This window comes from Filicampus tigris, chromosome 21 (genome assembly GCF_054856515.1).
Source record: "Filicampus tigris isolate MCC_2025a chromosome 21, RoL_Ftig_1.0, whole genome shotgun sequence".
NCBI classification, from domain to species: domain Eukaryota; kingdom Metazoa; phylum Chordata; class Actinopteri; order Syngnathiformes; family Syngnathidae; genus Filicampus; species Filicampus tigris.
The window spans coordinates 10452369-10574264 of record NC_141237.1 but is presented as its reverse complement, the minus strand read 5'-3'; the positions used below and the strand labels follow the sequence as shown (position 1 = coordinate 10574264).

The 121896-nt window shown below is 40.6% G+C and overlaps 1 protein-coding gene across 1 annotated transcript; it reads left to right on the top strand.

Annotated features, from left to right (window-relative positions):
- The first annotated feature begins 9469 nt into the window (after positions 1 to 9469).
- On the top strand, positions 9470 to 70179 carry ofcc1 (orofacial cleft 1 candidate 1). Its single transcript, XM_086021208.1, has 17 exons — positions 9470 to 9506; positions 10685 to 10771; positions 11484 to 11554; positions 12731 to 12854; positions 15037 to 15279; positions 19171 to 19319; positions 19810 to 19924; positions 20353 to 20641; positions 26492 to 26583; positions 28248 to 28378; positions 40949 to 41203; positions 43487 to 43739; positions 44504 to 44667; positions 48558 to 48717; positions 63016 to 63216; positions 69147 to 69285; positions 69475 to 70179. Exons 2-17 carry the CDS (start codon positions 10712 to 10714, stop codon positions 69522 to 69524), a joined length of 2496 nt encoding a protein of 831 aa, XP_085877334.1. The 5' UTR covers positions 9470 to 9506; positions 10685 to 10711; the 3' UTR covers positions 69525 to 70179.
- Positions 70180 to 121896: the final 51717 nt, after the last annotated feature.

Sequence of the window (121896 nt, the reverse complement as noted above, 5' to 3'; positions counted from 1 at the left end):
CCCACACTATAGGAGGCAGTGAAGAGCATCCACAACATATGAACAACACGTCACCACAAGAAGTAGAACATTATTTTATTTTATTTTTATTATTTACGGAAGTGTGGAACTGCCAATGTGGATTAAACATTTTTGACTGGCAAATATGTTCGAACGTACGTTTGAACATATTCCAATTAAGTTCAGGTCCCTATTAAATACATTTAACTCTCATAACATTCAGCTTTTAGTTTGTTTTTGGGTTGCTCAATACTTTTCACAGTACCACTGTGGTGTATTAGGGCAAGCAATTTGGTGCTGATCCAAGTTTGGGTTCTGCAGGCTTAGCAGAGGTCTGTGTTCCGATGAGTGGTTGTCTTTTTAAAGGCAGAATTCATTATGCTAATTGTGGTTTTGGATGAATCCATTGATTGTACACCTGTACCAAATGTTGTGGCATGTGAGTGTACTTTCTCCAACGCAAATTAATTTTAATTATCAAAAGCAACAGATCACTATGTACTGTATGTACCGGAGCTCCATCCCTATGCTTAAACCACGTCTGTGCACTCTTGTGCTGCTTGTGTAGATCCACATAATTTTCCAGGAGAGAATGTTGTTGCCTGTTCATTAAAAAAAAAAAAAAAAAGGAAAAAAAACAGGAAACAAGGAGGACATATTTTAATATGACCTTCATTACTCATTCATGTCAACTTTTCTTATCTATTTATGATGAATTTTTTTTCCACTCCTGTTGTTCAATTAGCGCTTGACCCCTTTAGCGGCGATGTAAATTAAATGACATTTCAGTGTCGTCCCATATTTAAAATACTGCGTTAGTTGCGGATCATAAATGATGATCTTCATTCTGCAGCTAATTTATTCATTTAACAATTTCCCTCCAGAAGTTACAGCAGAAGGCTCTGCAGCAACCTAAGCAGAAGAAATCCAAGTCGGCTGAATTTCTGATGGGTGAGTCCTGCTTGATGAGTTATTGCTCATAATTTGTGTAAGGATTAATTAACTAATTACAGACAAATGGCTTTGGGCTAAATTTTGCTCTTGCTTGTCAGGGCGCAATTTGTAATTATTTTAATCATTTCGTTTTCTCCCCAACCCCCCCACCCTTCCTGCAAGATTCTGATTTAATTTTAACCTAATTGTGTTTTAGTGTCATCCGAGGAGGATGCGTGAGAATATTCCGGGTGCAGACAACTCACAAATCGCAATAGTCTGCCACTAAAGATGCTTTATTTTACAATGGGCCCATTTGACCGAACACTTGCGTCTTTCCTTCATGTCGCTCGGTGTATTTTTTTTATAGATATTTACGCTTATTTTGTCAGCAAGAGGAGATGTGGTGGGCATAGAAAACCCAGCCTTCCACGGAGGAGGAAGCACTGAGCTTTCCCTTCTTCCCGTTTGGCTGCCGAGAGAAATTCAAGGTGACAGGCCAGATAGCGCCCTTGCAGCTCACCGAAAAAAAAAAAAAAAAAAAATGGAGCTGCAAGCCCCAGCCAAAGAAAGAGGTGAAGCTTCATTTTTCATTAGCCTCAAATTTGTTGGCAGTAGATGTGTTCCTGATCTAACCTTTACTCCTGCTTTCTTTCTAACGCTCTTTCCCTCCATTCAGGGGCCCCTTGGTCCCTGCATTCCAAAGCGAGCATGTCCTAACAAGCAAAAGCCCCTCCTCTAACTTCTTCTTCCACTGTAGAACGCAACACTAGTGGGTGTTCTATCTCTATCTGGAAGCACCCTCGACACAATCAGCCTTGACTCCCACTCTCAGCTCCATGCCTTGTGGTGGGCTGGAGTCATAGGAGAGTGCATTTACATACACTACTATGATACTGAGCCCATGCGTTGTCTGTGGCGCTGTACTGCCAACGCCCCCGAAACACGGCTTGGGGCCAATCAGGCATACAAATATGCCCCCTTATAATTCAGTATGTCAGGGAGAACTCTTGAGGAATGGGATGGTAAATTAGGATGCGTCTAAGGTTGTGAGTGTGCCAGTTTTCTCAGGGATGACTCACATGTCAGTTTCTTGATTTGTGTGGCTTGTTTTGCTTTCGCAGTGGATAGAATGTAATTATTATCAATGTATTGCCATAATGTCTTAATGTAAAATAACAAGGATAGCTATTTTTTTTTATATCATGTCAAAAGGTCCAGAATGTGAACCATTTTTTTTTATCTTTCAGATGAAAAAGTCAGATGCTAAACACACATAATATAAAGAATAGGAATAAATCTTGTGCATTAATATATACATGAAAAATTCATACATTTATTGGATGAATTATTTATCATAGGATAACTTTGCAGATACTTTTTTTTTTGCAACATGTCATGTTATTTAGTTTCTAGTTTTTCCATTTTTTCTAAATAGATTGGAAGAAATTAAGTGGTGACAAAAGCTATTTGGGGTTTTAACATACAAAAAGGATCACCAACTAAATACACTTCATATATTAAAAAGTCAATTGTGTTGTCACTCATAGCGTTTAGATGATAGAAGAGGGGCAGAATATTGGAAAGAGCTTATAGTATAATGTCAATCATATTGTGGCTCAGGTGGAAATACAACAGTGTGACATCAAGATGTCATTAGTCATGTAATGAACCAGTATGAACGACTCAAAAAAATTATGTTACCGCTAATTGCATCCAATTCATTGGGTCACATGGTTTTATTTGCAACTAAATCGACTTATTGTCAACGGTCCTGCTGGGTATTTGGAGTGTGCAGTGTACAGTATTAAAATTGTCAGTAGTAAATAAGAAAGAAGGGTTTCCTCCATAGCGTACTCTGACATGATCTGTTCAACCATCAATGCTCGTTCATTCAAGAGTCACCTGGACGCTCATTGTTTAATTTCAGAACCTCATGCTGCTTCCCCAACTACTTCTTGTGACAGCACCAGACTTCTAAAAAGGTGATACTTGTGACATTTTCTAGCCCTGCAAACCGAGAAATACATGCAAAACTATTTAGATGGGAGTGAAATATTCAAAGGCTGTAATGAGAATGATTTGGGGTTAAGAAAGCTTCTCTGTGGGGTGCACCTTTAATAGAGAGTGCCCCGGAGCAGTCGGATTCCCATAAACTCTGTGCAGCAGACTTGATAGGTCAGTGATTGCTAATAAGAAGTCAATGAGACATGGGCCCAGGTTATTTTCCTTTTGGATCTCCTTCTCCACACTTGCCCAGTCCTCTAGGCCGCTGACCCCCCAGTATTAAGACGGTATTGTCTTTGAAATTCCAGGTACTTTTGAGCTTGTCGACTTTCTCATTAGTCCCTTTTGAACACGGCAAACATATGGCAGTCGTATTTAAGAGATTGCCTGCCGTGACCTTTTGCAGCATGCTAATTAGGCCCCAGAGCACTGCAGGCCATGCAGGGGCGCACACAGAAAACCGTCTCTCTCTCTCTCTCTCTCTCTCTCTCTCTCAGTTCTGCTTCCCTACGCAGGGCTCTTCCTGGCTCTGCGTTATCTGCAAGCAGCCCTTGGCCCTGCCCTTCCACAGTGTGCGTTTCAAACTTAACATTTCGCTTCACGTGCTTCTAATAACTACTAACCTGAACCTGTACAGCCTCACGATCCCCCCCCCCCCCCTCCCCACGAGCAGCAAACCTTTCATTCTCTTGCCTCTTGCACTTTTCACAGGAAATGAATATGCCCGAAATTACTTTGACCCGATCTCGGCGGAGCAGACGGACTCAAGGCATAGCGGCATGGCCGGGGTCTGCGACGAAGATGAGCTTGAATTAAGTACGCCATCCAGCGTCATAATAGTTCTCCTTGGTTCATTAAAGTGAGGTGAGAGAGATCACCATTGGCGATGACAGGCCCAGTCTATGTAAATACACCAAATGATGGTGTCGCTAGATTGGCTCCCCAACTTCACTGTCATTGATGAAGGTCACGTATCATTGGTCAGTTTTCCACATTCCACGTCTATTCCCCCCACGTCCAATGTCACATGCGACTCAATAGTTCGCAGCTCCCTCCTAAAGTAGGCCTATTAAAAGCGAGCTCCTGGGAGCCAAGTAATATGCATGTTATAATGAAACATGGCTATTAATGGAGAAGCCATTTCACCTGTATCTTTTGGATATCACTGCCGTGTAATATCAAAGGATTCACTAAAGCAAATCTCATCATATGATGACAGGCCGGCTAACAGGCATGTTAATGCTCCCGCTTCATTACCTGACCGCCTGTGCTCCATTTTCACCAGTCCTCGTCCCGGCTAATATCAATATTTGGTTTGGATTGACGTGCCTGATAAGTTGGAAGGGATTTTGAAGCATGCTTTTGTAGGTAGTCTCATTTTTGTTTGGTAATAATTGTTATGTATTTGCAGCAACAATAAAAGCAGCAGGAAATGGGCTGCATGGGCAAAGAATGTTGTCGGATGAAGATGACACCTTTATTGAGATACCTGGTATGTGTTCCTAAAGTACTGAAAGACTGTGCTGCTAATGTATTTTGATTGCTTTAACATCACAATGTGCCCTATAACAACAAAAAAATATATTGAAAGTGAAAATGATAATACTTTCAGAGTTGATTTGAAAGTCATAAAAAAAAGAATAAAACAAATCCACTTAAGTAAATGCACGTAAAAAGATATCACTCAACTTCTAAGTATTACACTAATTTCACAATAATTGAGTATTTGTTACATTAATATCAAGTTAACAATCCAAGCTGTGAATTACACTACAGTAGATACGTACAGTAGAACATACAGTAATTGTTTATAGATACTGTAGTGGGAAAAATGCCGGTGGATCCTGATTTTCAAACCGGTGCCAAGCATTTAATGGGTGACCACTCCCACCGTGGCACAGCCTACCCTCACGCACATCCACCAGCCTGTGCTCATCTGCAAAATTACCAACATCAGGTCTAACCTACCACACGCTTTGCAGGACTATTCCAGTCAGTAAAATGGAGCCCAGTTTTTCAAATCTTTTACAAACGCCTTAAATGACCAAAGACAACGGTAAAATGACCCTGGTGACTTAGTGCAGTGCTTATCATGCGCCAGTTGATTTGCACTCCTAACAATATGATGCCTTAGTGTTTCTGTTACGACCCCTCCTCAAGATGGCAAGGAGGGGGTGGGGGGTGGGGGGTCTAACACAGGTGTGAGAGTTGGAATGGGTAAATGAAAAAGTGCTCCAACAAAAGACTGGCCATATGAAAACAAAATGGAGTGATCGCCAACAAATCCCGACTGTCCTAGTGCACACATGAATGGATAAAGTGGACTGAGTGATGAATTATACAGTTTATGGCAAAAACTAATGAATAGAGTGTCAACACAAAAGGGTAAATGAATGTTATGGCGAAGAAGGTGCACTAAACACAAACGGTGGTACCAAACACAGATACAAGGACTGACTACAACATCCGCCAGCCCCGTCCACCAGCAACCAAGTCCTATTTAGCTAATTGCTGGTGCCACACCTGAAAGCAATAACTAAATTGGTTACCCTCCCTTGCTCTGATTGGATGGCTGAACTGGGGACGAAGACCACCAATCAGGGAAGACCAGGGGAGAGCACCCGCACACCAACTTAATGGCCATGACTCAACGTTTCCATCTTAAAGCGGAAGTCAACCCAGAATATGTTCTATGCAAGCCCACAAGTTAAAAACAAGGCAATCTGATTAACATTGCGTTTGTGGAATAAGAGTTAATCCACCCATTTTTAGCCATCTCTTGGGGCAGCCATTTTGTCATTTCTGTCGACTAAAAATGACATCACAACTGCTCAGGGCTCAGGTAACGACCAGTCACAGCTGGGCTGTTTTCTGAAGTTGAGCCGTGATTGGTCGTTACCTCAGCCCTGAGCAGTTGTGATGTCATTTTTAGTCGACAGAAATGACAAAATGGCCGCCCCCTGAGATGGCAAAAAACGGGTGCATTTTGCTGCTTAACTCATATTCCACAAACACAATATTAATCAGAATGAGGTGTTGCAACTATTGGGCTGGCTGGGAGCATATCCTTGAAAAAAAACAAATGTGTTTGGGTTGCTTTCCCCTTTAAATATGACAAGTGCACTGCTCACAAAGCACATGACCAGAGCTCACTAGTAGTGAGAGCTTTCCAAGCACGGCTTTTGTTTGAAGGCAGGCGTGCCCATGCTCATTAGCACATACTCTTTTAAGGCCAGGGCCATGTTAAGGCGGTTTAAGCTTGGCATTGTTTTGGCTGAAGACACTCGCACCAGATATTGTTGACACGACGCGCGCCTTCCTTGTAATTCCCGTACACAAGTGATAGGTTTAGGGCCGCTTCAACATGGTAGAATTTTGTCGGCTCTTATTATTTGCCTTTGTCTCGGATTTAGCTGTACCACAGAGATTAGCAGCCCCATCCCCATTGTTTTGAAATGTTCATGAAATCCCACAGAAAAAAGTAAAGGGGATCTTGGATTAACAGTTCCTGCATGCAATATAGGCAGAAAAGCAGGCAAAGAGAGAGCGCTTTCTTACTGGACTTCCAGACAATCACCTTACCTTGCTGTATGGATGCCTCCCACCAGTCTAGGCCGCACGTCTTCAACGCGGTTGCCCACGTGGATCAGCGTGTGTCGGCGTTGATCCCGACATTTTCTCACCCTCTCTCTTCAGCTTCCCTTGCTTTTGTCTCGGCTTTTGCAGCCTGCCACAATGCCCCTAAAGAACGAGCACAAATAAGTATTAATAAAAGGGACAGTGGACGTTGTTGTAGACATATTTTCCAGGAAAAAAAAAAATCCAGTCGCAATCCTTCCCTCCAAAATTTTTCTAGCTAGGCTAATTCTATTGCAGTGACTAGCTAGGAAATGAAAAACCACAGACTTGGCATTCTATTGTATACAGTATATCCGAGTTCTCTGTAAGGCTGTATGCATTGATAGCAGCTTGTAAAAGCACTAAACGGTGATAACAGCTTTGGCAGCTGCACATATGGGACTACACACGTTGTATATACACACACAAATTCTCAAAGAATATCATCTGCTTTCAACCAACGAGGGGGCGCGAGCAGGAAATCTGTTAAGACACAAAGAGCTTTTATTTTTTTTTAAATAGTTCCCGGTTGATACTAAATAAAAACAAATCAAACCGTGGAGTTGTCTCTTTGCTGATGAGGTCGAGTATTTTCAGGAAAACTAAACGCTTCATTGATATGGAGCACTTAGGGCCTTATTTTATCAGATACTTTCAATTATAAATCCTGATTTCCTGTGTCTATGTATCAGACATGATTGTATGCCGATTAGTCTCTTATCCAAAACTGAGATAGGCCCAGTTTCCCAGTGACGCTGAACAGACTAAGCGGTATAATTCATATATGTAGCCTATTGCACTTTTTAGCTGCACCCTCTGGTGGAGAAGATAATCGCAATGTGACAACTTACCCGTGTGACAACAAGCCCTGGTCTCCCTTATATTTCTTTCATTGTTTTCATTGTTTATAATGTCTGTCTTATTACTTAATATTCATGACAGGATGCACAGCCATTTATAAATGCATGCATGTGACAATGTTTATGTGTGCTGATTCATGTGTGTGCGAGGGTTTGTGCATGCCCACTGATGCGTATCTCTCCAGGTACAGTGGTAGCCTCCAGGGATGAGGAGGTGTTAGAGGTGAAGGCGGGTAATCCACTGCTGCTCCATGGTGGTTGTGATGGTACTGCCTCAGGCTCTGAGCCCTCCCAGGCCCGTACCATTGCCAAAACCCAAGCTGGACCCAGTGCTGGGCACTCAGGAGAGGTTGGAGTACAAGCAGCGAGGACTGTAATGGGCAGAGAGAGCACTGTCAAAAGTAATGCTCGGATTTTATTCATTTCTATCTTTCTTTCACAGTTGAAAATCCACAAGATGTGTCCTAGTTGAAATGAGGAAAAAGTATATCGCAGAATATCAGCTGCTAAAAAACATGATTCATGTAAACCTAATATGAATGAAAACAACGTCAAAAGACGAATCTGAAGGCCTGTCTAAACGCATTTTTTGAACAATGAAAAAGTAAAACTACTGTATAGTGATAATAGTTATTCAGTATAGTCAATAGCATATATACGTTTATAATGTAAAATTAGAGAAGGGTGTGGAAATGTTTTAGTGCATTTCAGGTTGATAGGTGACAGGTGCTAACAGTCTAAAAATATATTTATGACATGTCCACACCTCCAAAAATATGTGTACTAATGCTTCAGGATGTGTTGTAAGAGTTAATGCTTTCCTTTCGCAGTAAAGACATCCGAGGAGATGGTCGCCCGCCATGCTCGGCTGCCGAGGGAGCGCGCGCGACCTGACATGATTACGCTTGGCAGCCTTTCACTGCAGCAGGTCAGCTACAAAGCTACAAAGAGGAATATCTGTGTCATCATCCCATATTCACCAGCGCATCAGCCACGTCCATTATGCTGCGTATCCGGCTTTAGCTAATGGACAAAGACCATGCGCATGTACATTTATCTGTTGCTGTCAGTGTGTAAGTTTCTGTCCTTTTTATTCGCCCACTTACTGTACGTACTTCTTTGCCCCACTTTTTCTTCAACTGCAACTATTTATAATTTGCTACATCTCATTCCCAGCATTAGTCTGAAAGTCTCCTGGATGCACTCAAGTAAAAAGCACTTACTAGATCATGCACCCAAAGTACCTAAATAGGTTGAATAGCTTCAAAATATACTGTTCAAAAAACGCCAGTGACCAAATGTGTGTTCTTTGTCCACTGGATGGTTTTGATTCCTGGTTCATGGAGGATTACAGCAGGGCCATGCCATTATCATTCTGCCAACTCAATGGTTCATTTGAGGCCATCATGACAAACATCCTTCCATCTATTTTCTATGGAACTTGTCCTCTGGTCACAGCTGTTTTGGAGCCTATCCCATCTGATTGTTGGCAAGTGGCGGGTTTCACCCAGGACTGGTTGCCAGTCAATTGCAGGGGCACATATGGACAAGTCTAATCTAGTCTAGAAAGTCTTCAGTTAACCTAACACGCCTGTTTTGGGGCTGCTGATGAAAATGAAATATAATAAAAATACATGTGTATCTGTTTTTTGAGGAGCAGGATAAATAGTAAGCAGTTATGAGTAAATTTGATTATCCTTGGCATCTCAAACGATTACATACTTCCAGTTGGGGCATACGGAACCTTGCCGACATAATCTTGTTAAAAGTGTGAAATGCACGTCGGTCTTCTCACAATACATGGATTTCCCACCATTGGGTGCTGAATTCCACTGCCCCCCCCAGTCAATAACATTAAACAAGTAATTGTTAAAGGCAATGACATTTCCTGTCGGGCCCCGGCCGATCTGAGTGGCTCCTGCCTTCAACGGGAATTTGCCCCATCCAATATGGCGGCCGCATTAATGTGGATGGGGCTCAGAAAGGTTTCTACAGCGTACTTAGTTTTGCCGTCATATTGAATTGTAAACTCATTTCAAGATATTTCGAGAGGAGAACATGGAGCCTGGGGCACATGGATAAGAACAGGTATGGTGCATTTATGGCCTTATGCTTAGATTTCTCAACAAAATTATAGATAGGCTACAGTGAAGACGAGTCGCTCTTGCAGGCTGGCTTAAGAAAGACATTGGCTGTATTGCGATGTCAAAAAAAAAAAATCCATTATTTAAACCAAAATTTGATAGGTTCTTCCTAATCAAGTATGACACAACTGGACAAAGATTCATTGAGTGTTTCTTTGAGCAATCTTGTAAAATCGTAGCTGCCCTACCGCTGTGGAAAGGCTCATTAATAAACTAAAAGTGATGATCACTTTTGCACAACATTGTAGATATTTATTCTAGTGGAATCTCAATGTTTGTGTTGAAACTTCCTGTTACATTGTCATTCATATTTGTTTCATTGACACTCAAGTTCTATGGCAAGTGTTTATTTTCCTGCTCAAGCAAACTAGAGCATGACTGCTTCCTATTTTCCAACTGCGCTTTTGTGCAAGGATGAACAAGCATGAAGATCCTGAGCTAGCCAAACATTTTCTTGCACACTATCAGCCGCAACAGAAATGGAGCGAATACAAGAACATCGTTGGTATTGTGTACGGGAATGTAGATTGCAAAGACACCCCGACATTTACATACATACATAAACAGATTGCAGAACTTCTATCCAATGTATATTTAGTCATAATCTCACTTGAAAGATGAGTAGGAGTATTGTCATTCAGGAATGTAAAGTGAGTGTAATTGGTTAAAAAATGGTCTAACAATGTCTCGCCGTCACTTAGGAGTCAAAAAAGAAGTTGACTCATCCTCCGTTACTGGATAAGCAATGGGTTATCTCAGTGTTGGGATCAGTGTTATCTCATTCTCCCGTGATATTTATGCACTCCACTACTGTTTCCACACCCACTTCTACATTCAAACTGCATTATCCACTAGAGATTTTACATCTATTCAAAAGAAAATAATTGTGTTTTTCTTCCAAGGCTATTCTTCCATAGAAAGACTCTAAAAGCAGAACGATGCCGTCACTTAACAGCATCAATGTGTCTATAAGGCCCGTGTGAATGTGCTGACTGGATGCAAACTCACAGTCATGAAACGCAACATGTCTTCAGGGTCTAGCCTGGTATCGATTCACTGCAGATTGCAGGAGAGTTCATTTCTTTTGCTCAACTCTTCCATTGTGTGCATGTCAATTTACAGCACGCTGCTCTGAAGGCACCGTTGAAGATGAGCAAGTGGGCAAAGATGAAGAGAAGGCTGACGGATGTCTTCAATGGGAGTGTAAAAGTAAGGCCTGTGTTGATGTAACGGATCTTGCCGCACTGTTACTTTTTATTTGGAGTTTTGTATGTTTGACAACTTAATAAGATCAACGCATTTGAGATGCATTTCGAAAATGTGGTTAAGAAGGGAAACCAAAATTGTAGATGCCATTCTATACCACTGCATTAAAACTAGTAACTACAATAATAAACATAAGGGTAAATAAATCGCTCTCCATCAAAGTCAAAGTGAATGTACCTTTTTGATACAGTTAGATCCTAGCAAGTGTCAAGAATATACATTGTTAGATGAGGTATCTTAACCAAAATGGATGGATGGTTCATGCCATCTCAATCAAAACAAAGTGATTAACGCTAATACAATAATGGAAAATGTATAAATATAATGAATGAAAGGTGTCTCCTCCAGGTATATCCTTATTCGTGGCTTGTAACAGTACTGTTCTCGTTCAAGTATAAATGGTCAAAACGTGTATTTTGGGAATCCTACTGCATTATATTATTATATTTACTTTGGCAGTATTTTAGCACAAGGCCACTGATTGTCCATCCAAATGCCAATTAAATTGTCAATTAGTCTTCTGTTTGTTGTGTTACTAGAACCTCTTGACTAAACTAGAATTGAATACAAATCTCATCCAAACATTAACGAGTCGAGTCTATCGGACAATTAAATCATTTTGGTTTATAATGCCGATGCCTTGATATCTTAAAAGGTCCCCTATCCAAAAAACCACCGCGAGGAGGCTGTGCACACACAATCCAGATTAAACACAGTCGCCCACTGGTGAGTCCATTTCATTTTCATATTTCTCTCCATTTGTACAACTGATGTCACATCATCATTACTCGTGTGAAAAGCATTTGTATTCTCACTGACGTTTGAGAAAGCGTGTAATCTTATAAGTCTTGCACGTGCATTGCATTGTGGGTAGAGGATCGCTCCGGGCCGCAGAATTGTGTCCATGTCGTTGGGCTTGCAGGCGCATCAATTCTTTGCCCGTCCACTTGAAGTCAGAGATCACACGTCACATCTCGTAGCGAGCGCCCTGCAGGCAATCAGCTCAGCATGTTTTTGTTTTTAAGTAATTATGGGCTAGCATGGCGGCTGACATAATAGAATCAAGTAACTACTGTGCGCATCAGGATCTTCTCTTGTGTTTAGCTGTTTTATGGGTGGGTGGTAGTTGGACACCAGCCCTGTCAGATGAATGTAGTTCGGAGTTTAGCGCGGTGACCTCCTCTCGACAGCTTTGAACCCAGTAAATTCCTTGCGATATCAATGGTGGGTGGCTATTAGACACGGGAGACTTTCTACGCATCACCTAGGGCTACATCTGCCTGGAATTGAATCAGAAATGATTTCACTATTTCTCTCGCCATGCCCATGAAAGGAAAAATAAAATAAGAGGGGAGACATGGAGGTGACTTGTGTGTGTGTTTTTTTTTGGTTTTTTTGTGTAACAAATGTGCAATTCATTTGTTGCCACTGTTTCTGATTTAATGGAGGTTGAGTAATTGCATTAGAAGGCACATTGTGCCTTGTTGTGAACTGATGAAAGCACATGTAATACTTTTGATAGGCAAACAGAGACGGCGGGGAAGGATAGAAAAGAAAGAGCCAGTGCCTGCCTTTGAAGCGGAGCGTTTCTTTGTCAAATTATCCCTCTTTTTACTCGCATCTTATCCCCAGTCACAGGCAGGCCAGGGCCCCTGTGATATTGCTTTATTTTGAGGAATTAAGAGACGTAGCGAGGAGACAGAGCGAAGCAGCCGCTTATTACATTACCTCTGATAAGATTGAAAGGCTGAGAAAGGGAGCAAGAGGAGGAAAGAAGAAGTGTTTTGTTGTGTTCTTATTAGATTGCGCTGCTGTTGGCTACAGAGTCAAACAACAGAGTCCAAAATGCAGGTTTCTAACAGGGTTATCTTGTTGCTTTTTGTCCGTGTGGTGTGCATGTAGCAGCAGCAATACTCCTGAAAGCCTGTCCCACCGAGAGGTGGGAGAAGGCCAGGAAGCGATGTCCAAATATGGACGGATGACTGAACTCCCAGAATGCTCCTCTTCAGTGTCCCGATGCCAGGTGGTAAGGTCTATTTCCACATGAACGTGGATTGATAAAAGGATTTCCCTCCTCACCCCTTTTCGACCTTATCTTTGTCTAAGTAACCCTACGAAGGGATGTCAGAACATTAAAATTATATACCGCATCAAACTGGAAAGTGCACTGCTTGGTGGAAACAGTTTCCAACTGGCAACAAAGACAGAAAGTGTAATCACTAGGAAGAATATATTGATCCTGAATTGTTTAGAGATTGCCAACACAGCAGGGATTATTTATTTAAAACACTCAGTTGATGTAATTGCAAGAAATCATACGAAGGAAGACAGGGCATGTAAAACTGCAGGTGCATTTCCGTTTCATTACAAGAGGCAAAGATGGTCCACTACTGGAGCAAATGACCTCCCCTCGTGCTTTGTGGCAGATTCCTCTGATATGTTTGCGGTATCGAAGGAGGAAAAGGTGGGAAAGTAGGAGAGAAGAGGGAGAAAGAAGAATGTGGAGCTTCGGCAGGATCATCAGCAGCTGTGGGAGGAGTGTGCTGTTGTGTTGCATGTGGGGATGAGGCTGCCGTGCCACCATGCTGGCTTAAAGATGTAATGAATCTTCAGTCGGGGGCTTTCCTTCCAGGGTGACAACTGGCTTTGAGGAAGGTTGTAAATGCAGGGGAGATTGTGGTATAATTCCTCAGACTGGCGTTTGTGCCCCCCAGTCACCATTCGATTATCTCCCAAATTGCTGTGTTTCACTGAGATAAAGATTTTTTATGGCTTGCTGACTTGAAACAACCGGCACAGGCAGAATAGGGCGCAGAAGAGGGAGAGGGGAAGAGAGAAAGAGCGAGAGAAAGCAATGGCCAAACCTGCTACGCATAGTAATTTCCTTTGGTAAATGACAAAATCTTTGTTTAGATGACATTTCCCGAAAATGACTGCGGCGAGATGAATCTGAAATATGAAATGCCACATTTGGCATGCAAAACTATGAAAATGTATTTCTGTGCAAAATTCATGGAGGCATTTAATTTAGAACGTGTTTAATAACTATGGCAGCCTGCATCAGTAATCCTGCCCGGAGGTCCCAAAAAGATTGTCATATTTATTCTCTCCTTTCTTCACCCCCCTCCTTCATTCCAAAGCCAAATTTTTTTAAGGGTAAATGTTCATTGTTAATTAAGATTTACTAATTAAAATGAAAATAATTAACGAGAAAGCTTAAGCTCTGAATATTAGCCCATACTTCGAAAGAAAGGAAGTTTTTGTATGTGGCGTTTCCTGTCTCTATTAAGAGTGCATTTTTGTGATCAGTCAATGTGTGCAAAGCCTCGAGAAGATATGTCGGCGACAGGGCGGCGGCTTGCCAGCCAAAGCATGGAGGATCCCTCTGTGGAGCCTTTGATCTCATCTGTAGGAGTGCTGTAATGTTACGGCACTTTAGGCACCACTCAGGCTCGCGGCAAACAAACCACGTCTGATATAGAAAAATTGGCCCACTTCACCTTTTGCCTTCACCTTGCTGTCTTTTGCAGACGTGTGGGCCAGTTAATAACAATAGCTCCTAAAGACATGCATGTGCAAATTGAAGTGTGATGCCATTTTATTGTCATTCCTTTGCTCCTTTATTCTTTTTTCCTCCCCCTCCTTCTTTCCTCCTCTTTTGTAGGTGTGGGGGTTTGACGGCCTCCGTCACCTCCTCCCATATGTGAGATGTGTGGGCTAAACCACTTTGCCATCAATTCTACTAATTTCACTTCTGTCCAAATAGTTTGTTGTTGTTGTTGTTGTTGTTGTTTTAGTAAGCAAAGAGAGAGAAGATTGCGGAGCATTACTGCGGGGCTCAGCACACCACTTGCACAAATTGACAAAGCAATGAGCGCTGCCTGCAATGGGTGGAGCATTTTTGAGTTGTTAAACTTTGAACCTGTGCTAATCAGCCACCAGATGCTACAGTATCCATTATATAAATTCAAGTATCTGCATCGATAAAACAGTGCCGAAAAGGTATTGATGTGATGTCAATTTCATTGTCGAAAGTAGCGAAGGGTAGAAAATTAATTGACCCAAAAGCATTTTAGCCGTTTACGTTGGGTTACCAACAAAACAGTAAAGTTAGACACTTTTATAGATTTTTCAGTCTGGTCCCAACTGAAATCGAATGGGAAGGACACCAAGCTGGTTTCAAAAAGTACTTGTGTTTGTTGTTATAGATGCACTCAAGTCCAACTCCTCAGCGTGTGGAGGTGTGTGTGCGTTGTCTCAGGGCCACCAGGGATAAGCTTCCCAGAGGCCTCTACAGTGTCAGTGTGAGCCTTCACAGCCATCTTGGGGGCCCAGCTCTTGTCTGGAATAATGACAAAGGGCAACAGGAGTGGATGGCATCCACCGACCCGATTGAACACCAGGGCTACTTCTACAACATAAACCTGCACATTAACCAGGATCTCTTCATGGTGAGAACAAATCATTAATAAACGAAAAAAAAAAAAGGACTTTAATCTGATGAATGGTACATATGAATGAATGATTCCTAACTGCCATGTTTTTTTTTTTTTTCTAGCTATGTGTAAATACTAGTGCCTTAACATAACTGTTTGGTTTGCACTCAAGCATTGCGATTCACAGATAAGACTTGCATGGCTCAATGAGAATTGAGAGATCTTCTCTGGCAGGTAACAGTGACATGTTGCCTCCATATCCTCTGTTGACACTAATATGTTTTTTATTCAAGCAGGGAAAAGACAGAATGGGGTGGTTCATTTTAAGACGCCTTTATTTACATTATGCTTGGCGAAGTTGCCTTGAAAGCGTCTTACTCTCAGATGTCTGCATGATGAAAAAGAGGCATAAATGCAAAACATGTGCTGCCTCTGCAGCGCTGACACTGCATGGGAAACGTGCTCTATTCTATTGATGGGAAACTCAGTGAAACATCAGAAGCTTCAGTCCTGACTACAAACAACCTTTTTGTGCTAATGTAGCCTAGCCACACAGCACCGCGCATTATATCTAAAGTCATCGTCCCATTTCTCGCAGTTTCATCATTTGCAGTGAAGATAGAGTGGTTTTCTCAATGTGAAACGCTCATGAGAAGTTCTATCACTGCAAAAGACGGCGTATATGAAAATATGCCATGCATAGCCTCCAGGTTTTTCTCTGGGGTTTTGCCATGAATAAAAGAACAACTTTTCAACATGACATTTAACCCGTGCATGTAAATCAAAACCGATATCAATTATTCATTTAAATAAGGAAGTCATGTTTTATTGGAATGAAAATGAAGTAGAAATGTATTAAAAAATGCAAGTGTCTTCTCTGTCTGTGTGCATTGGGACCAAATTGTGCTGGATTTGGATATGGGTTGATGGGAATTGCAGAAAAGTTTTGCAGAACTGGTATATGCTGGCCTTACACTGTATACATTGTAGGGTTGGGGTGATCTCTGGCACAAGCGGGCTGTGGACTCGATAACTCGTGGGAATTGCCAAATTGTACACATCTCTGCCATTGTTACATTTGATATGACGTTACATTTAATGTTTACATCTTCCTGGGGAAATGTAGCATCTGAGAATGCTAATTTGCTTTGCTTTTGTGATCACAAAAGTAGCTAAACTACTGAAAATAAATTTGATGTTGACATTGAGAAATATACGATGAGTTCAAAAATGCACACCGAGGCTGCTCGGCTCCACTCTCAATGGTTTGGAAACTCAGAGCATTGTTTGAATGAAATGAAACATTTGCACTTTAAGACTAGTTAGTATGTAGGATTGAATATCAGAAGGCGCCTGTAATTAAAAAGTAAGTAAAACACCTGCAAACGAAAAGGGATCATAGCATTTGTGATTCTGAATTGTGCTAAAGAGGGACTTTGCACAGTGTATTCATGTCTTAAAGTGCAATATTTTTGGAATAATAGCAAAAATCTCAACTCCTTAAATGTATCTTTTTGGGAAAGCGATTAAAGATAATGGAGAAAACCCATTCCCAACTACTTATAACATCTTAATTTGAATTATGTTTTATATGGAGAAAAACATCTACAGTATAGGTTGCCAAAGCTTTGAAAAATCGGTTTTGATGGTCAACAACGACAGCCGGATGAAACGTCTTGTTTGGTTTATTCAGTGACGTACGTACAGACCTTGAAACAGAAGTTGAAGGGTTTCTCTTCATATTATGATATTCACTCGAAAGGCCTCCGCTTGCTGGAGCATTCAGCAAATGTGGACACTGTCAGTATACTTGTGGGCGTATTCACAGAGCATCCAGATTAGATTGTCTCCTACTCCCATCAAACATAAAGAACGGGGTAAAAACTGGCACGAAGTGAATACAGACCTGGGATCAGATTCAGAAGTAAAAAAAAAAAAAAGGTTTAAGTACAGCACGGTAAACGGCTCATGACACTCACGACTCCTCCCCAAAGCTATTGAAAAACCTGTTGTTGTTGTCCTCATTGATGGCAGTGAAACCACTGATCAGATTTGTATGACTATCAGGGCTTTCTTGGATGTTTTCGTTCTCCTGTCAGCCCACACTATAGCGTGCGATCTTTCCGAGGGCTCGCAAAGCTTTCTAAGAGGAAATGAGGAATTAGTGATAGTAGGAGGAAGCCAGGAGCTTATTTTTCTTCCCCCCCCCACCCCATCTCTTTTTTTCATGCACTCTTCACTTTGCGCATCTGGGTTTGCATTTAGACAGAAACAGAGTCACTTCAGCTGGCGAGTGGGAGCGAAACAATCAGGCCTGCCGTCTTTGTTCTTTTTTTTAAGCATAGGGAAGCTATACAAAAGTTTTAAGGTTAAGAGGATTTGAGATTTGGGATCCCCAATGTTCATTCCCCACCCCTCCTACAGTCTGCTTTTATGGTCACTAAGAAAGTATTCAACACACATGCATGATAATCACACATTTGGACTTCTATAATGTCTTCATACATAACGTTCTACCCTCCCACTGGCTAAGGCCACGTTTCAATCTACCACAGACAATAACATAGCCGCAAATAGGTTAGCAGTTTTACAGTCCGTTTGCAGATTTAATGACTTTTACAAACTGTGTAACACTAATTGCCAACCGCTTCAACACAATTAATTGTATTTATACTCATCATATAAAACATAAGTGGCTATTTCAGTGGATACTCTGTCAAACACAATGCTGGTTGATTTGTTGGGATCCATATACCTTTTTCTATACTGTTTACTGACATTCAATCACAGGACAAATAGCGAGAGACAAACATTCCCACTGATATCAAGGGAAATAGAAATAATATGATCCACGGTCAGTCACCATCATAAAACATTAAACTACAGGGGCGTATTCAACATTCTTTACAGTCACACAAATGTAAAACCAGCAAACCAATGTGTTTCAAATGTAAACCAAAACAAAAAACACTTGACAACACATATAGCACCCGAGTCTTACATCTTTAAATAAAACTCGGATTGCTCCCAGTGTATATTCTCCTTCTCCTAACGCACCTTGTTGGGGATGGTCCATGTCACACAAATGGGTATTTATATAGGTAATATTCCTCACAATATATGAATAATATAAAATAACCAGTATGATATTAAGTCGTAAATTTGTGTCCTGAATCAGACAGTAATACCTGTCGTTTTACCAAGTGTACACTAAAAGCAAAGAAGGGGGGATGAAATGTGATTCATGCAATAAAGCGCATCCTTGATGCTTTCCATTTCAACTAATAAAATGATTGAATATTTTCACCTGGTGATGGATGAAGTGGCACACAACTCACTGTCAGTTCATTTTTTTACACACGCTCCATTCTCTGGGTGAATAAGAATGCATGTGTTTGGCATGGGGTGTGATAACCACTAACGCTATTAGCCTCATGCAAGATAGCCTTAATATCATCAGGGGGATTGACGGTTGCCTTCGTAGGCTGCAAATTCAGTAACTGTCAGCTCGTAGGCTCCATCGACCATTGTCACTTTGTGTTTGATGCTGACGGCCTTTATCACGCCAACATCTCCATTTTGGAGAGAGTTGGACGGGTAGGAATGACAGTTAAGGAGGCTCGCCAAAAAAAAAAAAAAAAAGAATAGCAAGGAAATAAGTTAAAGGAGGATTCAAGACTAGGATGTAGATTAAGTGGACCCCTGAGGGCTGCTTTTACTGTTGTTACCTTCTGTCTGTCATTGGCGTTGTGGGTGAGAGCAAGTCTGTGCATGTTTACTTCATTAGTACTGCATTAGCAAATGCACTGCGTGCATATGTGTGCTTACGTTGCTGGATGCACCTGCAGGCATGTGTATTCATCTGCATAAATTCAAGAGTGTGTTTGCCCTGCTTTCTTTCTGCAGATCTTACCCCCTGCCTGTGAGATTCTCCCTTCCATGGTCCTAATATTCCAACTGACTGCATCACCAGCACAAAGTAGCTACATGAAGTCTGTTCTGGCTTGGGGGGCGTTTCCCATTTGCGGACCCAGCCTTGGCCTGGTTGAAGGCAGGTATGTTAGTGGAAGTCAAATTAAGTGTAGCATTTGGACATCTTCCCCATTCTGTCACCCATCTAGCCATTCATCCATCCTATTTGTATCCTGCCTGACCTAATTAGAAACTCGAATTTGTCCCGTCTGACTAACTAGAGGTGGACTGATTTGCAGTCAATTCCAGTTCACATGCAAGTATAACACAAATGAAAGAGTCACATTCAACAATTTTGGACAATTTAGAGTCTTTAATAATCCTGACATGCTTGTTTTTGGAATGTGGGTGGAAGCAGGAATACCCAGAAAAAAAAAAACAAAACATGCAAGCGCAGGGAGAACATGGCAAAGTCCACATAGAAAGACTTGAGCAGATATTTGAACCCCAAAACTGAAGTGTGCAGGCATGCAAATCATTCAGTCACAATGCTGCCGCTTGTCACCCGTTTGACCTCATCCAAAACAAATAGCTATTGTTTCAAGTAAATGTCCTAACTTCTTACTGAACCAGGTATAAAACCCCACTGCTGAGAGGAGAGCCTAGCACACAAGTGGACCAGTTTCAGAAAATTGAAGCGCTCATCTCCTCTGATCTAGATAACTGGCTGTGCAACATGTACTTTCAGGTGGGCAGGTCTATGATACCACTTTAACTTTTGTATTAGAAAAGTGAAAAATGTCCTCCCAAAAGGATATATGCATTTGATATTTTACCCTTTCACCTTTTTGACTGTTTATCCCATTGAGTATTACCAGTCATTGCCCAACTTGTCTTTTAATTTCTCTAAAAGATTACTGTATGAATTGTCACCATATTTGCGCACAAGGCAAAAAAATGTGGTTGATATTGAATTAAAGTGTCACCATTTCACACTGTGACAAATACTAATTAAGGCAGCTTGATCACTCGTACCTGTATTGTAATTACACACACGCTGCTCTCCCGCAAATAATGGTGATGCAGCTGCAGATGACAGTGCAAGAGAGTATTCAAACTCAGGTGTGTAGATGTAGTTCAAATGAATATACTGCATTCACTTGTTCATTGTTTCAGATAAGGAAACTCCCACCAGGTGTATCTGGGGCACCAGAGTGCTCCATCACCCTACAGATGCCGCCTTTAAACACCCCTGTTACGCTCCATCCTGCTGTCCAGCACCGCCAACTGCCAGGCCAGGCTCCTTCCGGGTCCAAACCTGATCCACAACCAATACATCCCCAGTTGAACCTGCTTCATGCTGGCCCCAGCAGTGGGGCAGGAGAACCTGCCATGGTGCGTTCACCCCAGGGCTCTCCCCTCCACCTGTCAGCGGATTCTGCTTGCTCTTCGTCTTCTCTGCCAGGTAGGGGTTTAATGTTTACTCCCCCCTCCCGACTATGCCACAGTGGGAAGAAAATGTCACCCTAATGTCACTAGAAGTGTCAATGGAAGAATGGCAGTTTTCACTCAGTGGTGTATGAGTGCTGGAGGGCAGGGATGGGTAGAGACAGTGGGCAAAGCTTTCTCAGAAATGATGCCAGAAAAACAGTGGATACACAGAAGCATAAAAAATAAAAACCTAACCAAATATTTGAACGGTTACTATTATGGGTGACAGTCCTGACTTAACACGCAAAGAACCTCTGCAACATATAAAATGCAAAAACGTGTTTGGTAAAAAGTGGTAACGGAAATCTTGTTCAGGTAGGTTTGCTCATGCCACCATTGATGCGGTTAACCCCTAATCCAATCACTTTCCAAGTTTTTCCAAGCAGTTTTTATCAACTCTTTCCTAGATGGATTTGTGAAACAGTCCATGTGGCGTTTCAGGTTAGCAGTGAAGATTAAAAGCAAAGTGTTCCACAGGCTCATTTGGTATTGATCTTCTGCAACGAAGACTGGGTAGCCTCGTTGTTATTAATACATCCTGCCCTCATCCCGTCTTTTGTGAAAGCGTTGCTCATCTTTATTTAACAGTCCTCAAAAGTTTCTGGCATGTTCTGCTTTAAACATCACACAGGCTTTTTAATTACAAATGAGTTGTGACAGGTCTGCTGGGTAGCACCCTGGCCCATTTTAAAAGTGATGCCGACTGACAGCTCGGCAGTGTTCTCCCAGCACTGAAACATGTGGAAGAAATTGGTCTTTTACATTTCACAGCTTGTCGCTTCCTCCGCCAACTGACCTGTGACCCCCCCACAGAGATCCTAACACCCACAAGGGATATGTCCCCAACGAACTGAGTGGCTTTCTAGAGAGTGCGCAAGAGAGCGTGAAGGAGGGAGGCACTCACGATGAGATTTATGTTCTGCCAACACAGGGCTAGAGGTACCAGGTCTCCACAAACCACATGGCTTCATACGAGCACTGACGCAGATGTGCATGTCAGCACATACAAACATTCTCGTCGGTAGGTGAGAAGGTTGCTTGGGAAGTGAACCTGATCCGTAAGTGAAACAACGGATCAAAAGGTGTCCGGCAAGATCCCTCATTCCCACTGCAGGCTAAGCCAAAGTGACGTTTTCTCCTCATTTGCATGCAGATCTGTTCATGTTGCATTACGTCTGGAGGAAATTCAGGTGTTTATATGGAGAGATTACATCAACATTGAAGGAAGCCATTGGTCGGACAGCTTTAACCGATCTCAAAAATGCTAATCCAACTCAACAAGGAAAAGAGGAAGAAATTATTCACCCCAGTCTTGGAGCTTTTTGTCAAGTCTGAGGGTTTGAGACATTTTCTTCCCATTTTATCCCTCTTTGTTTAATGTGTTCTGTGTGATGAGGGATTTTTCTCATTAGCCATTTGTCTCAGAATATACAGAAGTATATGGAGACCTCTTGTCATGCAATGTAACAAAGCTGAGTATGACAGTACGACTGAAAGTTTGGGTTCCTGAGGCTGAAATTGAATTAATCCCCGTGGAACAAAAAAGTGTGAGGTGTCTCTTTCAGAACAAAACCTGACATCCCAATCTAAGAGTGTAACTGGCATGTTTCAACCCCCTTTAAAAAAATCTGGAGATGATTAAATGTTATTGTGTAATGATATCTTTTTGGGATTAAATGTCTCAGTTGACTCATCCAAGCATGATGGAGAGTATTTGGCTTTTTTACTTGAAGATTAGCTGGAGGCACTTTGGGTTAAGTGACCTTTCCCATTAAATGAATGATCCAGTTACATCGGGTTTGTTTGAACCTAAATGACTAATTAGATTAGCATCTTGTTTCGTGATCGCCATTAGTGGATCACTATGAGGGTGCAGATGAATCTGCCGCGATTCGCAGCTTCTTCGTTTTTCTGCACTGACAACCCCCCCGCCCCCGACCCCCGTTCCCCACCGCCGCCCTGACCACCATTAAAACAACCATCCCCTTGAGCAGTCAAAGCATGTCAAGGTCTACAGTTTGAAGATGTGTTATCCTCTGGAATGCTCCCATTCATCATCATTTTAAAACACAACTTACCCTCACAACAGCCTTCCTGATAAAGTCAACAATATAGTTCCTAACCATGTCATTCATAAACATTATAGTGTTACAAACACCCACTACTTCATTAGGTACACCCAGACACTGTAATGACATCAGTTACAAAGTCATATAAAAATTAAGTCTTAACTTGCAAATATTTGTCCATTCATAAATTAATTTGCATGCAACTTTGTGGAAGTGTGGCACATGTTGACTACATTTGGGCATTTGAGTCATAATGAAATCTTGTGTCCATCAATTTCCTGTAACGCTGGTCTTAATAGAGTCATGGGTGAATTGAAACCTGCCCAAGCAAACCTATCCTCAACTACTGGTCACAAATAGACTAAAAACCGTTCACATTCACATCTATAGACAATTTAAAATCTTTCATTAACCAAACATGAATGTTTTCCTCAAGTCGGTCTCAAGCAAAATGAATTTATTTTCAGAAAATACAATGATAAGATCCCATTGTCTAACATCATCCTCCATAGAACAAGAAGTGTCCATATATACGGACGGACAAATTAACACAAATCTCTTTATTGTTTTCAATCTTGCCCCGGGTCTGCGTCAATGCCTTTCGAATGTACCTTTGCATAACTAGCAGTGATATATTAAAATAGTAGTAGGAGAGTGCATACGGTATGTGTCACAAAACTGCAAGTGCCAAAAATCATCATCATCAAAGTCATCATTTCTAAGAGAAATGTAGAGAACCCAAATGCAGGGAGGCAGGAGATGCAGGGTGCACTGAACAAAATATATTTTAACACAAAATCAGATTAAACAAGGTCCCGAGAAATCCAAAACTCAAAGTAACAAATAAACACTAGGAAACACAACACTGGGAAAAACAAAACAACATGACAGCGACAAGGACGGAACGAAAACTAGGAACTTAAATACCGGTATACAGACGAGACAACGAGGAACACCTGGACGAGACACACAAGATAGGAGGGAGCTGATTGGTTAACACAAGGGACTAGGATGACAAGAATATGTGGAAACAAAACCTAACTAGGAAGACATGCAGAAACAAAACCATATGTAATCTAAACAAAAACAGAATCATGAGAGTACACCTCCCTCAAGGGACGGATCCCAGACGTCCCAAAGTCAACCAAAACAGTTCTCAAACGGGGTGGCCTGGAGGTGGGTACAGGGGCCAGTCTGGCGAGTGTCCGAGAGACAAAACATGGGGTGCATAACAGGACCAACTACCTAGTGGCGGCCGCAGGCCGTGCGCCGCCGGAACAGGGAATGGAGGGCGGCTGCAGGCCGTGCGCCGCCGGGAGAGGGAACGGGTGGCAGCCGCAGGCCGTGCGCCGCTGGAACAGGGAATGGGTGGTGGCCGCAGGTCGTGCTTTGCCGGAACAGTAACGGGTGGTGGCCGCAGGCATGCCCCGCTGGAGCCAGGCCAGACACTTGTCCTGCGGGTCCATTTTTGGTCCGATCATTCTGTCATGGTTGAGGAATAGAGGACCCAAATGCAGGGAGGCAGGAGAAGCAGGGCGTACTGAACTAAATATTTATTAACAAAAAAAACAACATGAGGTCCTGAGAAATCCAAAACTCAAAGTAACAAAGAAACATTAGGACACAAAACACAACATTAGGAGGAACAAGGGAGGGAGTTGATTGGTTAACACAAGGGACGAGGATGACATGAATAGGTGGAAACAAAACCTAACTAGGAAGACATGCAGAAACGAAACCATATGTAATCAAAACAAAAACAGAATCATGACAATGTAACTTACAAAAGTGAATGAGGCTGAGTCTCAAAAGAATCCACAGTTATGGACATATTTATACTTATTAATTTTTTTTATCATCGAAATTCTCAGATTTAGTCATAGGGTCATAGTCATAGCCCTTAAAGAATCACAATACTAAAACGAACACAGGCTCAAGGGTGCGTACCTGGTCCAATGCTCCCTCTGGAACTTTGGACAGTCATCAGGCAATTAGGGGCCCAGGTGAGCAGCAACCCACCATTTCAGCGGTCAGCACTGACATACTGATGGGGTCTCGACAGTGTAATGGACCTCGGGCCTTTTCTGTCTCCTTCGCTTGTTTGGGAGCGAGGTTTGTAGCAAGGTACACTCTTTGGTATTTCCACTCTGGAAAGTGCTGAAAGTCTATAGAGAATAATATTAATGATCATCCGTATGTGGGTGCGTCAATGTGTATGAGTGTGTGGATATATGCAATGGTCTTCACACATGCTGGTAGCATAGGGGATTGTTGCTGGCCTTGAGTGCCTTGAGTGCCTGGAGAGGCTGGAGTCGTGGCTGCTCCAGTGCTCCGAGTTCACGGACGTAGCCCTCAGCTGTCCAGGCTGCCTCCGCTTGAATCGTACACGTTAGCCAGTGAGGCCTCACAGAATGAAGCAAAATGCATCATAATTCACGGTGGGCCAAACAGTAGCTGTTTGTTTTTTGCTGGGCTGCTGTCCTTGAATGTGTACAAAGGAGCAAAACATTCCCTCATTATGCATACTGTAGATCTTTAGCTTGTTGTCTACTTGCTCCAGTTTGGATACGATTTTATAGGATCGGTTGTGTAATTTCATGACAAAAAATAGTGGGGCCCCAACTAATTAGATTTGTAAAACACAACAGCTTTTTTTTCTGAGACTTTTTTTGGCCCCATACAGCATTTACCTGTTGTGGTGTACAGCATGAGCCAATATGTGATGTTGTGAGACAGCTAGTGTGCCCTTAAACAGCCAACAGGAAGAGGACGTCTGAAAATATTTCTAAAATCAGTATGAGCATTAACGTAAAACTAATCACTGCTCTGTGTTAAATATAAACATTACACACCAGGAAAAAATAACAGCACCATCTGGTGGGGCATTGTGCAGGCATGGCTACACTAGATTTTTCACAGTTCATATATATATATATATATATATATATATATATATATGTGTGTGTGTGTGTGCGTGTGAAACCTTGCTACCTTGCAACAGTAAGCACCCCAAATGGTTTGCAGCGTCATCCTGTCATAATTAAGTGTTACATCTGTATTGGAATGAATTCAGATTTCAGACTCCTTAAAATCATAACACTAATTACATCCTGACATTTAACCATCAAGGATTTCAGATTTGATATTTGTTTGTTTTTTGTTTTTTTAGCTCTGATATATTTAATTCTGCATAAAGAAAGAAGAAAAGGGGAATTTAATACAGTATGTATTATATAGATGTGGCCACTTTCATGTCGGTGCTAACTTTCACATATAGCGAGATTTTGCACGTATAAAGCTAAGGTTTACTTAATTACAACCTTCAGGCAATGCAGGAACCCCGTTTTAAAATTCTGTGAATGTTAATATGCTAAATAATGCAGATCTCTGACTCTTCAAGCATGAGACACACATCTGGCGGCTTACCATTCAAATTACAGAAAAAAAAAGATGGGGGGGAGAAACACTTCAAAAAGTAATTTTCTGAAGAAAAGACACAGAGAAAACATGTATTATTTAATTCATTTTTTATTATTACTTATCATTTGTTATTGCATACATTAAAATGTGGTAGATGACTGCATCTTTGAAATTCTCTGCAGCTTCACATTTTGACTACCTAGGATGTTTACCGAAACATTTTTACTCCAATAGCATTTTAAATAATCTGATAACACGGTATCGTAATATGTTCACATTACATGTTCAATTTGGGAATTTATGAATCTATTGATAATCTATCCCGGGGAATTTAGGAAAGGGTCCTTCTCCAGGAGACATTTCTGGCAATTTGGGAGCAAAGAGTCATCCTCACAGGGAGAAGGAAGAGGGTGGGATCCACTTTAAGGTAAGAGTGATTTTAAAAGAGAAGTATTTCCACCCTTGAAATGAGCATCCTTCTCCGCTTTTCCCTGCTGTGCCCTTCCCACCTCTTGCTTCACCCCAGACCCAAACACACACACGCACACCCACACATACACGTCCCCAGCCTATTATCTGAGATTTGTCAAAAAGCATTTCACACTAACAGGTATTTCAGAGTCTTCAAAGCCAGTTTTGATCTGCATGACGAGCTAAATTCAGTGAAATCAGCAAAGCCAGGCAGACCTCCCTTTTTCTCTTGTAGCCGCTAGAAAACTCTCAAAGCGCTTTTGCTTTGTGCTCCAGAGGACTTAAGCAAAATGAATCAAAGCGTGCATGTTAACCACCGCACTTTTGAGTTGCGCAATGACTTGCTTTTGCTGCAGCCGTTTGATGGCATTGCCGTTTAAAGTTGTTGGAAACCTATGAGCAGAGCACCCCAAAACTCACTTTATCCACCCTCTCCTGAAGTAAACATGGCCTCACCGACTGCCATTAATCTGTGGTATCCTGTTCAATAAATGAATTTGTTGCTATGAGGTTTTAGTTTCCTGCAGCCTCTAAAGACTGAGCGCCCACCACCCCCCACCCCCACCCCCCTGGTCTTTAAAACCTTGCTAACTCTGTCAAACGTTGTGGTGTGGAACCCAGTTGTCTAATGATTAAGTGGAGTGATCTCCAACCTGCCCCAGCCTGGAAGCACAGGGGATCAAATTTCAACCATTCAACCTGCAGTGCAGGCCTAATTAAAATGAATTTTCTCCAGGCGACCACTTTGCCCACAGGGCAGGAATCCAGCCATATACGAGATCTGCTTTTAAGGTATTGCATTAAATTTATTGCGGGGGGACGCCAGAGAACATTGTGGTTCATATACCCACTGCATTTTTCCCCTCTCTCTTACTCTCTGCTTTCTTTCCCACTCCTTTCCACCTTTTTATTGTGATCATCACTCTGGAATCCAAGCTTTCTTTGGCAAAGATTGCCCTATGAAAACGAATGGAGCTTTTATTGGGCCCTGCTCATTTACTACTTCCTGGGCCTTGGTGTGTCTCAGGAGAGATGGAGAACGAGGGAGATGGAGGAGAGGAGCAGGTTGAAAAGAAGGAAACAGAGAGAGGTTGCAAACGTGGAGCTCATTAGCATACATCAGTATGAGTATTTCACAACTTGAAGCAGAAAGGCACTAAGCCCACCCAAGGGCAACGCGGGGCTGACAGGGCCGGGAAAGCAAGCCGTTAACATGTTGGCGGCTTAACAAATAATATCTGCTCCAAAGTACCTTGGTGAAATATTTAAAGCCCCACTTCCTAACTCCATTTGACTGTGTTTATGATGATGACAGTAAACGACTTGTATGTGGGGGGTGGGAGAGGGGAAGTGTCGGTTCTTGGATATCATATATTTAACGCCACCGTCACTGTGCACACATTTCCCAAACAAACTCCACTTGAATGATGGCGTGCCATATGCGATTTCGCCATCGCTCTCGTCTCGTGTCAATCGCGCAGCTTTTCAGATGCTCCAAAAGCGTCACGCACGCTGTCACTGTCACCGCGTGCATCCCCCGAGATAAATTCAGAGGCCCGCTTCCTGCTTTGCTTACAAATGACGTCTGCGTGTGTTCTCCCCAATTGCCGCTCCTCACAGAAGAAGCCAATCAAGAAGACAAATAGCCGCGGACCCAGCGTGAGCGGCGGCAGCGCAGGCAAGCACAAGATGCAGCCCTCAGTGCAGAACCTCGACGTGGAGGAGATGGAGGGGTACACGTTCTCCCTGCTGTAAGTCTCATTGGAACTTAGCAAATACACTTTATGGACAAAATCTTTGAAAAAATTCATCGGGGGTTGGCCTTGAATCTGAATTCATCATCTTATCAGGATATTTGAATTATATGCTTCCAACTTTGTGCGAACAGTTTGGACAAAAATGTGTTTTTATGCCCCAGTGCATAAAGCAAGGTCAAAAGGGCATGAACTGAAATAGGAGTGTCGCAATTGATGGCTTAATCAATCATTAATCGATTATCTAATTATTAAACGAGCTTAGCTTCTTAACAGTAAATCGTTTCAGATTTCTATAGTCCTTCAAAATAAGATATTTGCAAATATCTGCTTTTACTTTGGAAAACAATGATCAACATTTTTGATCATGTTCCGACAGGTTACGGACCAAACCAGTAAATGAGTTATAATCATTTTGTGGAAAAAATGTAATTGGTTTATTGTATTCCAAGAATAATCATTGTGAATTCAGCAAACCTGATGTAGCCTCAGAAGTGTATATCCAACTATTAGCCCTTTACATTAATCAGTACCCCAAAAAGTAGCTCTCAGTTTCAAAAACTTTGGGGAGTGCAACATCGCTCCCACTCGCGTGATATTTCATTCCTTAAAAACGTTTCAGTCATTTTGCATATAAATGAATGTAGACCCCACATTAGTTTGGCCTCAGCCATTCTCGTATTACCAATCCAAGCCGCGCTCATCTTAAATTTTGGGCTGGAATCGGTTGTTTTCCAGGCCCATTTTAATGTCAAAATTAAGTGACTGAGGTTTTCCTTTTCATCTTAGCTCTCGGCGTTTGATTTTAATGAGAAAAAGGGGATGCGTGAAAAAACAAACAAAGCAGGGGCTGCCGACTTAGATGTATGCCCATGCTGCATCAAAAGAAGCTAAAAGCAAAATGTCCTATTTCAACAACAAAGTACAGTACATAAAGGTATTTTATTATTTTCTGTGAACGCCAACAAAATTAAGGGGAGTCGCCACAGTACCGTAGGGCGAGCGGGAGTTACGTGACGACGCTTACCCTGGAGAATTAGAAGTCGTATCCTTGTTTCCTCATTTGTGCGAGTTAGTAATTTGTAGCTGCTGGTCACATATTAAACAAGATCAGAGACTACTCGCTGACATCTTGTGAACATACTGCGGGAATTCAAATGATTACCAGCGCGTCCCGCCAACAAATGACGACACAGTCTGGAGAGGGAGTGAACGCACATAAACTCACACAATAAACCGCCTTGCACATACAAAGACATACAATGAAATGGTTTTCACAATTATTCATATAGCTGCTGTTTTTTTTTTTTTTTTTTTTAAGACCTCTGAGCAGTTGCAGAGTTGTGCAAAAGACATTTTTTTTTCATTCAGTTCTTGATGAGGATTGCACTAGGATGGAGGCCTGGCTCCGAGTGTTGCTATTGATTTCATCTTCACAGGAGAACGTATTACACCATCTTTGAGCTAAAGGCTGTTTTATGACCTCACCTAATCAGAACATTAGAAAGACACAGTGCTGCTGTTGGCTTTCACAGGGATATAAAAGACACCGCAAGCTCAAAGTCATTGCCTCACGCATCCCTCCCGCTGTGATGTTTGACTTTGCCAAGGCTTCTCCACATTACCTGAGGACTAGAGACGCGGGAGGGAGGGACTGTTTATTTATGTTGTTGTTTTTTTTTTTTTTTTTACCTGTCTTGCATAGTAATGATGTGATGTAACATGTCCATATTTTCTATTATTCCATTGATGCATCTGCTCGTACAGTACGTGCGCATATGCCATGCAGTGTGAGATTCATGCTGCGAGTGATTGAGGGATATTACTGCCATCTATTGAGCCACGCGAGAGTGAGCTCATTAACATTTTTCATAGGGTGTCCTAATATTCATGCATTATTGATGCAAACATTTCCAAACTTTGGAATTGACTCGGATAGTCGGGCGAATCACACAATGCATTCATTGAAGCAAAAAAAAAAAGGAAAAGAACAAGGGAGACTGTCTTAAGAGGCTCAGCGGTACAGTATGCACGAAAACTAAAACAAACAAAGAGCACATACTTGTGATATGTTTGGCTGCAGGTGCAACTTCAACGTCCGTAACAACTTGAGGGGGAATACATCGACTGTCTGTCAAGCGTATGACAAGTGACAGGTTGTAGGAATTAATCAGGCAGAGATGTCAGTTGCTTTGAAGCGAAATAAACTACTCCTCTTCCTGTATTTGGATTAGATGAATGTCATAAAAAAGTACTATTATGCCCGAGGAGGCTCAATAATGCACAATTACAAACCTGTATTGGTAATTACAGGTCGTTTTGCGAAGAAATGAATGCAGCGAAGAGCATCCGTTATGATTTCCTCTTGTTTGTGTGTGGACATCTGACATTCCTGCTACGTGCTTGAACATGCATGGAAACTAATTTGGTGACCTTGCAGCTCTTAACTATGTTAATCCTCCTTTGTGCCGATGTTGCAATTCAATGTCAGTTGTTTGTGAAAGACAATGAAGTGTCACGGAGCTGGTTGATGACTGTTGATCACGCTTCTGTATCATAACTTTCTCAAGCTGATTCTAAGCCATTTTAATGATCCTCAGCCTTTTTTTTCTCCTCCCTCCACATCTTAATTCAGATTCAGAAAACATTATACCATTGGAACAATTAAGGAGTTAATGTACTGATAACATTGGTTAGCTGCTGAGGACTATATTTCACAAAACTTCAATACATATATTTCCATGAAACATTGTACTAAGATTGGCTAAAACTAGTAATTTGTTGTTAAAGTCAACTATTCATGACCATTATAAATTAACATTCACATTTTTATAAAACTTTCTTACACGACTACTACTACTACTGCTACTACTATTGCGGAGACTGGTTGTAGGTGAGGAACCTACTTTAATCAAAAATAATTTTCACATAGCATTTAGATCTAATTAGTTCAATTATCAAGATTTTAATTACATTGAAATATAGCCCCTAATCCTCATATCAATTACAGTATATGTATATATGAGATGGGGAGAGAGAGAGTGAGATAGAGAATGATCAGGATGGAGTTATTAGGTAAACGTTTGACGCAATGAGCTGTGAGCAATGAACAAGTCACGCAAATGGCCACAGTATTCATCAGCTAAGGTAAATAACATGCGCCACCATTTCGTACTTCTGTTTAGTGCATTGAGTATGGTTTTCTCTTCAGAGTCCAGGCACTTAATAATTTGGCTGCTATTTTTCTGTTACGGATAGAACAGAATTCTGTAAAAATTGAACTAAATCACAGAAGCATTTAAAGTGGAAGTCAACCCAAACATAAGGCATTCTGATTAATATTGCATTTGTGGAATATGAGTTAAGCAACAAAATCCACCCATTTTTAGTCATCTCAGGGGGCGGCCATTTTGTCACTTCTGTCGACAGAAAATGACATCACAGTTGCTCAGAGCTTAGGTAATGACCAATCATGGATGAGCTTCAGAAAGCAGGTGAGCCGCTCACTTCGAGCCTTGTGTAAGTGTCAGTGCTGTCGCAGAGAGCCGATTTATAGCTATTGCTTGAAAATCCTGGACTGAATTGAGTAACCAGCTGCTGTGTTTCATTAAGGTCACTTTTTGGTTCTTGGGTTATTGTCACACTGTTTCTCCAGGCCATTGTTACCCTTCTGTGGTGGTATCCCACACACACACAAAGCCAACAAAAAAGCAAGGCACACTCGGTGTGTCATCTAAATGATCAAAACTTAACTCTTGCAGGATGGTGCCTTTAACTCAGGCATGTTTTTTTCTTTCTCAGAAATATTTGGTTGAACTCAAACCCATTTAGTCACACAAAAATGTAAACTCAGACTTTGGCAGTATTGCAACACATTACGATGGCGTTGGTGCAACACACACATTCACACACACAGCATGTTCTTTTTGTGGAGTCAAAGGGAACACGTTGACCTAATTTCCCCAAGTTAGCTTGCCTCGTTGGGGACCTACGTTCCTCTTCACACATTTCCCCCCACCGAGCAAGGTGGAGGGCTCTGTCTGTGTTGTTCTCCTCCTCGCCGTCTGTTTTCTGCTCACGTGTTTGGTCGTCACTTCAGGAATCCATTTGGTGTGACTCTGTGTAAAAATGTTAAAATTAAACAACGGCTAGTCGCAGCCTGTCAGCCCGGTGCACGTCGCAACTTTAAATCACAAGGCAGTGCAGGGGTCAATCAATTCTGATGTCATGCTCCTTGCAGAGGTGGGCGGATGGCAATGCTCATCACCTCTGGGTCGCTTTCCTGTGCCGAAGGGGGCAGGAATACTTGTGTGCACCAGAGAAAGACGCACGAGGCCCCCGTTGCTACCACTGGCCGGGTACACATGTCTGGGATTTCTGTGCCCAGACGTTCTCTGGTGCTGTCAGCTTAGAAGCAAAGCACTCTTACAGTCACCCACATACATATATTCACACAATCATATTTCTTCCTTGTTTACGGAAATGGGAGCTGTCAGGTTCTCGACAGGCTAAATTTGCCAAATGATTGGTTAATCTACTGCGATGTGGCTGTCAGTCAGTGCTGAGTGTGATCCCATTGGCGCTCTGGGTCACATGAATGTGTTTGCCACAGATAGAGTGGGGAGGGGAGGGGGGGTTCATACAAGAGGGCAAGTGACAGGAGCCATATATGTGAGCGTATGAGTGATTGCATGTGAGTTGCCCATGTATGTTCTTTGTATGTGTGTTCAAGCCAAAGCTGACACTTGCTTTTCCCCTTCTATACTCACAATCTGCAATCGCTCATTTCCTACTCTGACAAACATCTTCATCAAAAAATAATTCAAGTCAATAAACAAGTGGTTTAGCAAGAGTTTAAACGCAGATTGGTATAGCTGTTTGCATGCATATATGTATGGACTAATGTACTGCGCAAATAAAATGTGTGCTTTTACAAAAAAATGCTCTGACAGGCAATTAGTTTGATGCTGTCACATACGATGCCAGTGCATTTCCCCCCGTATACGTAGGATATGGTGTAAGGATGCAGTGCGTCACCAGTCAGGAGCGCAGATGAGATTTTGTAATCACAGCTCAGAGGTCGTGAGTTCGATCCCGGCCCCGGCCTCCCTGTGTGGAGTTTGCAAATTCTCCCCGTTCCTGCGTGGGTTTTCTCCAGGTACTCTGGTTTCGTCCCACATTCCAAAAACATGCTTAGTAGGTTAATTGGACACTCTAAATTGCCCCTAGGTGTGATTCTGAGTGCGGATGTTTGTTTGTCTCTGTGTGCCCTGCGATTGGCTGGCAACCAATTTAGGGTGTCCCCGCCTACTGCCCGAAGACAGCTGGGATAGGCTCCAGCACTCCCCGCGACCCTCGTGAGGATAAGCGGTGTAGATAATGGATGGATATATATATATATATATATATATATATATATATATATATATATATATATATATATATATATATATATATATATATATATATATATATATCTAGGGTCCGCTGATAGTGTAGTGGTACACACGCCCGAGTTGTGTGCGGGCAGCGTGGGATCGATTCCCGCTCAGTGACAGTGTCTATGTGTGCCCTGCGACTGGCTGGCGACCAGTTCGGGGTGTAATCTGCCTTCGCCCATTGACGGCTGGGATAGGCTCCAGCAACTCCCCGCGACCCTATATAGGATAAGCGGTTTAGAAGATGACATGACATGACATATATATATCTTATGTATATATATAATATCCATCCATTTTCTGTTGCTTATCTGAGGTTGGGTTGCGGGTGAAGCAGCTTTTTTAATGGGGAAGGCCAGACTTCCCTCTTCCCAGCCACTTTTTTGGTTGGTTTGGGTTGTCCCCGGAACACCTCACCAGCGAGGCGTCCAGTAGGCCTCCTAACCGGATCACCAAGCCTCCTCGTCTGGCTCCTCCTCTTGATGCGTATTAGCAGCAGCCCGACTCTCAGTCCCTCCTGTATGACCGAGCTTCTCACCTTATCTCTCAGGAAGAGCTCAGACACCCTGCGGAGGAAAGTCATTTCGACCACTTGTATCCCGGTTCTTGTTTTTCAGTCACGACCCACAGCTCATGACTATAGGTGAGGGAAGGAATCGTAAATAGAGAGCTGAGCACCTTCTGGCTCAACTCCCTCTTCACCATGACATACAAACCGAAGGCCGTCATATCTTTCCTTCCATTATAGTCGATAGACAGTATTGTAGCCTATTATATAACAGACAGCTTTTCGCCGTGGCTCTCTCTTGCTGCCCAATTGTCTACTTCGATCTCTGGAGTCACCATGTGCTATAGTTGGGAGACAAGGTCAGAAACCAGTTAAATTTTCCTTGCCCTTTCTATTGTTGTGATTGACTCGGAAGCCACGTTATACAAAAACTTGAAAACAACTAGTTGCGGCCGGCAACAGTGCGAGCTACGGCGAGCTTGTGCTAGTGTTCCATTTAACATCCCTGGAGTCTGAGGCTTGGCCACACACTTGAGTAGCCTATTTGCAATCGTATTGAACGTGTAACATTTACGATTGTCTGCCCCTACTGTTTTGCGAGCAGTTCGGGAAGGAAAAAAACATTCTTAGGACACCTCGCTCAATAAGACTATCACTCTGGATAATGTTTCAGAGAAATCCAATTTGTCTTGCCTTTGCTGACTTTGATCGTAAGGGGGAGAAAAATACTGATAAGTTATCAGTATGTGTGTACCCCGCTTTAGCAAAACACCTAATGGCGCCAATGCAATTTTCTGTTTGAACATTTAATGGGAATTAGCAAAATAAGTTTCACACATGACATAAATATAAAAAACACATGGTCTAATTCATTTTTTTTTTTTTTGCATTTATTTTCCGTGGCTGATCATTAATACAAGGTATCGTTTAGCTTTAGCTTGTAATGCTGTGTTACATATAGCACAAACCACTTGTGACATTTTGCATAGACTTCTCACGCTCGCCTGCACATGAGAATCTTGCTCATGTTGTAAAAAGAGGCAGCCAACGATAAGTCAAACAAGGATTCCTAATTAAGTGAAACATATTTTTTCATTGCTTCTGATTATGCACTCCTCCTTTCCCTGTCAGCTACAAGTAATTGTGATAATTCACCAATGCATAGTTCTATTATTTTAATTACCCACTGATATACAGCGGCAGTGTCGCGATTCCATAATTCTCCTTTAACAGCATCACAAATACCTGCCACTGAGCTACAATTTTGTCAAGGAAACTCATTCATGTATATGCGTGCCTTCCCAGGGCCTTGCTCAGAAACAAAGCCTATAAAGCTCCCACGTGGTAATTGTTCTAGGAGCAAATAAAATAAAAGTAAATGAGGAGAAGGAGAGAGGAATATATGGAACATCTGAGATTTGTTTTTCACAATATCAAGATGACTGTTATTCTGTTCAACTTGTTTAAATGCACATGAGCATAAACAACAACCACTAATTTGGATTTGTGGCACCTTGTACTTTCCACACTGCTTCATAGCTCCCTGTGGTATAGCGTATAAGCCCCAGCTTTGCCCTTATATGTCAGCCGTTAGCGAAACACGGATATGGATGTATTTTTTTGCAGCGATGCAAGAGCTCTTACATGATTTCTATTCTTTAACTGAATTCAGGACACAAAGCTTTTGATGTGTATGTATACTGCAACGTCGGGTGTCAAGCGTGCCCAAGCACGGTATGAACTTCCAAGTGAAGGTGTGTCCTCAAAGATCAAAAGAACAATATTGCACAAAAGGCTGGCGGTGTCAGCAAAAAGATACAGAAGACAAATGCCATCAACCTCCCAAAGAAATTCATAATCAAGGGGATGAGATGTAAACAAAGATAAGGTATCACCAGTCCTATCTCTTTCTTTGACACCTCAGATAATCACACTTCCATAATCAGTATGGCAGTCATGCATGTAGGCCAGAAAGAGAACAATCACATTATCCGTCAATCTTTTAAGTCTATTTTCACACTCTCAATTTTTGCCTTCTCAATTTCCCCCGACAGCAAGGCATTCCTCAGCTATGTGTGAAAAGATGGGACGTTTTAGTGCATTGATAAACAATGCCAGTGGCCCAAATATGAAAGTGACAGGAAATAACTTAATCCTCAAAATGAAAGGATAAGTCCGATACTTTTAAGTGGCCCTCGACTGGAGGGTTTAAGCCTGCAGTGCTGTGCAGAAGGATTCTGAGGGTTACCTTCTGTGGTTCAGCCCTACAGACTTATTACCATTAATCTGCTATTTAAAATGGAACACCCCACTGTAATCCCCCTTTTGAACCACCTCACGCTGCCCATTCTCATTACCTAAGCGTCTTTAAAAAGTAATGCTTGTTTGTACTGGCTTTTCTGTTTCTATTTTTTCAGAGCCAAGCAGTCCAAGAGAGAGTTCTTGCGCAAATGATTGACACGTTATTTGCATACCTCGCACAGCCTGGCAAGGTTTCGAGAAAACGATGAGTCAGTTTTTGCAAAATAGGAACACAAACGTATCCAAAGCAAGATAATTAGGGAACAGCTTCTGACCCAGATTTCACACAGTCCTTTAAAGTGCAATTAAAATGTAGTAATGCGTGCCAATGCGTGGCTGTTGGAATGGTCCATTTCATCTCTGGGCCTTTGCCACATGCAATCAGTCGTTCAAGGGGCATGCTGTAGTTTTGCAAGATGAACATCCAACCTTGACTTTCCCGCTTTTTTGTCTATTATAGTTTTGTAATTCAAGGGGCCTTCATGAAATCAATTCAGTGAGAACAGATTTCACATTCTTTGGAAGAGGCACAAGGACGCCACTCAAGTGTCTAAAAATATTCCTCTTTCATGCATCATCAATATCTTCATTATATGAAGGATGGGCGTCAGGTCGAGTTTGCCGTTTTCATTTAATGCCACTTGACAGGGGAGCATCTTGCCTGTGTTTATGGCACGCAGATTTTTTTTTTTTTGGGTCCACTTTGTAATTCCACTTCAAATACACAGAGAAAAGCCCACATTTGGCCGATTCGTGAAAAAGCTTGGAAGAGAATAAAAGCCTTAATCATTGTGGCGAGGCAGAGACATCATATTTACATATATATTTACATCATGTAATTTGTTGTTCGCTATGGAGATTACTGTATATTTTCATTGCCTTGTCTCTTTGGTCGTGAACAGGCTTACATCAACACTACACTGCAAATTTCCAAGAAACTTGAAGAAATTGTGAAATATAGGCTAGTGCCACATGATTTTGCTGCGGATCCAAGCTGAAAACAAAAATGCTTCCATTAAAAGAAAGACACTGATGTTTTTTGAAATCCATCTAAACAACTCAGTGTTAATCTTATTAATGACAAAATGTCGGCATATGAAACGAATGAATTGATTCCCATGCAGCGCCAGTCAGCTGGGATAGGCCGAAGCTCCTAAAAAGAGCTTTTCCAGGATAAGATGTATTATGATGAACTAGACATTAGTCAAACACGTCATGACAATATACAAAAAAATACTTAAATGATTATTGTAATTCACTGATAGTGTAGTGGTGCATTTGTCTGACTGGTTGTCTGTCTCTAGTAGTGCCCTGTGATGAATTGACGACCAGCCAAGGGTAGTGTCTGCCTTTCGCACACAGTCAAGATGAACCTGAACAGGATGAGCGGCAGAAAAAAATGATGTATGATGGATTACTATATATGCATCAATCAACTCTCATGAACGTACAGCCACAGTCAGTTTTTACATGCTGCACTTCATCTCATCTCACCAGTGGCAAACTTTTATGACAGATGTTTGCTTGTTATTGTTCCAGGAAACCTATTAATATTTATTGGCCCAAAATTGCTGGCTAAGTGTTTTCTCAATGAATCCCTCTGCCCATGTGTGCATCCACCGAGGAGCTTGAGAACTTGAAACAATTCAATACCTCAGAGAAAATGCCAGCTTCACAAAAAAAAAAAAAAAAGTGTTTTCTTATACGTGAGCAACTTTTTATATTTAAACAATGATACAAGTTGGGAAGAAAATAGCAAGGCATTTTGTGGCGCAATAAATCAGTTTTCCCCAACAATTATTGAGCCAAGACACATAAATTAAAAAAAAAAAAAATCTAACGCTACACCACCAAACAAAAATGTCATAAAATGTATGAATATTGCAATCACGTCACATACTCTGTGAAATAGGGCTTGTTTAATTGAACGCAAAGCTAATATAGTTGCAGGAAGCCATTACGTATTCTGTTGTATGAATGACGACAGGTGGATAAAGGTGTGCTACATCTCTGCTGTTAATAAAAGAGCATTTAATTCTTCTGCCCTTCATAAGATGTCGCTGGCATGGATACAGTTTTAGTGAACAAAGACATACAGTATTATGAATAATCATTTTCAGACAAATTAAGTACAATTGGATAATTTCCCGCGGCAGCCCTGATAGCACCCTGGTTGGAAATCACTGCATTAAAGTAATGTGAGATGCAACTCTGGACTCATTTATTGGGTGGAGGGGTTGGGCAACACAATTGATTCTGTTTTTTGTCCTTAGGCACTGTACCATTTTCCCTAGATAGATACTACAAAGTGAATTCCAGCCGTGCTCTGGGACACCGTGGTGGGACACTGGGATATCCACAGGCAAGAGCCTAAAGTCTCACTCTGATGCTAACCTTAGTTCGGCTACTTTGAGCCTAGTTTAATTAATGTTAGCCATGGTCCGGGTCAACCATTGCTCCTACATTGCAAAGACATTACACTCCTATATGCTGTTTTACTGTAAGTGGCGTGCCTCAGTTCAAGTTTGTCACGCAAAACAAATGTACTCGCCTGCTCTGACATATTGTGAGTTTGTGTCTGCGGCTTCTCCATCTGTGCCGTCTATATGAAAGGGAATAGTTGAGCAGACCAACAAAGGGCAGCGCAGTGGAGGCAGAGGTGCTGAGGAAAGCTGAGCACTGCTGGAAGGGATAGCTATCTGCTTGTGCGACAGTACATTCGTGCACAAGTATCGCACATGTGAGCTGCACCTTTAGAAGCTGTTTACACAAGACTGTTTTTAACGTAAATTAATAGAAATTGTGTCGTATTGGTTTGTTTGCACAGTGTTCGTTCTGGATGCGCACACGTACATCACAGTCAAAAGATTAATGGCGAAACACATCATTCATGTAGAATTTTTGTTTATAATGCTTCAAGTTCTCCAACTATGGGTAAAAATAAACTACGGCTGTAGCCATTAGCGTCGTATTATATTCCGTAATCTTCATTTATATTCTATATATACATGGAGTCTTCAGTTCTGTTCTTAAGGCGGCAACATCACAAGTCAGATATGCTCTGCCTATCACTACCCTAAACTACTGCAGTTGTAAAGTAACAATTGCAATAAATATCAGGGCTGTAACAGTATTTTAAATACCGTAGTATCGCAGTTACAAAATTGTCGTAATAATACCGTTGATTTTGACAATATCAAACTTTACTGATGTGGTGTATTGCATGTCGGAGAAGTGAAATACTTCACCTTGCTGTCAACAATAGGCTTTAGGGCCCATCTCAGGAGTGATAAGATGGGCAGAAAATTGAAATCTAAAATCAGGCTCTCGAATTATGCTTGGTTACGTCATCAAACCCCCTCGATCTTTTGTAGTGTAAAAATAACCTGCTAAGTAACATGCACAATAGTGATTTCACACATCACCACATTTCAGAACTTAATAATATCCCTATCTATCTACCTTCTATCTACCGTCCACCTAAGCCACACAAACGAACGTACTTATTTCCTTTTTAACAGTGTATGTGATATTTGATCATTCCTTCTTTCCTTTTAACTCACTCGCTGAGTGCATGCACGCATGTGACCAAAAGAGAGAAAGCAAGAGGATTCTAAACTTTATTTTTAACTTACCACTATGAAAATGTATGGCGCATACCCTTGCCCAAGACGGAAGATTGTTTGTGGTGAAATGTTTACATCTTACAGCCGATAACCAAGCGATCCGACTTTGTTTTGACATGTTCAAAACGAGGGTTCCCTTGGGCTTCCGCCAAGCAGGAAACCTATAAAAACTCAGCCCATTGTTAAATGTTCTTCCTTTGGGCTCGTGGGTGGCATTGCTGCACCCCCTAACACAGCAACGGTTCACCATGTTTATAAATTTCATCCGTCTAAATCAAGCGAGAAACACAGCGAGTTTGTCTTGCATTTAACAACAGTAGTCACGTCGCCTCCAGTGCGCTCCCAAAATACTTCCCCGGCGACGTCAGCGATCACGCGCCATGTACGGGCCCTATTTTTCAACATACTGGTGCGGCTTATATAAAGACGCGGCTTATATATATGTTTTTTATCCCCCTTAAAATAGAGTGGGTGCGGCTTATATAAAGGTGTGCCTTATAGTCCGGAAAATATGATTTTATATATATATATATATATATATATATATATATATATATATATATATATATATATATATATACACATATATACATATATATATATATATATATATATATATATTTAGTAAAATATGTGTGTGTGTATCAGTGTGTGTGGTAGTGTGGTAATTTTATTGTTCATTGTCTTAAAACAGCCCTACACAGAATGGAATGAGTTCTGCTCAGCTGGCCAACCCAGCACACTTAGTCCTTTGCATGCTGCCATCCGAGCTGGGCCTGCTGTTGCTGCGGCAACACCACCACCAACAACAAGCATGTAGCTGGCGGGTCTCTGTTTTGCAGCTCAGCCTCATTATGCTGCTGCTGGCTTTGATGTGGTTTGTGAGGCTCTACCTGCATTACTGCAGCCAGTGGCTCTACCTCCAGGCCATAGCAGTTCCTGTCAACAAGTGAGTTCAGTTCCTTTGATACACACACACATACGTAGCTATAAGGATGGGAGGGGCTAACACTAATATGCATGCATGCGCAGACAACAAAAATGTACAGCTGCTTTTCTAGCACATTCTTCTGTATCCTGTTGAACCAACATTTTTAAATATCACTGAAGATGGCATATTGCACCTTTGTACATGCATTCACACACAATGAAATAATCAGTAGAACCAACCTGAGAGTTTAGTGCCATGGTCCCATCCACACAGAAATGTGTTTCATGCATCCCCAAATGTTTCTGCGTTTCATCCACATGGAACCGGCGTTTTGTGAGCCGGAAAACAATCACTTTTCAAACCGAGACTCGGAGTGGATGCATCTGAAAATGCTGCCCTTATGCGTCCGTGTGTACAACACACACATCTTTAATGAAACTAAACACAGTCCCAGTTTTCACGTGCCCGCTCGTGGACACAACCAACATTTACAATAATGGAGGATTAACGTGTCGGATGGTCTCTACCTAGGCGTGATCTGGCTTTCGTTCCAAAGCAATCAGTCCTCGCAAATATCTCTTTTATTGCTCACTTCACATTCCCCGCCATCGTTGTGAGTATGTTTACAACACAGGGGCGTCATAGTTTCTGTTTATGCTAACTTGCTGTGGCAGCGTTACTGCAGCATATATTCTACAACGTTTCAACGACTTCCTGCGGACTCACACATTTTTTTCAAATAATTCCATGGATACAGAATACTTTTGGCGCCGATTCCGTGTGGACAGGGCCGTATACTATGTATAAGTAAGGTAGTGTGTGAGCACTGTATGAGCAACGGCTACCTAATCATATTTTTCCTCAAAACAACTCAAAATGTGTCAATGATTTCACAGTGTAATAAGAAGTAAGGATGAGGTCATGTAAAAAAATTTGAACATCTAATTTACCAAGAATTTAACACATATCTGTTCTCAACATTAACAAGCCCTCACTGTGGAACTATGTTGATTTCACCACACCTTTAAAACCCTCTTAAACTACATTATTTGGAAGGAATTCTATGTTGTTTATTCATATATTACCTTTTACGCAGCTTTACGACTAAATAGCAATACGACACAAAAGACCTGTAAAATAACATCTAATTGGCATATGGGGTTGATTGAATTAATCACAATAAAACAGTCCAGCTGTTAACATGCATACCGGCAGTTTTAATGACACTAACAGTAAGGTGAAAACAGCACATATTCAAAAGCTGGACATGGTTGAAGATTAAAAAAGATTAAAGTAAGAGGGATGTTAGAAGACACGTTTATAAACGAAAGCAAAGATTGCAATTTTAAAAGGGTGGACAACAATGTCTAACGAACAATACTGTAACAAAGAAAGAATCTGCACCGGTATGTCCAAAGCAGTAATCTGCATTGGTATGTTTGGAGATTTGCTTCACATGAAACTCCAATGGACCTCTTCATGGAGATTAATGAACAGAATCTGGAATAGGCAGAATCAGATGGGACTTAACGAACATAAAGCAGACCTGTCCTGGGTTACCACTGCTTTGCCATCTCCTGACTGATGGGAAGATTAAGGAGCTCATGAGGCTTGCTCGTAAATGGAGAGTCGATCTTGCGTACTTTCTTGCAGGTAAAAAAAAAAAGTAGTGTTGTTTTGTTGCATGAGGTGCCTTTTCCCATATTTTCCGTCCTAATGTTAGTTTAATTCAGACACAATATTATTAAGGTGCGACAAAGAAGTACACCAGACTCGGGCTGTGCAAATAATCGAAATTCAATAACTATTACGATTATTACACTCCACGATTGCAAAATTGGCATAATCGTAAAAAGCATTATACATTTTTTAAATTCATATCCAACGCACTATGTTTGTTTACACAAGGATATCATACTTCAATTCATAAATTTGCACATTTTTTTATTTTATGATAACTAACTTTATACATTTTGTTTGGTTCAAAAGGATTGTATTTACAATTATTTGTCTTTACATTTTTTTGGGTTTAAAGATTTTCTTTTGTACCAAAACATAACTGATCGTTTGAATAATCGTGATTTCAAATATTACCAAAATAATCGTGATTCATATTTTATTCGTAATTCAGCAGCCCCACAGCAAACAATCGTCATTAAGTAAAACTCAAAATGATTGCATCATTGATAATAATATATTGTGTGAATAGCTTGAAATAAATGCGCTAAAGTGGCACATCAGGAGCACAAATCTGCTACATGCATATTGACACACGCACATAATCCCACCGCCTCTCACCAGGTTCCAATTCCACGCATACACGGTGGACCTCGTGTACCAGAGTTCTTTGCTCCACACCCGCGAGGAGCTGGCCATGGTGGTGGTGGGTCCCCTGACCTTGAACGCAGTAACGTTCCTGCTGGTTCTGATCAGATGGGGCTGTCAACAGATATTTGGCTCACTCCCTTCCTTCACGTCAAAGTTTATCATGGCTCAGGGAGTGTGGACAGTCCTGCACCCCCTGGCAGTCCTTGCAGTGGACGCCGTCCTCGGGGTAAGTCACTTAAAAATAACTTGGACACTTGTGCACTTTAAATAGGAGTTCACTTTATCTTGGCAAAGTGACTTTAGATTACAGAAAAAAATAGGGAGAGTAGTGGATGAGAGAAAAAGTGGTAAATTAGCTGTGATGTTTTTTTTTTTTTAATCACTGTTAGGGATTGTGTTCAAATTATAATATTCACAAATTAATTGTATGTCCAACCATACAACAAATTATGTACTTTTTATTTAGTTTAAAAACAATCCTTCACCCAATTATCCTTGTTTCTTCTGTCTGGGCTAAGATTCTTGCTATGTTGATAATGTTTGAGTCACTTGCCCAATCAAATGAGATTCAATATGACTATCTATCTATCTATCCATCCATCCATCCATCCAATGCATCAATCATCCACCCACCCGCCCTCATGCAAATGTCACATAAACCGAGGATGGAAAATCGAATAATAGCCATCGTAACTGAAATCATAGCCCCAAGAGTAAATGCTTTTAAATCCAGATTAAATACAGATTTGTTTCCCCCTCATTCCTTTGATTATGGTATTTTAAGCATTTTCAAAATACATTTTGCTGTATGAACTTCTAGTAATTTCAGAATGCTACTTTTCATTTCATTCCTTTGCGTTTAAATGTGCTTTTGGTACCGTGAAGCACATTGAGTTGCCTTGAGTCTGAAATGTGCTATGTAAATAAAGTTGCTTTGCCTTGGTGTTCCACTCATCACATGTTGGCAAATGTGTAATTTTGTCATCCCAGCGCCTATCCTACAACCCAGACAGACCAGTGGGGGATGCCGCCAAGCTTTTCTGGCACTTTTACAGAGTCGACCATTCAGGCGCAGCCGGGGTGGCCATCACTGTCTTTCTTTATGCAGTCATCTTGGTTCTGTCGGTCACCATCCTTTGTGTTTATCTGCTCAGGTGAGGCTCATGGGTCTGAATTAATATACAAAACATAACTTATGTAAGAGCTTAGTAGCAAAAAGGATGTGCGTTTCATATTTCCTTTCTTCAGACCACTACTTTCCTACAAAATGTACTTCGTCGTTTGTAAGTGGCGAATGTTTAGGCCTTAACACGGATCTGTAGTCTCTCAGTGTAGTTGCTATTAGTCCTAATTGCCTTTTACCTTCACCAAAGTTGTTCATTATGCAACATACTGGAAACCTTTTTTACTTTATACTGAAGCTACGGCTTGTGAAAAAAAAACTGCAATGGGCATGCATCCAAGATTCCAATTCTTTAAAATGCTCTATGTAAATTCCGTCTTTGAGCTCCATTTTCTACCTCCCCAGTGGCCAAGAAGCATGACAGCTCAAGTTGTGAGAGCAATGAAAGTCATGGCTATTTCTAAACTGAAGCAACCTGTAGGGACAATCTGACAATGAAGATGAATACCATCCTTGCAACACTCTGGCCCGGCTCTCACCAGCAGACTATACTTAAACATCCATTCAGAAATAACTCTGTCTTCCACCTCCGCAGCCATGTGTGCTGGTCCTAACTCCTAAACCATCCACCCTGGAAAAAAAAAAACCAAAAAAAAAAACAACAGAAAATGGAACAAATGTTGATCTGATGCTTTTTGATTTCACAGTCGAATGGAATTACTTATGCAGGTTTGCATGGACCTCACACATCAGCACATTGAGTTTACATAAACACAACAGCAGATATACACACATGCACCACACAGCTGCCTTTTCATACCCGTCATACCGTGGTATCGGTTGGAACATTGAAAGCATTTTTAATCCAAAAGTTCAAATGTGTTTTGATATAGCGTGAACATATAACCCTCTTACATGATCCTATTAGACTGAATGCCTTGCACGGCTGGTATCACTGAAGCCTTCATGCATATTGAAATGGACCAGATATACTGTATAATGTATATGACAAGGACTCATCTGACAGCATCTGTGTGTTCCAGTCATGTCTTAGAGATTGAGGTCACCCGTGCTGAATCATTGTATTTGTCAGAAGCTTCTTGGATAAAAATTAAATAAAGAAAAACTCTTGCATCATATTTTAAGAGATTATAACAAGTATAATGGAACAAAATACAACCTCTTATGTTTTTTTTCCCATTCCGTTCTATAAATTAAAAGAAAAAGTACTCTGCTTGGACTCAACTGACCATATTTTGGTTTTCAAGACAAGAGCTGACTCTGCGTGGTAAGCAGGGAAATTGATTGTGGCAAGTATAGTATGATTGGCAGCTTTACATTCATGGCTTTTAACGAGAGGGCACGTCTTATGGCAAACATGCATTTAGAGAGATAAAGAAAAGGCAACCAAAGCATGCATTGAGACTGATGCTGCATTATATACAGGACTGGGAACTGGGAATACAGTACCTAATTTAGAGCTTCTTAGGTAGCACCTTAAAGCATTCTAGGGAGACAAACGTCTGAAAACAATTGAGGATACACAACAACCGTAGTTGTATGAATATTGGACGCCTGCATGTTAGTCTACATCATTTCGCTCTACTGTACCTTTTTTGGCCTCACTATGCTTCTTCAACATTTTTTGACCGATTTTTGCCATTCCAAATTCAACATATTTAAAAAATGTGTGCCATGCTGAATATTTTTCTAATCATTCCATATCATTCCACAGGATTCCATGTTTTTTCATTCAGCATTCCAGCATTCACACATTGTTTTACTTGGTTTAATCCACTGATCCACTAGTCATATAAAAAGGTGTAATGTTAGGATAGTTTTGTTCAAGAAAAAAAAAAAATGACAGTTTGGATGTGCTTGTTTTTTCTCCTTAATACATTGCGCGGTATCCGATCGGGACTTGGTATTGGCAGATCCCCAAAATCAGGTGACTTGGACTCGGGTGCAAAAAAAAAAAAATATGATCGTGACATTCCTACTACCCAGTATGTTGTGGCACTCCGTGGAATTCAGGCGGGCAACTTTAAATTCAGTCTGTAGTCTTCAAAACTCCATAAAAAACAGTCGCTTAAAAAAGTCACAAGAAAATGGAGTATATCAGACCATACAAGGAAGAACAGGTGGCTTGAAAATGACTCAGTAATGTAACCCAGCATTCATTCAAGGTGTGTTTTCGCAGCCATGTATCAGACCAGATCCAATTCATTTCCCAAATGTAAGAAAATCCTCATTGAATGAATCAGTTGGAGATTAGCGGCCAAGGAGAGGGTACCATCTAATTTCGGTAAGCGGGCAGGTTATCGGACTCCTGCTAAATGGACAATATTAAAACTGCAGCCAGGAATAATGACTTCTGCCACTCAAGCGGCACACGGATTTGTATTGAATGCAGGCCACAAGGCTGAAGCAAGACTGATAATTTTATGGGTTACAGTTTCGTATTGGCTGCAAGGGCTCTGACACGGAGCGTGACCCATTTCGGGAAAAGGAAGGCCTCAGGCTGTATGTATAGATAGAATGAATGGACCTTTATCCACTTTTAATTACATTTTAGGCAACCTTTATTCAGTGGCTGCAGAAATGAATTTCACTGACGGTTTTACACCTCAATCCTTTTTGAACGCCAAACAAACACCAGAGAGGGTCATGTGACATTGACAGTGACGTTACAACCATGTCATTATGCGGGTGATAAATGAGTGTCTATGTTCTTACACCTCCATGATTTTATATTTGGATGGATACATCATAGATTATCACGATGTATCAACCATGGTAGAATCAGAAATTCAGTGTACATAGGCAGGGTGAACGTCATTCTTTTGGACGGACCAGGATTATGTCCTGTATTCTGTTAAAATGCAGTATATTCAAAACGTCCTGACGTCCAGCGTTAATACTGAAAAGGATTTGGTGGATGCCTTCTCATCCGAGTCGTATATTCCACACAAATAACACGCGCACAAAGTCGGAGCCTTTCCAACGCCAAAGAAGTCAATGTGGTTTGAAGAGCTGATGAAAAGATATGGACCACTTCTTTGCGAGGGATCGCATAAATGAATGAGAAGCACGTTTCAAGTGTAGAATGAAAATAGATGCAAGCCATTGTTGTGTGTGGGGTCAGGATACTACAAACATGAGCATCCCAAGAGGGACAGGGGATGATGCTGGGTTCAAAGCGTTTCACCACTTCCATGCATAAATGCTCGTCTCCTTGATGTTGGTTTTATTTGAGAGCTGATTACCCTCTGACAGACAGCAATCTCTCTGGAAAGGGGGCAAGGTCGGCTTGTTTTGATGGTCAGCCAATGTGATATTTTTGTTTTACAGACATGGTGATTCCTTTTTCAAGGCTGGCTGCCTACATCCATATGTGGCTCAAAGAAATCTTAACATGTTTGTGATAAGCGTCTATGGATCAATATGCTATCTGCTTGGTCTTGAGTCTTTCCTTGTGACTCAGGCTGGGCTCTCCAAACTCATCTACAACCGGCAACATGTCAGGATTGGACTCCCACACATTACCAGCCGCATCGCACGCACAAACAAACACACACAGATAGACACTGACATTGCTGGGTTCAGTGTGAGAACAAAGTGCTTCCTACTCCAAGGGCAACGTATTTGATTCCATTTGCACTTACAATTTTTTTGAGTCATTGCATCTTGTGATCCACATTTGTCTTCATAGTTTTTTTTTATGCATTGATTTCTAAAAAGAGCTAATGTGACCGACAAAACAGGCTTGTGTGTAGTATAGTCACAGCTTTTGCTTATTCTGTCTTGCTTCGGTATTTGACCCCGCATGACCTTAACAGAGATGAGACAGTGATTCAAGCTGGCATTACTCCTGCTTCCACTCCCACATTTTTACTTTTTTTCTGACTCCACACCCTCTAGATTTCACAACAATGGCCGCATGCTGGACATCTTCCAGAGGCTCACAGCCAAGGAGGGGACTTACTTCCTACCTCAGGACTTGGAGTTGTCCAATCAGGAGCTTAGCTACATCGTCAAGAAGGCAGAGCAATGGAGGGGCTTTAATGGCGAGAGGCGCAAGGTATGCACATCCAGCTAAGACAAAAAATAAACTGAAGTCTAAAACAGTGTATAGAATTGGCGAATTTTATATCGTTAGATTTACTTTAGTTACATTTCAGAAAGCTGAGAACTCATCTCTGAGGTATTTAGTTTCATTCTAATTAGCACATAATAATTACCAAAACAGAAATCCAGCTAGGACGCTGCCTGATTAGTCTGTGGAAACCACATTACAAAGAATTTTTTGTAAAATAGACCTCAATTATGATGCGTGTGAATTTGCTACATTTGGCATTATCTTAAGGTGCGGTGGACAAGTTGGTGTCACGAGTGCAGGATTCCACTTTGCATAAATGTCGCTCCACATGAAATTAGCATGGGCAGAGTGAAGCTGCCGCATGTTTGACAGCGCGGCGCAGGTCCATGGCGACACCGCAGCAGCAAGAAGTCTATTAGCACCAAGCCGACACCAGACGTCAAATCTGTTGCATAGTGATTGAAAATGTGACTTGTTGAGATAAGGAAATAGAACATGGCCATCAAACTGCAGGCCCCTCTTTAATTTAGTGTGTTGGATTTGTAGTGGCATACATCGCTCCGTGTTTGCCATTTTTTCATTAACTCCCTTTGCTCTTTGCTTGCTCAAGTTATATGCCTACCATAATATTAATGTAGGCATTTTTTTTTGCATCATTTTGACTTGTAGGGGATAAAAAATGTAATCACTTATTAGCTCCATGTTCTAATCTAGTTTGCCCAACCTTGGCAATATCAATATTTTTGTAAACATTATGCATTATCAACTATTTACAATTACACATTAAATACAATAAATAAATAAATATAACCTTCAACTACTTGTTTGACCTAACAGAAAGAGCATGTCATTTAAATGATGGCCATTACGCTTTGCACCGTAGTGTTATTTTTCATCAAAACAAGACACGCTGATGTGTCATTATTTTAGAATTAGTGATACCAAGTCCCAATTGAGGGTCACTTTCCTAACTCGAGACTAATTTGCCCATGTGCAATTTCTCGTGTCATTTTCCCTCATTAACAATTTATCACATAAAGGGAAAAAAATATAAATGTGAAAATTCATGAAGGCAAGCAAAGGAGCAGCTAGACAAGAGCTGAAACTAATATTTTGCAACTCTAATGATTTTTTGCATCCCTAATTAGATAGAATAAGGTTGATATGATTAGGTCAGGATGTAGTGTTTTTCATTAAAAATACATTTCAGAAACTGTATTCCAAATGTGCCCCTGCAATTAAATAATGAATCCGGTGCATTTCTTATTACGAACCCAATTAATATCGGAGGCAAGGGCGAAATTTTAATAAGAATAGGCCACAAGGCCTTCATTAGCTGGCTCGGAGAAAGGGATGAGGGAAAGGGAAAACAAGGGAGGGACTCTGTAGACTTTTTTTTTTTTTTAATATACCAAGCCAAATCAAGAAATGCACCAACGATGCATGCATGCACAACGATGTACTGTATCCTAAAACTATGATATGATATTTTTGATAAATATCCTGCTGTAATAGTTGTGTTTTTGCTGTCAGATGTAAGGTAAAAAAAAACATTGGGTCATAGAAGGACTGGAGACCCTACTGTTATCACAAATCATCTCATGAATATCCATCCATCCATCCATCCATTGATCATCCATCCATTATCTATACCGCCTATCCTCACAAGGAGCCTATCCCAGCTGTCTTCGGGCAGTAGGCGGGGGACACCCTGAATTGGTTGCCAGCCAATCGCAGGCACAATAAAGTAACTGGACCCTGGGTACGGTGTCCGCAACAAGCAATGTTTCTGATTCCAACTACCATGTAGAGCAGGTGTCAAGAAGGCAAAGTAAATTCATTCTTGGCAAGAATCATTTTGTACATTGCATGTTGGAAAATCTGTACCGTGAGATATGTCAGTTCCCAAGGATTTCACCATGAAAGCCTTTCATCGTACGGGGAGGATATAAGATGCCTGTCAGAAGTCAGACTGCCGGGTCACTAGAATATCGAGGTTCTATATAAAGAAACTTGCCACCTCTAGAACAGCAGTGTCAACAACAAATCAGTCCACTACGCAGTTGCAATCACTCTCGGTGAAGTGGCGCATTATGGGTGTGGGTCCATATCCGTCATCGTCTAGCAATAGTCCCATTCGGGGGTACGTGGCAAATATTTCTGTGAGGACAATATATGCACCAACTTTTAATGCGAATGATGATGCCATATACAACTTCTATGACACTGTCCAGGTCCACGAACACGCCGGCTCAACATGTACTGGGTGAACAACCGTTTAAACAACAACGACAGCAACACAAACGATACATATGTTCTGCAAGACATCGAGGTCGTAGTTGTTGATCATTTGAAACTAACTTTGACAAATTTTCAAACCCTTGAACCCAAAACATGTGTCATCCCTGTTATACTATCATGTTCTGAGCTATGGAAGGTTCTAGTGAGCTATTACTGTTTCAGTAACGAGCCCCATTAATTATATACACAGACTGATGTACAGCACCATTATTAATTGTCTCCTGTCACCCCCTTCAGAGCACTGTACATAGAAAGGAGATGTTAAACTCTGAAATACTTAAACAGGTATGAACACTGTTTTGTCAGTGCGATTGCCATGGCAGTGATATACTGCGGCAGAGGTTTACCCGCTGCAAACCTCGTTTGCTGCTAATTCATCCAAAAGCAAAGTTTCCCAGTGGTGGTGACATTGGGATAATTGAAGGAGGGGATAGATTAAATAGAAAGCAGAAAAGGCTGAGAGGCACTTTGTGGGGTGGCCCCGGAGATGTTTTCGCAACCTGATTGCATCAACACTCACGCTCCTTCATGCCGTTTGTCTCCGTGTGTCGAGGTAATAGATTACTGGCAGGCATTTTTGGGAACACCCAAGGTGCTTTGCAACATTGACATGGTTGGTTGGATGAAAACCTGCAGAGATTCAAAAGATGTGTCTTGAATAGGTTGTGTCATTCACAACGCTCTATTCAATTTCTTCCCCAAACTACTTTTGACAAACATCTACACATATTCGCATACACTTAACTTGAATAGTTGTTTGTCTATATGTGCCCTGACAATAAATGATGACCAGTCTAAGGTGTACCCCACCTCTCGGCTAAACATAGCTGGGACATGTTCCAGCTAAACCAGTAGGAAATGGATGACTGTACTGATGCTGTCAGAGAGGTACTATTTTAAAAATACAGTTTTTATTATTACTACTGTTGTAGCTTGCAAAAGAAGATGAAAAAAATATCAGTATGGTGTAGCACCGTTGTACACCCGTGAACTTATTGCTAAGATCACTTTCATATTCTCAAATTATTTTCTTTTCAAAGATGGATTCCTTCATACTTGTATTGAACTGAACAGGGGTACCTAATAAAATGCGAGTCATTCTATATTCAAACATTTTTCTTGTACGCAATTAAAATGACACTTAGATCCCTTTTATTAGTCTTGTCCGTGGTCATCGTACACGAAAATGGAGTCCCAAGCCACCTGAGATGCAAGAGTCACAGAGGAGGAAGCTGCGGGGGGGAAGTCCGGCAGACAGATAGGGCGGCTGGCCGTGACGGAATACACCGGAAACGCTGTCACTAAACAAAAGAACCGGCAGCTCCTGAAACAGGAACCCATAACAGGCGCAAAAGGAGCACCAGGCCGCTGTGAACACGCTAAGTGCTAAGGTGGTGGAGGTCAAACCGAAGTGGACCTTTGGTCAGATTTGAGCAATGGGTGGGTGTTGGTGTGGTTACAACAGCTCTCTTTGGTCAATGTGATTGTTCATATGCTTGACTGCATGTGCGGAAATCCAATTCAGGGTTCATCTGAATCATACAGCATTTGTCAAAGTACAGTCATACAGTGGGAGTCACACACTTTTTGCACGCCTGCATGTGCATGTCACATCAAAGTGGCTTCTTCTATTACAGAGGATGGCTTTTCTCTCTTTTTTTTTTTGGAGTGGACAGTGCTTTGGGCCCCAATGGCCTGAGGCAAAAACAGGCAGGCAAGGGCAGGAAGCACAGCATCTACTCAGTCTGAGTATTAGAGAGCTCAATATGAGAAATGACTGCAAATGCTACACGGCCACGTTCCTGAAAAGGTCACAGACTTCGGTGAGCACTAACGTGTAAAAACAGTGGTCAACTCAAACTAAAGCGCGAAGATAAAGATGAAACACACATATATACACGCACACACATTCTTTTACAAGTCTCGCATGTATATATTTCATGGACCTATGTACAAAGCGCAAAGGCTAATTTCTGACCATAGGAGCATTGAATCACATGCTAAAATTGCTGTAAATGTCTCAATACTGGAGGTCATGGGATTTTTAAATGAGTACTAAAAACTCTACTTAAATGTTACGAAGAACAAACCAAAGGAATTAAAAACATATTTTCGGTATAGTTAACATTAATTATTATACTGTACTGTATTTCCAAAATAGGAATGATATATCATTGTTCCTGGAGTATATTTCTGGATTCCAGAAAACTGAGGGAGTACCCTGCAAAAGTTTGAAACCCTCTTCTTTTTTCCCGTTTTACACAGTGTTCTTTTGCCCATAAAAGCACAACTATGGTACAACATTGCATCCCATTTCTAGTCAGGCCAACTGTTCCCTCACCAGGCAGAGAAAGCAAGGAGAAAGTATTCTAGTATGAACTTGTCGGTGTGAACCGTTTAATTACAGGGAGTGTCAGCGCCATTGCTTAATGTGTCCCTCACAATTAATCCGGGAAGAAGATGTCATTATCTACCAAAGCCTGGGCCTGACCAAGATTTTGTGGGAGTGTCAAAACAAGGTAGTGGATGACACCGATGCAGAGAAAGGCAATGGAATTGAAGAAAGAGTCTTATATAACATATTGAAATTTGAGGATCAATAAACAAACATTTATCTGCATGATGGTAATTTGTATAGCCAGAGTGAATGATGTTTCAAATGTAATGTATAAATAATAGCTTGGGTGTGTCTGCAGAGACTCTAGCCTATTGTATGGAACAAATAAAGCATAAAACATGGACAGACAAACTCCTCAGATGTGATTGTATGTGATGGTTTGTAGTTAGTCACTTAGTTTCTTTTCTCCCTCCTCTGTTTTCCTTTAAAGACTTTGACCTTGGCTGCTTCCTTCGCCCCTGAGGGGATGAGGAAGGTTTGCTGATGGTGACAGGTGTCGCGTCTTTACTGCACGACATAACATCCCGAGGAGAGATAGACTGTTTTTCTTTTCCATAAGGGTTTGGCTCAGAACCTTCCAGAAAGGGTGCTACATGTACTGCAAGTGCGTGCAGACTGTGAATACATCTCATCCCTTATCCCCAGCTCTCAAATTGGTTATTGGAGGCTTATGACCTCCAGCCTCCAAGGCCTGATTAATTTCAAGCTGGTCCAGCATCATTTTTCCCCTTTTTTTATTTTAATATCAAAGGCAATACCATACTTTAGCAGCTGTTTGATGCATCTCAATGCAAAGATGACCCCTTGAACTGCTGAAATGCAACTCAAAGCAGGCACATTGACAACATACTTATGAGGTATTAGTTCATCATTTGTGGCATAGCTTTGACGATAAATCCAACATTCGCGATAGGCTTTTTGTGCAAATTAACATCAGAGCTGCCATTGGTATATCTGAAGTTATGTACATTTTGAAACCCAATGGCCTCGCACTCATTTGACATTTGATATGGTACAACAGCATTTGTTGAAAACACTCGATGCAACAAATCCTACAAAGTGGTACCAAAACTTGACCATTTTTGATGCTTGTCACACTTATTCTAAAGTGTAACTTGACCTCAACAGTCTTATTAATTGTTCATAAACAGTCTTAATTGTTCATCACAAAACGTTATTCTTGTAGCAACTTTTTCTTTTAATATTGCTGTTTTTTATTGTAGTGTTATTACTTTTAAAAATAATCATGCCGTTTGTAGTTTGCAGTGGATTTGATGCAGCTCAATTATCAAACTATTACTTTATCTAAGAAAACATGTATTCTAATGTATTTTATTTCAGTTGTTCAAGTCAAAAAAAGAAAGATTTGCAATACACAGTGATCCATTTCATTAAATATATATATTAGTGCTGTCAAACGATGACAATTTTTAAACTAATTAATCACAATCGCGCTTAATCGTATTTTTCAACTACAATTTTTTACAAAGCTTGGAACCGTTATTTACTTGAGTAAAATCTGTAAATTAATGTGGAAAAAAAAGTATATTTCGGTTCAAAGAAAGTTCTAATAGCTATCTTTGGTCCTTGAATACAATTATTTCCCTGTAAAATACAACAGTTGAACGATACACCAAAGATGTACAACTAACATGATATTTGAATTTGGCTGTGCAAAGTGTGCAAATTATTTTGGATTTCTCCAATGAGCCGTCAAGCAACTTTTTAAAGTAAAACTACATACAAGTCAGTCTTTACGACAGTGATTCTGCTCTAAGTTTGGCTGTAGAGTGAGCAGAGGTCAGCTGCTACAGGAAGTAAATAAAATGGAGTTAACGGAGTTATTTTTGAAATGTAAATTAAGCTCCATAGTTAATGCTTTAATTTTGACAGCCCTAATATATGTATATCTAATTTTCATCACATATTTTACAGCCAACAGAAAGTTCACTAACTCAAGGAAATTGTTATATTACTATTATTAAATATATAATATATATACTATATATAATAACTATAATTCATAATTTAAATATTGAATTTAGGTGGGAATGGGACTTCTTAAAAGTATTTATGAAGTATTTATTTATTAATTAATATGTAATATCATCGTTTTTGAATTGATATACAGCACTGAATTCAACTAACCTTTCTTTGATACTAGTTATTGAGATGCACCAGTTATACAAGTTATACTCCAGTTTTGTGTGTTTATTTTAGTGTTCAAGTATGATGAAGATTTACCCTTATCATGTGACGTTGCCAGGTAAACAAGTATAGTAGGTACATAAATGGGAAAGCGGTGTCCTTAGGGTACAGAATGAGTCAGACATGGTGTAGAAGTAAGAGATGGTCTGTGATGTGAGCTGTTTACTGTCGTCTGGCAATTGGCATTATTTCCCGCAAAGGAGATTAGTAGCAGTAAATTATGCATATCTTATTTTCTGGATTATCCCAGCCACTCAACTATATTATCTCTATGGATAATCTTTTAAAAGTCATCTTATTCGGACTCTTTATAGCCACTGTTGGTTGTTTTTCTTTTTTCGAAGTCCGGTTTGGTTCTGTGCTAGTTTTAAATGCTGCGTTGTCGCACTACTTTAGCTGTGATTATTCCACTTCAGATGTTTATAGGGAGTAGCTTTGCTGGATGGGCGCAGTAATGAGCGCAGGCGAAAACCGATGGAAACCACTGTAGTGTGTGTGTCCGTGTGCGTATGTGTGTGTGTTTTTCCTGCATGCAAATTTGAATGGGTGGCCTTGTCTTGTCCAGTGGTGCGATTAACAAGACATAGACCTTTGCTTGGGCCAAATCATACAGTGTGCATTCATGCCATTTTCAAGATGCTCCAATTATATCTGCCAACCATCCACATATTGGCCAGATTTAGAATAATAGCATATCTATTTCCATTCTAATGGTTGACATTGCTTGGCTTATCCATGCATGTATGTCGATTGTGCTTTTATGCTGTGTGCTCACACATGTTCCCAGCCACTTACTGTGTGTTGGAGCCCTTCGTAGTCTTGCGTGTGCGTATTTCAGTACGTGCTTGTGTTGCTGTCTGTGCATTAGTTTATTTGTGGATGGGCATTTGTGCAATATGAACCTTGACATATGAGCCTTGTTTATATGTATTACAATACACAGTGTGCACTTGCTATGTCAAAATTGTGAATGAGCCCAATTCATCTGTGTTGGCATGTGCCCTAGTGTACTTGCACACAGTCAGTGTGTATGGGGTTTCAAGCAATGCTGCAGCATGCAGGCTTTGAACCCGGGGTCAGTTCCATGGCGGCGGCAGTATTGGGGGATGGCAGAGGAGGGGGTGTTGACCCTTAGCTTAGATAGCCTCTGTGCGGCGCATACTCCTCCAACCCTTCCTGACCCTTCTCCCCGTTTCTCCACAAACCCTTCCTCCCCCTCATCCATGTTGCCTGGCCCCAAGGGCCCGCAGGCACTGGAGACGTACGCATGCTCACCGTGTGAGGCTTTGTACACGACCATGTATGTGTGTGTGCGTGTGTGTTAGCATGTAGATGAGTGATACTGTTTCTATGTGTGTGTTTGGATCAGGATCTGTGGATAAATGAAGCAGCAAGGTCTGTCTTGTCGGCAAAACCTGACACTAGCAAGGTTTACGTGGAGACTTTTTTGCCATTTGAGTGAAATCATTCCGATTGAAGATTTCTGGTCACCTGCTATACAACCACGACTGTCACACTCACCTGCTCTTTATTTTTTGTACACGCGGAGGGAGCAAGATATGCTAAGCTAAGTTATCAGGAGAAGTTTACTTGCATCGAGACACATACAACCGGGCACGTTAAGGGTCTGCAGACCACTATCTTAAGGCCTAGATAGACCAAACCGATATCGGAGGTCGAGATGCGTCGTGGCGTCTGAATGCGCCGTCTGATTGGTGTAGTGACCACCATCATAGTGTTGTAACTCGTCAGTAAGCGTCTGGTGCGCATTTACGCATGTTGAATCGGTGTAGCCAGTCGTGACATTTGGTCATTCTGATTGGCTGTTAGCTAGCAAATCAGCGCTCGGAGCACCAACGGGAAGTGACAAATGCGGCTAAACAGTGAGCACGCCTTCGCTGCCTTAATTTTCTTACAAGTACAAAAGCGAGGGTTGACAATTTAAGTATTTTACAATACCATGTCAAGAATGTGATGGTTTACTTCGCGTGGGAGTTCATCGTGAGCGAGGAATATAGCCGAATGCATTGTTTACGTTTTTATAATCCACCCCCGGCCAACAGCTTTCCGGTTGGATTTTGGTATGGAAGGGTATTACATCTTATGCACGCAAAGAAGGTACTTTAATGGTCAGCGTCGCTGTCTGTCGTTGCGGTGTATTTTTCCATCGTGACGTGCCGACGGCCGGCCGGACGCCACAGGGGGTAAGCGTCTGTCACTGTTGGCCAACGTCGTTTTGGTCTATCTAGGCCTTTAGACTCCAGTCACCAGTAAATCACATCTCTCATTTAGACACACTTATATTCACACCTAAGGACAATTCAATTAAAGTGACCTGCATGTTTTTGGAATGCAGGAGGAAGCGAGACTACAGCAACGCGAGCAAGTACATGCAAACTCCAGACTGGTAGGCCGAAGCCCACTCAGAGCCATCCCACTGTGATGCTGATGCAACCAGTAGTTCTGACACAACATGTTTTATTATTACGTACCGTATTATGTTATTTTTGCTTTACACCTGAAACTTACTCAAATGCATCAGTCAAGGAACATCCAAGTCGTTTGTGACAGATGCACAAAACTACCAACTGAGAGTCTTACAAAGAAATCGAAGCAAAACAGGAACAGGAAGTGAAAATGGCTTTAACTCTCGCCATTTCCATACCAACACCCCCACTTCAACAGAGCTCCAATCTCCACATTGGCTTCCATCACAATACTATGGTTCCATCCTCAGCCTCGCCTTCCATGCGCAAATGATACATAAATAACCAAGTCTGTCCACCACCCAGGCAAATTCAAATGCACCTGTCAAAGTGATGAAGCACCCGCCCGCAGGGAGGCATTGTTTAAATTTTTACTCCACTCGTCGCAAAAGTGAGATTCTAATTATTTCTCTCACTTTAAATTAAAGCCAAGTGAGGCAGAAGTACAAACCAAAGGGTATCAGGGTCTGGGTGCAGGAGCGGGGCTTCTTTCCAAGTACAAATATTGAGAATGCTAGGAAAAAGCTAAAAAAAAAATGTCTGGGACAGTCAGAAGTCATTTAGGTGTCATAGCTGTCAAGAACTTCAACCAACTATTTTAGCTTTTATTATTATTAAGGCCAGAGCATGAGTAGAATGTCCTCTTAGAAAAACTTATTATATTTCTGATAAAATTAATCAGCTTTTTTTTGGGGGGGGGGGTCTGGGGGGTCAACGAAGGTTGTTTTGTGGTAAAAGTAGCCTTGATGTTATCAACTGAGGTGGGTATTTCTTCAGAATAACGAGCCGGCCCGTCACTGACGGACGACTGTTTTGCTGATGTTTGAGGAATGATGGCACACTTTTAAAAAATGACGGACTAAGCTCTGACTGAAGTGGATTTTCGTCTGTCAGAGTAATCATCACAAACCCCATCTGTGTCCGCGTCAGTGATGGTCCATCAGTCCATCACTGACAGATACCCGTTTTGTTGACGTTTTTTGGGAGGAGGGGGAAGACGGACTGACAGACCATCTGACGGACCGATGGACTTCTGACGCACTAACCAACAGACTCAACTGACGGACGGACTGACCAACTGACGATTACAATTCCGTTCATGCCGAAAAATGATGGAATGATAAATGACGGACGGGTACCCTTGCCGCTGATGGATGACAAAAGACGGACCAGCAAAATTTTGTAAAATGCCCACCTCTGGTTATCACCATGGAGCATTTGGGTGAGCTGAATGGAATTGGAAGTGTTAGAGCCGCCAGTGTGTGGCAATTGGATTGGCCTGCCCATTTTTGCACACAAACCTTTAGTAAATCTGCCCCAGTGTATCTAGGGATTTAGCCCAATCCCAGGCACTAGTTTGTTACCCAAAGGAGATAGAGTATATGGTTATTTAGAACACATTATTTGACCACCATTCAGCTATACTTAATACATACTATATAACCCAAATAAGTACATTACAGTAGATGCTATAGTTTTTACTTATAATTTTTCTCCTTTTTTTTTTTTAAACATGACTTGCACATTTATATGTGGACAGTTTTATGTTGAAAGACACAAATGAAAATGATTGACTGGGGAAAAGAGTGCTTTTTTGTATGTATTCAGATGAGCTCTGCTCTAATTTGGTAAGCAGAAAATTACATTTACCCTGAGAAAAACAGGCTGACTGTCTTTGTGAACCACGTCTGCAGCTGTGCCATCCACACTTCCTGTGCCCCTGCCCCACTTGCCCGTCCTCCATTTGCCGTAATGTCTACAAATCCTGAAATTTATGTCCCTGCTGCAAAACATGGTTTGCCATTTATAGTCCGCAGCCCAAATACATAAGGTCTGTCTCTCATGATGCCAGTCAAGGGACTGATGCAGACTCTATCAGATTTCTAAATACAGACCCTAACAATAAATCCCAGCTTGATTGGCTTTGAATTGGGTTAGCTCACTTGAATGCTATCTGCTTAAACCACAGCTGGCCTGTCTGCTCCATGCAGGCATTGAACCTAAATCAGTCACTTAGTGCTATCAAATGGAACAATGGCGGAGGGGAAAGAGCACTCAAACTCTTGTTAGAAAGCAAGAAGTCACGCTAGCACCATTGTGGAACAAAAACAGAGCAGAACAGTCGTAGTGTAGAGCCTCTTAATACTCTTTGCAGTTGTTTTGTCTTAGCCGTGAGAGCATTGCATGAAATGGCGTCACCCAAACCCCACACACAAACACATTTTAAAGCTTTTGTTTGGCCTCGTCAACTGGATTTCACATGCTAATTCGCATATGACCGTAGCGTGGCGAACCAGAAAAGAAAAAAAATGTCTTCTCATTCAAGGCAGACTCATGAACACCACAAGGAGACATCCAAACAGGTGCGTTTAACCAAAGTGACTTCCAGCGATGCCAGCTCTAACCATAAAGCCTCTGTTTTTACTAGCTGTTCCGATCCTGGACTAGAAACTTGATTCTCACCAAAAAATATGAAATTAAAAAACGGGCAACGGGACTGAGTTTGTTTTAGATATTAAATTGGTTGTAATTGTGACTGAGTAGTTTGGCCACAACCAACTGAGACATAACCAGAGTTTCTAGCGTATCATTTCACTGTTTTTGAAAGACGAGTGAAAATAACTGTTTTTTGAAGTGATTTCGCCAAGTTTATGTCAAATGTATGTCTAAATATTTGCTTAAAAAATAAGGCATGTTTTCATTGTTTTTGTTCGCTTTCTATACAACAAACTGACTTTTTCAGTTCTCATTGCTCAATTGCCAATCTAAAATGTTAAAAACGAAAGATATACCGTTTATTTTACGCTTGGTGTGTTATATTTTGATTGTTGTGGACACAGTAATTGTAATTGGGAACTGCGCATAAAGTGCTCTGAGGTAACATTATCAACAAAAGCCAATTTTGCTTCATGTTGATGAGCACTGTTTCACTCATTTGTCTGCATATCAAACGTTCGTCCTGTTGAAATTTTTTTTTGAGGCCAATAAGATAAGCAAGCAATGTCACATGGTTCAATAGACTTTTTTATGCTAAGGAACCTAATACAGGGTCAGAATCCTGTGATTAATTTGGACCGGAGAATAGCTGTGAAAACATTCCTAACTTCTTGCTATTGTATCCGGTACACTCTAAAAACAGTTGTGTTAAAAAAAACACAATTGTGGGTCAAAAATGGACCGATCCACTAATTGGGTCAAATTGGCCCACCTTCTTGCATTGTTTTGTACAAAACAGACCAATTTTGTGGGCTATTTTATACAAAACTACCCACTGGGTCGAAGTGACCCAAGTAGTGAATCGGTCTATTTTCGACCCAAATTTTTTTAATTTTTAACCCAACTGTTTTTAGAGTACATGGTTCAAATATTAGAAATCATGGGACTTAGGTGAAAAACTTGACAAAAATACAAGTTAAATGGAAAGACACTTGCCAATGAAAACATAACCTATTTGGTGAGGGTGATAACACCAAATTAGGATAAATACTAACCAAATAGACCGATGGCTGGATCGGCACATGCAGTTCGGGTGTGTGCACATGCACGCGCATATGCACACAGAGTCAAATGAGCTCATCCTGGCATTTTACTTGTAGGGACTCTCCCCAATTTCCACAGAAAAAGAAAAATGCATTCATTACATTTCGGAATCAGGGGTTGAACCACACAATGATAGAAAGACAAGAACACAGACGCACACACACGCAAGTTTGACAATGACATCCTTTCTAATCGCGAGACTGCCTGCTCTGCAGCTTATGCAGTTGCTCTAATTACAAGTGAGGTAATAGGCCTCACTGTTTTCTCTGTAAAGTGCCTTGAGTTGTATTTGGATAAGTGTTTAGAGGTGCCAGCTGACATCGATACACCACTAAATTAAACCTCTCCTTCAGTTTGACCCTGACACTCGCGGCCCGTTGAATGAGCAGTTATTTTCCCTCCGACAGTTTCTGTGTTTTCAGACGAGTTATAATTATGCCACCAATTATGGGGTCACCTTGAATTTTGCTGTTGATTAAGTTTTGTGACTTCACTTGTTTTTGTGGCCTTTTGCAATTCCATGCATTTTACACAGCATTCTAATGTGGGAGTCGATTTAAATGCTTTTTCTTTCCATCACATTGGATTCATCAGAGAGGTGATACAAAAGAAACACACGTGAGTGTGTGTTGTTCACATTCTGTGTAAAATCCACCAAAATTGTGCACTCACGACACATTGGAGCCTTTACCAGTGCACACTTTCAGAGAGAGCTTCCATGATCTTCACACATGGATGACTTCGAGTTACATGACCTATATAACATGTTACACGCTCTGCTTGCTGCCTGTGTCTCACCCTAATAGGGAAGGGCAGAGCATTACAGGTGTGTAAGCCCCAAATATATATACACGCACACACACACACACACGCGCACACACACAGTGAGCAGGCCTGCCATCAGGATTAAGCATATGTATGCATGATCACGAATACAACCTGCTACTGATTGGGCCCCACAGGATTCATGTACTAGTAACAATTAACATCATCTAGTGAGCTCCAGCATTACATTTATTAATTTGATGTGTCAATGAGTTCAATGGAAACTTTTAACTTTCCATAATTTTCAAGGTGTACATTTTATTTTTCTTAATTTGACAGATGTTGGGGAGGTGCATGTAATATTTGAGAACATATTGACATAGATAATGTGATGTTGTGTAGATTATGACGTTGTCACTTCGCTCTTTTCATATTTTTGTATGATTTTTTTCAAAGGTGAACTTATCGGTGAATTAACCGATTATCACATTTTGAACAACAGATTACATGTGTGTTATATTGTGTTATGCAGAGGCAAAGTAGACTAAATGCTACAATAAATCTCATTGTGTGTGTGACTAGGTGGCAGTCTACGATTATATCTGGACAGCAGAGAACCCATTGGCTGGTTCTGCGACCCCCATAGATGACCCACATAAGGAGTCTTTTCCCCTACCACAGGGAGAGACCAGCACCCACGTGGCTATCTACACGCTCTACGTAAGCGGGCTCAAGCAAAGATACAGACATTTCCTCCGACAACCGGATGGGGCCATCATTGAGGTACGGCATTTAGGAGTCACACTTGCGGCATTCAGTGGAAAAAGCTGAAAAATCAAGCACGATCTGTGTCAAAAACATAATAAAGTTGCTTTTTTTTTTAAATAAAGTAATAAAGTAACAATATGTATATATTGGAATATTTTGTGAAAGTGCATCTAACGTTATGCCCTGCCAGTTGTGTTTGTTTTTCATTTTTTCGGGTTAATCCAAATGAAAAGTACAAGATAAAGAGGGTGGAAAGATGGATGGGATGCAGATTCCCAACCACTCCCTCTTTTCATCCTCACCCTACCCTCACTCACGGTGTGGAGGGAGTGTGATGCAGCTGCAATATCAAGTCCAATTCACAGACAACAGTACAGCTGTGTGGTGCAAGAGGGCGAATAGCAGCACTACTAACCTGAAGAACTTGAATCAAAAGGTTTTCCTTGGGCAAAAACAAATGTAAAAGGCTGTTTCCTTCTCAAATAGAAGAGAAAGGATTTGCCCCCAGAAACAAATCATAACTTCATTCAAACGATCAGTTGTAGTCACTGCTTACCAAATACCCAACTGATAACACTGTATTGAGACTATGGCTTGACAACAATGCCAGCCTCGCTGAATCAACAGAGAGAACAGTTGGGGAATTTCATTACATTGCCAACTCTTTCATCCGACTTTTGACAAGACGTTGCGGTGTGAAACATTGCTTCATTAGTGCTACGTGACAAGTGCTGCATTTATTCCTTTCCTCAATCATCCCTGTCAGCCCTCCTGAGAGCAACCTGCATCATCCCCACTATATTAATATTTGGAAGTTTGACTGTCAGAGAAATGTGGGGACAAGGAATGAGGTGGGGTATATACATAGGCGCTAACAATTAGCTCTGAGGGTCTGTTATGTCCTAATAGTCCTCTGTCATTATTTGACGGATGAGGAGTGTAAACATGCAACATGGTTCTATCTCTGGTGTGCGCGTGCACGCGCATAGCCTGCAGACCTAGATCAGATGCCCCGGCAAAAAACTCACACAAAGCACTTTGTCACAAATACATGACTGAATAACTTCTGTTCTTTTAATGGAGAAGAGCTTCATAAAGGCCACGTTAAGTGAAGGATGTATGCATCCCGTGGGTGCTTGTGTCTGTTCTTTGCAACCTCACCACAAGAGACGCTGATGGCATTTCACCCGCTGGTAGAGGGAACCCACAGCATCCGAAAGAATGGCGTCGACGAGAGAGTACGACTCCATCCCCACTGCGCCTTACAGCTCTGACCTCTTCTGCATATTCCAAAGTAATCCTCCCCTGACTATATGGACTGGTTTTATGTATATGTGAGCACCCGGGAATCACCAAGGGGCAATCCTAGCACTCAGAAGCCCACTTGCGCTGATTTTTATTAGCGGTTTATATTCTGGGCGCTGAGTACAAATTGGCCTCCAGATGTACAGTGATAGCTCTTCAGAGATAAATAGCAATAAAAGCAAAATACATAAGAGAATAGAAAACAAAACAAAAAACAGCTTGATTATGGGAATGTATCAATGGTTCCAAAAGCAGAATTGAGATTTGGTTCTGCACCAAGATCAAACTAAAACCCAACATGTTTTGCTGTAATATCAAATAAAAAAATGACATTGGCCCAATGGAAACCTTTTTGCAAGTTTGTTCATGAATAATATAAGTATAGTCAGTTACTGCTTCAAAAATGCAAATAGATTATCTGCCGTTAAGTTAGACTCTTCTACGTTATTACCTACATGGCAGAGAATGTGTTTTTCTTTGAAAAATGAACTTTTTTCAGTTGTCAAATCTTTGGTCAAACCTGCCCTCTGAGATCGACAGTGATACAAATATTTAACCTGATTTGAATATGTAATACCGTGACTCCACTCTCTTCCCAGCTAGTTACCAAGGGTAATTGTGCTCCCTAAGAAGGCTGCTTCCATTTACTGAGGCAATATTGACGGATGGCTCATTTCCTTTAAAGTGCTCTGTTTTCATAGGCAGTGTCCTGGACGCCAATGCCCCGGAGGAGTCGCTCCTCCCTTAGACTAACATGACCACAGCTCCGGGGGCCAGCGGCTTTGCATATTACTCACACATTTACAGCCTAAATTTGTCTAAACGAACATCTTAACAATTAAAGTCCCGGAAGAATGGCCCTGAGCTATAGACATTGTTAGACACTGTTTGGAAGGAACCCAACAGTCAGGTGTGTCCTGTTTGCTCAAATGTGAGAAAATGAAAAGCAGCCGTGCAAAAATGAAATGTTTCTATTGTTTGTACAGCTATTATTCAACCAGTTACTGTATGTTGTTTGAAGTGTTTTCTCCCTGCGTTGAAAGATTAATATTTGGTGTGCATGAAGTGGTGCAACTGTGTAGTAAAATGTCACAATAATGAGGTCTTTATTGACTTCTACTCAAAGAAAGTTAATATTAATGATCCCTCATATGGTCTCACTCTGCATGTGGCCCTGGGCGCGTGTCTGTGATATTGACCATGCTGGTGGAACTGTGGAGCGGAATCACAACAGTACAAAAAAAAGACTGCCATCCGTGTGCTCGCACGCAGCAAAAAAAAAAAAAAAAAAAAAAAAAAAGACATTGAAGGTAAAGTGAGGTGTAGCTTTGCAAACACTCATTACCTATAAAACAGATGTTCCACAGATGCCATCTCACAAAAAGCACTGCTGACAACAACAGTTATGGCCGAAATGACGCAGGGAACTGCATCCATATAACCGAGGACCTTCAGTGAAGGCCTCATAAGCGCTCTGTCTGCAGAAACAAGATGGCTGATGAAGAAATTAATGCAGGCAAAGTCATTATCTTCCCTCCTAAAACCACAGTGTGTTTATGTCCCCCCGCGTCGCTCTTTTCCTCGCGGGCTAGCACTTAAGTGTCGACGGACAACTGTGCTCTCGTTTTTGTCTCCTCGCTCCATATGGAAGGTGGCGGCATATGCAAAAACTGGCTCAGCTTCTGTAAAACTTCCATTAAAGATGCACAACTAAGGCTCCGCCAGCTTGACTATTACCTCTCCCCGCAAATTATTTATGGCACCAAAAAAAAAAAAAAAAAAAAAAATGCTGATGAGGAGTATCTTCGCCGACAAGGATAAATAAAAAAACACTTTTCACTGACAATTTCCGCAGCACTTTTTCTCTTTTTTTCTGGGTGATGTGGTGAAACACTTTTGGAGAGGGTATGCAGTTTATACACATTGCAAACGCTTTGTTGCATTATGCATTGTGCTTCAGTCTGAATTTGTAGGTTTTTCAAAAAAAAAAAAAAAAGCAAACGTATCGGGTCACTTGCCCGATAAATGCTTCATTCAAGACCACTGGGATCTCGGTGCTTACCATCCATCCATTTTCTTCCACTTTTCTGGCATCAGTTAGCGGCAGCAAGGAAACTCAGACTTCCCTCTCCCCGGCAACTTCAACCAGCTCTTATGAGGGTACCGCGAGGCATTCCCACTCTTCACCGTGACAGACCAATGCAAAGTCCGCATCACCACAGATTTTCACTATCTTCTTTCAATCTCCTGCTCTTCTCTTCCATCATTTGTGAACAAGACAAGCGACTTGAATTCCTTCACTTGGGGCAGAATCTGAACCACTCCACCCTTCACCGAATGAGAACCTTGGCTTCCGATTTGGAGGTTTGGCTGCAAACCGCTCCAGCTAAATAAAAGATTGCCGCTTGAAGAATATAATAGAAACACATCCTCCGAAAAATGCAGAGATATAATACTGCGGCCACCACACCGGACTCCCTTAATGCTGCGGCCTGATAACCCATGAAATATCTTCACTTTGTCACCACCACTCTACTGGCGATCCATTTGGGTCTTCGCCATACCAATATTGACCTAATTTAACATGCAGAAAATATGAAGAGGTTAACCTTTTGAAAAACACCTTGCAGCAACAATAATTGACAAAGCACATCAATTCTCCCCCCGCCTTTCTTTTTTTGTAATTACTCCGGCCCACGTTTGATTGCCGCTTTGGTGCTGGAGGACCCACGCTTCATTTGCCATGAGGTCATCGTCAGCCCTCAGAAATAAAGTATGAATCTGATTCATAAAGCGGGTGTGCTCTGCATGTCGTGTGTGTGTGTGTGTGTGTACGTGCGGGGGTGCTTGTGTATGTGTAAGGCTACAAGACAGAGGAGAATGTCCTTGGCTGTATACTGTATGTTCCATGAGGAGATTAATGCCTCCCTGGCAGCCATATCTGCTAAGCAGGAGGACTCCAAAGTACACCGCATGTAATTATCTGGCAAGTTAGTACAAGTTTTGGATAAAGACTCTCTCTGCGGCACATTTTTCAACTTGGCTGCTCTATCTCGGCAATTTGCAACTGTAAAAAAAGCATGTCTGGTGACATTTTTCAACATGGAACATAAATGTATGATATGGATTCACAAAATAACAGATATTACCTTTGCTAAGGAGTTTACACTTTGGTGGTGACTTGACACTTGGTTGCCAGCCAATCGCAGGGCACACAGAGACAAACATCCGCACTAGGACCTAATATGATAATTATAATTTTTTGATGACATATATACATTTGTAGTTGTGTTTTCAACTCAATATTGCTATAACTGTTTAAAACTAATAGTAGGCTATAATGTTTCTTGTAACTGCATGGCCAATGATCCATTCTATTTGTCACATGACAGCCCATAAGACCACACAGGACAAGATGGACAATCGCGCAGCTCGCGACTCAAGTGCATTGGTCCCCCCCAAAAAAATTTAACTGCTGGAATTTGGAAAGGAAGCAAAATACATACTAATACATAATTAGGGCATTCATAAGCTATTAGCTTCAGCCCTAAGTGTGAGGGTTGGGGAAAGGGGGACCCAAATGCAGGCAGGCAGGAGAAGCAGGGCGTACTCAAGAGTGTATTTATTAACAAAAACAAAACCAACACAAACAAATCTTGAAAAATCCAAAACTCAAAGTAACAAAGAAACACTCAGAAGCAAAACATAACACTGGGAGAAACAAAACAACAGGACAGCCTGTTGGACTAAACCAACAACTAGGAGAACACAACAGCAACTATACAACAATGACCCGACAAGAACTGAACACAAACTAGCAACTTAAATACAAGCACACTGACGAGACAATGAGAAACACCTGGACAAGAGACACAAGGTAGGAGGGAGCTGATTGGCCAACACTTGGGAGTGTAAGCCACACAAGTGGACACAATAATCATGACGAGACAGACACAGAACACTGAGCAAAACATGAAACTAAAGAAAGCCCAAAACCAAAACAAACCAAACATGACACTAAGCCTTTCGGCCTGCCACAGCATTCGATGTGTAAATTTTTATTTGTATGTATATGTGTGTGTATATATTTGAATGTGAATAGGCTGTTCATTCATTCATTCATTCATTCATACATATATTTCAGGCAGGCAGCCGTCAGCGTATAGATATCAATACACTCTTGAACAAAAAGTAACTGCCATTAAAAAAAATGTTCATTGGCCCCCATACGTTCAGTTCACGTTCGCCCAAAATATGAACAAGTTTTATATATAACAATGTATATATATATATATATATATATATATATATATATATATATATATATATATATATATATATATATATATATATATATATATATATATATATATATAAATAATTATGTATATATAATTATGTATATATACATTCATACACATACACATCATTTGTATCTAAAAATAATAGTCATGGGTAAGGTTTACATTTGTTCGTTCTAGATTAGCAAACACTTTTGTTTCCCTTTTGTTAGCATGCATGAGTTTGGTATCTGTCAAGGTGTTCAATTTAGCATTTGCTAATGATTCGCTCAGGTCATGTTTTTGTACATTTGTTGACGGAGAAAGCCTCATTTATTGCACATGTATGTTTTCCTGAAGGTGATTGGTGACCTGGAGGGCTTAGACAATGCAACCAGAATGGCGCCCTTTGCAGGCCAGCGATCAGAGCCTCGGACGATGCACCAGGAGGGCTCAAGCGTCACCCGCCGGCTACGGAAAAGAAATAAGCTTTTTGGACGTGAGTGCTGTAACAGAATTTGGTCTGCATGTTTTTCCACAAAATGATAACACATAATGACAAGTACACATTGAGGAGATGCCACTGACTCTTGTCAAACACGCAAGCCTGCTACCTGCGCAAACATTTTCTTCCCGCTGTTTGTTTAACTGAATTTGCACAGTTTTAATGGCGGCCCTGTTCCCTCAGGGTGTCCCCGTGTTGAGCCAGTAGGAGGAAGCAGGTGTGACTCCAGTTAAGAACCAGACCTCAACCAATGAGAGAGAAGCAAGGGAAGAAGGCGTTTGGACACCAAACTGTTGTCATGTCACTTTAACAACTGCCATTTTGACTCAGGGTTTGAGGTAGTGTTTGAGCTTCAGCACTCTTTCCCAATTTAGCGAGCCCTCCCACACGCACACATCAGACTTTACATCCATTTTCTATTGCGCTTTTCGTCATTAGGGTCATGGGTGAGCCTATCATTGCTGTCGATGGGCATCCATTCAAAAAGTCAGTCCAAACTATTCACACTCACACGTGGACTATTTACAGTCTGGATGAGTCATTCGTGTTTTTCGAATGTTGGAGGACTTTCTCGTTTTACATGGGGAAATGTAATATTTCAGTAAAGCAATATAATTGGGTTAATTAATTTACTATCTTAAAAGGATGTCAGGTTAGGGCTCCGATTGATTCCTTCTAACTCGAACATTGTTTGGAAACCATGTTTTCACATTTGTCTTATATTCATGTGGATTGAAATGATGAAGGAATAGATACTTTGAGATAATAGTCCATCCATGTTAAAGCCAGAAATTAAACCCAATTACAAGTAGAGGGTTTAAAATTGGTACAAAACTAATTTAACTCAGAGATTGCTGATGTAAAAGTTACTAACCTCAAATTCAGTGATAAAATATCAATATTGTCTTCCCATTATACGGGATAATATTCCAGCCAGCTTCATGTGTATTGAATATGTGTCTCCTAGTCAGTGCTTAGCGTAATGAAGTGGTTCACAAATCAGGCCATAATGGCTGCCTACTTACACATATTGCTTAATTAAAGGTTGTGAGCTTATTAGCATGTGTCCCAGCCACGGTGCAATGGGATGATGGGGATCAGGGGCAGATGTCATAGAGGGACAGTCTTTTAAAGATTTTATAGATAGCTAATCTGTCGTGCTAAACTAAAATCAGGGCATAATAATAACCTGACAGTTCTATTAATGATGATTCTCCCTTTCGGAGAGCTATTACACATCAGGGCCATTTTGGATTTGTTTGCATGAACACAAATTTTTTTGGCCTTAAAGTTGATCCTTGTCTCAATGTTCAACCCTCATAGTAATAACACATGAACACAAACAGTTTTAATGCATGTATTCAATTTAATTCACGTTGGGTTTAAAAATAGGGTTGGACTTACAAAGTAGGGTTTCAAAGTAAGGTCTGGGTTTCAAACTAGAGTTAGGGTTTCAAGGTAGGGTTTCCAACTTAGAGTTAGGGTTTCAAAGAAGGGTTTACAAATAAGGTTAGGATTTCAAAGTAGAGTTAGGATTTCCTAAGTAGAGGCACAGTATATATATATATATATATATATATATATATATATATATATATATATATATATATATATATATATATATATATATATATATATTTGCTGTATATTATTAAATTTATTATATGCATTTCACTCCTAAATAATTGCATTTGTTTTTTCATGAGAGCGTATTAGAATTTGGATTAAGTGATGAATTCACATTATAATGTAAGCAAAATATTCTCTTTGTAAAATAAGCAATGCAGCATTGTAAATAGCTTTCATGAGCAATGCTGAGCAAGTTCCATGACCGTATAATGTAATTGAATGCTGTGTGAGTTTTAAAATAGTGCGCTTGTAGGTTTTTTATTTATTTATTTTCAATAAACGACATAAACTTTTCTTCTTATCTGCTTCAATATTTGTTCATTTTTACTGATCATTTTGATAAAACGCTGTTTTATGCTTTTAGTGTGTCCTCACCTTTTTCATCCGACCAACAAAGCCTTTTACAAGTGATGCTAAAGGGTGCAGCAGCAGAGTGGCTGAAGGTTTCAAATATTTGATTGCTGAGGACAAACATTATTTCCACACAATCTAAATTTCAAATTGATCCCTGGTAGAAAAAAACATTTCTGGGGGGAGAAAGACATGCCCCCTAGGTCTCAGCGCCACACATCTGCTGATTTATGTTAAAAGCAGAAAACCTTTTTGCAGAGCTTTCATGAGGGAACTTTGACTTTTTTGAAGTTGAAGAAGTTGTGTTTGTGTGTGTGCGTCTGCATCTGCTCTGCTCAGAGCCAAGTCAACCTGGGGATGTAGCCCGAGTGACGTGGGGAGGAGGTGGAGGGATGAAAAAATAAAACACTTTGTACGTAGCCCTCAGCTTGAGGTATTCACATAACACGGTTTGCATTCAGAAGTGCTGTCGAGCTCATTATGCTTCTCGTTGAGATTGGCAACACTTTGGGCAAAGCCTGATTCAATTGAATTAAACCCACCAAAGTAAATCAAAGGCATTCAAATTCACACTTTGACTGCTTTGAGTGAGTTGTGTCACTGTGTGTGCGTGTTTGTTTTTTGTAATTTCAGGACTTTCATGATTGATTTTTTAATAACAAAAGAACTATTACACTCACTGCTGTGCTTTACACTCTGAAACTTAATTCACATATTATAGAAAGTTGTCACATCACACTATCAAACACTATCAAGTGTGCGAATTGAACTATGCTCACTTGACCTTCCATAACAACATATTTAATACAGAGGCAGTTTTCGAGAGAAGTTCTTGTGAGTTCAATTTTACATTTCTATTTTTATTTATGGAAAGAGTGGAGGGCGGTCCACAACACACCTGTCCGTTTTTTCGGACTTGTCATATATATATATATATATATATATATATATATATATATATATATATATATATATATGTGTGTATATGTATGAAATATCGGATTAGCAGCAACCAAACTGTATTCAATCTGACAGAACAAGTGTTACACCATTCTTTTGTTGAAAAGCACTAATATGGAAATCAGATATACATTCTAGACCTCTGTCAGGTGTTTTTGTCCAATCTGTATTCTTCTTCGCTGACCCTGAACATGATATCCTGGTGCTTAAGCTGTGCAAAATGCATGCAAAAGGAAGCGAGTAAGGAAAGAGGGGCTGTATGAGCATGTCAATGTTGTGCCATATTTCAGTGGCATCTGGATAGATCATGTGCCTGCCTGCACACATATTTATTTATTTGAATAGAATCGGGCGGGCAGATGTCCTGCTCACAGGAGAAATCATTTGCAGTGGGTGAAAAAAGGGAGGGGAGGTGGAGTGAAAAAATATATGAATATGCAAATTTAGTCACAGTGTGGAACCTTGTAATGAGTGGGAAATGTAGACGCCATCTTTCATTATGCAGAGGTCATTGCTTAATGCCAGGCAGCTGGGCCCAGCTTCTTTTCTCTGAACCCCCCCTCCCTCCCACACCCGAACCTCTACCCACCACCACCTCCCACCCTCTCCTGTCATCTAACAGCAACTTGAAGCATAGTGTGCCACAAAGGAACATGGCACACATCCACATGTGGAGTGAGCACAAACTACAGCGGCACCTGATAGCCTCTATCATTGCACACCAACTTGCACCGACTTTCAGTGTTTCACAATTAAAGATGTGCACGGCCAATTCATTTGACATTCATTTGAAACCCTTGTTAATACATGATGCATATTTATATCCTGCTACAATCCAACAGATATGTACTTTACAAAAGTGTATTTAATAATGCACCTTATGTACTAAATTAAAATATGACCTATTCCCATTTAGCTTTAACAGTTCAAACGCAATGAATTCCTATACTTATGTACAGTTATGACTTAGCTGTGCATCTGTTTATGGCAGTCCGTTTTTACACTCTAAAAAAAAGTACCATGGGGAACTGCAAAGCCGAGCACATTAGCAAGACACGCTAACCATCAGCAACAATGGACGTGAACTAGGGTCTTCTGTATTTACTATGGGAGCTGCATTTTATCCACTGGGACACTCAGGGCAAAAAGAAAATCTGCAGCATATACTTCAGTGTACAGAGCTAAGGCATAGAAACAAGTTTGGTTTTTGTTATTTCATTTTCAGTTGTGTTACATGGTTGAATGTTACATGGATGCCATGGTGACAAATCCACACGACCAATGACCAAGCAGCAGCGGTTTACATTAGTGACTGAAAAATAAAGCTTCAAATTCGCTTCACGAACCAGTTGTTGTATTTTTTTTACTCCTGTAGATGGTACTCTCTGTTCAACATTATACTGAAATCACACTGACTTGCCATTATTCAAACCCCTTTATTTCAACAAACAGTGCCATCAAGAGGAGTAAAAAAATACAATAACTGGTTCATGAAACACATTTGAAGCTTCATTTTCCCATTGCTACTTAATATTGCCGAAATGGAACTGCACCACAAGTGAAGCTGTTTTAATAATAGTACCAAGTTAGTGCCTGTTTTTACCAATGGAAAAACGTGTCAGTGGTGTCCATTGATGTGTCAAGCTGACTGTGCAGTGGAAAATGATTTGAAAACTGTCTGTCACTTGTCATATTCATGTTGTTCTTCCACTTTTCTTTTTGATCCACCCCGTAATGTTTTGTAAATGTATGAGACAGCGCCTCCCCTAACAACATTACAACGGAAAACATTACTGACATTTCCACTGTCATTTGCCTGACATTGAACAATCAGCCCAATCATTGGACAGACTTTTCAAATAATCCCAAGTTTCAATGCTAAAAATGTAATGAACTTCACGGTTCATTGGCTCTGACATTGCTTAATTAATGGCCGCATTTAAAGTACATAGGGCCTCCGTAATTGATTTATATGCATGATTTGCACATACAGCTGTTGGTTCCTGTAGGAGAGTCATCACTCACAAAGTGGCACCGCTGATGATAGTGTGGCAAGGTAACAGCGGAACACTCGGTTGGCTCATCCAGCCTTGGGAAAAATATGACACATTTAGGGAACTTTGTTTTTCCTTTTGCCACATTTGTCTTCATCTGGGAGCCTATCTCAATTGACTTACAGCACGAGGCAACGTACACCCTTGACTAGTTGCTACTCAATTGCAGGGCAGAAGTAATACTATGACATTTTGTGTTTATGATTAAAGAAAATCCTGATATGAAAAATAAGGGTTAACTGCAGTTAAGATGACATATTTGGTCATTTGAGTCTTTGTGTTTTCTTTAGGAATATTAACCGATACACACTCTCCAGAGGAAGCAAAAGAGCATAGTTGCTAGCTACTGCACTACAAAGTACTTTGGTGTTACGATTTTGCACAATGTTTGAAGCAAAGGTATACTAATAAATCTATAACAAGTGACACTGCAGTACGTGTATCATAATTTTTTCAAGACGGGTAATTATATCTTGCATCCAACTTGTCCTCATAATGTTTGCGGGTGGGCTGGAGACCATCCTAGCATACTTTGGACTGGAATCCCAAACTTGCAGCCTTGAGGTACTTTTTCATAAGTAGGTAACCATCATCACTAGATCCGCACATTGTTGTCAAATTATTATTATTGAGAGAAACATAGACATAATTTTATTGCAGATAAATATATCAAGTATGGTTGCTCAATTCTTGTTAGCATGAATAGACCTTTTAAAGAACTGGAACCTTTTTCATACTTGAAACTTCCAAGGTAAAAAAATAAAAATAATATATATATATATATATATATATATATAAAACAAACATAGCTGACAAGCTTGATAAGTGTGTCATTTAATTTCAGGGGTGCATCACAATCAAGATAGGAAGCTAAAGAGTTAATGTATTCTTTCTGCCTCCACTTTGAGTCATTGCGATATCACTTTTTTTCCTTTCATTCATTCACCAGCCTGTTTTAGATGCCTCCCTCATCACACAACACACCTGATTCAAATCAAATGATCGTTAACAGGCTTCTGCAAAGCTTGCTGATGAGCTGAGCTATTGAATTGTTTGTCAATTAAAAAACGTGATTGCTACAAAAACATTTAGTCAGGCTACATGACGGAAATGAAGCTGGGAGACAGAGGGAATGTGGGGGCTACAGAGAAGGATCAGCGAATAAAACATTATGCCAGAATTTGTGAAAAGCCAATAATCAGTGTGGCGTACGGGAGGAGTACTATATCAGAGCGCCAAATCAATATCACATTACTTTGAGTATGAGAGCATATACAAGACTCATCAAACTGATTATATTTGATGCTACAATGGCAGTTTCATTTACTGTGGCCCTCGACAATCACTGCTGTTCAATTACCAGTGCTGTGTGTGAGCGAGAGCATAGGAAAAAAGAGGAAATAAATAGAAGGGAGTGACAAAAGAAAAATAGAAAGACCACAAGACAAATGGGTGTTTATTTGACTAAATAAAGCCATGGCTGGAATAGAAATGAGGGATAGTGTGTCACAGTCAAGCTCTGCTTAAAAGATGACTTGTTTCATCTGACATTGAAATTTCATGAATATATTTTCCAAAGGGCTCCACAAAAACAAAATTCATCATGAAGTTTGTGAAGGCCAGAATGCCACAGCAAAGATTCGTCAATTTCCTAATGGATTGTGTGGCAATGTTTAGTATTATGCCCCCCCGGCGTGCTTACAAACTACAATGTTCCATTTCTTGTTTTTCCAAAATACTCTTCAAATATTCCACATAAAGCATTTTATACAGTTCTAATTTAGGTTGAATTTTATGCTATCATTCCTATTACCTGATTTATTATTATTGTTGTTGTCGTCATTTAATGTGTGTAAAATAAGTACTTTTTTTTGCGAACAATATTGTCTGTTTTCTTTTTTTATTCCAACTTTAAAGTTTCACCAGCCCCTTAAGGAACATCAGCCCAACTGTTGCCATGAATAGCTTCCTCCAGTGAAGCCCCCCCCTAATAGCTCTAAGTCTTCAATATGGGGCCATCAGGAGAAACAAGGCACCGCAGCTTCTTGGATGATTAAAAAGTCATTTTCTTAACTGTCCTCCCAGGATTTGTGAGCGTTTTTTTTTTTTTTTTTTTTTTTTTTTTTTTTGGTAAGAAAACATTAAATTGCTCCAATCAAGCATAAACGTCTCCTGCTTGTGCTGCTGTTCACATGGTGGGCGCCTTTTTGTCATTCTTTTCCTTTGGCGCTTTTCCCAACTGCCTTGATCAACAATTAATAGTTCAAATTGCCTCCCGTTACTTATGGCTGTGCGCGAGAGACAGATGCTGAGCAGAAAAAGAATTTAACCGAACACGGTGAATTTGTTATATAGGGTCAACTCTATCTTTTCTATGGCTCCTGCTCTTCTTTCTCACTCTCCCCCACTCTCGTTTTTCACACAATGACCTTTAGTGCTCGTTTCTTCATTGTGGGGACAGGCCGTGGCCTGGCATCTGATAGAATCAATATTCTATTATGATAGTGCGTGGCGCGTGTGGAGCTTTACAACTCCACGGTAATAGTCTCGCTATTTCATCCTGTGGCAGCAATGGCCTGAGGGATCATTTCCGGCTTCTCCAGGCTCTATGCTCCCAGCGTCGCCCCCTTTCCATTAACGTGGCAGGCCTCTGCCTACCAGGGGACAATCTGTGTGAGAGATGGATGGGGGCCGCAGAGAGTCCAGCCCAGGTGCAATGTATGACCTGCATGCAATTGTTACTCATGTAGCTAAGGTATAAAAAAAAAAAATGAAAATGTTTGCAATATCTCTTATTCTATCACAACACATTTTACACTATTATCTTCTCTTGAAATCAAAGCAGGTGGAGGAATATTTGGAATTTATTTGATCAATGTTGACAAATATATATGGTATTATTAGATTTGTGATAGATAAAATCAACCCATCATTGGTCATGTTCTCTGTTTGAGCCGAATGTCATTCTTGGTTTTTGCTATCGTGAGTATATTGTGTATATTATATATCTGTGCTGGTTTATTTACAATCATGTTCCTCTATCGTGTCTTCTCTTTGTTTATGTCCTCACATGTTGATTAGAATTGCAAATAGAACACACGTGATGATGTTTTGTTGTGTCTCAAGCCTCTTGAGGTATATCGTCATGGGACTGCTTTACACTCAATTGCCAAATGATCAACACATTCACATACATTTATGGCTATTATATGAACGGTCACAGGAGTTTTAGATCATTCGTTTGATTTCTGTCAGCCTGAGCATTAGAAATAAGCCACGGGTGAGCAGGGGTGTGGCATCGAGGTGGCTGGGGGTCAGGAGGGGTGAGTCGTGGCGAGTCGAGTAGGGTAGATGATGTGACCGGGGGCACTATAAGGTGTATCGAATAACCGTGTGCGTTTTGACACGGTGTTTTGGGTCATTACATGGTTGATTACATGGTCAACTATCGTAGCTCTGATGTCATCGGTAATTCTATTTCTTACTCGTCTTACAGCCATAAATGTGTATAGTGTGTTGATCATTTGCAAATAGAGTATTTGTGCTTTTAGTTCGGCAAACTCTGTGAGTGGCTTGGCTCTGGTGATAGATATTAGTTTTAGAAATTGTATTAGAAAACTCAGTGTTAGAATTTAAGTATTCAGAAAAAAACGAATGCAGACTGTGTCAATCTGGGGAAGAAATGGCAGGCTCATCAGGATTTTCTAATCCTAACATGACTTTCTTTTTGCAAGTGAATAAAAACATGCACCCCTGCTAAGGTGATGAAAAGAAAAGATAAGTCGCAAGGAAACAACAGGTTTTATGACACATGAAAAGGCAGCTGTTGGTACCAATGAGGCCTATCATTGTTCATCATGCCGTACTGTACTAGCATGGAGGGAGTGCTAAAGTGAAATGTTAAGCTATTAGAGATCATTGCAGCAGGCAGACCTCCTATAAAAGATTAATGCCATTACAGCTGCCTTTCTCAAATAATTAACTTATGTGAGTATTTTACACTACCCGATGTAGTTAGGCTTTCAAAATCCTTGCATTCAAATGTCACTCGGGTGTGGAGTTTTGATGGGGATTTTTAAATCTTGGCCAGTAAACATGAGATTACCAGGGCATGTAAGGGTGAAACAAAGCTGTTATGGTGTCATTGCGGAGTTTTCTGTTGAAATTCTTTTCAGCGTAAACGTCAGCATTTGTTATAAAAATACATGATGCTTTTCTGCTCGATGCGTAATATTTTGCCACAGATGTCAAGAGCAGAGCCTTTCAAGCTTATGGTCAGAGCTCAAGTGCCCTTTTTGCAACACTTTAATATTCCCCCTGAGCGCTCGCTCACATCTTTTCACAAAATAGATTTTACCCTCACTCAGCCACTGTCTCATTTCTTTCCTGTGGACCAGCAGTTGTCCCTGACAGCGTTCACGTTCCTCATGTGATTGAGAGTCGTGTGATTGGAGGTGTGTGTGATGAAGCCCCGCTCATCTCCTATTCATCATGATGTAACCGTGAGCAACCCGGATCTAAATTACCTTCGTCTGGCATCATTCCAGCACATGCTATAAATGAGGTAATCGTCCTTGACTATAAAATTAGCATTTTCCAGACTTAATTGCTATCATTACATTTTTTTGCGTGCTTCTATTAATTTAACAGAATGGGTTGGATCAGAGGCTTTTTTATGGTTATAATTTGCAGTAAAAAAATGCATTTGCAAAAGAAGAGGAAAAGAAGTCTGGAGTAGCATTAGGGTCCACTTCCATTATCTGTTCCCATGTCATTTAACTAATACGAACAAAACTCTTAGTTTGGCACAGGGATGAGTGTGTGAAGGCAGAATAAAAAGCTTTGGGATGAATACAGCAAATGCATCAGCAATTCATTGTGTGGGCTAACTGAAGCTTGTGTCTCAACACAGTGGGAATGGGCTCTATTTTTGCCACCCTTATTTTTTTTTTTTTTTCTCTCCTTAGCATGGCTTGCCTCTTTTGTGCGTACATCACGTCAGCTGCACTCAGCAGTGCCGTCCCCAAACGGTATGGAGGAGAGCACGGCGGATGACATGGAACAATAGAGCCATCAGGTCCCATTTATGCCTCCTGCCGTGACCTTGCCACAGACGTCGACGAGGTTCAGCAACGCACCGAGCCGAGTGCCGGCAACATTCTGCAACCCGCTGCACTTCCGCAGCACTCTGCTGACCTTAAAAGTGTGTCCTCGATTTGGGGGAAGGCTGAAAACATTCATAAGCATTCTAGCCCTCCTTGTGTCGCGTTTGTTTGCAATGGCCTACTTCTTTTCACAAAGCAGCTGTTGTACTTTCATGGCGGTAGATAGCATTAAAATCAAGTCAGAAAATGATGGCAAATCCTATATCGGCATTTAATAACTTTGACTGTTTAACATAAATAGATTTTCCATGTACTGTTGAAAGCATGTTACCAAAACAGTCAATGAAAACGAGTTTCATAACGCCATGTTTATAATGAGCATCTGCATTCCAGAGCTGTCCATCTGACACAGGGGCAAGCAATTAATTTTCCAAAGGGGCCATGTGAGACTGGAATAGTTATCAAGGGCCATGTCAATGTGGTAACTTCAAAATGTGTTCTATATTTATATAACGCAGGGGTCACCAACCTTTTTTGAAAGTGAGAGCTACTTCTTGGTGACTGATTCATCCGAAAACATCACAGTTTCACACACACTTCTGAAATAACAAAGATGCTACATTTATATTGAATTATATGTTAAGAATGAATGATATTGTTGTATGTGAAGACACTGATCAAGGTCATGATTTTTCACAAATATTGCCAGCAATGATTTAACATGGTAAAAAGCTGATAAATAACAAGAACCAATACTTTTTTTTTTTTTTTTTTTTACAAATCTCTGCAAATCTTAACATTTTCAAATGATCACTTCACTGGTGAGCTATCTGAAGGACACGGGCAATGCAAATGCTTTCATTTAATTACATAGTGAAGGTTTTGGAAACAATGGCAGCCATTAAATAAAGAAGGTGTCAATCAAAAATAAGCATTATTGTCATTGCAAAGTGTGAACTTATGATGGATGCAGAGCAAACATTGAAACACAATTTTTATGCTAAACAGATTACATATACTCTCTTCCTTTTGCTATGATAAAACCGATACATCGCCCGCTATAAGTCTGTGATCCTGCAATCAAAACATGCAACCCTCCCTTGTTGGAGATGACAATACAAATAATAATAAGACACCTTAGTAAAGTGCAAGTGGGAGTTTTGTTTTGTGATGTAACATGGAGCAAATAACAGCCAAATTGTATTTCTAAAATCCGTCTCAACGAAGCCTTCCGAAAGTAACCTTATGCCTTAGTTTCCTCCAGGTCTCCACCTCTCCGGTGGAGCCCTCATGCTGACTTCTGCTGACACTGACCAGGTGCTCGTCACAACGGTTTTCCACGGAGCCTTCAAACAGGAAGCAGGTACGTCCCGACGCGCCGCTCGGCCTCATGCCCGACGTAGCGATGCAGGAACAATGTTGTGACCGTGTCAGGCGACATCAGCTCAAAAGCTGGGGTGCGGGGAGGGAGCGCCAGGGCGCTTTGGTGCCGGGTCTTTGTTTCAGCATCTGTGGTGTGACTGCGTGTTGTGGCTCTGTTGCAGATGTGCTCACGAGAACATGTCAGGTGTTTACACGCCGACGGAGAGCATCAGAGCACTGCTGACAGCAACGTTTTGGTGTGGGTGTCCATGGCAGCGGTTGACTCACCTCCATGCATCACGGCTGGGAAGGCCTGGGTGTACACGTTTTTAATGATTCTGTCTCCGTCTATTTGTACTTGGTTGGGGAAAACAAGATGGTTTGTTTTCTTGCAGCTTGTTTAAAATGCAACGCATCAGCTATTGAAGCCACGAACACATTCCAATCAAGTGTAATATGCAGCGCTTATATAGCCCTATACAGCCTCTTGATCAGCCATGACCCAAATGAAGAAAAAGTGACATTTGGATGTTGATTTGCACAACAATTAATCAAAAGTACTGCGATGCTTCATTTACACACTGTACGTGCCACAAGATTTATGATCATCAGTTTTGCAGTGTTTACATCATTTTGCGAACAAACAACTATCCAAACAATAGATTTTGATATTTTGACTCCAAAAAACCCTCCCATTTGATTTGAACACTATTCAACAAGTACAATATGTGTGTACATGGAACCAGTATTTTTTAATCTACCTTCAAAAGCCAGAGATTGGAAGTAACGAAGTACCGGTAGTTAATTTTTTTATAATACTTTTTACTTTTAGCCATTACATTTTAACACCAATATCTTTACTTTCTACTCCATACATTTTCAAAACAGGGGCGTTACTTTTGTTTTACATGACGAATGCCGATTCAAATACAAATTAGACTAATATTTGTGGCTCCGCTTATAATATGAAGGTTTACACACGGACCCGGACATAACAGCTTGTGATTGGCTCTATCTCAAGCTATGACATCACCCACGAAGTCGTTATGCTGCCCGCTATTCAATCCCAGGAATTTATTTATATTTTTTTTTCTATTTTTTTTTAAAAACTTAGAGTAAAAGGGGATCTGAAAATGTCTGGCAGTGAATGAGTTAATGACGTTAGTTTAGCATAACATGCTGTATTAGCGTTGGTAGACCATTTGGTTCCATTTGTTTGCTCTCAGGAAGACCTTGAAATTTTGAAGTTTGAGAAGGGTGTTAAGTGACGATATTTCAAATTCAATAACCATGACATGAGGAGGAAACATCCGGTAAAAGTACCTTTTTACTTTTACTCACAAAGTACATTTCAGAGTCTGTACTTTTTTTTACTGTTACTTGAGTAATTAATTGAATGAGTACATAATTATTGAATGAGTACTTTTATTTTTTACCAAAGGTATTTTTATAAAGTAATTTTACTTTTACTGAAAATGTCAGAACTTTTACCATCTCTGTCAAATGCTGACATTAAAACCACTAAGTACACATTTTTGTGAGTTCTGCACCTTGTTCGAATCTGTTGGTGTTGAAAGCTCTGTGACCGCTGTGATAATCCCCATCTATCAACACACTAAGCTTGCTGCATTCAATAAAACGATCTGCTGTGAGTTTGTTGATGTTGTCAGGAAGCATTTCCACCACTGTGCCAATAAAAATTACACATTGAGATTTGTTTTTCCCCTGTTTCTTGCTTTTTGTTGTAGTTGGACCAACACAACATAAGAATTGAATACGCTTGTGCATGGAAAGATGGAAAAAAATAAATAAAATAAATAAGTACGGGTACATTTGGAGAGTTGCATTAATGCCAAAATCAAGAGGTCGTTTAACTTGTGCAACAGAGGGAGATTTAGTTGATGAAGCACTGTACTTGGCGTTCATCTGTTGTGCAAATTAACATTTAATAGCCACGCACATTTGAATATGTTCTTTCCCAACACAGTGAGAAACCACCAATGTGGAGAGCGAGCACACACTCACACACACACGCATACACACACTGAGGGGGGACGAGAGAGACGTGTTTTTGGCCGCGAGCACTTTCGCCCACCGCTAGCGCCATTCATTGTTTCCCAAAAAAGTAAACTGCTAAGACCATTTTTCAGTGTTGTTTCTTGTGTTCCGTCTTGTAAACAACTACTGACTCACAACAAGGTCTTCATAGCTAGTGACTACAGTACGGGGAAAAATATACATTAACCAGAAGATGGATTATAAGTAGGTAGAAGATTGTACTGTACAGATTTTGTGTCTGACTTTTTTTTTTTTTAATTAATAATTCAGACTCTTCATTTATATATTTTCTTCTGTCATTATAGGTGGCACAGTGGCTGACTAGTTAGCACATACACCTCACAGTTCAGAGGGCATGATTTTGTATCTGGGCTCCGACCTTTCTGTGTGGAGTTGGAATTCTGTCCCCTTGCTTGCTTTGGATTCTCTGGTTTTCTCCCACAACATGCATGTTATGTGAATGAACGACTTTTAATTGTGCTTAGGTGTGTGTCTTTGCCTGTATATGTTGTTTGTGCACTGCTGTGGCTGGGGAAGTGTCCATGGTGTACTCCGTCTCTGGCCCAAAGTCAGCCGCAACCCTAATGATGATTTGAGGTATAAAAAATGGATGGATGAATGACTAAATTACTAAAACTTGAAATATGCGACCCACTGTCATCCTCCAATTGTTTACTGGATATGTACATAGTATAAAACAAAAGTTGTTCAACAGGTTCCACTATTACGGTAAGTGTATCTTTCGTGCCGTGAAGAGACGGGATTAACTGTAGTGCCGTTTGTGTTTAGTTTCTCTTGTTGAATTGCTCCTTAATCTCATCTTGAAGAAACAACTCCTCAGGTAGCGCAGAGAGCTTTATGCAAGACGTCCATTGAAAGAAGCTCTGTGTTTCATTGCCACACATGAATGCTAACGCTCCCTCCCTCAGGTGTGACTGAGGTGACAACCGAGCAGCAACAGCGTTTAGCACCTGAAGGACGGTGGAGTTGAATCTCCTCCTGGCCAGGATCAGGTGCTCTCTGTGTGGAAACCCTGATAGCTATCTTGACCCTGCAATAAGCACTGTGTCCCGCATGTGAGTAAGTGTGCATGTGTCTGATTGAGACTGATGCGTGCCGATTGGTTGCCAGGCCGTGCTCAGCGGCGGCTCGCCAGTGTCAGGTGAAATTAGCAGCTGCCAATGAAGACCACCAGACCTAGGGGATTCATTAGGGACATACCCATTGCGCCCCCCACCCACATGCCTCACACAGACACGCACACACCGCATCTCAACATGCTGACAGCACTTCACACATGTCGCCTTCTACACGTAGCATGCAGACACACACAAAACACGTCACATTTGCCATTCCTGTGGCCGTCAGTGCACACGGACACTTCATTAGGTATATCATAAAAATTTAACGACAAATTACCTAGAAAAGCAGTACATACTATTGAATATTAATTTTATTTTGACGAAAGTGTAAAACACATTTGGAGAATATAATGTTATTTTTGGTAATATGATATGAATAACAAATATCAACTCTCACCTCTCGATGACGCAACACAATTCTGCACCATTGCAAACCGCAATAATAAACGTATTGTTAAATGAAAACCTTTGCTGTATTATTAAATTTCAAGAGACTGTGCATTTGTACTTCATTTGCCTGTTCACTGCTCCAGGGCTCACTGCTCCACCACACAGTTATCTAACTTTAGGATTTATATATATCTATATATGCAAAAAAAAAAAAAATCCTTGAAAAAACTGAAAATATCAGATGGGAGCAGATCAGTTATAATGTAGATACAGTAGCACTGCTCTCTGTTAATTTAATAAACGTTGCCCTTCTTTTGCCATGATCACTTTCTATAATCTCATCTAAAAACATTTAGCTAATATCACCCAGTTCTTCTATATTTGACCCATTGATACTATTTTATTTTTAAACTCTTTCATGCAATGCTCCCTTCACCGTGGTTTTGAACTGTTCTGCATTAAAAGCAGACGAGATGCATTTGAACATTTTTAAAGAGTTCCCAGGTGTATTAAAATGTCTCTGAATTCTGATCATCAAAACACAAAAGGCCCTATTTTCATTCCCAGTGCAAGTCTAGCACAAAGTACAGCCCTAACTGTGCACATGGGTGCAGTTTTGTTTCTTTTGGTATTTTCGTAGACAGGCAAAGGTAGACATTTGCATTTGCGCCGTTGTGGGAGTGAACACAGACGACTTGGTTCCCGGCCAATTGAAATGGCTCTTATCATTCCCTTGCGTTCTACAAGTTGGGAGCAGAAACAGACTCGCTGGAGTCCATGCAGGAGATTGGCGCACACAAAAATATGTTTATAAAGAATTGCAAGGTCTGCACTTGTGGATGATGTAAAGTTGGACATTGTAAAGTGTGCACTTGGAAACAACCTTCAACCCCGATCTGTCCGTCATTTCTTATAATACGTCATCTTTAAGTACAGTATTTGAATACCTGGACAAGATATAACAGCTCCCGGGGAAGAAAGAGAGTTTTATTTCTCCACCCATCCAGTAGCTCATTCAACAATGCTACCAACATCTATATTCCTTAGAGCACCCCAAAGTTATCAAGCCACAGTCTCTTAAAAATGGAAATACTTTGTTGAAAGTCTCCCAAACACTTCTGATACTTATAATACAATAAATTTTGCATCGCAAGTGGCAAAGTGCCCAAGCAATGCAGAAATTAAACAACACCCCGGTTAGGTTGAATAGAAACGCCAGCACTCCACATGCACACGTAACAACAGGTAAATGTGATTTAACTTATGAAGTGCATCAATTTTGCTTGATAAACACTGCTGTTGTTGCTGTATACAACTGCTTGCTTGTTCAAAGCGGATGAGTTTGGAATGATGGCTCCATTTCCTCTCCCGAGAGTCTGTTAATCCAATGTTTATCACTTTAGGAGCTTTGTGGCTGCGACGCTCATTAGAAATCGGGAGACATTAGTTACGACCAAAGGAACTCTATTTCACGCACGTCTCCCCGACCGACTAAATGAAGCTTTGCAAATTGTACGGCGCATTTTAATAGCTGCCACTAATATTACAGGTCACAAATGATCGCTCCTCCGACGTTTGGCTGATCAAACACAGGCCGAGATTATCAGTGTTATTTACGCCTGTGTACTATTCTGTCATAAACATGCATTTATGGAAATGGGATCGCTCGACGGTGATGCACTACATAATGATTTATGCTAGAATGATTCATGGGAAATGCGGCAGCATCATCCACAGTGCTGTTGCTGTCGTTTGCAACTGGTTGGACTCCAAACGCGGAACCTGAGCATAGAAGGAATTACGTAAGATCTTTCGTCCACTAAAGTTTCAATAAAAGGTGCTACTGTCGATTAGATATGGTCTATTCACACAAAGTATAAAGTAAGAACATAGAGCACTAACTGTGAAAGTATCTCTGCACTGTATGAATGTGCACATAAACATGCCGCTCATACTTTAATTTTACATCAACCCCACATACAATGCAGTCAACTTTGGCGTATTAACCCAAACAGTCACACTTCCATTCAAACACACCTGAACATCACACGTGTCGTCACAGGTAATCAATATATTAACCAATGAAATGGAAGGATTACGTTGATGTCTGTTGGTTAAAAATATGTGTGCGTGTGTGCAGCTTCGTGTGCCTGTGTGCGCGTGTAAAGGCAGGCGTGCCTCACATTGCCCACAGCTACTCGGTAAGGATTCCCGATAAGGAGAATTAGTCAAAACTTGGGAGCTGCCAGTCAGCGCCAATTAAACTTTAATCTTGGGCTGAAACAGGCACAAATAAATTAAACCCTTGTGAGCGGCAATGTGCGCTCTCCTGATAATAGGGGATTGAAGTCGTCTCGGAGCAAGGCAGCATATTCCCCAGCTCAGCCGTGGCTGGAAAGACGGTGCAGGGGGGAGCGCAGCGTGAACTGAGAAGAACTCTTCAAGTTGACGAATGGCGTCGACACCAACATGGGCAAGAAACACAATCAATTACTTGGACTGCAGATGCTGGACTGCAGGGGATATCAGGACTTGATTTGCTTATTTTTTCCAACAAGGGTACACATTTACAACTGTTAATGCGCACTCTGATTTGAGTGACTTGGTTATGTGACGGCTTTTTAAAAGTGACATCTGAAATTAAGCTTCCTTACGTCGCAGTTCCTCATCCATTCTACGGTCATTACACTTGTCTTTGTCGTGACTGTTGCCCTTCTGCGCTGGTGTCACAAGAAAAGCCAAAGGGGGGAGAAAAAAAACACAATTTGGAAGTCACATGCAATATGCTAAAGTCTCGCTTGCAGCGTGTGTTGGAATTTCCCAAATATAAATTGTACTTTCAATCATGCTCAGGCATGTAAATGAGAAATCAAGTCTCCATCAATATACAAATGTTAATAAGCCAAGATCTAGCCTTCATACGTGCCAGAGGAAATACATTTAACATTACGATACTACAAAATAAAGTATTATTTCTCTACGTACACTGCGGAGGAGCTACAGTATTTCATTAATGTTTTTAATGAGTTACCACCCTTATCTCTAGCGGTTGACCTGTGTTAGTTTGGTGTTTAATTTCAAAGTAATTTTCTTGCTATATGAGCGTGCCGTTTATGTACTAATGTCATGGGCCTTGGCAAGCAATGCCATGATTCATGAAGTAGCGGCCGCATACTGTACATGCTGATCATTTGTAAATTAGTCCAAGAGAAAGGCCGCAATAACAAAACAATAACGTGAACGATATTAGCCACATTAATGAAAATAATTGCCCGTGGAGCAACAATGGTAATCACACAAAAAGGAATACCTCAGTGTTTGACCGAATCATACACAATTATCATGCATGTGTATATAATATCATTAATTCTATGTCTGAGCCTTTTAGCCTGAGGCGATCGGCATAGAATCAGTTTTGTATGTATAATAGATCAGAGAGCAGTTCATGAATAAAACAAACGTGGGGAGGGTGCAGCAGTGACTGTGAATGTTTGTCTTTGGACAGCACAATCAAAGTGAACATGTAATATTGTGATAATCCATACTTGATGAATTCAAGGGGCTGACTCGCCTTTGCTAAGTTCAGCTAATTTCCAGACATGGCTTGCCTCTGTAATTGAGTTTCCAATAACATTAGGATTATTTCAGCCTGCATGATAATTGAATTCAAGGTATTTTTGTAATATTGTAGATGTGTGATTATTATGCATTTGCATGGAGATTCCAGTGCCTTCCTGAAACTCATCACTTTTCTTCCTAACTGGATTTCCGATATTGTAGCATAAATTTGCTTCATAACAAATGACGGAATCCCTGCACATCATAAGCTTAGAGTCAATGAGACCAAAATGTTTATTTTTATATCAATTCCACCCAAAATGTAGTGATATTACAAAGAAGACTCCTCCTGCCTGAATATACAGTGGAACTTCTGAAGTGGAAATTTAGTTCTCTTGGAAAATATTCTGAAAAGTTCACACGGGCTTAGCGACTATGCCTAATAACAATGTGTGACTCCACAGTCTTAACTGGATTCAACTAGTAACTAAACCAAAAAGTTCCATACATGAGGCCAGAGCAAGCCATACAGCGACCAAGCTCAAGTCACCTATCTAATTATCACAGGTGGGCATTTTACTAAATTTTGCAGCCAGGGTACCCGTCCGTCCTTTGTCAGTCTGTCATTTTAAAATCCCGTCATTTGTCAATCGTCAGCAAAACAGGTGTCCGTCAGCAACGGACTGTCAGTCTGATGGCATGCCCACCTCTGCTAATTACTGTATGTGTGCCAAAGAGGCCACATATAACAATCTCCAAAGACAAACAAACCTTGAGAGTTCAAAAGCCTTGTTGTGTGTTTTGCTTTTTCTTTGTCACTTTTGTGATTACACCACAGAAAGTAATAGCGCATATGGCATACTATACATCCATCCTTTTTTTTTTTTTTTTTTTTTTTTTTTTAAGTTGCATGAGAGTGAATGGTTGTGTTGGTTACCCTGAACAGGATAAGCGGAAGGGAACATGGACGGATGGATGGAAATTAACTGTTGTGAAATTGAAAATGGACCCATCAAGGGTGTACTCTGCCTTTCACCTTAAGGATGGAAAGCTGTATAGGAAATGAATGGACGAATGAAATTGGAACTGCTTGTAAGTCTCGTAACAGACTGCATTCAAGTTTGGAGGTTGCACTACATTATGTGCAAAGTGAATATTTTTCCTGTTGAACTCATCAAATTCACATTCACTCCACAGTTTGATCCTGCTTAAGAAATGCTACCAAACTTAGACACCGTGGCCCCAATGCTCATCTGTTGCATAATGTAGACTGTATAAGTAGGAATGCAGGGGATGTTAATGTAATTTTCATTAGGCTGACGGCGCTCCCGCAGATTCAACCCGTGCGCTGAGGTACAGTAGAGCCTCATTTTGGGAGTCGCTGCATTATTCTTTTCAAAGACATTTCCTCACAGCTCGAGGTGAACTCGCTGGCATCGTTTGTGCCCCGGCACAAAATGAATTTTTGAAAAAAAGAACCCTAAGATGTTGTTGCATTCATACATGCAAAAGTGGGAAATTATTTAGCCCGGCATCAAAGCGAGCACAGATGCTTGATGCTTCGGCGTTAGCCTTAGCCTCCCATGGTAGCTGTCACGTCGAGGGAACGACCGGGCAAAGCGATGAATGGAGGCGCTCGGCACACGCGGGTGGCTGTGAATAGAAGCTCTATCCATTCTCATCGCTGGGAGTAGCCACGGGGCCCGCACAGTGCACGAGCATGGCACCAGCCAAGACGTCATGCCAGACTTTAGCTGTTGTTTTGCATAAATGTTGAATCATACCAGCGTCCTTTTTAGTGTGTAACAACAGACCGCATTGATATTGATTTAATGCTCACTAATATTTAAACTGCCCTGAGGGATCGATGCAGTTCAACATGATTTAATATGGCTTACTACCACAGATATAAATACCGCTACAAAACATAGAATCAATATTGCTAAAACAGGCTTCAAATCATGTTTTTTCCCTTTTATTTTGAGACATTTCCATCATCGATTTTTGGGGGTATCTGAAACTTTGGAGAATCTGTCTCTGAATGTTCTGAACTCCTGTTATGAAGCCAGAATTGCAACAACGCTTCTCGGGGGAGCAGTCATAGCACGGCTGCAGCTCAACTTCCCGTAGCTCTTGTCATGTTGTAGGGACAATTACAATGAAATACAATCAAACAATATATTTTGGAAACCAAACAAAGGCAACAATGTGCGCATTCTTGTCATTTCTTGTTTATTTTTCCAAGTGGATATACTGTACATCATTTGGAATCATCACTGTTGATGAAGCCAGACGTGAATGAGAAAGAAAGGTTGCAACAACTTTTAACAAAACATGACATCTGCATGAAGGCTGACTCCTCATTTACATATGCTGACATTTTCCTGAGAATATTTCAACGTAGGGCTGCGTTGTAATGAACTCCTGCCACGGAGCAGTCGAGGAATAATGTTTCCATAAAGGTAACCTGTCCACATCTCTTCATGGAGAAAGATGTGGAGGAGAAAAAGAGACCCCCACGTCCCCACGATGTTGGGGCATTTTTCTTTCCGCTGCCTTCAATCGTCTTGGCCCGTGCTGATGTAGTGTATTTTTCCAGCCTTTTTCGGACTAATTGCCCTCCGAGTCTGTAAATTTGTTAGTGGTGACACCTTGCCTACCCATTGGGAATGTGTCTCATTACTAGACACCATGTCCAGGAACATCAGATATTATTGTCTGTCATTAGTCTGCTATCTATGGGGAGAGGATGGGTCGCTGGGGGTAAAAAGGGGCAACAAAGAAACACATACACACAACAAAGAGAAACAATACTATTATGTTGCCTTTATCTACTTATGTCAGAGATTTAAAAAGTTAGAAACCGATAAAGGCAAGGAGGCATTCAAACAAATTGCATCACTATATTTAAGAATATACATTCTCTTTCCTCTTTGTCACATTTTCTTATATATATATGTGTGTGTGTGTGTGTGTGTGTGTGTGTGTGTGTGTGTGTATGACCTTAAATTATATATGACTTTAGTTTACAACTAGGGTTGCCAACTTTTATAAATGAAAATACAAGACACCCGTCACGGCAGCTCGCGCATCTCTGGGATGGCGTGACCGTAACAGTTTTGAAGTGATGGTTAGAGGCAAGGAACTCCGGGTTAGTTTTAGGAAACTAGTTAAAAACAAGCACTTGGGTCCATAGTTACGACGGACATTGTCTCCTATTCAGGTCTTTTCATACATTTCGATTACAATTGTAACCTTTGGGCTACCAGGAAATGAAAATAAGGATATTAAGGAGGCTATTTTTGGAAATACCCTCAAAATCTACATTTGTGGCCAATTTCTCTCTCTCTCTCTGGTTGAAGTTTGACCCTAATTATTTCAATTTGTCCTAGAAGTGATTATTTTGGAAATTAGCAGCTCCACTGTGATCATCCAGTAAAATACAGATTTTCATGCAAAATGGAGACGACAGATTCCATGTCAGGAATGTGACACCATTGTGCAATCGAGACACATACTCACATCTTCGTCATGTCAAAAGCTGTCAGGGCATTTGGATCCCTTTGATTTGGTCCCGCTCATATTGAGACAGCTTAGAGGAGATCCTGAAAAGACCTTTTGAAATGGACCAAAGCTGGCAGTCTAGCTATTTGGTAACCCCCTCCTTTCCACTCAGCCTCTTTACAATCTCATTAAATCGGCCCTTTTGTTTTGCCACTTTCCAAGCTCTGATCTCTGGTTTAGGACGAGTCAAGAGGCCGGGACAGTTTGAAAAAGGCTCCCCGCGCCACAAAGAGACCACTTGTTCCCAATTGCGCCCCTCTTCAACACTACCCAGACAAAAAAGCGAGGGAGAGAGCAAGGGGGTCACTCACTTGCGCGATATCGTGAGAACTTAATGAAAGTTTTATAACTCTTGAAATGTTTATGACCTTCCCACTCAGAAGCTCGTCGCACCAATTAATGCTTGATGAGTCCATGTGGGCCCTGAGGAAAACAAGAAGAAACTGTGATAGAGTTGAAATGTGTTTGATTTATAGTTGCGGTTCAGACAGGTAGCATGAGCGTTCTGACAATATTACTATTGTCATCGTGGCAGCTCAGTGCTATCAAAACGTACTCTTAATAAAGACTGCTTTATGGTGGCCGTATATGCCACTTTCTACTTGATTACGTCACTTTCTTGAGTGTCCGTAAAATCAAACTGAAAAAGCCCTCATAAACGGGAGATGCAAAACTATATGGACAAAAGTATTAGGGTAATAATACACTTGCATGAACGAAAATGGAAGAAAATAAAAGTATGTGTCCCTGTTTTGCATTGATCAAATCCTCTACTCATCTTCCGTAGTTATCGATTTTGCGAAAACAATTTTTGATTAATAGGTGTGTCTTGTTGTTATTATACACATATTGTGGCAATCAAATAACGCATTCCGAGCGAGAGTGGTTGCAGTCGCTTCGACTCACTAGACACTCATTACTGAATTAGGCCTAATGCAGGGACTTAAGAGATCCATCTTGGTTCTGTGAACCTGTCATGGAGCAATGAAGGGGAATCCGGCGCCCATCTAAAACAAATGACAATGTACATCGCCCAAGGCCGCTCGCTCCCTCTTCTTAACAGCTACGCTGAGAAGCCATCACTGTCCGCAAAATATGATAAAACCCGTGCCATAATAGGATTCATAAACATGCCCAAATACAATTTGCTGAGATGTATTTCAGGAAAAGACAATCATTTACAACTTCTGAGGGGGATTTAGAATAAGTATGTTTGTATGCAAATCCTGAAAACACGTTTTATGTACTCGCACAGCTCATGAAAGCGCATTAGATTTATGGCAATGTGTGTGCATAATTGTGAGGATGGCAGGGTGGGGGGATTGAGGCGAGGGAAGAAGTCTAAAGATTTATACGGAGACCTTTTTGAGGATTTTGATTAGTGTAGAACGAGCCCAGCTTTCATGCCCCCCGACATGGAAAACAATTGGTGCCACTTGGCTAAGTCCTGAGCATCAAGGCCATGGGATGCCGCCAATGTTCTCTTTTGGCAATAAAGATAGCCAAGGACAAAAGACGGAAAAGACAACCACCTCTTGGCAGATTCTTATTTGCAAGCCTACCTTTTTTTATACTCTATGTATTCATGCTTTCGATTAATGAGCATCCATACGCACAGCAAAAAAGTTTGGCCAAATAATATCTTATTTACAGTAGTCATCAATCAAAAAAATATTCAAATGACGGGACTCATTTTCATATCCAGGGGCCCTGTAAGGGTGTGAAAAGTGATGACATTTCTAAAGACCGGAAACAGTATTTTCTATTTGTGACATTTAAGTGGTGGGACCCAAGGTGGTATTTTTTTCACAGGGCCCCAAATCCCTGGCAATGCCCCTAATCACATAGTAAATAATAAATGAGATATATGCATTGATGTGGGTTCATTCCATTTAAACTTTTGGAAGGATGGATTTTTTTCAATCATTTAATTTAACCGTATATTCAGTAGTTTTTGCTTCGATACACCTTCATGCCATCTTATCCTTATGTGTTTTTCTTCAGACTTCTACTACTCAATCTTTTCAGACCCTGCTCACACATGCCATACTTTTTGGTGTCTGAGCCATCAGCCTCCTCTTCTCAATCTGGGGAGAAGAAGATGATGAAGAAGTAGAAGAAGAAGAAGGAGGAAAAAGGGAGTCAAGGTTGGAGGGGGTTGACCCAGGAATCTCGGGTTTTTTTGGAAGGGGAGTTCAAAGGAACTCCCTGCAGCCTACATAAACCACCCTCAATTGGCACAAAGAGGAAACTCAATTTGCAGGGAGCTGTGTTGTATACTTTTTATAGAGGAACTTTTAGTCGTTAGGCCACATGCTGCATCTCGCTCAGAGAACCAGGCGGCATGGCAGGAGGCCGCAACGTGCCTCTTCTACAGGAAAACAGGACAGAACCCCCCAACTTGGACATGCAAGAAAAAAATGTCTCTTAATGAGAGCCCAGTTAGTTCCTGTGTCTTTAAATTATGTCCTATTTGTTCGGCAGAGCAGGGGGATCTGTGTTAACCCTTCCACCACCAAATCTGCTTAGAAGGTGTAATCCTATCTAGTATGCGTGCATGTAGGAGTCTCCAGGCGAGGCTGTGCAGGCAAAGTAATATGCCAAAGATGCTGTACCAAATTAAACAACTGCAGTAAAAAAAAAAAAATATATATATATATATATATATATATATATATATATATATATATATATATATAGTCATCAAGGGCCACAACCAGGTTGAATTGAAAGAGAATAGTTTTTCTACTTTAAGGGTGTCATATTCATTTTAGTCAAATTATTGTTGAGACTTTGCGAACAAAGCACTGTTTGAAAGATAATCATTATGTATTATAATAATTACTATAAAAACTCGATTTTGTTTTTGTTGTGTTAAAATAAGAGACGCACTATTAAAACCAGCATTCAAAGCATCTACGGGACTCCAAACAGAGTCTATCGAGATGCATCCGGAATCAACAAGAATTAAGTGGAATTTGAATTGAGAAAAAAAACATGTGTCTGTGAAGTAAATAGAAATTATTATTGGCTTGTGCATTGAGGTTTACATCCATCCAAAGAAAAAATAGCCAGTTTATGATTTTTTTTAAAAAGACAATTGAGTTGTATTACTTTTCCGTGTATTATTATGGTAAAATAAATATTTATGATGTTTGCATTAGTTAGTTTGACGCATTTTCCACTGAATTCCCATGTATTATTAGTATTCATTTCAATTCAAAGTGTCCAGCTTATCCAACTGTTTTGAAATTTCTTAGTTCAACTGCTCATGGAAAGTTTTAAGAAAATACATGCACGTCAGTAATTATTTTGTTGAGGCCACACTTTATGTATCACTCTCTTTTTTTCTCTCTCTCTCTCTCGACAAATGTATTTGTTCACAAGTACAGAGAGAGTTTTTTGGTATGTCTGGATGGAGATCTATTTTTAACCCATAGCTAGGAAAATATTGTTTTAAATTGGTGCTCAGTGTAACAGGAAAAAGAAGGCAAGCTTGAAAAAGTGTTCAATTTGAGTATGCTTGGCAGAAGAATAATATGAGTGAAGAAATGAGATGTGATCTTATCAGGAAAAGCTTGCAATGATGATAGTAAGAGGGCGGGACTTAGTGTAGTTTACCCACCCACTCTATAAATAGCGCCGACACACATCACAAAAGCTGCCATTCATGTGGTTGGCTTCTAACATTGCTCTAACATTGGATTTATCTCGATGAATCCGTCACATATCTACACTTCCAAAAATCTCAAAGGAATTCGACCATTTAACCTCCCTCGATCGTCATTAGATGGAGGGTTGGCGGGTTAGTGGCGGGCGGTGGATGCACGGACGGAGGAAGGGGCGGGTGGGAGAAGAATGAAAACAAGTCATAGTTGAGGAGATAACCATCAGACTCCTAAAGCCATTATCTGGCCCCGGTCCACTGTTGAGTGTCAGGAGTCACACCCAGGTCCAACTTAGCCTGCAGCTATTGACCCCATGCTCTCTGCTGACATTTCCATTCAGATGAATGGCTCTTCGCTGCATGCTAGGAAGTGTCCAGTTTGACCTCTACCTGCCACAGGATTCCCCCCATTATTAAGCGGGCTGGGCCTCCACCGTTAACCTGTATTCTAGTGCCGAGCCCTTTTTCCTCTCACCTTCTCTGAGTAATAATGGTGGTCAAATGAAGGCAGTCCCAATGATGGTGAATTTTAATGACCTTTTTTTTTTCTTGTGCTCTCATTGGGAAGAAGTGGCAGATGAACAGGATGGCTTGAGGACATTGTTTTCCATGTGGAGGCATGCACAGTGTATAAAGCCATACTTTGATAATCATATTGGGCTTTAAGTTGGAAACAAGGCATAAACAAAATATTTATCAATTTAGTTTTGTTTCAATTCAAATTTTACACCAGCTCAAATAACGTATTTCCTCAAATAGTGGCCACAGGTTTTTTATGTAGCTCAACTGCCAGGCATACAAGGCGTCCACTGGAAGTAGGCGTCATTTATTTGAATGAGCCCATTGTTTAAGTGGATGATGACATAACGTCTATAAAAAATGGAGAGCAGTATTTCAGAATGCACAGTAGTTTCTGACATTCTCTGATTGTATTTCACCTTTTCCACCATGTGCTTGTGTGTATTCTCCAGGTACTCTTGCCCCTTCCCGCATTCCCCAAAATCAAGCATAATAGGTTAATGGAACACTCTAAATTGGTCATAGGTGTAGACACCATCTTGGAATTGTTGCGTCTGCTTACAATAGTCAACAAGTCGCAAGGGGTGATGATGTTGCGGGATCGAGTGTCGTCCCAATCTCAGGGGTATTTTTTAAAAAACTCATATTAGCTCTCGACACGGTGGACGACTGGTTAGCACGTCCGCCTCACAGTTCAGAAGTCGTGGATATCCGGTTGTTTAAAAACCCCGGCTACGTGTAGACAAGGCCTTAGTTAACCAGTGTAATTAGCAAGAACACTAGTAATCAGTCCAGGGAAGTGTGTCATTAAACGACAACCCCCCACCCCCACCCTCACCCACCTTCATGATTAATTGTCTGATCTTAGCAACGAAATGAACCTTCTCCGTGTCATTAATGAGCCTGGTTAATCTTTTAAAGAAAAGAGGGGTGGGGGAAGCTAGCCGGTTAGAGATGCATAAGGGTAAGGAGGAGTTTCTGCAAGAGACACTCCACAGTCATAGTTATGTTATGCCGGACAACTACGGTGCACTTCATCTGAATGTTAAGTGGCAACACAAACAGATTGAGTCCATAATAACGTGCGTTTGTGTGTGTGTGTGTGTTGGATAATCCCCTTTTAGCGCCATTAAAGAACAGGCAAGCACATGGCAGCCAGCATCTGACACCAAGTTGAGCTGGTGAGGAGATTAGTGCAAAAGAAAAGAGGCCCTATTATACGCCCTGTTGCATTATTAAACACACCTCTATTTTATTCATTCTTGAGCGGAGTACATATTTGTCTTGGTAATTTTTCTTAAGCCATGATAAAACAGAATTAACCACTTGAATTAATCATGGGAACTAATGCTTTGATAGCAGGCGTGGGCCCTTGCATGCAGCCAGCTGCACAGGCCGGGGCCCAACTGCTTAACACCAGAAGTGCCGAGCATATGCTAGTTGGAAGGAGGAGGGCCCATAGGGTGGCCTGGGTGGGCAGGGAGGAGGTCCCCATGGAGCCCTTCACAATGAAACACAATATCCTCCTCCTCAGACGCGTGCAATGACTTAAACACTCCATTGTATTAAATATGAATGAGCTTCCCTATTGTCTGGGCGCGGGCGAGCAGGGAGAGAGTGTTGTCGATTAGCCACATGATTAAGCAGACGACACGGTAGGGGCCGCCGAGGTAAATAAAGGCCGCCTTCTGTCATTTTCTCGTCCCCAAGGGCCCCTCTTTCCCTCCTCCAAACTTAAAGCCAATTGACGGAAAAAGTGATAATATATGAGTGTGAAAACAGCTGAGTGATAGAAGGCAGGGGGATTAGTCGACTAGGAAGTGGCTGTGAAGTAAGCGGACTGAAGGGAGGGAAAGAAACACTTCAAAATGAATACGGCAACGAAGGGATGAAGACAGTAAGGAAGTGTTATGGGGTAGTGTAAGAAACAGAAAAGAAGAAGAAGCGGAGCACTTGATTAAACAGGCCGGCTAATTCAGCCAGGCCTCATGTCAGGTGTTTATTATCACATTGTTTCATTTGCATTTGAAAAAAAAAAGACTCCCACTTTGCTGCTTTGTGATTGCTTGACCGGGCATCTGCGCAACATTGTTGCAAAGCACCCAAGCCCATAAGTTGAGTGCATGAACCCGGTCACGGCTATTCACACTGGGCCCAGTGTGTCAAACGGTTATTATCGGTGGTGTTAGGCAGGAATACAAATAGCAAAGAAGCTAATAAGGAAAGGGAATACATCAATCAGTTCCACTAATGAATCCATTTGGAGTAATACGTCACACACAACAGCACATGATGTTACTGACGAGCCCCTTGAATGTTCACCGGACAGCACTGAACGCGTTGAATCCTGTTAATATTCACCTCAAAGAATTACGAAGTTCCCAATTAGCTGCCGTTAATGGCATGTTCGCTCTCGCGACTACAAGCTCTGTTGGTGATACGCCATATTTCAAACAATACATCATGTGCGCCCCCAATTCAGAAGCTAGACAAATGAAACATAACAGAAAGTTTTTTTGTATTTCCGAAATGTATCCACAAATGGAAAACTTCGCTCTGCGCGTGTTTGGTTTGCACCTGCCTTTCAGATGCAAAATCAGCAAGAGCAATTTGTCTCAGGTTTTAATCTATTTGAATATACTCCTCCCACAACACAAAAATGGGTGCAATCCTGATTGGGCCCAATTGGTAGATCATCTTCCACATCTGTTTGCATGCCTTTTTCCACGTGCAAACCTTTAGTAAATCAGGCCCATGGTGCTTTACAAATATATTACCACCAAATATATTATAAACCACCCAGTGCAAGGATTATGTCACCACTTCCTTCTATTAAGACATTAGTAATTGCCAAACTATTGTTTTTGTTATTATTATTATGTTATTATTTAGTTTTCAGTCTTATATATATATTTTTTTAATGCTAAAATGAATTTTAACATGTGCAGTTGTCATGCTTACTTAATGAAATATTCAAGAAGCCCAGTGAACCATTTTAAATTTGGATGTAAAAAGCTGAATTTGCTTTGAAATTTATAATTCCTGTTCAAAAATTGAACAAACAAACAAAATCACATTTGATTGATTATGTAACATCATTTGTATAATCTACAACATGCAAGTACTTGTTTGTAATCAGCTAGCCTATTTCAAGATGGTATCAGAACCGCATCATAACAGACTATGGAATATATCAAAATATGTTGTCCCACCTCTATATATAGTTACACACATATGCCTCCACTCAGTTTGCACATACATGAAATCCCATTGCAGTTGAGAATATCCCTTGTGGGGACCTCCATCACTTCACTGTAACTATGATTTCCTCTCTTTAATGATATCAAGCAGCTAACCTTCGCCAATCTCCTGTCAGGATCTCACTCTCCCTTTGCAGCCCCCAACCTCCCCTCTTATCCCGATGCGGGACATTCAGGTAACTAATCTGCCTTTAAATATGTCTCGGAGGAAGCGCGGCTAATTAGTATCGGAATTTACTGCCTTCACTTTTATTGACTTGTCCTACTTCTCCGATAATTAACTAATGAGCAAAGTAATGAGCTATGTCGTTCAGTCGTGCTGTTCAATTAGGGTGCAGAATCAATTATTGAAAATAGTTTCTGATGCCATCGTCTGTTGTGCGCATGCAGACAAGGGGGCATCAGTTAAGTATTAAGACTCTTGACCGAAAAGCTTCAAATGGACGGAGTAAGTCTGTTTACGCTGGTATTAAAAAGGACTATAACCCCGTCATTTCTCTTTTTTTGTTTCTTCTCTGCAGTTACATGATGTTAAAACAACACACGCTACTATTCATTTGCACTTCCAGACAAGCTGATGAAACACGAGCGGCGGTTACAGCAGACCACTTTAATACACAACAACCACGCTTTGCAGAAATCCCGTCGGAGCCCAAATGAGGTCTCACAATAAACAAACGTGTCATTGAGGCATTTCGGAGCTTAACAAAAACATTGGGTTCATTATAGAAAATTAATTAGGGGAACACACTCCCAAGTGTTTTGGCTGATAATGAACACTATTTCGTCAGGCCACTTTGGTCTGACTCTCTTTGATAATTATGTTTACATCCAAAATCAATGCCCCTTATAATGAAATATGTTATGACGCATCGTGCGGTTCCAGTTTATGTGCACGAGATAGCGGAACATTGAAAGACAATCATGCTTTTATAGTTTTTGTAATCCATTTGTATTGTGTTCTTCACCATTCATTTACTATCCTGTAATTTGCTCTATGTATTTTGATAACTGGGTTGTAAATTTCTAATTTAGTTCTTCAAATGAGACTCTCATATTCCGCATTATGTGAGCATTTCCTAAATCAGAGATTCTTAACTGGTGGGTCGGGACCCAAAAGTGGGTCAAGGACCCATTACAAACAGTACAGTACAGCCAAGAAATGTTACTCCCTCGCTACTCTGTAAACAAATGCAGTGCAGCTCAGCCTTTGGCTAGCAATATGCTTTTGATAGTATGTCAAACTAATCTAAAACAGCCTTTAAAAATCTAAGTGACTGTATATGTATTTTCAGAGGCTATTTTGAAACAAACAACAACAAAAAATGCTTAACTACTTTAAAAGTGGGTCGTGACTTTGCAACAATAAGACGATATGGGTCCCAGGATAGCTGGATGGGTGAAATTGCTCATTGCTTTTGAACAATGAACTGCATTGTGTGGCCTACAGTATTTCAATTTCCACTGCATTCATTCAACCTTTCTTCAGTGGATTCTAGAATCTATTTCATTAGATATGATCTATTTCTATTTCTATCCATTTATGATTATTTTTTTGTATTACATTAGGTTACCAAAAATGGTTCCTTGCCCTATAAAGTGGAAGAGCAAAATAAAAGAATGGAGGGCGCCGAAAGATTTGCTCCTATATTTGGATGCGTTGGGGGTGGGGGAGTGTTTTGGTGGAATCGATATTCTATTAATATTCACATTGCCAGGGGTCTGCGCTGGTGTATGCCACTCAGCGCTGAGCCGATGTGACATGCTCCCGGAAAGACGCTAAAGCCAAGGACATGAAATTCCCCCTGACAGCAACCTTGGAGGCCATCCCAGGCACGTGTCACTTTGACTACTCTAAATCACAGAAATCAACTCAAAAGAACATAATGAAGTCAGATCTTATCATTATTATGAGAAGCGGGGTTTGTTTCGTGTACACTTTGCTTGCATGTAGACTACGTGTCTGAGTGTATAAAAAATATTTTCCTCGCAGAGCTCTTATGAGACAACCTGGTGACTCTCAACTGTCAAGCATGTCTGCAAAGCCTGCTGGGCTGCGCATGAAGGAAAAATGTAGGATTGCATTGACAAACACCTAAATGCTGCAAGCGCACCAGCGAGTAGGAATTAGAGTGCTTTGTACACCCTCAATGCAGGTGCGCAACAAAACGGATTCGTGGAAATTGTTTCTAACAAGAGATTTGTAAGGCCGCAGAATATGATGGATTGTTGCAGTCCAAGTATGGAGCCAATCTGACACATTGCTTTGTAATCTCCCATGTTGCATACAATACGCAGAGCTATACGAGAGATGAAGATAACGCGCCTCCCTGTCAACTGCATTTGTTCCTCTGATTACATCCGCAAAAGAGGAAATAAAACAACAGATTATGACACCACGGAAAGCCTGAAGCAAGGCCCAATGTCTTCTATTCCCTTCTTTTATTGAAGCCTTGGCCCAACCTTATCACCATTGCTCCCATTTGAATAGTATTACATACATACATAAGAGAGATGTCATAAAAAAATGGTATTGATTTTTTTTTTTTTTTGGTTGCTTGTCCTCATGCATTAATATCATAAAACAACTCCTGTTTTAAGTGTGTTCTTTGTGTGTGTCTGTGCGTGTCACACTTCCTCCATCCCAACACACTCCTCCCTTCAAAATGTCGTAAATGATTCTCATGACGTTATCGTTTCAGAGCAGCATGACTGATCCTTCTGCGTCTTGTCAGGCTTGCCCGGAATGAAATTAAGTAAAATCAAATAAAATCAAATAAAAGGCATGCTCGACATTCACAGTGATGGCGCGCCAAGATTTGACATACGGTTGGGTGACCAAAATTAGATGTCTTCATGTTACCCAACATATATGTGCAAGCATATAATTGTCACGTATGCTTTTGCGCTTCTCTTAGCCTTAACCCATAATGAAGTCAGCTTGAAGATATCAAGCTTGCATTTTTGTCCCTCATTTTATGGCGTTCTTAATGTCATAGTCAGTATAAATTGCGCTTTAATTTGGTGAATTCATTCAGAGCTTCGAGATGCCAAAAAAGGAAACAATTGCAGTCTCTACACGGATGTACCTTGTTTAGCTAATTAACTGTTTGTACACTTATCAGGGAACAAAAGCTAAAACAACATATAAAATAAAATTCCAATATTTTTACAGTCAAAAGCAGTACAATGGAACCTCTGAAGATGAATACGCCTGGGGTTACACAATTTGTAATATCAGCAAAGTTTTCACCATAATATGTCTTAAAACTTGCACAATATATCTGCATTAAAACTGCTGCCATGCAAAAATGTCAAAATCAGCATATGACTTGAGGCTTCGGAAAATCTAGCAAGAGCTCAGCTCAGAGAGCATCAAAAGATTATGGAAGTGGTTTTTGCTTTTTGTATGTATTTTTTTCCAACACTTCCTCCAAAAGATGGAACGCTTGCAAACATAATGTACTGAATGTGTTTTTGTATGTTACATGTTAACATTGGCTAACCCATTTTTACACTTATTTGACAGTTAAGAAGTTAAAAACAATAAGAGGTGTTCATTTTCAACAGTATAATATGAAGGGTGGTACACTTATTTTTAATAGCTTTTTAACAGTTAATCACTTGCTGTTAATTAAGGTTTGATGATGGTGACAGCTTGACTCTGGAATGGATTGTTCAGCAAATTTCCCATTAAAAAATATTTTATGGAATATACGTTGATATATTTCATATAGTTGTCACATTTTGGAATCCGTTTTCTAGCTGTGGTTACCATAAAAAGACAAATAGCATCCTCCAAACTCCACAACTACCAATTGCAACAACACTCAGCACAATGTCCTGACACAAGGAGGCACCAACAAGGAAGTCTGCACACACACACAAAAAAAAATCAGAAGGGGTCAGCATATGTCCAGTCAGCGTACGACACCTAGCAAGACAACTGTCCCGAGCAAGCAGATTGGCTCTCTCTTGCAGTTCAGGCCTGGCATAGATGTGCGTTACAATTTGTGTGTGGATGTGTGTGTGTGAGTGTGTGTGTGTGTGTCTGCCACTGTCAAGTGCAATGCCATGCAAGTGAAGAAGAGGCAGAATAGAAGGAGAGCTGCATGGGCAGATTTGGGTGTTGCCCCAGGGTGCTTACACTCGGCACCGTAAGTAGCAACGTGACAGGCCTCAGACGTATTTTTGTAGGAGTTGGGGTCGGGGGTCCTCGACACAATGCGGGTGCAGGTAATGAAGTATGAGACAGTTCTTTTCTTCAAATAACTGTCTGTTACAACACTTTTAAAGGAGATGTGGCAAACAAGAAGAGGCAATAAATACAGTAATATTAAAAAATGGCAAGGTTGCACAAGTGGTAAAAAGTGGTATAAAAATGCACAAAAAAATGTTGGTTATTAAAGTACACAAATGCATATAAACACAAAGTTCGCTAATGTAAGTAAAGTTCACTGTAATCCATAACTTCCGATTCTAGTGTTTTTTTTTTAATTGAAGACTAGTACTTGTTTTCGGTTATATTGTACTATTTATTGTCTCAACTGAGTTAGTTTCAAATACAATAAAACATGACTAATATGGATAAGCACCAAATTGTAGACAAGCCATCTTCAGCATATTTTCTACCTGATATTTTTCATTATTCTCTTGAGAAATGTATAGTTATTTGCCATAGTCTTACTAACAGCCATTTAAGAATATAAAACTGGAATATATTATTCCCCATGGATACGTTAATAGCACTAATCCTATTAATTCCTATTATGCTAGCTTTCTGATTGCAGATGTTCATAGTACCGACCTATTGGGAGCTTCACACACCTCTCACCGCACTGTTTCCATTACGACTGCAAAACAAGTTGCCAGGTAGCTGTAGATGTGTCCGATCGTAACAAGCTGGCAAGTCTTACGACAGTTAATCAGTGGAATTTTGCTTATCTGGTAAGCTCTGGAGAAAAGAAATGACCGCAATTTTGTGACTTCAACTCAACAATATATTTTTTTTCCCAAATTGTTCCCCAGTGTTATCTATATAACACTATATAAGGACAGAATGTGTGATAATACAGTATATCTCTTCGGTTGTAGCTAATGGGCCGTAATGTGGAGATGGCGAGAATCATCGCATCAGTCTTCACTACTAATATTATTTGTTAGTAAAACATAATCATAAAATCAGGATTCAGCACATGCTAGTCGAGAATGTGTCACGCGTTGTGTTGTTTGCGTTCCGCCTGCTGCACCAGCCGTTGAGCCATCCAAGTTAATCACTCCAAACAGTATTACAATTAGTGTAGAGTGGAGACAAACATCCATCTCCTGCTCTATCTATCACCATTTTTTCCTCCCCTATGTGGTAATATTCCCCAATTAAAGCATTATTGTAGCCTACTTCATCAAGGGCTAAAGTAATCAAGATTAATCTCAGTGAGCTGACACGCGCTGTTTGCTAAGGAACACACAGAACAATCGCTCTGGGCAAGCATCATTAGGAAATGCAATAAAATTGGGCAAACTGATTATATTTCAGGACTGGGGGAGCAAAATAAAAACACAATTTGGGAGGGCTACAATTATGCTTGTTACACTTACACTTACAGCCATGCAAAATGGTGAGGATGTGTGTATTTGTAGATCGGATTCAAAGTTGCCTTGCGTCCTTATGTCGTTAACAGGAGTAACAGCATTCTAAGTAATAGCGTTAGTAACATGCATTATTTTTTCCAGTAACACATAATCTAATTCATTACTTTTTCAATCAAGATAATGCTGTTAGCAATACTCCCAGATAACATGTCACATTATGTTAATCATTAGATCGAGGAAGCTGTTTTTACCAAACCGGTGACCTCTAAACCGAGTGGCAACGAGGCGACACAAACCAACCATTTAAATGATGATGATTGGCTCAGTCGGAGTCAAATTTCATTGTAAGCCAATCAAATGTAGGCAGGTGTTGACCCAAATGGAAGCAAGCATGGTTGCGCAGAAGCACAAAAGGACTGGACACAAGGAGTGGGATGTGAGGACTGAGAAAATGTTAAACATCAGGAATGGCAAACATGGTTAAATCTACAGGTTAAAGTAACCCTCTATCGGAAAATACTGTATACATATACATTTATGTAAACAAACCTTAGGGAAAGAATATATCTGTCAAGTGCACATTATGCTAAGCGCCCCCCCACATCAGACAGACGTGGGAATGAAACATAATGAGTGGCCATTAACACAAAAGGAGACACAAATAATTCCGATTCTTAATATTATATTATAACTAACAAAACAGAACTGTATATAAAAAAAGTTGCAATTAAAACATTACTAAAATTTTGAGTAATAACATTAGTAAAAAAAAAAAAAATTATATACGATAGTTAAAAAACATCTTATCTCATTAGGTGAATGACATTACCGTAAGTACCTTCTATTTCCACTTATAGTACTCATGTTCTCTGTGAGTACAGTACCTGCTTGCCGCATTGAATTTACAAATGCGTATACATTCACATTTAGGATCCGCGCTTACTCCACCTACAGCATGTGTGTGTGTGTGTGTGTGTGTGTATGAACACAATAGCTCGCTGCTGGTGCAATCTGTTTATGTCATTCATGGCCACTCAGTAGTGAACAATACTGTGAAACACACACTGTGATCTGCCGCTTAGCACTGAAACCGTTTTAAATGCTTATTAATCTTGCCTGGGGCCAAACTCCTTTCCTTTCTTTGCCAAAATAGGATGGAATGAATGAAAATACAGTGAAATATGAGAAATACCTTATCTTATCACCTCATGGAGGTAATATTGTGTGATCCTTTGCGGAACATCCCATGAATATATTTGGAATATTCCCTCGCCTGCGTTTGAATTGATGCACATCAGGCCGTATAAGAATTCCGGCATCACTTGGATCACAACATTCTCCCAATCAACTCTGACACATTCCTTTCATTTAGGTTGCATGATGGATTATAATAAAACGGTCCGCCACATTTTCCCCACTGTAACTTGGATTACCGTTGTTGACAAGAGATAGAAGCTGGAATTGAGCACGTGATAACTTGGGAGGATGCATCCCATTTTTGTTTTTCCTTCACGTGTGGTCCACTTCTTCTGAAGGCGATACTGTGAGGAATTGCGGAAGAACAGAGCACTGGGGCAAATGCAATTACAAGAGAACGTTAAGAGAGGTATTGAAAGAAGGAAAAAGGAAAGGAGGGAAGGACACAAAGTAAGTAAGGAAGGAGGAAAAATAAAGGAAATTAATGGAAAAAGCATGGAGGGCATATAGAAAAGAAACTTAGAAAGGGAAACGGATATAGAAGAAAAGTACATAATATTTTTCCTCACTTTTCCACTCTTGGTGTTGAGCCCAGTGGGCTGCTCTTGCCCAGTTATTGGCGTCCGTTCATATTTGTATGCCACCTACAGATATGAACTGGCCTAATCAATAGGGAAAAAAAAACACTCGTGGCACCACTGTTGCAAAATCATAATCAATATTTTAAAGAAGGTGACCTTTATATGCTATGTGACCTCTTTGCTTCTGATTAACCTATGCATGACTTGATGCCCTATAGACCTCATGAATCATAAATGCATTATATTATCATTATCCAATTACATTGCATTGACCTCTTTTGACATAAAATTTCCTTCACTGCATCAAGCCACAAAACTGGAAGTTATTAAAACTTCTAAACTCATTAATGAGCTGATAGTATTGGTTAATTGTGTTTTGAGTAGTAAAATAAGTAATGATTATCAGTTTAAACCTCCGTTAAGTTTTAATGGATATATCCATTGAAGTCAATATAAGGCCCTTTTAAACATCTTGTACAAGCCGCAAAAAGGGATGGGGGGAACAAGTCACAAGTCAAATATTTGTCTGAAATGCACTTATATGGTGTTCCTGCAACTTTCCTGACTTTGTGGATTGTACTGTAGTCTTTTTTGATCAGACTTTATGGATTGTTTGAAGAGTTCTAATAATTTCTCTCATGTAAGTGGCAGGATCAGTGATAACATTGCTTTTGTACATAAATTGTAAGACGTGTCCATGTTGTTGAGTACGCATCAACAGTCGCCATGCATGGTAAGGACCGCCTCGTGTGAGTTCACCCCGACAGCCTGAAAAACAAACATTTAAAACTCATTCCAAAGGGACAGTTTTTGAAAACATTTTTTTTAAGTGTTTACGCCAAGACAAGCAGTTGGTCTGAAAGCACATTTTGTTTTCTTTTTAAAGCGACATAGCTCTAAATTGCTTAGCTACTGACCTGCCATGCAAATCACATTCGCAACATTGGAGACTGTATGTGGATCACAAAGAAAAAAAGAGCATTCCTATTTTTTGCTCGGCCGTTTACTAAGCCCTTGGTTCTACTGCTTGGGCTCATCTAAATCATTTGCATTAGAGAGTGACGTAAAGGAGTTGATTCTTTGCTTATTATTTCTTCGTAGCATGGTAAACCCATCACCAAAATTAGCATCATTATCATAATTTGTACAAACATGTCACGTTAAAGTTATGCAGGATTACTTGTGTAGTCCTTGCTGGTGTGAGTCAACGTCGCTTTTCGCTCCAGCTCCTACACGATGAATGTGTTATGAGGCCTGTCACTCTCTGATTTGCTTGGCCAAGGACAGAGGTTTTGTACTTTATCTCCCAGCAGCGTATTGTGCGTATGCAGCCGCATCAAAACAGCAGTCATGTCTTGTTACCTGGCAACCGTCCCACTAGCCGGCTAAGGCTCCTGTTCCGGCGCAGAGAGCCAGTTTTAATCACCTAGCGAATATCCAGCGCTGAAAACAGACAGGGCCTCAGCTTAATCTTGTTAACACGACGAGGCCGTTTTCAGATATCATTGCTAATCAAATCATCCCAAAGGCTTTAAGCCTGTGGGTTTTTGTTGGTAGGTGTGGTGAAGCGGTGATGTTAGATCCAGCTAGTGTGTGTGTGTGTGTGTGTGTGTATGCATGTGTGTGTGGAGGGGAGGGTGTGTTGGGGTTAGTGTCTGTGTTTGTTTGCTGGGATGCACGCATGTGTGGATTCGCAGCATTTCTTTGCGAAGGTGTTGCCCTAAGCTCTAAATTCATTCCACATGCAAGCATGGACCCTCACTGCTTAAACATCTATATAATAATGTATATACAGCATATATACACATTCCTTATCGGTCTCCTCCAAAACCTCATCTTTGGTCGCAAGCTCTCGCTTCAATTTAAAAGGCTCCCCCACTTCTCCCAGTAGATAACCTGCATTTTTTTTCCTCTTTTTTTAATAGCCCAGAGCCACTCGCCTGCACCCAGAGAGACTCCCCAACCCAGGGCCCAAGAGAGCCTGCACAACAGAGAGAAAAGGAGAACAAAGACAACCTGCAAAGTCTTAAAAAGTTAAAGCATGTACTTTGATAGCCTCGGCCTACCTATTGCGGCGGCGCTGATCCGACCCCAGGGAGACTGACAGCACCGCGGAGAAAGAAGGAGTAGAGAAAAGAAGTGGGCCACGCCAAACTCTTCTGCTTCTTCTTCATCTTTTGCTCATATCTACACTTCTCTTTTATTTTAGTTTGATATGTGCAAAGCTGATAGGTTTGTCGCTGTTTCTGCAGTCAGAGTAGGGGAATAAAATGAGCGCGGCCCAAGTAGTTCCTGCATTAGCATATCCGTCTTTAAACAACATACTGTGAGTGAAAGCCAATAGCTGTGCAATAGTGCACACTGATCCAAACAGTTGAACGGAGCGATTGCACACAATGGGACAAATTTAATTTCCTTTTGTAAATCCCCTTTAGCTCATTTTGTCAAGAGACATCATCACTTCTTCTGTGTTTTATTTCTTGGTTTTCATCATAGCAGTACAATATTATACTAAATCTCAACATTTTGCCTTAGTCGTATAATAATACCATTCAGTGGGATAGACACCAATTCTTAAAATGTGATAACCCACAAATGGTATGGGGGAAAGATCATCATGTGTGACCCAAATTAATAATAATGCACCAAGTTTTTGAAAATCAAATGATGGAATGATGAGAAATGTAGTTTTTTGTGTCAGAGACTATCTTCTTTTTGAGGAAGGTTTTTGTGTCATACGGCGTCAAGAGAATCTGTTGAAAAAAATTGCCTTTAAATTAGAGTAAAACAGTATAACTTCATTATTTGTCAACATAGCTCCTCGACCGTTTTGTTTTGTCCGCTACCTCGGGGAACCCCATCATTGGCTGAAAAGTTTCAGTCAAAATGATCCACCAATAACTTCGTACGGGCCATAATTCGAGAGATTCTCAAAGATGACGCTTCACTATACATGCAACGTTTTAAACGGCGTCAGCCATCGCTTGTCCTAAAACTTGGCCTAATACTGCAAACCATTATCAGCAAGTTGAACGGTATGGGAAGTAGAACAGGTCATGGTAGCATTTTAGAAGCATTTTGAAGTGCTCATTCCATTGGGAAATTCCATAAAAATGAAGGCAATTCGTCATGATGCTTCTTTGAGAGGACATCCAGTCTGCCGAAAGATTTCAGAGAAGATGAAATAAAAATAGAAGAATCACCCATGAGGGAAAATGTTCATATTTGGTACAATTCCGGGTATCCATGCCTTCGTTACTTATCGGCTGGATTACCGTAATGCACTTTATTTTGGAGTCAGAGAGTACTCCCTCAAGCATGTTCAGTTGGTCCAAAATGCTGCTGCTCACCTACTAACTGGAGCTCATAGGAGGGAGCACATAACTCAGATTCTGGCCTCTCTTCACTAGCTCCCTGTACATTCATCTTCAAATGACCTATCTTACCTCTCTGACCTCCTCCACCCCTACACACCTGCCTGGTGCCTTGGGTCAGCCAACCAGACACGACTGAAGCTACCAAGGACTAAGCAGAGGCTCAGAGGGGAATGAGCCTTTTCTGTTGCTGGTCCCTCTTCTTGGTATGACCTCTCGATTAATGTCAAGCAAGCTCTGTATTGTTTGTGTTTTATGGTGTTTACTCTTTTCATGTTATAAATTTGTTGTTTTAACGTACTTGGTTTTTGTATGTCTCATTTTTACTCCATGAACAGCACTTTGTGTGCAGTGATGGTTGCTTTTTTAAAGTGCTCTATAAATCAAGCAGAGTTGAGTTGAGTATTTGTGTATCCCGCTTTAGGCCAGTTTAACTCTCTAGAAGGTGCCATAGTTTAGGATTCCCTACTGTAGATATTGCAGATATCCCTTCACCTTGAAGAATCATCAGAATCAGAAACTAGCAGTGAAGTCAATTTGGAAACTTCCCATCCCATGCTTTCATAATGATTAAACACCAATTTGTTACCTTCCCTAAACCTGATGGTGGCTCTTTATCTGTTGACCTTTAAGTGTCCTAAAATCTGCTTGGTAAGTGTCAGTTATGACAACAAGCTTGGAGCTCACACTTGTGGTGGGGGGTTGCATGGTTGAATAGCACAAGATTGTATGGATATTCCCTAACACACACACACACACATTAGCAGACACCAAAACCTCCTCCTCCTTGTGTTATTAAATTTGCCAGCTAATTTTCTCTGCGGGTTCAGTGTAATTAATGGACCGGTTTAGAAGGGCCAGTGAGACCACGAGCTGCCATCTCTCTGCCTATTCTTGCGGTCACTCATGATGGGCCCTTCCAAAGGCCCCACCGGGCTACCCGCAGTACAGGAGCCCGGCGCTGTCATTCACATGCCCACCCGGAGACCAGGCCCTGTCGATCAGGGATCGACTGATGGCGATACAGAGGCAGAGAGGGATGGTTACAGCCAGCTATGACCGAATCCGCCTCAAGTCGTTAGGATTGTGCTCATTACTGCCCATTTACATTTCATCAGCAGGCTAGCTAGACTTGTGCTGTTAGCAACACTAACTCATTAGCACTAAGGGGGTAGGGGGTGGCAAGGAGGAGGAGTGAGGTGTGCAAAGGCCTGAGGCGTTCAGCCTCTAAAATACACCAGAGGGAGGTTTGCAGGAAAAGAGCGCAGTTGCGAAGCTGCAAGACACAAACACACAAAGATTTACCGCTGTGTCTCATCTGATAGGAAGAAGCAGAGTAAAGGAGGAAGGATTTAAATGGATATGTGACAATATCCAGTGCCTGGATGTGCAATCATATCAAACCCAAACAAATGATATACATGTGGATGTAATCCCTTTTGGAGTTAGTCTTGGATGAAGATTTTTTTGTTTTGTTTATGGATCCATGAATAGCTTGTAGAAAAATGCCATTCAAACATAGTTGTGTAGCAGTACACACATTTGATTTTTCTTCATTTACTGTAAAATATATAGTGCAATAATTACCTAATATTCTAATACTTTTGTTTTTGCTGTACTTCATTACTTACTCCCTGTTGGACAACTATTATCCTTTTTCATTATCAATGTGTACAATAATCTTACACTACTACAGTTACAATGGGTGCAAGGAAGCATCTGACAACGTGCATTTACCGACAAACAATTCAGTCATGAATACCTGAGCCAGCATTAAAAGTGGGTGTAGTTGCAGTGTACAGCTGAGCCCATATGTAGACATTATTTACTGGGATAGTGGTGTGGGTGGGGGGGTCAGAATAGCTCTTGACTATCAAAATAATACACAGCAAAGGAAGACAGAGCCGGGTGAGGAGGATGCATGATGGAATATGAGAGTGAATACAGTATGTCTGCCCTCTTCTGGTCACCACCTCATCATCCACACACACTTCCACAGGGTGGTGTGGAGGGGTGCTCACTGAGGGTGGAGGGGAGCGATGTATACGGCTGAGGGAAAGACTTTGAAGGTGGAGGTGGTGAAAAGCATAACAACGGACGCTCCACCTCTAGCACTAGCAGGCCTCTAGAACTGAGTGCACGTACACAAAATGAACACTAATATCACAACTGTAATATTACTATTTGTTATCATGTGGGAACTTAATCATTCCAATTAAAATTGTTTTTGCGGTGGCTTATTATCCAATTCCCTTGTCACAGGCGCGCGAGAAAAATATAATTTCATATTAGGCACCTCATTTTCACGTGAATATTAATCCAATAGCATTTGAAATTACATTTACAGCTAAAAACTCAGACGATATTCAAAATGTGATTAAACAATGCTGCCATATTGTGCTCGTTTTGTTATTAATCAACCAATGGCTTGGTGATGAAGAAAATAAGAATGGGAAATGGTTTGCCTTTGTTTCTTGACTGACAGCATTGTATACCAATCTCATTAGCAAAAGTAAATTGACTGCAAATGATCATCTTCCTAAATGTTACTAATTTACTTCCGTGCTGGCTGATAATTGTCTTTTTAATATCATTTGAAAATAGAGCCTCTAACAAAAGGACCCGTTTGTGAATAAAAATCACATTCATTTGAGAGCTTGTCTGGCAAAGAGCAGTTCTTGAGCGTGCATGTGTGCATGTGAGAGAGAGTTTTCCCAGGGTCCATCTCTGCCTTGAGGTGTTTCTGGGGCAGGTGTGTAGCCAACAGGCAGCAGTGGACTAGTTAGCCAGCTCTGGAGGTGAGAGGTTTAATGTTAGAAGTACTAGTTAATGGTGGGAAGGATTAGGGTCTCTATGTCAATAGTAGAATCTTCTGAGCTAGTGTTAGTGGGTGGGGTGGGGGGAATTAAAATTGGTCCCACAGAGGTGCACACGTTTGAGGTTATTCATAGGCCTTGGGCAACAATTCTAGGAAAGGTAGAGAATGAATGAGAAATTGTGTAAACAATAGGGGGAAAAAAGCTCCAACCATGCATTGAAATAATAGACAAATAATAATCTGTGCGTCAAAAAGTATCACATTGAGATGCTACGATAGAACATTATGACCACTTGACAATCTAGCAAGATGCAATACAAGAACCGTACAAGCATATAAATATAATTTCATTTTAAAAATTCTAAATTTCACACAGCTATTATACTGAATCCTACTAAAATTTGCAAGTGGTCAATATATATATATATATATATATATATATATATATATACATATATATATATATATATATATATATATATATATATATATATATATATATATATATATACATATATATATATATATATATATATATATGTATGAGAGAGGGAGAGAGAGAGGGAGAGAGAGAGAGAGATTAAAGGAGAAAGTGCATCTCTATAAAAAGTCATGAGGTAACTTAATATAATGGAAACTTGCTAAATATATACTGTAGAACAAAAAATATTGTTTAAAAAAGTAAACATAAGTAAACAGTAAATATCTATTCTATGTATAGTGGAGGTTGGTCAAAGTTGCTAGATGGAAATGGAAGCCCATTTCGAATGATAGGTGGACTGGCGATTAATATTTGGACAGACGGACGGCGATAAAGGAACCGCTTATTCCAGCTAAATTCCAGTAAAATGCACAGCTGTGTGTGTGTACTATTTGTTATCATGTAGTACACACACACACACACACACACACCGTATTTTCCGGACTACAAAACCGTGATTTATTTCTTAGCTTTTGAATCATGCATCTTATAGTCCGATGCGGCTATTCTGCTGAATTTTCTTCCACCTTTAGGGGTGGTCTAACCGGAGTTACAATACAATTCAATACCACTGAGTACGTTCTATATGCTTCTAATCCACTGAGCTCGTTTACCGTTGGTTGAGTAGAAGCACCTCTGGCTAAAGCCAAACTGTGGCAGGGTTTTTAATTTCTGGACCTGGGTTACCCACCTCTGCGTACAATTGCCATTAACAGGATGTCTCTGCAGATGGAGGAGTTCAACAGGCGAGTGCGCTATGCACTAGGTAATGAATTAGGTGACAAACTATAATGGCAGCGGCATTTAAACATTATAAATCTTTAGCCTCCCATGTGCAATTTACAAACTGGTAGGTGCAGGACCTGCAGATGAGGAAGGCGGCGAACAATAACAACACCTTCATTTAGACTAAGGTACGTGTTGTATGGTTGCTTGTGAACCGTCTACTTAAGATCCAAAAACAAACGTACTTATTTCCTTTTTAACAGTTTATGTGATCTGATCATTCCTTCTTTCCTTTTACCTCACTCACTGAGTGCATGCACGTATGTGACTAAAAGAGAGAAAGCAATATGAATCTAAACTTTATTTTTAACTTACCGCTATGAAAATGTACGCAGCATACTCTCGCCAAAGACTGAAGGTTGTTTATGGTGAAATGTTTTCATCTTACAGCCGATAACCAAGCCATCCGACTTTGTTTCAGTCTTCCGCCTCCAGTGCGCTCCAAATATACTACCCCGGTAGCGACATCAGTGATGACACGCCATGCACGGGCCTTATTTTTCAACATAGACGGGTGCGGCTTATATATGTTTTTTTTTTTTTTTCATTATTCTTTTTTAAATAGGGTGGATGCGGCTTATATAAAGGTGCGCCTTATATTCCAGAAAATGCATATATATATATATATAATTTATACACAGCCATGTTCAAGCCAGAAATGTCATATTGCTGGTGGAGTAAAGAAACGAACACATCAGGAGGGTTAATCTCAATTTCTGCTTTCAATTTATCGTTAAGTCCTTAAGCGACAAAATCCTTGCAATGCAGTTCAAACTTCTGCACCAGTGTGAAAATCTCTATTATTCTGTATTATTTTTCATTACCTGTCTTATTTCCAGTGTGACTAGTACACCCAAGATTCCATTTGTTGCATAAATCTATTTTGGGCAAATGCGCAAAAACAGACTCCCATTGTGATGCACTCCAAAAGATTGTAACGTCATACTCCATAAACAGATACAAACTCACAATATTTGACAAAATGTCACAATGGTTACTTAGGTTATGGCATAAATTATTTTAGCAACCCCAGAAATCCCAAGTTTCATATTAACAGCAATGCTTTTTGTGCAAAACTTACCTTCACTCCTTAGTTTTAATTCATGACTCCTTATCCAGAGTGAATGGATGTGACAAAGGGGATGGGTAAATAAAGACTGAAATGTTTATTTCTGTCAACTACAGTTCCATCTTTGATATCTTTGTGAGCTGCAGTGCCAGGGAGTCTAAGTGGGTGTGTTTATGGGTTGCTTTTGATACTGTGCCAGTCTAAGTGTGTATATGTATTTGTGTGCCAACGGCTGAGTGCATCCACCTGCTCTGTTTATCCACGTTTGTTGTTGCATGTGCACTGTACATGTCTGATTGCACATGTTCTTTCTCACCTTTGTGCACAGACTTTTTCTCTTCTGCCTGACTCTGTAGTCTATTTTAGATGTCCCACCTTTATCTTGTAGACATTTTGCTTGGTCCATACAAGATAATTGATAGCATGAGCTCCTTTCACCTCACTAGAATGCACTGTATGTGTGTGTGCGTGTGTGTGTGTGTGTGTGTGTGTGCGGTGTTCCCCAGGGTTCTCGGAGTAAGCCTTGTCCCCCTCATCAGACTGTGTGTCTGGGGGCATGGCTGTAGGGTGGGCCTCTACTGTAGGGACCCTGGGACCAACAAGGGACAATCACTGCTGCCTCATAGCTGCGAGGAAGGAGACAGACAGAGCCTGCATGCATGAAAAGATCTTAAAAAATAGGACATATTATGCTATGCACTTCTACTTGTGCCCCCCACACCCTCCCTCATCTCCACCTTCTATTTTCTTAATCCGTCCTTCCTCTTTGGAAAGAATTTCACAAGATATCACCTTCCTTGTGTGTGTTTTAGTAGTAGATTTTTTTGGGGAAAAAGGAATCTTCTGTCAACACATCCTCATCTGCTCAGTCACATGATCTGGGCCCCTCACACCAAAAGGAAGCTTTTTTTTCCTGTCAAGTCTTCCTGATGGATAAACCTCTACCTACCACAATGAGGTTGGACAGGATAATTACCTCCACCAATATTTGTCTCTTGGTGGGATTACTCAAAAACTTGTGCTTGACATCTCAGGGAAGGTTTATCATAAAGATTGAGCTGGGGGGCGGCAATTATTAACTATATTTTGGATGATCTGCCACCATGCTACCAATTTCGTTCTATCCCTCCCTCTCTCTTTTAACTAAATTGATGAATGAAATCAAGAACTAAATGGTACATGCATGTTTTTAGTTACATATGTACATTACATGTTTTTCATGCACTTGCTCATTCATTTTGACCATATCTTGCCTTGTGCCAAGATCGGGGAGAGAATGTGATGACCATCCCCATTTGGAATTTTTTTGTTAGAGTCAAGGCTAACAACTGTCTAACAAATAATTTGCTAGCTAGTAACAGTATATAATAAATAGCAATAGCTTTCCCTTCAGACTTTTTAAAGATCACAATTGTTTTCTTATAAACCCATTGTGTAAAAACCTGGGAGAAATATACTTTGACATTGAATATTTACAATTTGATATGAATAACACTAACACAAAATATATACATATTTAACATATTTAATTGTAAATGCCTTGGAAAAATCTAGAAAATAACATAAAAAATATTGAGATATCTTGAGTAAGAAGTTGCAAGACAAAACGGGACATTTAACATTTAACGTCTTCTCATTTGTTTATTAACCAATCTTCAGAACATTAGTAAACATTATGCATTGACCAGTCAATCTATCTATCTATCCGTCCGTCCAGTTAGTTATACAAGCTGTCATGATGTTACAAATCAATCACATTCCCACTCCTACCATGACCTCATTTAATGATCCGTCTTCTACCTGATTTGTCTTTGTTTGGATTTAGCTGCAGTATCCCTTGTTGCTCTTTCACTTTGAAAAGTCACACAATTACAACGCGTTGCTCGTTGACACATGACAGATTCAACTGCGCACTTGTCAATTATTCTTTACGGCCTGCCACTGTCACAATGGATTCCACGTCTGAGCCGGTGACTTCACCTAGATTGGATTACCTGCTCTCCACCCTCAGTGGGAAGAAAAGTAGATTTCACCTTTGACCCATGGCTTGTCTTGACAGGTATCTCACAGGCACACAAACACAAGGGTGGACTTCCCGTGTCGGTTTATATTTCTTTTAATAGCAAGATAAGTGAGGTCTGTGGTCTGAGCTGCACCAAAACTAGTTGTTTGTTGAATATTCAAAATTGAAAATATTAAATAATATTCATGATTTAAAATATTTAAGAGATAATATTTATTAGTTTGAAAGTTTTACTTGCTTTCGATAGTTTTAGTATTAGTTTTCCTTAATTTTGTGTCTTTAAAAAAACACCATGGTAAGTATTGTGTGGAACAAAATCAACGAAATATAACTTTCAACAGATTTTAAAAAACAACTATTCATCCGCAAATCAAATACAGATACTATATAAGAATTGTCACCAACCTTTTTTCTGCCACGGACCGGTTCATACAAGTCTATACCCTTTGCGGCCTTGTAACTATTCACCGTCCGTAAAATACGTCTGTTTATTTTACTAATTTGCTAGCCTGCACATTTAATATTACCATTACGCGACAGAGACAACTTGACATGCGTTAAGAGTCAGTCATAGATGGATGTAACGGAGAGAATACGGTCACTTTTCAAAATAAAATATTTGTCAGCCACGGATGATAAATAAACCGGAAGTACTGTATGTTTTTTTTCTTTCATATGTGCAGCCCGGTTCCAAGTGGCCGGGCCGCGGCCCGGTGGTTGGGGACCACTGCTACATAATAGTCCTCATACTTTGAATTACAATCAGTGCAGTGCATAATACTGCTTCTAAATTAAGACTGAGAGGTCCTCCAGTACTTGACCTGGTCAGTGACGATTAAACTGACCGACAAAAACCCACTTCCATCAGTGCTTAGTCCGTCAGTACAACATAACATAACAAAAATATAACATGTAATATAGTATTATATTTACTTTTTTTTTTTTATAAATTAAGGGTTAGGTTCAGCAACAGGTGGAATTTTTTTCTGAAACGTCATAATCATAAATTACACCGCACAGTAAAATCCATATTGAGCTACCAAAAAAAAGAAAATATCTCAAAAACCTGATGTAATAGAAAAAAAATCAACACAATTTTAAAATAAGCACATAACGCCATCTCTGATTAAAATTTGCTTTTGAATACTGTAGTGATATCTGCACCACACGATTACACTCATCAAAATCTTCCTCCAGAAGTGGGGGTGGCCAGTTGGGTAGCTGGAGCGTGGCCACCATTTGCTCGCACGTGGCTCCGCCCCTGTGCATGGATAGATGAATTTGATACGTAAGAATTTAAAAGCCCTAACCTCAACCCCATGAAACACGTTTGGGGTGAACTACTCAGTGGGTGACCAACTCTATATACTTTTATCCGTAGAGTTTAGATCATTTCATTAGATAACTTGTTCTAAACATGATTCAATGTAGAAATGAACACAGTCTATGATCATTACTACTGAAGTCTATCTCCAGTGTGATGCATCATGAGCATTTATATGGGCAGGTTTGCTGAGAGAGAAGAAGGAAAGGCTGTTTCTCTGTGAGTGGATAGGTGTGTGCGTGTAGGAATGAGGGGGTAGGGTCTATGATGGAACAACACAAAAGACAAAAGGGATGTGTGTCATGTGTCATAACGGCCACTGCTCATCTGCTCTCGGACAGCGGAGAGACAGACGGACAGGGGGAGCGATGGAGGTGATGATCAAAAGGATTGCAGTCACGATGATGAGGCCTGTGACTGGACGGACGCCGCCTCTATCCAGTTGGCTCTCATCAATGTTAATGCCTCCTTGACAGACACTGCGTGGCGAGCAAGAGATGGATGTCTCGCACTTACTCATTCCTGTCTGCCTACACACACAGGCAATACACACTCGCACACACATCTTCACATCATACCAGTGGCTGTCTGCATAATAGCGAAGATAACAAACCCCTAACTAGAGTGGCACTTTGGATCAGGATTAAATGGGAAACCTTCACAAAGACGCCTGAAGTATGTATCGCACTGATCGGTGGCAAACAGTTTTTCAACATGTTCAAAAGTCTCTAAATGTCACTAATGACAGAGGAGACCCCCTGATTTTCATCAACATTTGGCTGAAAAGTTGACAAATCCAATATTTGCTAACTTCAGACTTAGACTTTATAGTAGGACTAAGCACTAATTTGGTCAGGTGTGTCAAATTGACCATCAAGTCATTGTGCAAAACAGTAAGTGAGGAAAAATGCAGTGCAGTTCCTAACTAGATTCAACTTGGTAGGATTAAAAAAGAAGAAAGGGTAGCTGAGCTTAGTCCATGCAACCACATTGCATTATTTTGCTCAGGACCTCACTGGCATGAAAATAGGAGTCCAGAACAATCAGAAAGATCGCCTTTAACTCATTCACTGCCAGACATTTTCAGACCCTCTTTTACCCTAATGTTTGAAAAAAATCAAAAAAAATGTAAATAAGCTCCTAAGATTGAATTGTTGGACTGTGAAAAGACAAATAAATAAGTCAATGGCAGGGAATGAGTTAAGACATAATTGCTCATTCAATCCAAGAAATGTGGGCCAATGGCCATCTCCAGTTGAGGTAATTGATATACTGTACAGTAAATCCAGGTCATCATTAAATAGATCCACTAAATTCAAAAGGACACTGAAAAATGGCAGCCATTTTCCCTCCTGAGAATTCTGGCAGTAACAAAATCCTGCATTTAAGGATGACACAACCCAGTATCACGCTTCAGCCTTTCTCACTTGATCCTCAGATCCATGTCAATAGAAGTGTGGTCTGGAAATCCCCGTCACAGAGCTGCCACAGTGTCATGGATACCTGGAGTGTCACCTCCTTAGATTTATACAAACAATGGCACGCACACGAATGCAAACAAATACATATACAATAAAAGTAGATTGTTGGTATCTAGTATCAAATAAAAGCACTGTGAGGTAATGGAAATGCAATAGACATATACAATCTGATATAAATGCAAATTTGGACATAAAATCTTTTTAATCTGGGAATCCACAGCAATACTCCTGCCATGATCTCAATTAACCCGCTTTGGTAAACTGCACCTCCCAAAAAATAAAACAAGATAAAGTTCACTTTTAGAATATAAAATTAAAAATTAATGAGCTTTATGTAGCATTTTATATTTCATTTAAAAAAATTGACCAAAAACGGTGATATATCAAATCAAAATGGGAGGTCAAAGAGAATTATGTATTAATTAGGGGACAGAGTCACAAAGTAACATGTTTAGTTTGCCAGTGACAATATTATCCAGTGTCACAATACAGTGGAAAGTTAACATGAAAGAAAAATCTGCAGAAAGACATGAGGAGTCAAAATATCAAACGAATTAAAAGAGAAGTCAACATAATGATATATTTTTTTAAAGCGGGTGCATGTTGCGGCTTAACTCGTATTCCACAAACCCAATATTCATCAGAATGCCTTGTTAGAACTCGTGGGCCTGCATAGAACTTATTCTGGGGAAAAAAATCACTTCTTACTCTCAATGTTTACATAATAGCTTCATCATATACTGTATATCCAATCTAAGACATTTAAAAATAACACATCAGTATTAACAGATGTTTAGCAGATTTACCATCAGAATGACATTTTTTTCCTCATTTTTTCTTGTATGTGTAAAAAAAATAATTCAACCAGCCTTCAACAGAAGGTAGATATTTGTTGACAGAACACACACTAAGCGGTGCGGAAAGCACCAGTAGGGTATATTAATACTGTCTTCTACTTTTATCTTCATGAATGAACTAGTGGGGATCATGATTTTTTTTTTTTTTTAACAATTTTCACAATATCAAGCAAGTGCGTTTGGACACACAACGTTAAACTCGTTTCAACAGGAGATTGTCCACATCTGATAGACGTTGTCAATGGAGCGTGCTCCCATCGCGAAGTGAACTGCAACATTTGCCATTCAGGGCTTCAAGAGCAGAGCACGATGTCCCACGGCTTGCTTTCACTCTCAAACAACAATAACAGCACTTTCGTTTAACCCCTTAATGTATGTTAATCCAGGAATGTCAATGGGTTTTCTTAAGACTGTTGCACAGGCGGTCAGGAGCTGAGAGGCCGCGGAGGGAGAAAGTCGAGTTGACAGACAAGAGCGCTTATATTTCATTTAATAAGAGAGGTTTTGATTCAAACAAAAAGGCACATTGTTGGTCGCTGCTGCCATTGCGTGTGTGAGGATGTGAGGGCCAGTGTGAGTCAGTGTGAGTGTTTCATCCGCCCACTCAATGCTCTACACACTGTTTGTGTCGCTTCTCAGTTTTGGAGCCATCCGCCGGTCGAGCAGCCAGCACGAAGGTTTAAAGGAAGGAGAAGTGATGAATATTTAAGGCCGGTTGAAATGAAAATCCCAGCCCCTAACCCTGGAGATCGGAGTTTAGGCGTTATTGCCAAAGGGATATCCATCTGCTTATACCTTTGATTTCTTTGTCAGTGTCTGTATCGATGTATCTCTGTATGCATGAAATATAGAGCTGTATTGCAGGTTTATTTACATGCATGAATCCGCGCAGATACAGGAGAAATGAAGTCATACCTGCAAAATGAGGCACATGGGCTGTTTGTGTGCAGGGCCGTGTGCACGCGTGGGGCTGTGCAGTCTTGACTGGAGGTCACAGTGGTCCCTGGCTTGACAGAGGCAGCCAACAGATCACGAGTGAATCAAGACCAGGGGGCACGCCGGCTTCACTGAGGGGGAAGTGAGACGTATTCAGTGAGACCAAATCAGCCTCAGAAAGCCGTCCAGAGCAACCGCATTTCACCAACACGGGTTTGGCATTTGTGTGCGTCTGCGTATGCTCACTCTTTGGACAATCAGCATTTTATTCACTTTTTATTTTGTGAAGTTTTTGTTATCTACTGCATATGGCAGGGATGGATGGCTATGTGTGTAAAACGGGTTAATGAGCACAGTGCTTGGAAGAAAATATGAAAATCATGTATCTCAATCATGTATCGTGCTTTGTCATAGGGCGCCATTAATACACTGAAGACTATCCAGTTGAAAGATCAAAACATTAAAAT

Excerpts from the sequence above, each read along its gene's own strand:
- ofcc1 (XM_086021208.1), top strand. The coding sequence starts at position 10,712 with ATGAGCAAGTGGGCAAAGATGAAGAGAAGGCTGACGGATGTCTTCAAT. Across the intron at positions 19,320-19,809 it reads CTTGGCCTGGTTGAAGGCAG|GTATAAAACCCCACTGCTGA; the intron begins GTATGTTAGTGG and ends TTACTGAACCAG. Across the intron at positions 26,584-28,247 it reads AGGGTGGGATCCACTTTAAG|AAGAAGCCAATCAAGAAGAC; the intron begins GTAAGAGTGATT and ends CGCTCCTCACAG.